Source organism: Malaclemys terrapin, chromosome 18 (assembly GCF_027887155.1).
Source record: "Malaclemys terrapin pileata isolate rMalTer1 chromosome 18, rMalTer1.hap1, whole genome shotgun sequence".
In the NCBI taxonomy this organism is placed as follows: domain Eukaryota; kingdom Metazoa; phylum Chordata; order Testudines; family Emydidae; genus Malaclemys; species Malaclemys terrapin.
The window spans coordinates 665,597-800,184 of record NC_071522.1 but is presented as its reverse complement, the minus strand read 5'-3'; the positions used below and the strand labels follow the sequence as shown (position 1 = coordinate 800,184).

General features: G+C 51.7%; 6 protein-coding genes across 13 annotated transcripts; 5 read left to right on the top strand and 1 right to left on the bottom strand.

Moving 5' to 3' along the window:
- The first annotated feature begins 2,638 nt into the window (after nucleotides 1–2,638).
- LOC128825529 (protein ABHD15-like) lies at nucleotides 2,639–7,836 on the top strand. The gene is made up of 3 exons (XM_054008092.1): nucleotides 2,639–3,300; nucleotides 5,517–5,869; nucleotides 6,336–7,836. Exons 1-3 carry the CDS (start codon nucleotides 2,881–2,883, stop codon nucleotides 6,853–6,855), a joined length of 1,293 nt encoding a protein of 430 aa, XP_053864067.1. The 5' UTR covers nucleotides 2,639–2,880; the 3' UTR covers nucleotides 6,856–7,836.
- Nucleotides 7,837–26,310: 18,474 nt separating this feature from the next.
- Nucleotides 26,311–48,062, bottom strand: LOC128825786 (apoptosis-inducing factor 3-like). 5 transcript variants are annotated; one of them, XM_054008572.1, is made up of 19 exons: nucleotides 46,915–48,062; nucleotides 37,324–37,417; nucleotides 36,669–36,778; nucleotides 33,798–33,907; nucleotides 32,916–32,960; nucleotides 32,740–32,821; nucleotides 32,445–32,557; nucleotides 31,905–31,991; nucleotides 31,362–31,453; nucleotides 31,076–31,206; nucleotides 30,313–30,428; nucleotides 29,672–29,743; nucleotides 29,269–29,332; nucleotides 28,630–28,706; nucleotides 28,426–28,543; nucleotides 27,905–28,003; nucleotides 27,376–27,451; nucleotides 26,610–26,714; nucleotides 26,311–26,479 (listed from the first exon to the last, which is right to left on the bottom strand). In XM_054008572.1, exons 1-19 carry the CDS (start codon nucleotides 47,099–47,101, stop codon nucleotides 26,446–26,448), a joined length of 1,812 nt encoding a protein of 603 aa, XP_053864547.1. In that variant the 5' UTR covers nucleotides 47,102–48,062; the 3' UTR covers nucleotides 26,311–26,445. The 5 variants fall into 5 exon arrangements, with proteins under 5 accessions (XP_053864547.1, XP_053864550.1, XP_053864549.1 ...); XM_054008575.1 differs by having other exon boundaries at nucleotides 46,886–46,964; XM_054008574.1 differs by lacking the exon at nucleotides 46,915–48,062 and adding an exon at nucleotides 41,760–41,892.
- On the top strand, nucleotides 45,994–57,634 carry TLCD2 (TLC domain containing 2). 2 transcript variants are annotated; one of them, XM_054008579.1, is made up of 4 exons: nucleotides 45,994–46,258; nucleotides 46,475–46,557; nucleotides 49,146–49,228; nucleotides 52,997–57,634. In XM_054008579.1, the coding sequence occupies exons 1-4, from the start codon at nucleotides 46,077–46,079 to the stop codon at nucleotides 53,267–53,269; spliced, it is 621 nt and encodes a 206-aa protein (XP_053864554.1). In that variant the 5' UTR covers nucleotides 45,994–46,076; the 3' UTR covers nucleotides 53,270–57,634. The 2 variants fall into 2 exon arrangements, with proteins under 2 accessions (XP_053864554.1, XP_053864553.1); XM_054008578.1 differs by having other exon boundaries at nucleotides 52,892–57,634.
- Nucleotides 57,635–60,534: 2,900 nt separating this feature from the next.
- PRPF8 (pre-mRNA processing factor 8) lies at nucleotides 60,535–92,129 on the top strand. The gene is made up of 43 exons (XM_054008032.1): nucleotides 60,535–60,623; nucleotides 61,192–61,302; nucleotides 62,092–62,260; nucleotides 64,446–64,610; nucleotides 64,691–64,909; nucleotides 65,612–65,824; nucleotides 66,104–66,229; nucleotides 66,310–66,415; nucleotides 67,728–67,918; nucleotides 68,295–68,414; nucleotides 68,501–68,690; nucleotides 69,016–69,135; nucleotides 69,491–69,625; nucleotides 69,730–69,859; nucleotides 70,315–70,511; nucleotides 70,603–70,809; nucleotides 70,905–71,068; nucleotides 71,459–71,585; nucleotides 71,759–71,951; nucleotides 72,360–72,547; nucleotides 72,832–73,070; nucleotides 73,870–74,016; nucleotides 74,326–74,536; nucleotides 75,341–75,457; nucleotides 75,541–75,788; nucleotides 76,033–76,212; nucleotides 77,478–77,613; nucleotides 78,226–78,395; nucleotides 79,164–79,293; nucleotides 79,544–79,690; nucleotides 80,062–80,222; nucleotides 80,965–81,156; nucleotides 81,883–82,120; nucleotides 82,407–82,535; nucleotides 83,227–83,340; nucleotides 83,594–83,767; nucleotides 87,546–87,739; nucleotides 88,201–88,440; nucleotides 88,540–88,681; nucleotides 89,050–89,190; nucleotides 89,534–89,673; nucleotides 90,520–90,722; nucleotides 91,730–92,129. The coding sequence occupies exons 2-43, from the start codon at nucleotides 61,203–61,205 to the stop codon at nucleotides 91,882–91,884; spliced, it is 7,008 nt and encodes a 2,335-aa protein (XP_053864007.1). The 5' UTR covers nucleotides 60,535–60,623; nucleotides 61,192–61,202; the 3' UTR covers nucleotides 91,885–92,129.
- Nucleotides 92,130–94,609: 2,480 nt separating this feature from the next.
- RILP (Rab interacting lysosomal protein) lies at nucleotides 94,610–110,905 on the top strand. Its single transcript, XM_054008097.1, has 8 exons — nucleotides 94,610–94,939; nucleotides 95,396–95,519; nucleotides 98,304–98,425; nucleotides 98,717–98,905; nucleotides 100,348–100,511; nucleotides 101,339–101,461; nucleotides 108,434–108,496; nucleotides 109,651–110,905. The coding sequence occupies exons 1-8, from the start codon at nucleotides 94,649–94,651 to the stop codon at nucleotides 109,805–109,807; spliced, it is 1,233 nt and encodes a 410-aa protein (XP_053864072.1). The 5' UTR covers nucleotides 94,610–94,648; the 3' UTR covers nucleotides 109,808–110,905.
- A 364-nt stretch (nucleotides 110,906–111,269) lies between these two features.
- On the top strand, nucleotides 111,270–127,553 carry SCARF1 (scavenger receptor class F member 1). 3 transcript variants are annotated; one of them, XM_054008095.1, is made up of 13 exons: nucleotides 111,294–111,341; nucleotides 111,443–111,722; nucleotides 112,059–112,325; nucleotides 114,223–114,284; nucleotides 115,387–115,488; nucleotides 116,002–116,527; nucleotides 117,458–117,676; nucleotides 118,546–118,674; nucleotides 118,759–118,841; nucleotides 120,388–120,505; nucleotides 120,947–121,071; nucleotides 121,345–121,485; nucleotides 122,168–127,553. In XM_054008095.1, the coding sequence occupies exons 3-13, from the start codon at nucleotides 112,219–112,221 to the stop codon at nucleotides 123,238–123,240; spliced, it is 2,685 nt and encodes an 894-aa protein (XP_053864070.1). In that variant the 5' UTR covers nucleotides 111,294–111,341; nucleotides 111,443–111,722; nucleotides 112,059–112,218; the 3' UTR covers nucleotides 123,241–127,553. The 3 variants fall into 3 exon arrangements, with proteins under 3 accessions (XP_053864071.1, XP_053864070.1, XP_053864068.1); XM_054008096.1 differs by lacking the exon at nucleotides 111,443–111,722 and having other exon boundaries at nucleotides 111,270–111,341; XM_054008093.1 differs by lacking the exon at nucleotides 111,294–111,341 and having other exon boundaries at nucleotides 111,457–111,533.
- The last annotated feature ends 7,035 nt before the right edge of the window (nucleotides 127,554–134,588 follow it).

The following is a 134,588-nucleotide window of genomic DNA, read 5'->3' as shown; positions in this document are numbered from 1 at the left end:
AGAAGCAATGGCTTATTTTCTCTCACCTGAATTAGGGACTTTGGGGATCCTGTGAGCTGACTGCGGGACCTGGGACAAAGGCACACAAAGTGGAGTGGCAGCTGCGCTGGGGTCTGCCTGATGGCCCAGAGAAAGAAACAGAGGAAGAGAGAAAGCAGAAGCTGGGAGCGACAGTGTCACAAATCCACTCCCTGTGCCACCAGCACATCCTGTGAGCTCCTTGTTCAGGGCCCTGCAACCATAACAGCTTCCCATTCACTTGCTTATGTCAGCTTTCATGGGTAAGTGGATTTTTGTTTTAGTGCAAGAAAAGATTCCAGGGCAAACAGGCAGCATCTCTTTGCCCAGATGGCTCCCAGAGGAGGCCGGGCCCTCTGTGGGGGAGTGTCAGACACAGCATGATGTGAATTACTTTTAATGAGACTTTTCATTTGTGATGGACTAAGTTCCTGGTGCTGCGCCTGTAGCCCTGTCTGTGTCCTTCAGTTCCGGTCATGCCTCCTTTCCTAGGCCTTGGGGTGTGGGATGCAATTTCCCTTTCTTTGCCCCACAACCTCCCAGTGGCACCTGCTCTGCTGCATCTGCTGTGGCCACGTGCTCCCAAGCTCCTGCTCTGGCCGCACCTGTTCTCATTGATATCGATTAAGGGACTTGTGCAACTTCTGCTGAGCAAATTATTTGTGGGGATGAAACAACCTTCAAGGCGGCAGGAAGGTCAATGAAGAAACAAGGGACAAAACAGGCTGTAAATTACCATGGTGTGTCGTTCAGGGGAAGCCCATGTACTGCTCTAGACTCCCCTCCGCCCTCCCCGGCAATTGGTATCTGTAGGAAGAGGTGTGGGATGGCGTGCCCTTTGGGCATTGGACCGCCTTATATGGTGGCCAGTGCAGGGTGCACTGGAGAAGACCTAATGCACCTGCAGTGCTGTCCCTGGTGGACACGTTTCTGCCTGACCCCTCCCTGTGGTCAGTTTATGGCCTGGAGCAAGAGATCAATAGCGCTTGGTTGTTGTATCCCTACTAGCCAGAGCCTCTGAGAGCTGGTTCGGGCCCTGGTGAAAAAAAATTTCGGGCCCCCCAGCAAGGGCGGATCGGCTAAACAGGGCCGACGAGCGGGGGAAGCTGGGCCCTGGGTCCCCTTCCAGACCGCGGGGCCCTGGTAATTTGTACCAGCTTTCCCCCCCGCCCCCTCGTTGGCCCTGCTGCTAGCATCACTGCAGATGCTGTTCTCATTCATGTTCCATATAATGTTAAGGGAGCATTAAGCTTGCCTAGTAAAGCACTCCTGGATCAGAAAAGGCCAATGACCCACATGCACCCTTAACCCAGTCTCGGGTGTGCCTGCTTTACCGCACTCGCGCTCACATACTGTTTCTCCCACCAAACAACAGAGACTAATCTGTGAGCACTACCAAAGCCATGTCTGTGCTGTGGGCTGGCCTGGATCCTGACTGGGAAGTCTCCAAGACATGGGTGATTGGTAAGGTCTTTGGAGTAAGGTTTTTGCCTTGTGGGTGAAGGGGTTTGGAGCCAGGGCTTTAGTCCCTGGGAGCCGGTCTAGGTTTGCTTTTTGTCTGGACTGTCGCATGCATTGGAGGTGTGGCTGGATGGGTTCCCCTGTGGAATGTCAGCAGTGGTTATGTGTGTCTGAGAGGCACCCAAATGCCCTGGAGGATGGTGGGATAGACACTGGTTCTTGCTGCTCTGGTGCCCTGTGTCCCTTCTAGACTGTCTTGGTCTAGTCGTCAGCTGTCATGCTTCCTGTGTCGTGGTTTCTGAGTGCCAAGAGCTGAGCCGTGTGCTGGGTGTTTAGGGCCAAGATGTGGCTGGCGGTGCTCCTAGAGGGAGGTGGTGCTCCACCTCTGCACAGTGCTGCGTGCAGCTGGGAATTTCTTCTGCTCCGCTGCGCGGGCTGGAAAGCACTGCCCAATTAACTCTCCTGCTTCTTGCCCGTGCATCTGCCCTGGATGTCCAGCCCTGGGTTGGAGCATTCGAAATGCTGCTGCTGAAGGCCAGAGCCTGAGAATAATGGGCGGGAAATGTTGACTCCACTTCTCTTCTGTATTTGCTCATGAGCTAAACATGAAATTGCAGGGGCTGGAGCCTCTGGCCTGCATCAGTTCAGCATCATGAGCCTCTGTCACGGCTCCCATCAGAAATCAAGTTATTTTCTCAAAGGCACAAGTTGCTCTGAGCTGCAGACCCCTTGAGCAGCATCACTCTCTGCCCCTCCCCAGGGCTGCCACTGCCAGACCCTGCCCACTGGGATGTCTCTTTCCCTCCCTGTGCCCAGGGCTGTCCTGCTGCAAGGTGCTGAACCCGCTGCAGAGAGTAGCCATTGTCCTTTGCTTTGGGTGTCCTGGGCTTTGTCTTCCCCAGGTTTCCTTTTTGCTTTGCGCGCTCTCCTAGGACTGGGGTTGTTCTCACTCCTGTGCCCGGAGGGGTACGTGGAGAGCAGTGAGGTGCCGCCTGCCCCAGCAGCCAAGTGAAGCCTTTCTCCCCACAGCATCCCTCACACACACCCCATCTCCAAGTCCCCCGTCCCCTCACCCAAAGGGTTAGTCTTTAATGCGCAATCTTTGGTCTCTGTGGTTCTCTCTCTCTGCTTCTGGGACTGACACGGAAACCGCCGCAGCTCCTCCTCCAGGCTGTTGCTTCACACGCCTTAGCCACCCCCGCCCTCTCTTGCTACCAAAGCAGAAGGTTGAAGCTTGCCATGCTAGAAACCTGTCCTCTCTGGAGGGAAGTCTGCTGAGGAAGTCTGGACAACGCGGCCCCCTGCTCAGCTCCTTCCTCTCCTTAGGGCTGTGTGTGATTCAGCCCCCCACAGCCCGTAGAGGAGCAGGGACCTGTGATCCAGGAAGGGGCTGTCCTGGCCATGCTGCCATGGGCAGGGGTGCTGGGCTTCCTTCTGCTGCTCATCCTCCTGCGTGTGCGGGTTTGGGTTCAGAAAGCAAAAGTTCCCAGCAGCTCTGGGGCCCAGCTGGTCTGCAAGCCCTCTGCGCTGGCTGCCTACCTGGAGAGCCAGTGCCAGGCCCTGAAAGGCCGATGCGAAGCCAGCTGGCCATGGAGGGCTCTCCCCTCCCTGCAGACACTGGCCAGCCTGATGGGGCCCCTGGACAGCAGGGTGCATTTCGTAAGGACCTATCTGCAGCTGAGTGATGAGGGGCTGGTGGCTCTGGACTGGGCAGTGGGGCCAGCACAGCAGGAGAGGAGGCAGACATCCAGCCCCTGCAGCGCACCTGTCCTGCTGCTTGTCCCCAGCTCCTTTGGGAAGGTCACCCGCAACATCAGCAAGGTAATGAGGGGGAGGGACTGGCAGTGACAGGCAACAGGGCTGGGCGCTAGGAACTGCCCCCGAGCTCCAATCCCGGTTCTGCCACTGACTTGCTGGGTAACCTTGGGCCAGTCACTTCCCCTCCCTGCACCTCAGTTTTCCCCTTTGTAGAAACAGGGACCATGACCCCGACCCCTTCAGCTACTGCTCAGAGAATTTCCTTAGACAGACAGCGACAGGATGCAGTGATGGAGCCAGTCCCTGCCCCTGAGCGGCAGAGCAATGTGGGGGGGATGACTCAGGGCAGAAGTGATCTGTTTGGAAGCATTGTGGCCTGTTTGGGGTGGGGTGCATGGGGGTGAGTGCTGTGCCTGGCTGGAGAACATGGGGGTCAGACAGGATTTGGAAGGGCGTACGGTATCTAGGGAATTGCTGCACAACCCCCATTCCCCCCCAGCACCACACACACACACCAGGGAGGACAGGCTGTTCCCACCAGGCAGCTGCATGGAGCTCCAGTCTGTCTCCCAGCTGCCCGATGCCTGGGGCAGAGGCTCTAGCGGAGGCTGTGTATAAACCCCAGCAGTGTGTTCTTTGCCCAGTACCGAAGGGGTCCCCTAGCGATTGCTACTAACAGCTGATTTAGTGCTGAGATTTATCCCCCATCCTCCCACAAGCCCACTGACCCCATTTGCCCTTCGGCTTTGCTGCTGCAGCTGACAAGCTGCATCTACAGAGAAGACAGTGGATTCTCTTGGGCTCTGGGCCAGGAGACATGAGTCTTTCTGGGCTTCCTTAAACCTCTCTTCACCTTACCAGAAATGAGCCTTAGCGCCACCTCGCTAGGGCCAGCAACAGCCTGTGAGTGCAGTTAGAACAACACGGTCAATACCAGCCAGAGAGCTCCCCAGCTAACTCCAGTCTCGGGGTCAGACAATGGGGAGCCTTGTACTCCCTTTGCTGTTCGATGCAACTGAGTCCAGGTTGCCCCCGTCAGTGGCACCCACACCTAGTGCTGCACGGCCCGACTGCAGCACGGGACATGTGCTGGGTCCATATGCCACTTCTGGATGCCCTTGCCCACTCCACACTACCTAGTGCTGATATTCTTTAACCGCTTCATTCATGATTCCTGTCCTCTGAACCCTGCCCTAGGCGGTGCCCATCTGAAAAGGGGTAAAGAAGATGCCAGTGACATTTTCCAATGATGCTGAATTGGGAGGAGTTGCAAACAAAGGGAGCTAGGGAGATGGGAAGCATGGGCAGAAAATAACAACATGCCATTGCGCGTGGGAAATGCAGCCAACCCACCTGACCATCTGGGGCAGAAACCTCCCTCTTGCAGGGAGGGGCAGGGCTCATGAACTTGGAGGGGAGAGGACAGTGTGATTGAAAGCTGAATGGTCAGTGCTGTTTGGGGCCATGCTGCAGCAGGGAGGGGGCTGTGGACGACTTCCCCGGCACTGTTAGCTTCACCCCATTAACCGATGGATTTATCCCAGTGGGAGAGGGCCAGAGATGGGTGAGTTGGGGATGGAGGGGCTGACGCAGAGATGAAAGGCACTAACTGCTCAACGTGCTCCCTCATTTGGGTGTCTCAGCTTCTGACCAGCCCCCACGAGAGCCTGCAGCTCCCACTGACTTCAGCGGGTCCTCAGCACACTGGGAATCAGCCCAGTGGTCTCTGGTTGGGTGCCCACATTAGTGAGCACATCTGCAAATCTCAGCCTGAATGTGGTGCCTGAGGTGGTGACGGGGACCAGGACACTGAGGAAAGGAAGAATGAGGCAAACGTTCCAGGCAGTGATACCACGGCACTGAGCAGAGGAACAGGCTTCTAAGACCCATTGCCTGGGTCCTTTCAAAGGACCATTTATAAAGCCATAGGTACTGGCCACGGGGCAGAATCCTGACCTGGATTCCAGGTGTGATCGCAGGTTTCTCCTGTGTCTGAGTCCCTAACCCAGGGCTGTCCCGAGGGGGGTGTGGGGCCTGGGGCGGAAATGACGGATTCGTCTCTTCCGGGACTGACCGCACCAGCCAATCACACTGGCCCATGGGGCCCCCCAAAGCATGGGTCCCGGAGCAGTCACCCCAATTTGCACTACCCAAGGGACGGCTCTGCCCTAACCCACCAGCTCGTAGAGCAGCCTGGGAGTGGGGCCCTTGAGACAGACAGGCTGCCCTTCCCTGTCGTTCCCAGGGTGCTCACAGTGACTCCTGTTGTCTGGTTCTAGCTATGTCACGTGGCACTCCTTCATGGCTACCATCCTGTTGTCTTTAACCGCCGTGGTCAGAATGGTTGCCCCCTAAGCACCACCACACTGCAGCCATATGGGGATCCTGCTGACCTGCGAGAAGCCATCCAGTACATCCGCTCCCGGTGCCCAGGGGCCCTGCTCTTCGCAGTGGGGGAGAGCACTGGGGCAGGGCTCCTGTTCTCCTACCTGGGAGAATGTGGTTCCTCTAGCCTCCTGACAGCTGCTGGCTGCATCTCCCCCATCTTTGACCCTCGGGGATGGTTTGAAGCTGGGTGTCCCTGGCTATGGCAACAACTCTTGCTCATGTCCCAGAAGGTGTGGCTCAGCCGGTGAGTGACTCGTCTGTGGGTCTGTCTGGGGTGGAGATGGACAGCGCGTAGTGATGGCCTGGCCCTGCAGTGTCTGAAACAATGAGCCACAGCCTCCCAACTCCACCAGGCCTTGAGTGCAGCTTTGCAGTGAACTGAAGGATCCCAGTGGCTTTGCCCATGTCTCCTGGACCCACGTGAGATCCTGTGGGATCAGCAGGCAGGGGGCAGAGCTGGTGACCCTAGGCTGTAGCTGGAGCAGTCCTGGTTAGTGAGAGTGCTTCTCAGCACAACATGGGGAGCTGCAGAGCCCTGGGGGAGGTGGATGAAGGGAGACGGCCTTTTCTGTCCCAGATAGAGCCATGGTGAGATGGCCCATTCAGCCTTGAGCTGCCCCATGCTCCATCAATGAACCTCCCCAGCACAGGGAGCTGTCCCCCCTCCTCGTTCTCCTGCTTGGGCTCTTACCAGTGTCTGTCTCCCCCAGGTTTGCCACGGTGCTAGGGGAGGTTTTGCCCCTGGATCGGTTCTTTGGGGGCCAGTCACTGAGGGAGCTGGAGGAGGTCTTGTTCTGCCAGGCCCAGACCTGGGACTTGTACTGGGAGAGGAACGACCCGCTACGGGATGTGGACGAGGTGTCAGTACCAGTGCTGTGCGTCTGCAGCCAGGACGACCCCATGTGTGGGGCCCCCAAGGACACTCTGCCCTTTGAGCTGTTTGAGACAAACCCCTACTTCTTCCTAGTGCTCACCCAGGGAGGTGGACACTGTGGCTTCTTCAAGGATAGCCTGTGTGGTGCCTTCTGGAGCCATGAAGTGCTGCTGGAATTCTTCCACACCACTGTGGATTTCCTCCTCGCAGAGGACAAACTGAAGGGCCAGGCCAAGAAGAGAGGGGCCAGGCCGGTGCCGAAGGTCACCCAGGGCAGAAGTGGCTGCAGGCAGGAGTCCTGCTGCCCCCACAATAGACCTGACCTTTACCGCTGGCAGCGCTCCTACACCCGCTGATAGCTGGTCTTCACTCAGCATCTGGAGGATGATCTGCTGACCTTTCCCAAGAGCCCCCGTGCACGCTTGGGACTGTGACTCTTTGTAACAAGAACGGGGCCATACCTAGGGTGGTGCAGGACCCGGGCTGGAAGTGACAGGGTTTGTCTCTTCCAGGACCAACCATGCCGGCCAATCGCACTGGCCTGCGGGGCCTCCCAAAGCACAGGACCCGGAGTGGTCACCCCAATTCACCCTACTCAAGGGACGGTTCAGAACAAGAACATAGCATTTCCGTGAACAAACAGATTGTGTTAGATGATAACTGCAGCGTGACAGAGGTGCTGCGTCCTGGCTGGGTGTTGGCATCTCAGGTGCTGCCCTGTCAGAAGTGGTGTTTGTGTCCCACTGCCGCTGGCTCCTGGTTGTGGTAATGTGATGTGGTTTTGTGCCTTTGCTGACGGTTGCCAGGTACTGTGATGTCCCAGTGCTAGAAGATTGGGGCCCAGCCAGGTGCTGTGCTGCAATGGAGCAGAAGGGGATGAATGATTCTTATTTATTTTGTAGCACCCAAATTTGTGCTGGGTGCTTCATGGAAGATGAACAAAGACACAGGCCCTGCTGCAGTGAGCTTATCTCTAGGTTTTACATGTGTCCAAGCAAATGGGGGTAGCTGAGAGTCGGGAGGGAGGCCAGGGGCTGCAGCAGAATGATCAGGGGTGACTCAGGGTCACTGCCTGGGCAGCATTTTGGGCGTGTTACTTTTCTCCATATAGCTATAAAAATAAGGACGATAAAGCTCTAAACCAGTAACTGGTGTAGATTCCCTTTCTGAGGCTGGGACTGCTGTACATAGCTTGGTGATGCAGTGCTAGACACTCCTGGGTCCTCATCTGTAATGCACCCCTGGGGTGTGGTTGTGCCTCCTTGCCTGTGTGTGCAGGCTAACTAGCATTCTTCATTAATGTTACATGACAAGACTAAAGGATGCTTGAAATGTTATTTTAAGCTCAAAGACTGGTGTCTTCCTTTCTGTTCTGCATCTTGCTGGGATCAGTAGATGCTCATTCACAGACACAGGTGTGCACACACTCACAGACACATGCACCCACAGGTGCGTGCGCACCCCCCCACTGCACACTAATGCTCAGCTTAGGTGACGCTTACCACACACCGCAGCCAAACAGCTTAGCTCTGTCCCCATAGGGAAGCCACAAGGGTACTTTATTCCTCCATAACAAACACCAGCACATTAAAAGTCCACCACAACCACTGGCTGATGTCCTGTTCCTCAAGTATCATTGCACTCAGAGCTCCCATGTTCCCATGTACCATTGCAAAGGGGGCAGAGGTAAGGTTGTCTGGGTGTGTCGTGTGGAGAGCGAGAGTGGCAAGGGATGTCATGGGACTTGTGTTCCAGTACAGGAAGGCCTGAGCCAGTAACACAGATCCAGTGGCAGGAGGAAAACGTATCCATTCTTTGATGGGTTGGAGTGCCTGACTCCTCTATATGCAGCCTGGTGCACTCCTGGGCAGCGAGCTGATGAGAACAGCAGCATCATGAAATGGGTGGATTAGGAGCCTGGGAGATGCCGCTGAGAGCAGGGTCTCTTAGGGGGGCCCCCTAGCACCTAGGCATGGCATGAGCAATGCCCTGGAGCAGGCGCTGAGCAGGGATGATCATGCCCACTGGGAGCTTGGCTATACTCGCCCCTTTCCTGAGGGAATTCAGCTCCCCCAGTGCTGCCGTAGACAAGGTCCAGGGACGGCTGTGCCAAAGAGCCCTGCTCTCAACAGGCTTAGTCAACGCTGCAGTTAAGCTGTCAGGAGCCCTGCCTCTGCCGAGGAGGTGCCCCCATCACCATGGCATCTCCCAGTCACTAGTGCATTTATCTTCACCAGATCCCGTGGAGCAGGGCAGGGTGAGGCACCCAGCAGCTCAGTGACTTGCCCAAGGTCGGGCAGGAATCGAACCTGGGTCTCCCAACCCCGAGGCAAGCCCCTAGTCCCAGGGACACCCTTCCTCTCTCAAGGGCGGCGGGTAGGGGCGGGGCGTGGGGCGGCGGGTAGGGGCGGTGCGTGGGGCGGCGGGTAGGGGCGGGGCGTGCGGGGGCGGCGGGTAGGGGCGGTGCGTGGGGCGGCGGGTAGGGGCGGTGCGTGCGGCGGCGGGTAGGGGCGGTGCGTGGGGCGGCGGGGCGGCGGGTAGGGGTGGTGCGTGGGGCGGCGGGTAGGGGCGGTGTGTGCGGCTGCGGGGCGGCGGGTAGGGGCGGTGCGTGGGGCGGCGGGTAGGGGCGGTGCGTGCGGCGGCGGGTAGGGGCGGTGCGTGGGGCTGCGGGGCGGCGGGTAGGGGCGGTGCGTGGGGCGGCGGGTAGGGGCGGTGCGTGGGGCTGCGGGGCGGCGGGTAGGGGCGGTGCGTGGGGCGGCGGGTAGGGGCGGTGCGTGGGGCGGCGGGTAGGGGCGGGGCGTGGGGCGGCGGGTAGGGGCGGGGCGTGGGGCGGCGGGTAGGGGCGGGGCGTGCGGCGGCGGGGTGGCGGGTAGGGGCGGTGCGTGCGGCGGCGGGTAGGGGCGGTGCGTGCGGCTGCGGGGCGGCGGGTAGGGGCGGTGCGTGCGGCGGCGGGTAGGGGCGGTGCGTGGGGCTGCGGGGCGGCGGGTAGGGGCGGTGCGTGGGGCGGCGGGTAGGGGCGGTGCGTGCGGCTGCGGGGCGGCGGGTAGGGGCGGTGCGTGCGGCGGCGGGTAGGGGCGGTGCGTGGGGCTGCGGGGCGGCGGGTAGGGGCGGTGCGTGGGGCGGCGGGTAGGGGCGGTGCGTGCGGCGGCGGGGCGGCGGGTAGGGGTGGTACGTGGGGCTGCGGGGCGGCGGGTAGGGGTGGTGCGTGGGGCGGCGGGTAGGGGCGGTGTGCGGGGTGGCGGGTAGGGGTGGTGCGTGCGGCCGCCGGGCGGCGGGTAGGGGTGCTGCGTGCGGCTGTGGGGGCAGGCCTGGCCAGCGAGCACAACGGGACCCAGTGCTGGGGGAACGCGCAGCAGTCAATGTGAGTTACGTAAAGCCGGGGCTGCGGCTCAGGGCAGGGTGTCTATACATGGCAAGGCTGCTGTTATTTCGGGCCCTGCTGCTGGAGTGACAGGGAACTGCAATCAGCTGGCAGGCTCTGCTGAGGTCAGAATGACGTCAAAGCAGCCCCAGGCTGTCAGCTGGAATCCGGCAATCCAAGCTGATGAGGCATCCAGCCTTAAAGGGGTCCCAGCAGCAGGCAGAGGGGAAATGTGGACCCCACAGAGCTGACCTGGGACAGGTGAGTTCACTTCCAGAGAAGGCTCTGTGCAGGCGTGACTCAGGGGAACTGCTCCTCTGCAGGCCTGGGCAGAGAGGCCAGGGAAGGGCTCCAGGCCCTGAGAGTAGGTAGTTTGAGGAGTGATTATTTTAACAAACGAGTGTCCCACTCTGTCCACCAGACCTAATCCCAGCTCAGATTGCTGCCAGTTAAGCCCTGTAATGAGATTGGGAGGCAAGTCCTAAGAGTCACCTCCTGCCCTGTCCCTCCACTTGCCTGCATTCCCCGCGCCACCACCCTTCAGGTACCAGAGCAGACTTTGCTTCTTCCCCTCTTGGCTGAGCAGAGTGTGACTCTAACCCCGAAAGTCAGAGTAGGAGGTCAGAGGAGCCCTCACTTCCCACGGACACAGCACTGGTCACTCTGGAGCCTGCATCCTGTCCAGGGCATCGCCCTGAAGTGCCGACCCCGAGCAGCTGCACTGAGAACACTGAGCTGGTCTGGAAGCCCTCCTGCTGTGTTACCCATGGAGTGTGCCCCAGCGTGCACCATGCTGCCCGTGTGTACGACTCCCGGGGCTGGCCACACACTGCCCAGCATGGTCCCTTCTGGCCAGAGAATCTGTGAGCATGGAGAGGGCTACAGGTGGAGTCACAAACATGGGACTTTCAAAGGAAAGTTGAATGGGCAGCTGCCAAGCGATGGAAATTCCCCAGCCAGAAAACGCAGATAGAACTAGGCCGGCAGTTCAGCTCGGAGCAAAGAGACTCTGGGTCTGGGGGTAATGGCTGCACGGGGAGTTGGGGGGGTGATCCACAGTTCGGGGAGACCTATCCATGCTAGCTGGCATCAAGCTAGTGCACTAACTGTAGATGCGGTGGGGGGGAGGGGCCAGCTGTCCTGTCTGAGACACTAAGCACAGCTCAAGACAGCTAGGCCCTCCTGCTGTTGGCCCTGCCACAGTTACTGTCTATTTCTATTTGCAGCTCCGTGACCAATAGCATGAGTGTGATGGGGTGTCACCCCACCCGAGCCCTGATTAAGGTGGCCAGGTGGGCCAATTAACGCCCTAGGCAGCACCTGGAGGAGAAGCCAGGGAGCAATGAGGACTAATGAAAGGATGAAGCTCACCTGGGCAGGAACAAGGTGTACCTGGAGGTGGGGAAGGAGCCTGACGGAGGCAGTGTAGGAAGCAGTCCAGGAAAACAGCAGCAAGGTGTGGGTTCCCCTGCCAGACACTGGGGAAATGGCACCACTGAGGGGCAGTGAATTGGAAGGCTGTCCGGGACAGTTAGTACAGAGACACTTGGTACATAGCTCCCTCTCCCCAAAGGGAAAAGTACAGTAACCTGGCCAGAGGGCCAAGCCACAACGAGGGAGCTGTCAAGTCCTGAGATAGAGTGAGTTCCCGCAGGAAGGGCGTCAGACTGGCTGAGTGAATCCCCAGGTGCGGCTACAAGGAGGCACCCAGTGGCGAGTACAGCACCCTGGGACAATGTGTGTCTCTCCTTGCGCTGGAAATCACACCACCAGCTCCAAGTGCAGATGTACCCCCTTGAACACACCGCATCCCAGTTAGAACCTGCAAGGAACAAATCTGAGATAAATGCTGGACTAGGCCTCTGTGAGGGGACTGGGGAAATCAAAGCACATGAGCAGAGTCCCTCTGTCATAGCGGGGGTCACTCTGTCCCCCCTGAGCAGAGAGCTGTCCTGCTAAAGAGTCTCTCTCTCAGCTCTCTACTTGCTCACCTGCCGGAGAGATCCAGGCACCCTCCAGGAGGGTGTTCTAAGAGCTACAGACTGAGCAAAGTGGAAACTGGCTCAGTCTCCAGTTGGCAACTTCATCAGTGTTACTGCCCAAGTCACAAACCTTAGACCTGGGCTGGTCTGACACAAAATGTCCTCAGAGTTGGACCCATTGTTCCAGTTCAGACTAGTCTCTAGTCGAGGGATAGAATCAATTAAACGCCTTACAAACGTCAGGAGCTGGGCCTGGGAGCCAGGAATGGCTGGCGCTGGCCAGATGGCTGCACGGTGGATTTTGGTGTTTTTTTTGTACGCTGTGGACTGCTCTTGGCTCCTGCTGCAGAAGTAATGCTGATTGACAGGGTTGATATCGGGGGTAGGGTTTGCAGATGCTCCCATCTCACTGGGTCTCTTTGAGTCACAATGACTCTGAGACTGAACAAGCATCTACATATGTGCAAAGGAGACCTGGTTTAGTGACTCCTCCCCCCAGGGCCTTGGTAGCCAGAGGCCCTTGTGCTGTCCAGGCGAGGTCATTGCATCATGCCTGAGCCAACAGAATTAGCATAAAACTAGAGAAAGTATATGCTGTTTCCTTCTTGGAAAAGGGCTCCCTGGACACTCTCCCCCTGCCAGAGAGAGCTGCTCCCTGCTGAGGTCCCAGTGTCCTGGTTGGCTGCTGCCTGCACCCCAGCCTCCTGGTGCAATGTGGCCCTTTCTGATTGCTCACTCGCTTTCTGGAGAGCAACACCACAGACCAGGTGTACTTGCTGTCTGGCACCCCCCTGGAGACATTAGCCATCACAGCCCACGCATTGCAGGAAGGGCGTAGCCAAATAGCTGACATTCTTGTAGGATAGGCTCATGGCTCAGTTTGCTGGATGGCTCCCATCCCAGTCTTGCCGGAGCTGTAAGGGCCTCTGTGGCCTCTGTCAGAAATACTGTGTAATGGAGTAAGTGCTAATGGAAAGGAACAAGCAAATAAAGCTGTGTTTCTCCTAGGGATGCTGGGAGAGAATGGGGTGAAGGGTTTCACTCTGCTCCTGGGAAGAGGGGAATTCACTGCCCATGTTAAAATTCCCCTGCATGGGACCCAGCGTTCCTTTGGAGCTGATGTAGAACCCCAGTTACTCAGAGCTTCCCACACAGCTATAAAATTAAGCCCCGTTCCCTGGAAAGAAGAGCAATGATGAGTCATTTAAAATCTGCTGCTTTACCCCTTGCTAGACACACTGGGTTCTGCCTCGTCATCCTGCTCTTTCTGAGCTCAGATAGCAGCAGGGTGCTGCTGCCAGTGAATTCTGAGCTCCCAGCAGACAGCTGCCAGCAGGTCGTTGGCTCTGCAGCCCAGTCACAGGTGAGATTAGTTGCTTCAGAAGGAAATCAGTGTTGGGTGCTCAACTGCATCTGCCAATACATTTGAAGCTAGAACTAGAAGACAATGAGTCCAGCTCCCATTAAAACTCTCTTGGTGTACAAAGGTTTGATTGATTCGCAGCAATGACACCTAGTCAGATGACATGGCTCGGTTACAGAGTCACCATGCTGTCACATGGCAGGAGCCAGTATTGCTAAGCCAAGGGGCAGCTGTTCCAGTGTCCCTTTTTGTATTGGGAAATCAAATGCTGATAAAACATCATCGCAACTACAGTGGAGTTGCATCATCGGCGCATTCAACTTACGTGATTTTAACTATATGTTCTCAGCAGAACAACAAGAGAAAAATAACAATGTAAATACTGTCCCTGTAGTGCAGGCGATTCGGCCCACCATTCCACTCAATGAGCATTTGACTAGACGCGATTTTCGTCTTACGCGCTGACTTCAGAACCTAACCCCGCTAAGATGCAACTCCCCTGTAAAACCAATTGCCACAGATAGATGCAGCCATGATGGATCGGAGTTGGTGTGCTGCTGACAGTCACTCCTGTTTCTGAACCTTCCTAGCTTTCTGATCCCAGGGGCGCGTCTGGTTCTCAAGAGTTCCCCCCCGCAGGGTATTTAGCCACTGAGCTGGATCCCCTCCCCCATTTGCTGCCTGTTTGCTGCTCCTGGTGTTTGTTTTTGTAGTGATAGTGGCTGTGTTCTTGCCCGTTGACAAGCTCCCTTAGCTGGCTGGCGCCCACGGGAGCTGACTATAAACAGCGAACGGTTTGAAAGAGGACTTACCCCATCTAGTCTAAGTAGGGTGACCAGATCCCCCGATTTTATAGGGACAGTCCCGATATCCAGGGTTTTGTCTTGAAATATAGACACCAATTACCCCTACCCCATCCTGATTTTTCACACTTGCTATCTGGTCACCCTAATTCTAAGTGCCAAGTTGCATTTTGACTTGGGTTAGTTAAAATGTGCTAATACACTTTAGAGCAAGACCTGTTATCCTAGACTATTCATGGTGCTGGTGTGAACAGTGCAGTGGCTACCTACCACTGTGTGTGACCTCTAACATTCTCTTTCACTTATAATAGCGGTAACTGTTTGACGCTCTTGTCCTAGTATTACTTCTGTTCTAGTTGCTTGACATATAGCTCTGTTGTAACTACTTCAGGGTTGTCTTTGGCTCAAGAATTATGTTAGACATTCTCACTAAAGTTTCTGTCCATGAAGTCTTTGAAGTAAGGTCTTTGAAGTAACTGTGCACCCGCCCTGGGAGGGGAGCAGGGCCTTAGGCACCTTGGGCTGTGACCTCCTCACACCAACAAGCAGAGGAGGGTGTGCAGCCCAACGTACCCCAGGGGCCAGCTCCAGCAATTCCCCTGACCCTTGTGAATGCATTCCCCCAGTGCCCTGCTCTTGGCCCCTGCCCAGGCAGCGGGCGGGGGGGATCCCAGCTATCACCAGGAACAGGACGTGGGCCCCGCTCGCACAGCCAGCGGTGGCCCTTTTAAGAGAACGTCTGGGTGCCAGCAGAGACGCGCACATGGCTCGGCCGCAGCTCCTACGTCTCCTGAGCTTGTGGGAGTCACGTGGGCGGGATGTGGCAACAGCTGATTCGTCCCCCGAGGCTCCCACTTTACATCAATCAGCTGTTACTGGGCTAAGGGCAGGAAACTTTCTTAAAGGGGCAGCGCCCCCTGCGGCACCCCTGCTGCCCCACCCCAGCCACAGCTGCTGGGGTGGTACCATGGACGGACAGCCAGCACTGGCCCAAAGCCGGGGGGCACAACATAACCACCAGTCCCTCTCTCCCCACCCTCTGGGAGGTCTAGGAGCCTCTCCTCCCCCGACTGCAGTGAGGAGCATCTCAGCACCAACTGCCCGCACCATCAGCATGCTGTAGGGGAGAGTAAGTGTGCCTCAGTCCCTGCTTCTTGTCTTCCTCCACAAACTGGAACGTGCCACAGAATGAACAGAAAAAGGAAGGGAAACTTCCCCTGTGGGATCTGTGGGCTAAAGGAGAACAGTAGCCCTCCTGCAGGGCGCGGAGCCAGCCTTGTGGAGTGGGGAAGAGCACTCCGGACATTTCAAGGGCTTTGTTTGGCTAGGAGGGCCCCGTAGGGCAAGAGGCCTGATTGGTCTTATTCTGTGCAGGGCCAGTGTTCCTGAGTAGTTACCGTATGAGGGAGCCCGATGGCCTCTGCTGGTCAGTATCTGCTGCATCTAATGCCATGGACAAAGGGGAGTGTGCCTGTATAGCGCCCAGCACACCAGAGACCTCAGTCTGGGGGGTTCTCTGGACACAGGTGCAAAGCAGATGTGGATAATGGGGACAAATGCCAGCTTGTTCCAGGCTCTGGTCTGAAATAGGACCTTGGCAGTAAGTTTCACAGTGCCCTTTGCAGCAGCCAGTTTTGTCCCAAGCCTCTGCTGTGCTTTTTCTCTCCTGTCTGCAGCATGGAGAGGGGAAGCAGCCAGGCTCACAGCTCTTCACTCCCTCAGGTTCTCATTTGTGCCTGATTGAGTGAAGTGCTGAGATCTGTGGATGAGTGTGAGACAGCCTGATGTGGGTTCCTAATGCACCAGCCAGCAGCGTGGGAGGGAAACAGGCCTGGAGTCCCTCCCCAGAGAGACTCTGATTAGCAAGCTCACCTCTTGTTTGAGACAGAAAACTAGGTACAGAAATAATCCAATTCTATGAAAAGTGGGAACCCCTTGGGAGGAGGGAGCATGGCAGCCCCACAGGCTCTAGGCCCTGGGGGTGCAGGGCAAAAAACAGCAGACTTCTCTTCTGGACTGGGGTGCCCCACCAGAGGCAGGGGTGCATCACACCCTTGCAGAGGGACTCTTTGCACAGCCAGCTGCAACCCTCCCAGGTTGGAGAGCGTGTTGGCCTGATGATGATATTGACCTTGGTAAAAGTTCTTTCAGCTTTAAGGATGATGAGACCCAGGGAAGAGCTAGGCATTATTGTTAGGAGCAAGCCTGAGGAGAGGAAAAGTGGAATCTGTCTTGAAGTGATTTAGTTGGGGATTGGTCCTGCTTTGAGCAGGGGGTGGGACTAGATGACCTCCTGAGGTCCCTTCCAACCCTGATATTCTATGTGTCCGACGAAGTGGGTCTTCACCCATGAAACCTTATACTCCAATACATCTGTTAGTCTATAAGGTGCCACAGGACACTCTGTTTCTATTTATGATTCTATGATAAGTGGAGTTGGATCCTCCTTCCCCCACTCCCCAGCCAAACAGAAAAGAGCCAAACTAAGCTAACTGCCACAAAGCTTCAGCATTAAAGAGGTGGCTCTCATCCATGTGATGGTGGATCAGAGGGTGAGTCCTCTGCTCCACTTGGGTCTTCATCCTCTATTCAGCAGAAATTGAATTTGTTCCTCACAAATTAATCTCTGTATCCTTCCTGCCCCCCTAGAAGTGTGGCAGGAGCTGCTTCTGGTCTCTTGCCCTTGTTTTCCCAGCCAGAGCCGCTCCCTGAAGCTTCTGGAGCTAAGTCCCTGGCTCTTTAAACAACTTGTTCAGTCATCATGCACCCGGCTCTGGTATTGCCAAGTCATTGGGTTCAGATGAGTTTCTTTAGACAAGCCCATTTGCAGGCTGTGATTGGTGCGTTTCAGAGAAAATCTACTTCTGATTGGTGGCCCAGTTGTAACAACTTCTCGGAATCATTCTGTCATTAGCACGAGCTCTTAAAGCCACAGGTTGCGCTTTGTTGACTGCTGTGGGGGCAGTGCAGTCAGCAGATGCCTAATCCTGCAAATTTTACACCCAGCTCCTCTCAGAGGGGCAGGCCCAGGTCACGGGTCACAGACCAATATTTCCTCTGGTACCAACAGTGCACGGCTGTGGGGAAGCTCAGACTGTTCCAGGTGGCTCAGTGCTACTGGGTTCCATGCACCTCACCCCTACATGCTGTTTATTTTGTGGTTGTGCCCTGGGCCTGTTCTTACAGGGAAGGGGCCCCTTCCACATATGCCCTTGTCTGCACTTGCCCCAGGAAAGTGACAAGATACTGGCCCTGTTTTTCTATTATCCTTGACTTCTTTCCAAATTTCCTTCGGCTCCTTGCTCTTTTCGCCTCTCCCACTGCTCCCTTCACCAGCCAATCCTAGACAGTGAAGTATTAATCAGAAGGCCTTCAGTTCCAGATAGACCCCGATGCGATTCTGATATACTGGGGAGGGGATTGCTGGAGTTTGGAGTACACTTGGGATGTGGGGCCCGGTTGGGAGGTGTGGGCCCAGGGTGGGGCAGGGCAGTGCTAGGGCCTGGTTGGCAAGGTGCCTGGGATGCAGCAGTGCTGGGGCCTGATTAGCAGGGGGCCTGGGGTGGGGGGGCTGGGGGGGCAGTGCTGGGATCTGGTGAGTGTTGTGGGGGGGCAGTGCTGGGGGTTGGAATGGGTGCTTGGGGTGTGCTGGGATCTGGTGGGTGTTGGGGGGGGGGCTGCCCGGGGGCAGTGCTGGGGGTTGGAGTGGGTGCCTGGGGTGTGTTGGGGGCCTGGGCAAGGGGGGCCGGGTGGCAGTGCTGGGGCCGGGTGGCAGTGCTGGGGCCGGGTGCTGGGGGTTGGAGTGGGGGCCTGGGCAAGGGGGGCCGGCTGGCAGTGCTTGGGCTGGGTGGGGGTGGGTGCTGGGGCCAGGCCCATAGGTGCTATGGGAGCTGGGGTGCAAGGTCCGAGGCTGTAGGATGGTCCCTGGGGCGGTGGGGACTGGGTACGATGGGGTCTCTGGCCCTTTAAGAGGCCGCACCCCTCCCCTCCCCACGCCACCCCACCCCACCCCAATTTCCCTCAGCTGAAAATGCCAACTCACAGCGCGCGATGCATGATGGGAGAGCGTCTGCCGCGCCAAACTACACTTCCCGGCATGCTCCGCTTCAGGGCGGTGTCCAGATAGTTTCTAAGTTAGCTCTGCACTGCTGATTGGATGAATCTGATGCCAATGTCTGTTCGGCTACGAGGGCGGGGCAGGAGGTGGATGCTCTTAGTCCATTGGTCAAGCTGCTGGAAGACGAGCGGGCCGGGCAGGTCTTCTGGCCTCTGACTGGCTTTCTAAAGTGCCAATCAGGGCCGGGGCGGGGAAGGGGCGGCCATGGCGCAATGGGTGGTCCCAGGAGGGCGGGGCTACCCCTGTCAACGGCGGGCAGTGATTGGCCACGGGAGGAGCCGGTGGGTGGTTGCGTCACGACGCCGCCAGCTGATCAGAGCCAGGAGCCGGTGAGTGCGGACGGCTGCGGGGCAGGTGGGTGTCGGCGGGCTCGCCCGGGGCTGGGGCGGGGGGTCTGAGCGGGGGACTGGCGGGCGGAGGCCGGCCCGGGGGCCCGGCCCGGGGCTCGGGCACGGCTGGGAGGGGCTCGGGCATGAGGCGCACGGCTGGGCCCCGTGGGGCCGCGGTGGGGTCTGGCCCCTTGCCGTGGCGGGGGCGCCGCGGGCTGGGGCGGGGCCGCGGGCTGGGGCGCTCGGCCGCTGCCCCGGGCGCCCCCCGGGCGGTGTTATGTAAGGGGGGGGGCAGCCGCCCCTGCTTATGCAAACTGCAGTTTAGGGTTTCAGCACGGGGGTGGGGGCGGGGGAGAACGACTTGGAAACTTCCAGCAGCGCCACCCTCCCCCCGGCCAGCCCCTCTGCCTGGGGGCGCCCGCCGGGGAAGGTCACCTTCCTGCCACGGCCCCGAGCTTCGGCCTTGGCCCCAGAGTGCCCGGCTCTGGAGTCGGTGCGGCGGGGGCGGGGACACCAGCCCACTTGGGGGCTCCAAACCCCTCACGCCCTTCCCCGGGATCTAGGCGGCCCGCGGCTTCCCAGGCAGGCCGGGGAGCTGCTCGCAGCTCTGTTCCCTGGCAGCCGCTGGGCGGGGCAGATGTTGCTTTAGTCCGCAGCACACGCAGTGGGTCGGCTCTTGGCGTTGCCTGTCTCGGGAGCTCGGTCCTGGGTCGGGTCCGGCTGTCCTGAGCTGCGGGGTCTGGGCTCGCGTCCCGTCCCGAGCCCCACGGCACTGAGGGTCCGTGGAGACCGATCCTCTCCCTCCGCGTGCTCTGTGGGGGGTGAGGACTCGAGCCTTGGCCCGAGCCAGAGATTTGGGTTGGGTCAGGGCTCGGGTGATGTCCAACCTCTCTCCTTCTGGTGCAGCCTGGGAAAGCGCCCTTGGCTACAGAGCAGCCTAGAGGAGCTGCCCACTGTGCGCAGTCTTGGTGGCTTGTTTGGGTGTACTGGGGGCGGCTGGATTCAATCTCTCGTTCTTGGCTTTCCCGTTGCCGCCTGTCTGGCTCTCCTAATCGATAATCTCAGTGGCTGTTGCCATCCATGTTCTGCTAGTGGCTGGTGGTGCACGGGTCGCCCTAGGGAGAAGAGCGAGACCCCTCAAGGCTGCCCGAGCTGATTCCTAAATTAGAGAGTGGATCTCTTGAAGAGATCAGGAGTAATCGGGAGGGCGGTGAAGACCCAGTTCATGGGGTGAAGTAGTTCCCTATCGCTTAGCATTACGCTACCAGCCATCAGCTTCCCACACCCCCTGCCAGAAAAGCTGTAATGGTATCCTCTAGGGACCAGCTGGAGGGAGTGCACTGGGGGACCTTCAGGGTCCACCCTACTGCAGATGCAAACAGAAGGGACATCTTACAACCAGTCTCGTGCACAGTACTGGAGATTTCTTTCTGTCACTAGGTCACAACAGAGCACTAGGGGCAAGCCTTGAAATAAGGTTTATCCTCTGTTTGGTGGTTCCAGGGGCATGTCTGTAACTGTCAGACTAACACTGACTTTTCATGCCCCATGCAGGGGTTCAGGGGAGAGCGAATGCCTGAGATGGACAGATGCTCTGTATAGAGACATTATTCTTTTGTGCACTATTTACGTCCCTTCTCTGTCTCCCACTCAGCAGTCTGGCAGCTCCTCCATCTCAAGGACTCTGCTTTCGGCTGGAGCCAGGGGCATGGAGAGGGCCTTTTCCTTTCATGCTGATTCATGCATTCAAGCCCCATGCTGGAAGAAAGGAGGGGGTGGAGCTCAGCACTTGGAACAAAGTTCAGACATGAAGGGGCCGGCAGACAGGCTGGAATTTATACCATATGTACCAGGCATGAGTGGAATGTTTGGCATCTCAGCCTGTGCAGAAGAGTTGGGCCTTGCTTTGTGATCACTGCAGCTTGCAGGATCGCCGCCTTGTGCTCTGGTAAGTGCTGGCAGAAGCCTTCCTGCAGGATAGATGTTCCCACCCCCTCAGGATGAGTCTTAGTCTGTGACGCCATCTGTGTAGTCCCGAGCAGCCTATGCCCTAGACAGGTTCTGTCACTGCCGGTGCACAGACTTCCCTGGGGCTTTCTCTGCAGCCCCTTGAAATCCCACTGCCATTGGACTTGTTGGGAGTGAGTGGCTTGCCCTGGGTCATGGTGTTCTGTTGTTCACACTGCTGCCCTTGCCACGCGAACGCACTGTGAAAAGGAAAGAGTCTCCAGATGTCCCATAGACTTGAAGCCTGGGACCTCTTGACAAAAGAAAACACTTCTCTCTCCCCGCCCCTGCTCTCTCAAGCTGGGCCAGCACCTCAGGAGGTCTAGTCACTTGATTGCCAGTGTTTGATTCCTAGAAAGTTCCATCTTTGGACTGGAAGTGCTTGTAGTTCAGGGTCAGCCCAGGAAGCTTGGTGATGGTGTTCCTAAGGTGGCTAATGTGCTGCATTGCTCAGGTTCTCAAAAGTTTAAGAGTCTTTCAATTCCCCTGGTGGTAACTTGGAAGCAGGAACGCTGGGTGCTGAAGTATCTTCCTTGGCAGGCTGAGTTTCTGGCATCAGTCTAAGGGGGCAGTTGGGAAATGCTCTATTGCCTGCAGTGGGGTAGCCCTAAACCTGCCATGCCTCTGGCTGGGGGCACAGGCTGCCCCCTTAGTAAATACACCAAACTCTCCTCTGAGTCTGTCTTTTATAAGGCTCTCATAATGAGCCATAATCTCCTCCGTCACATAGATGCCTTCGTTCTTTATGCACCAGCTGGTTTGGCAGCGAGAGGAACAGCTGGTGCCAAGTCTTGGGGAGGAGTTTAGGTCACACCTGGCTCCAGGTCAAACCTGGCCAGGAGCTCCCAGCGACTCCAGCCTTGGTGCTGCTGGGATTGGCTAAAGCACAGCTGGCATACCCATAAGCCTGTGTGGCAGATCTCTCCTGTAAGAGTGAAACCCCTGTCAGTTGCAATCTTAGGAATCCCTCAATCATACCCACTCCAGTTTTTAGTCTCACATGAGAGTCTCTGCTCAGCAAGGACCCTCTGCCAGGAGCAGGAGCAACAGTGGTAGGAAAAGCTGCACCCAGCGGGTGCCATGATGGGAGGAAGGGTTTCTGTATGGGCTGTGTGGTTAGAGGGTGTGTCAGGAAGGGAAGTACCCAGCACTGCCATCCATTGGTGTAAGAGCTTGAGTTCTAGTTCCTGGATGACTTGATTTCACTTCCAAGTGTTGAGTTTTGGTTCTGACTTGTTTGCTTCCTCCTTAGCTGCTACTCAGCTGCCTACACTGCTGGCTAACTAGCACCAGTTCTTCAGTGGCAAGCTTTACGTCCCTGTCTAGCAGCTAAAGCTGCCAGTTGAAGAACTGTTGAATGTAGCCACTCTCGTCTTGTCACTTGGGCCCTCTGATGTCAGCTGGATGCACGCATTGGGAGAGCCGGATGGGTGAGTTTTCAACTAATTTGGATTAACCACTTCGTGGGCTGAGGGGTGACCACCTTGCCAGACTATGAAGAGCCCTCCTTGATCCTGATCTGGAAGCTGTACTGAAAGCAGAGCCCTGGGGTTGTGTGACACTCAGGGAAAGTCTCCAGTGGAAACTCTGAGGCTGGGGGGCATAGGTTGAACATAAAGGGGAGTAAGTATGTCTCCACGCTACAGGTGCAGTGCTTGCACCCTGGTAATGTGAAGACCTGCAAAAGAGTCCTAAACAGTTGCCCTTGATGTACAGAGGTTATGTTTGAACCATTAAATGTCTAGAGTAGAGGGACATGGTGAAGGTCTCAGCTGGATTGGGAGATCTCGTCTTGGAGAAATGGGATATGGTGTCTAACAGCTCTCCAACCTCTATAGGCTTCCATGGGAGATGCGAGCCTGATGCCTAATGTTAAAACATGCAGGAAAAGTTGCCAACCCTTCCATGCCACCACCTGCTGTCCGAGAAGCAGAAGGGCCCAAGCCCAGGTCTTTCTCTATGATTATCTTTGCAGCCTTCACCTCACCAGCAATTTGGTCTTGTAACCAGCTTCTAGTCACAGGAGGGAGTGCACTTTGGCTCACCCAGTAGACCTGGGCTAGCCCTGGGTGATGTGGTAGAACTTCATATTCTAATTTGCTAATAGATGCCTGACTCCAAGACCACTTTCTGTGCTGGTTACAGCTGTGGAGCCTAATTGCTAGGGGCAGCATGGGAGGCTTCCTTGACCTGGACTGATGAGGACAGTTTGGCTTCTGTGGTCTATTCAGTCCTTGACCTCTACTATAGCTGCCAAGCAGGGATCCATTTCACGCCAACTGTGATGGGTTTAGTCAGCAAAGGGCTGCTGAAACCACACTCCAGGCTTCTCCTGAGCAGCTCTTCCTTACCCTCTGACTTGCAAGTTCACACAGCCGTGCTGTCCTGATAGGTAACGGGGGTTCGTCGGATAGGAGTTAGCTGGGCTCACGGGGATGTGGTGCCGGGCTCACAGGGATGTGGTGCCAGCCCCCCTGTAGGGCAGTGGCCCTTGGACCCTTGGGGAGCTGCACACTGTTTTAAGATTTCCAAAGGGGTCTGCAGCTCCATTTTACATTTTTTTGGGGTCTGCAAATACAGCTGAAAACCACTGATGTGGAGATGGGTGGAGAAGTGCCTGGAGAGATGATGGGACATAGGGGTGGAGTGGTCATGCTTTTCCCCCAGGAACCAGCATCTTGTGAGGGACAGCCAGGGCCTGCCCCACATGTACGGTAGTGTGGTGGGGGGTTGCACTCCTACAGGACCCCCTCAGTATAATGGAATGGGAGGAATGTGGTGGCTGCTTGTGTGTTGGGTTCTTCTGACAATCGCTAAATAGTCTGGGGAATGTGGGATCAATGAATGTTCCCCACTCAGGCACCCTGCCTGCTCGAGCTGTGTAAGGGCTACAGAGCAGGTAGGTGCCCCTGTGGCTGTTAGTGGAATGTCGTTGGTTGGATGACAGAGCTCCGCTTTAGTCACAGCAAACAGAAGGGCACATGAGGGGCGTGGGAACTGGAAGCTCTCTGAGGCATGCTAGTGGAGAATCCCTGTGCCCGGAGATAAGGCTGTGTAGTTTGGAAAGAAGAACGGGAGAGTCTATAGCTTCACCATCACAGCTGCTGAGATGGTAGTGGCTCTCTACTCCCTGCTCTGCTCCCCTTGGGAGGGAACTGACATGCATGTGGTCATGATACAAGGGCAGTATCACGTCTGCCCCAAGTAACCCATGGAACTTGCTGCTGCAGGGTGAGGCATTCATATACATGTACAGCAAAAGCAACTCTGGCCACGCTGAGAGAACTTCCTGCTCCACACCGTAATCAGGCTGGGGCAAGAAGAAAACTCCCCACTCCCTGCCATGTGCCCCCATACCCTGTGCCATAGTGATGCATGTTCTTTAGTGACCATTACCTTCCTCTGCCATATATAGCTCTGCTCAGGTCTGGGGCCAGGCCTGTTGTCCTTAGCGATTACCGTCCTCCCTATTTGCAGCACAGAGCAGCCCCAGAAAGCAGCTTGGCAGGTGGTGCTCTTGGTCAGGGACCAGCCAAGCCCTTGCCAAGTGCAAGCTGCTTTCCTCCTGAGGCGGGACCCCCTCCCTGCAGCAGAAGCAGCCTGGAGGTGCTGCTTTCCAGCAGACAGGGGCTGTGCAGTGATCACACAGGCTTTCCCAGGGAGTGGCCCTCACATGGAGGCTAGAAAGCACAGGTGAGCCTGCCAGACTGGTTTCTCCTCACCTTGCAAGTGTGGGTGGGGAGGAGAAACGGGTCTGATTTAGGAATCAACTCCCCCCTGCTCCCTGGCTGGATTTATGTTCATCCAGGCTGTGTGTTGGAACCCATGGGTTATGAAGCATGTTCCCCAAAGGATGCTGCTACATGGCTGATGGTCACGGGGTTGAAAAAAGCTTCAGTGGCACAATAAGCTCTTGAAGGAGCCAGACTGAGCGTCCAGGCAGACCAGCTGAAGGCTGAGACAGGTGGGGCTCTTGCTGCTTGGAGGCTGAGCTGTGTAAAGTGGTCTGCCAGGCCATGGCAATAGGGTTATTCCTGCAATGTGTCTTTGGCAGTAATACCATGTGATGGGAGGCTGCCTTTCACCGGCTTGGGCTACTTGGTTCGGTCTGGGACCAGCACAGGCAGGGGCTTTGTCAAAGGCTCTAGTCCAGGCATTTCAAGATCAATTGACATTTATACAGAGCTTCCTGACTGCTGGAGTATGTCCAGGGATGGTCTTCAAGCTAAGCTCCTCCTAGTCCCTAACTCAGCTGGTTTGGGGTTGGAGCTTGTCAGGCCAGAGCTGAATTTATTTCATCTTCAGTCATTGGTAGGTGACCATGGGGGGACCCTCTGTGCCTTTGATCCATAGTCAGTCCCTTCTATTGCAGCTGGCTGGGTTTTCTGTATTGTAAGGTCAGATGTGGCGTCTGGCTTCTGCTCAGTGTTGAGCATGTGCTGGAGTGTGTGTGTGTGTGTGGGGGGGGGGGGGGGCAAGAAGTTGTTTTGAGTGAGGTAGAAGCAATTGCTCTATATGGGGCCACCTGAGCAGCTTTCTCTCTTTGGGCCCCCCTTCCTGCTCTGCTTCCACTTCCTCCATTTCAGCCGTTGCTGCCTTGGAAGGGGTCTCCTCAGACAGCTCTCGAAATGTCAGGTGCTGACAAATATAAGGTGCCACAAATCACGTAGCTCTAAAGAATGGGACAACTCTTCTCGCTTTCCCTTGCCCCTGCTGTCATCACCACATGGTTTAGCTCAGTTAAATTTTACCATTTTTAGTGCCCCTCTCATCATGCAGGAGTCCATTGTGCTCTGCAAACCACGCAACTACTTTTCCCCACTGCTAAAATTCAGCTGTATCTGGGGAGGAACACAACAGCTACTGCCACATTGAGGCAGCTTAGGCCAGAAAGTGATTGAATGCTCTATCCAATTAAAGCCAGGGTGATTTTTAGGCTAGCAGAATGCTGTTGCCCAAAGTGGAGCCTGACCAGCTCGCACAGCTTGACTCTAGCCTGCAAACTGCCATGTGACCGCCCATGACCCAGTCCATTGCGTTGCCGGTGGAAAGCAGCACCTACCAGCCAGTTTGGGCACAGGAGATTCTGTAACTCTTCCCTCAGGCACAGAGCCCTTCCTGCACCATCTGGCTGTTCCCGTTAAGTCTCCTCTCCAAGCAGAGATGCAGCCTGAGAGAGCTGATAACATTCCATGCCGGGGGAGAGTGGCACATAACCTAGGCTGGGGGTTGGGATTCCCAGGCCTGGGAGGGGTTGACATGTTTCACTAGAGGTAGGAAACACTGAGGAAACTAATGCAATATTTAAGGTTCCCAAGTGATGCTCAGCCTAGGAAACATTTAATGTCATCTAACTTCCTCTGGCACCGTGTGCCCATGTTAACTAGTGGGGGTGCAGTATTAGTGATGATGCATTACGCTTTAGTTCTTTGACAGAGCACGTAGGGCTAGATTCTAGCTGTGTGAAAGACTTATCTAGGCTACAGCTCCCCTTGCTGGAGAAAAGTTGCCTCTTCCTGCTTTGCTGTTTGTTAGAGGCGCTTTCATGGAGACTAGTAGCGCACCTATCTTACTGGCCAATGTTCATAGGTATTTTTTAAAATAGAGCTGTCAGACTGACTGCATGGTTGGGATACGAGCTTCCCCTGTTTGCTCAGACCCTGGCCACGACCACCATTCAGCTGAGTTCCAGGACTGTGGTAGCCTGCTGTTCTTCAGCCCAACGGTTTCCCCTCAACTTGTCCTCTTCTGTAATGTCTGGTTGATCCAGCACTTCTCTTCTCCTTCCTTCCACCCCCCCCCCCCCCCCCCCAATAAACTTTCCCAAGTAAAGAGAAGGGATGCCGTGGTTGTGATTGCAGACATGAAAAGCAGGGCTCCTGCTCTGTTTCATGCTGGTTTTTATTTCTCCTAAGCGGGAGGACGGGGGTATGGGAAATGATTGCGCCTGTAGGGGTGTTACGGAGCCCCCAGGCAGTCTCGCATTAGGCTTGCTTCATCCAGGTTATATCAGAGGACCTGCAACAGAAGACAGGATGCTGAGGAAAGGCCTGCCTGTGACAGTGCTCTGGCCCAGTCGGGGCTGATGCTAACGAGGCAGCAGTAACCTCATGGGGCATGAACTTAGTGGGTCAGTTGAGTTACTCACTGGGCCTCTGCTTTTGAGATTTGTCTGCCGGAGTACATGACCTCGGCTACCAGGGAGACCATGGGGTCAAAGTTCAGGCTGGCAACGGCAATCACATAATCATCCCTGAAAGAGAAAAGCCTCAGGAAATGAGAGATTCTCCCCTCCAGCCCCGTGAGTGACAGAGCACTGCAGCCTCCTAGAGCTTAAGGGACTGCTGGTCTAGCAGCTTTATTCTGATCAGCTCTGAGCTGGGCAGGAGCTGGGATCCCCATGGGCAGAGACAGTGCAGGCTCTCCATGGCGAAGTGCGGGTCTGCTAAAGTGCACAGTGCCCACGGGGATCGAGTGCTGAATGGGTTAAGAGTCGGGTAGAGTGAAAACAGATGCTATCCCACTTCTCCCTTCCTCTCTCCAGAGCTGATATGTCTCAGTCTCTGGATCCTGGGACCCTACAGTTTTAATATTGAACCTCCAAAAGGAAGCTTTTCTATAAAGCAGGGAGGCTGTTGAAAGATCTGTCAATCTTCTTCTCTGGTGGCCTGTTCCTCCCTCCTTTCCATGCCCCACCGTGCAGAAGCTGGATGGACGGCAACACTCTCATGCACACTCTTGGCAGGGTGGTGTGGCGCATGCCCCCTGCGGTACTGCCAAGGACCACCCCCGAGCACCATGGGCAGGGGTGCTGCATCCTGCACAGGAAGAGTAAGTTCTTGGCAGATGCACTAGCTGGGTCTGGCTCTGACTTGCCAAGAGGTCCAAGCTAATTGGGCTACAGATTCACTCACTTGATGTAAAAGACCAAGAACTTCAGCTGCTCCAGATTTCCCTTCACGACAGTCTCTGTGTATCCTTTCCCATAGCCTGCAAACACAGAAGATGCAGTGGGGCCTGGGTCTGGGCCGATGCCACCATGCCCCTTAAGCTCAATGACCAAATAACTGCAGGTGGGGGGGGGAGACAGCTCAGTAGACCAGTGGAAGGACCTTGAGGTGAGAGCTGGGCTGCATGTTCCCTGCAGTTAGGGCTCTGGCTGTGGCCAAGGGGAGAGAGGGTGACCCTTGTCCCCTGGGGACATGACCTCTGACCCTAATGTCCTGGGCTATGACTTGACACTGGGTTTTCTGCTGTAGCTTCCCCAAAGTAAAGAAGGGGTTTGGGGGTGGGGGACTTCTCACCCTCACTCTCTCTGATTGACTGGGAGAATGGTTCAAACCTCTGTCTGGGTGCTTATAAGGTCCCCATCCCTGCAGTATCTGAGCACCTAGCTTTGCACAGGTATGGGGCGGGGGATGGCGGTTTCTGCTCCCCTCCCACCTGCATAGCGGATGCTTTTTCCAAGCAGCGAGGTCCAAAAGAAAGGAATGGTGTGCAATGCCTTCTGCTTCTTCAGCATGTTTAAAGCAGCAATGTGACCTGAAACGACCCAGAGAACCCCAGGAGGGGAGAATGTATTTTTCCAGAAGATACTTTCACGGGAGACTTAAAACTTCAGGTTCATCAGCTCTCTCATCTTGAAGTCTGTCTCCTGCCTTGGCTCAAGGTGGGAAGCGGGATATTGACTGACTCGGCTGGCAGCAGCAGCTACCCACCTCTAAGTGCATGATCCCTTCCCCTCCCTCCCTTTGACATTTGGTCATAGCTGGCCCCATTGCATGGCATGTGGGCTGGTCAGTGGAGCTGGTTTGGTGCATAGGTAGGGGCTGTGCATGTCCTGGAGCCCACTTGCCCCAGGCACAGGCCTTGCAGCCTTGTGACCATTTCTCAAGCCTGTTTTTCCAGCTGTGTTGGGAAGGGAGGCAGACACAGATAGTGCTAATGCTGCTGCAGTCCCTCACCATGAGCCTGTGCTATCTGCCAGTGACGGATGGTGGCGGTCATCCCACCGAACAGTGTGACTGGAAATGAAGTCACATCTCCAGCAGCAAAGACTCTTGGGACGTTGGTTTGCATGAACTAAGAAGGGAGAAGGGGTGATTAGTGACCTAGAATGCACGGAACCTTAAATGTGATGTGTGCATGCCTCGCAGGAACTTACGCACCAAATCCACCAGGATGGCGCCTCTACGGTCCATAGCAATTGAAGCGTCCTTCAGGAAACCTGAGTTGGAGGTGACACCTTGGGGAAAGACGAAGACACGCAAGAGGTGTGGCAGGAGCGTGAAGAAAGCTCATGTAGGACAGTGCAGGGGGGAGCACAGCTGTTTAAGGATTATTCAATCCCGCATGGGCTGGAGTTGGTAAAGCACAGTAAGAACAAACTGCAGCATATGGAGGGGAAGGTGACAAGGAGAGCTGCATGAGGGGTAATCAAACCCCAGCTCTAAGCAGGACAAGGTATTTGAGTAACGGGTGCAATGAGTGTAAAAATGGATCCCTGGGGGGGGGGGGGGGGAGGGGGAGAATACTCCTGGAGCAGCACTACAGGAAGGGAGAATGTGAGGCAATCAAGTCACAAGCATGTCCTGCTCAGGGTATCTCGGGTTGCTTGGGGCTAGGGTAGAGAGAGTAATTATTCTCTCGGGAGTTAGTCTTGGAAGGTGAGCTAGCCAGGCTCTGTTTTACGGTGGGCAGCATTGCTTTGGGTTTTAGCTAGTGTTCCAGAGGTCCTGGAAGGTGAGGGGCAGCATAGATACGGATGGGGTCTACGTGAAGCAAAGGTGTACTGGTTAGTCTCTTACCTATTCCCACCACCACCACATCTGCAGGTAGCTTCTCTCCACTGGCCAGAACAGCCTCTGTAACCTAGGAAAGAGGCAACACTATTCACTGAGAGGCTGCCTTAGAGCCTCCCCCGCCCCCCCCCCCCCCACACCCCTGCCCTCACTATGGTGCTTTGCTTTCTCAGACCCTGGACCACCCAATCCATGTTTCTGGGCCCAGGAGACTCTGATTCTAGGGGCGGTGGAGAGCAAGCTAGTGCCTGTGTAGGTGAAACAAGTGTAGAGTTTAGTGCCCTGGGAGACTGGAGATTACGCAGGCTGTGGAAGGAACACGGGATGGGAGTGGAACGGTATAGGCCCACATTGGAAGCAGATTTTGGGAGCAGTCCAGGTGCGGAGCTGGTGTTAAGGACTTGCTAACCTTTCTGTTCTTTCCTTGCAGCTCAGAGATTTCAGCCTTCATGTAGAATTTCACTCTTTTATTCTGCAGCATCTGAAACAAGGAAGAGGAATTACCCCAGCCCCAAATAGCTCTTCTCATCAATGTTCTATCCCTGATTAATTCAACAATTACACATTCCTCCCCTTCCAGAAACCCAGGCAGATAGCTGCCCACTAGGGTTCTCTAAGTACCACCCCACCTTCCCAAGCAGGTCCTGTGGATGAGAGAGCTGGCATCTCCTACAGCTGATGGAGGAACAGCCACGCCTCCTTCTGGGTCCCCAGTCTGTGCTCCGACAGGAGCCCTAGCACATAAGGCGGGAATATTAGCTTGGGGCAGACGTGGGCATGAGGCATGCAAATCGGCCAGAATCGAGAGGGGCTGAGAGGAGACCAGTGTGGCTAGGGAGGGATGGCTGGGAATAGCCCATGTGTGTGCACATAAGGCACAGCTGTCCAAGCTGGTGAGCTGTGTGCAAGGTGGGTAGGGAGGGGTAAGTGTGGCGTCTCGGGCACAGAGCGGGCGGGAGGTTTGCGCTCGCTGTGTGACTGTGCGTGTGCAGTGTAGGGCTTCCACACCACTTGGATCTGTGTGCATTCTCTGTCTGCTATTAACTATACCTTCATGGCAACACCTCCGACCTGAGGCCCCAGCACTGCCTGGAAGGGGAACTCCTCTCTTTCCACCACGCAGATGGTGCTGGCCTTGTCTGAAAGGAAGGCAGCAACCTCCATCCCTGCACATAATGGACATGTCTGCAGTGAAATTGGCACAAGTACCCCACCCCCACCACCAGCCTTCTCCCTGGAAATAGGGATGAAGCTGGAAATCTTTCACCCCTGGGGGTGGGAAGTGTGTCAGAGATACTGTCCCTGCCGCCTGCTTTTATACAAGTATCACTCTCTAGTATCCTGAATCCTCCTGGGATTCACCAGGGATCCAAGTACCAGGAGGGGCAAAGACTTCTCCTTCCCCCTATGCACCCCACTAGCTGCACTTCAGGCCTGTTTGCCTCCCCAGGGCACAGCAAACCCCCACTCTCCCAGATGGTGCTGAACAAGGCAGCCTGCACTCCTGAAGGATGAGGTGACACCTCCATAAAATAGATCCCCTTCCCCCCAGGTCCAAGTGCTGTTTGCAGTTTTTGGTGCTTCCAGAGGAATGGCTTGGGGTGGGGCACCCCCCACAGAGTAATGCACAGCCCAGAACAGCACGGAGCGGCCACCCACCACTGAGCATCGCAGCCGCTTTTGGCAAATGGCCTTTGGTTAATCAGCACACAGTGAAAATAGATTTCAAGGCTCGGCTTACAATTAGTGATCTGACCCCACCCAATTCTGACTCGCTGTGTGAAGTCAGGCAGTTGCTACGCCAGTCTCGTACCAATGAATGAAGCGCCTAGAATCACCACCCTCTTGCCAGTTGCTAGGTGGAGAATCCTGTTAGCATCCTCTGGGGTTTGCAGGGAACACACATTCTCCAGGTCTGAGCCAGGGCACTGGAGCTGCCTGGGGCTGTGGGAGAGGAGACTTCAGTTACAGTTGCCCTGCTTATTAAAAGGCAGCTGTGCCTGCCCTCTCCCCCTGTGAGCACGAGGTCAAAGGCCTGCTGCACTCTTCCCCCCTCAGGCCCCCTGTGCTGAGCAAACATGGCTGCCCCGCTTTCTCACCTGCTTCCTGTCGCAATGAGGAGCTGGTCGTACCTCTGGAAGGCCCCATCCTGGAAGTGGGCTTTCTGCCCCTGCGTGTCCACGGACACCACCTGCAGCACGGAAAGGCACGGGGCAGTGCTCTGCTCATTCCTCCGTTCCACAGCCTGGCTAAGTACATGTAGCGCATAGCCACCCAGGGACCTGTGTGCCCCCAGCCCAGTCTGCTCTTTGCACCCAAGTACAAGGTGGGAGAATGCTACGGTTCAGTTTGGAGCCAGCCATCCCAAACCTCCAGTGTGCCATATGCCCCCTTCTAAAGTCACCTCCCTCCCATGCGACTGCTGCCTGTCTGCCACTACCCACATGTACCAATGCACCAAAACATGTACAGCAGGGCCCAGCAGGTAAACCTGACTTTGGTGTGTGACCAGGCAGAGTGACTAATAGACCCACCATTCTAGAGAACTACAGTATTCTGCAGCAGTGGTCCCCTGCTCCCAGACCAGTGTTAGGGACAAGGACTAATCTTTTGATAAAGATGAGCTGCTGCTGCTCCTTCACCTCTTTGTCAGTCCAAACTTCTATGCCATGAGCCTCAAAGAAGTCCTGCTGCCTCAGGTAAATGCTCTCTAGTGTCTTATCCATCGCCTGGAAGTAAAGCAAAGCAACAAGCATGAGGAGCAGCTCCACAAAGCCAATCACACTGTTCAAGAGGTTAACAGCACCTGAGCTGCAATCTGGATTCCTGGAGTTTCCTTATGGGAAATGTTCACAATGGGCAATGTGTTTTCTTATTAGTAAATCGAATTGCCCTCCCCCCAAGCCAACCACGTCTATAGCAGGAGGGGGCTGCAGAGAATGGGGTAAGATCACTGGCTCAGAACTGCTTCTGTTCAAGCCTGTTCCACGAGGAGGCACTCTAGGGAGTGGGTCAGGGACATTTGCTGAACAATGTAACCGGGCTCTCTCACAGCCCTAGCTAAGAGAGCTCTGACTGTGGTTCTCTGACTGAAGCTTTTACTAATTCCTGTCCTCCCCCCGTCCTCCCCAGGCCATCCCCTCAATCGCAGTTCTTAAGAGAAACTCTGGCCATGCACAAACCTTGCTTAGTTGGGTCCTGTCATATGGGACATGCTTTTCTTTGGTTACCATGATGATCCTGCCTGTAAAGCCTTCCTGACGAAGTGTTTCTGCACAGACCAGTGCAGCTGTACCTATGAGAGAAACATGAGTCTCACCCATTCTGGCACAACTCACCAGCCATGCAGGAGGAAAGCACCACTCGCCCCCGGAGAAGAGCCCAGCAGACCCAGCATGTGCCCAAAGGGCTGACATACAAACTACATGACCAAAGCACAGGTGCTGGTGTTCAGAGCTTGTCTGCTGAGTCACTGACCTCCACCCAGGAGCAGCATTGTGTTCTCGTTGCTCCTGCATTGCTCACTCATGGCCTTCAGCTTTCGGTCACTTTCAAGGTCCTGGCAGAAAGAAAAGAAATTATTCAAACAATGGTAACTGGTCCCTGGACCACCTTTGCTGTGGTTACTCAGTGAGAGCAGGTGAGGTCAGTACCTTTTTTTTTGCAGTAATAAATACCTTCCCGTCTTCCACTCGCACCTGCAAAGACCAAAGAAGAGTGGGATTTCAGTGCATAGCTGAGGCTGCTGGGAATTTCCTGAGGAGTCTCTGTTTCGGAGTGTGTGTGTCCTGCAGGAGCTGGCTGCTACCAAAGCCTGTGTTACTCTGGGGTCAAGTGGCACTAAGGAGGAGGGTGGGCACTGGAGGTGGGCTGGTCTTTAGTGAAGGCGCGATGAGGATGTGGAACGAATAAGGCAACCCGATGCCAAAGAAGCAACCCAGGGCCTTCGGCCTAAGGCAAAAAGCTAGAGCAGCCCTAAGGGAAAAAGAAAGCGTGCTGGACGGTCTTGTGTTTCACTCTTCTGAAGAGTGAAGAAAGCTAGTGCCCCTCTGCGGAAGGTGGGCTTGGGCAGGTCACATTTGGACTCTTCTATCCAGCTGATCACCCAAGCCCACAGAACACCACGCTCCACCTGACAAGCTCAGAGTGACCTTTAGGCACCTTTCAATGCCAAAGCAGCTCAAACAGACACTGCTAGCACTTACAGAAGTGTTACAGGCTTTGTCTTCAGAGTTGTGAGAATCCTTCTTCCTTTCAAAAGCGCTACTAGCCAATGTGGGGCAAGGGGCCTAACAAGGCTTCTGAAAAGGCATTTAGGTCCTAGAGCCCGAAAACCAGTTCTTCAGTAACCACTATGGAGAGCGGTGGGCAGGGAAGAGAATTCTAACACCTGCAGAATCGCTGGGGGGGCCCTCAGGGCCCAGGCTGGCTGTAAAGTGGTAGGGACTGTAATGGATGAGGCAAAAAGGGGAGCAAATACAGAGTAAACAGAACAAGCTGGAGTGCAGAATGGAAAGTAACAAGGATAATGTCACCTTAAAGCAGGGAAGACATTCCAGAGTTGGGTACTCCTCAATGTCTCCAGTTCTGATATTGAAGCAGGCGCCATGCCAGGGACAGCGCAGTCTGTTACCCGCCAAGACTCCTGCAAGTCACACACCAAGGAAAGTGTTGTCTAGTGTGTAGAACAGAACTTGTTGTCAGGACTCCTGGAGTCTATTCCCAGCTCGGACTAAGATGTGATGTACCATGGGTAAATTGTTCACTTCCGCAAACTGGGTTCAGGATTTCTTGTTCTCCTCATTGGGTGTTGTGAAGCAGCACTGGGTACCTTTTCACTATCCTTGAGAAGTACTGTATGGGGGGGGGGGGGAGATCATTTGGGGAATCCTGTGTACAACTTAGGAATTCTGGTTGAGATTACGGACTCTACATGTATCTAGACTAAACTGCAAACTCCATTTGGATTGCAAGGCTGGTCTGGTGTCTCTGCTGTCTTTTTACCTCCATCTTAGGCTGAAATTGCCAGAGGTGTTGACACAGGACTAACAATGGTGGGTTGTTAAACCGTTAGATCTTCTATTCAAGTGCAGGCCCCCATGGTCGGTGAGCTGAGTACTCCTCAAAAGCACCAGTTTACCTGGTGGGCTGGTAACAAGGCAACTGATCACCTGGTGGTGGGGAATTCAAGCTGATTGGAGGTCAGCTGATAAAGGGGATTGAAAGTTATAAAAAGGGCCTCTCACAGGGCATTTCAGGGTGTAGAAAGCCACTGCTTTTAGGGCATAGAGAGAGCGACTCTATGTTCTGGAGGAGAAGCCATGTGCAGGAGGGAATGGGGAGAGGAAAGACCCTGGACTCCTTAGGAGACTGCCTAGTTCCCACAGAATGCTTGAGAGTGGTGAGGAAACTGAGGCAGGAAATGGCATGCTGGTGTAACTGTTTAGCCCAGTAAAGAGTGATTGTTTTCCAAAATCCCTGTGCAAAGGTGTCTGTTTGCGTCCATTGGCACGTCTCTAAAAGGGTAAGCTGTGAACCAGAGTGCCCACAAGGTGGGAGCTCTTGAAAAGAGTGGGAGAGGGTTCAGCAATGGTCCTGGGAGGCTAGAGTAGCCAGACATGAGGTCCCACTTCTGTGAAGGGGTACCACACAGACACCGTGTGCCCAGGAAGCGAGTCCGACAGGCCAAACAGAGTCAGTGCTGCAGCCTACTCAGAAGAAGGGAGGCTTTAAAGCAGCGTTTCTCAACTGTGGCCACCAGGGGCTTTTCGTGTGGCCATGGCCTCCTGGGTGGTGATGAGGGGGGCAAATCAGTGGCCCCTCCCCCAGGGCTGCCAGCAGGGGGTGGGCCCTGTCCCCCTCTGGAGCCACAAACGCTGGAGGAGCAGGCAGGTGGTGGGGTTTGAGCTTCAGTTCCGGGGTGGCGGGCAACAGGTTGCAGCCATGTGGCGGCAGGCTCCATCCCCTGGCCACGGGCTTTGAGCCCTGATCCTGGCCCCAGACTCACCCCCCCCCCCCAACCTGCTGCCTCCTCTGACCCTGGGGTTTGGCCGTGCAGCAGTGGGCTCTGACCCCCAGCTGCAGGGTTTCAGACTCTAGCCGTGGGGCCACGCAGTCCAGCCCCCAGCCATGTGGCAGTGACTGCCGGCCCCAAGCTCGCCGGCCCCAAGCTCACCCCCCACACACACACTCCCAACATCACCCCTGGCCCCACTGCATCTTCTGGCCCCAGTCCCCGGCTGCGCAGCTGAAGGGCTCTGGTCCCCGGACTCACCCCCCCCCTTCATTGCCCCTGACCCCCAGCTGCCTCCCTACCCACCTCCCCATCCAGGGTTTAATTTGTCCCCCAGCTTGCCAGGGCTGCGTAAATCTGTTGTGAAAAGTGATATTTGTATGTTTATTAACATCACTTTTCACTGCCTCCCTGCTAGCTAGCAAGTCTGCTGCTGTGAAAAGTGATATTAACAAAATACTAATATCACTTTTCACAGAAACAGACTTACTACCTATCAAGTCTTAAAAAAATAAGCAACCACAAAAAGCAAATGAAACAACAAAAAGGGACAAGAACATGCAAAACACATTATTTGTTTCTGTTCTGTTTAGGTCCAGTAAAGAACAGAGACAATGGTACGTTATTTTTATCATCAAGTCTGCAAAAAACCCTGCATAAATAAATTACAGTGATTTGGACATGTAAATGTGCATATTTATTTATTTTTCCTAAAATTAATTGAGTATTTTAGGAAAAATTATCAGAGCGGCCACCAGCCATAGCTGGTGGCTGCACTCTGAGGCCACCAAAAAAATTCTTCAAAAAAGAACAGGAGTACTTGTGGCACCTTAGAGACTAACAAATTTATTAGAGCATAAGCTTTTGTGGGCTACAGCCCACTTCTTCGGATGTTAGTCTCTAAGGTGCCACAAGTACTCCTGTTCTTTTTGAGGATACAGACTAACACGGCTGCTACCCTGAAACCTGTCAAAAAATGTCTTGAAAACCCCTGCTTCAAAGCACCCTGGTATGTGTGGGGAGGGAGCCAAACACAACCGTCTGGTGAGTGTCCAGCAGGGGGCGCTTGGCCAGAGACAAGGCCAATGACACCCTGCTGAGGCACTGCAAGGCAGCCCCCTGAAAAGCAGTTGAATCCTGGTCCACTTCCCACGGGGGGGCTGGGCTGTCCCTGACTTGGGGGCGACAGCGTGGGCTTCCCTTGCCCTTTCGCTCAGAGGTGCAGGGAGACAGAAGCTCAGCCTGCTACGCAGAAGCATTAGAAAAGCAGCAGCTCCTGGAGAGACGCTGCCCATCCACTGCACAGCGTCTCCTTTGACACCGTCGCCTCTTCCCTGTGTTTGCCCCTGGCCTGAGCTTTGCCTGGCAGCTGGGGATACCCGCCGGGTTTTACCTTTGCTGAGAGAGGCTCCGGCGTGTGTGCACTTGCTCCCCACAGCACTGAACTCCATCTTATTCCTCACCAGCAACACCATGTGGCCTGCAACCTCCACTTCCCGCAGCCTGCAGGAGACGAGCACAAGCCGACATGGCGAGCCTGGACCCCTGGACGGCGGAGGCAATGCCTAGACCGTGGGGCCACCCGGGGGCAGCTGCCATACCGGACTCCTCGCTTGTCCCACGAGAGCCTCCAATAACCACGGCAATGGGGCTGGTGTTTCTTTGGCTCCGGGCCCGATACAGCCTCTCTCAGTGGGCTTTTGCGGGGCTGGCTTCTTCCTAACCTGCCTCCCCCTCCTGGGTGACAGGAGTCCCAGACAAGCCACCTCTTAGGAATAAATGAAGCCTTGTTGCTGAGGAGCAGAGCAGAAACAGAAGCCCCCAGCACACCCATCTCTTGGGGCCACTTTGCTGAGGCAGGACCCACCCCCCCTGTGCTAATGCAGGGTGCCAGCAGGGGGTGTGGGTGGGGCTGGGGGGCTATTGGGGGTCACACAGAGGTTGGGCTGAGTTCAGCTGGAGGGGGCCTGGGTCAGGTCTGTCAGCAAGTGCTGGTGATGGGAACTGGCCTTTCACATTACCCCCAGCCTGCCGCGATCGACACTCACTCGCCATCCTGGACGTCTGACTCCTGGCAGACCTGCTCTGTGATGCTGTCTTCAGTGTCCATGCCTGGGGGCGCTGGTCTCAGCAGCTGGCTGGCTGAAGACAGAGCAGAGAGGAGTCAGGGATGGGAATGGGGTGCTGCAGCAGAGCATTCTGGGAAGGCTGCTGCTCGGTCATTTTGCTCTCAGAGTTGTTGACGTGACATCTGTGTTATGACCTCATCACCATGTAACGATGCACCTCAGCATGAAGACACAGACCCCAGAGTGACTTTGGGAATAGTTCTCTAGGCCGCTTGGCAGATTGCAGACCTGTCTCAGCCTGATGGTGCACCCTGGGAGTGTGACACCACAACTGCAGCCCCAGGCCCTGTTCCCCTCCCACCCTCTATTACACCTCCCCCCACCAATGCACCAGAACCCCACAGGTCTCCTAAAGGCAGTGCTCAGCAAATCTCCCTGCTCCCTGTCCCTGCCCCCAGGGCAGGATTAACCTCTTGTGAGCCCGGTGCCAAATATATTTGTGGGCCCCCACGGGGGCAATGGAGCCTGGCGCAGGGCGACCCCGCTCTGACCAGCCCCGTGCAGGGCACTATTTACAAACCAGCAGTTGCCCGACGCAGCGTGTCTTGCCCAGCCCTGTGCTGCCAGCATGTCCCTTCCTGTCGGGGGTGGGCCCATGCCACGCCACACAGCCGCCCCACCCAACACTCCCCCAACTCCCTATGGCCAGAGCTCCCCATAACTCGCTATGCCCAGCGCCCCCACCCAACCCTCCCACAAATGCACAGCGCCCTGCACCACACCACCCCTGCCCAGTGCCCCCCTGCCCACAGCCCCACCACAACTACCCAGCACCCCACACAGAACCCCCACTCCCTAGTGCCCCAACGCACGCAGATCTTCCCTGCCCCTCACAGCCCAGCACCCACCTCAGAGACCCACTTCCCAAGCCCTGCCTCCCGGCTGCACTCACCGGCCCTGCTGGGAGGTGACTCTGTCCGCCGGACTGAGCCAGCAGTGCAGCCAGGGCTGGTCCCAAGGCGGGGAATCGCTCCGGTCCCTCTGGAGTAGCGCGATCAGCCAGGCCAGGGCCTGCCCCGGCCGGGCTCCATCAGGACCCACTTGCCTGGAGGGGCCCAGCCAAGCCCCCCACACTGTCTCCCCCAAACTGACTGAGACTGGCCAGGCTTCTGCACCCGTCCCAGGTGGCTCAGCTCCGGGGAGACAGGTGGGGCCCCACAGGTGGTGGGAAGCAGAGACTGCCCAGAGCCGGAGGTGCGCTGGGGTCCGGCCAGGAGACAGAAAGGAGTGCTTGGTTGGCTGGCGAGCAGGCCGAGAGGAGCAAGTGATGGTCAGGGAGGAGCCAGCGGGCTGCTGGGGTCTCGGCGCAGTGCAAGCAGAGCAGGCCGGGGCCCCTTCTGAGCATGGGCCCAGCTCCATGGCGCCACTGGTGCCATTGTAAACCCGGCACTGCCTGCCCCAAGGCGTGGCCTCCTCTGGAAACAGAGGGGCCAGAACTGCAGGCACAGCCATTCTGAGCAGGAATGCCTTGGCTCGACCCCCCAGTCCCGGGCCCAGAGCAGGCAGGCCCCCAAGCCGGGGCACAGAAAGCTTCATTGCAGTTGGCAGAGATAGTTGGGATGAGAGCGTAGGTGAGAAGGACCAATGCCTCAGCCCTGGCGGGCGGGACGAGGCTGAGGCCTCACTCACAGCCTGAGGTGATGGTACAGACAGAGGGGTGGGTACCTGGGAACTGTGAGAAAGCCAGGCCTCCGTGGGCAGGGTAGGATGGAGCCTAGCCGCTGGGTGATGGGAATGAGGGCCTGGGAGCAACAGGGCAGGGGGACGCACCCTCTCCCCCAGCCCACCAGACACAGCGTCATCCTCATTCAGACAGCAGGATGCATCTGGTGCTGCCCTTTGCTGCAAACAAGCACTCCAGGTAAGAAGCTCTCTGCAGCAGCTGCTGCTCTGTCTGTGCCTTGCTTGCAGGACACACAGCCTGACTCGCTCAGTTTTGGTCACTCACACGTGACAAGGCCTAGGACCCTCAGAAATGCTTCTCTGGCTGGGGCCCAGATACACCCTTCTTAAGCCTAGAGCCCCCAGCATCCCTGGTGTCCACGATAGCCCTTTCACCTGCCTATGCCCGCACCTTTGACTGGCCGGGCCATTCTCTTGGGTAATTTCCTACAATTCGCACCAGCCACGGGGAGGGCGCAGAGCAAACCAAGCTACTGCAGCCTGTTTGGGCTTTGCTGATTCACTGAATGGGGTGGGGCCAGCTAATTGCATTTGGAGCCAGGATGTAACTGGTTCTGCAAGCCATTGCAGTGGGAATGCTCCCTGTGTTACCACAGCAGGCTGAAAGCCCTCCTGTTAGCTGTTGGATGGCAGTGGGCCAGCAAATCCAGAATTAGCCAGTCTGCTCCTGCACATCCTTCTGTCTTAAGCAAGTGGTACAGACTGATGCGGAGCATTGGAATTTCTCTATTTACGCCGTTGCTTGCAGGGGGTATGATGAGGGCTCCATGTAGGTTGCGTCACAGCCCACTAAATTCTGTGGCACATGGAAACTAACATTTGTCACAAGACCCCCTCAGGCCTTTAGCAAACTGGAAATTCTGTGGTGGTGGGACATCTGTAGAAAAATATCCAGAAAATTAATTTTCATTGCATGATCTACTGTATAACAGCATTCATTGTCTTATGAAATGCTTCTTTGTGGAAGTTTTTCCACATATTTTAGACTTCTGATGCATTTCCAGTTTGCTGCAAAAATCAGGATGCCTTCCTGCAGAACTTAGGGTGGTATGCCATATCCTCGCCTTCTGGCTGCTGGAAGGAGGAAAGGGGGCAACCAGATCTGGAGTGCATGGATGGTAGGGAGCAGGTGGACTACAGAACATTCAAGGAAGATTCCAAAAGTCTGGGAGAAGCAGGGGAATATGGACTTAGAATATTTAGCTTCCCGGCTGTCCACAGTGATCAAACAAGGAGGTAGTGGTGACTGCTTGAAAAGCTGGGGCGGGGGGGAGAGATTAGGAACTCTGGTTTAGCCAAGTTGAGCTTGAGATGATGGCTAGACATCCGCAAGGAGCAGTCAGCGAGACAGGTGGAGATTTCAGTTTAAACAGAAGGAGACAGCTTGGGAGTAGAGAGGTAGCTGTCAGCACAGATGTGGTAGTTGAATCTGTGTTTGCAGATGGACTTAAGGTGTAGAGGGAGATAAAGTAGAGAAGGGGTCCAAGGATGCAGCCTTGTGAAGGTCCCACAGAAAGTCAGCGGGTAGATGAGGAGGATCCCCTGAAGGACGCACTGAAAGAGGGACCAAGAGAGGGCAGAGTCAGGGAAGCCAAAGGAGGACAAGGTTTCAAGAAGAGCTGATTGTGGCAGAGGTAGCTGGTAGGTGAAGGAGGATGAGGATGAAGATGAAGTACTGGTTCTGAGTTTTGGCTTGGAAGAGGACATTAGACTTGCCCACCTCCTTCATAAACGAGATAGAATTCTATCTGTGACTGTGGAGGAGAGGGAGCACAATAGGGCAGGTGATTACAGCACAATCACCACAACACCAAGATTGCTGCAGTAGTTGGTCTAAATGGAAGTGTCGCACCTGTGACACATATTAGTTGTTTAGTGGAAACAGTGACCTTGGCTGTGCACAATATAACCAAACAGGGCTTATAGCCTGAAAGGAACCTAGGAGTAGAGCTGGGAGAATAACTGGTTTTTCAGTTTTGTAGCTGACCTGAAACATCGATATGAAATGACATTTGGGTTGGTCCAAAACAAGCATTTGTCATTGAAACAAAAAAAAGCTGAAAATTTAATTCTGGTTCGACGATTCATTTTGTTTAGTTTCATATTGATTTATTTTTTTTACTTTTTGGAATACAATTGAAGCAAAATTCAAAACAAAAAGTCATTCTGAAAATGTAGAATCAAGATGTTTGGACTTTTTGGGGGCCAAAACAATTTGGCACAACTTGCAGAAAATTGTAAAATGTTTCAGTCAACCCAAATATGCATTTTTCAGTTAAAAAAAAAGTTTTGGTAACAATTTTTTGCCCAGCCGTACTTCGGAGCCTTGGGCTGTTTAGTTTTGCTGATGTCTTGGTAATCCGTAAACTAGAGACAGAGAGCAGGTAGCAGAGGCCTGTGGGATTCAATCAAATTTTTTCCTCCAGGGAGTAGTCCCTGGAGCAGGCAGCGAAGCTGCTTCGAAGTGAGGTCTGTGGTTGGTGCATCAAGGGAGATGAAACATAAACAGAAGCAGATTGATTCACTGCAAAAAGAGGTGCAACTAACTCCTACAGGAACAACAATTTAACTCCTGCGACAGCTACCTCAAAAGCCTGGCAATGGAACACCCACCCAAGACAGATGTCATTATCATTTCCATTTACCGACAGAAAGGCATTAGAAATACTCACATGAGCCCAGAAGTGTTTTTTCTCACCAGAGCCGAGAAATTGCAACCTCCTGTATTGCACCTGATGTGTAGAACTGAGGCATTCACTTCTCAAGAGAGACAAGTCTGTCCCTGTCTCCTGCAGCCAACGCACATCTGGGTTGTGGCTCTCAACAAGTTACACAATATCCCTGTCAGTCACAAGTCCCAGGAGGTCTGTATCCTGGCAACCAGGCATTATGCTCCTCCCCCTTTGGGAAGGCTGGAGTGTGTCATTGCTTTAATAGGTAATGAGGGGGAAGGTTGTGGGGGAATGGCTGAGCGAGAGTTCACGTCCAATTTCTATAATTATTCTGCTGCTGTGGCTAATTACATTAATTGACTTGAGCTGAAAAGTGCTAACTGAAGTACAAAGGCTTATCAGCTAGCTGAGGAGGGGATGGTATCAAATCTTGCTATTTCATCATATGCAAAATAGTTCCAAAACCAAGACTATACAAGTGCAATTTCTCTCCGTCTCTTGGGGTCACGTTAGCCTCTTTCTGAGCCTTTGCAAAGGCCCAGCACAGTATATTGTATTACTCAGGACTTTGCTTGGCAAGCTGTTGGTATCTGAGGTATTTGTATGGCACCTGTAACCATGCAGTCTGATTTTCCAGACGTGCTGAGCCTCTGCGAGCTCCCCTTGAATGTAGTGAGAGTCTCAGGTGTTCAGCACCTCTGACAATCTGACAAGCAAGCAATAGCTACAAAGTGCTGCCTCTGACTGGATGAGACCCCTGGCTCCGGGTGATTGGTGTTCAATGAAGAGCTGAGGGAGAGTTTGGCCACCAACGTGCCACATACCCCACCCACCATGCCAGCTGCAGGCCAGGCTGTGCACTACTTTGACTTTGGTGTAGCAGTTACCTGCTGGGGAGGGAGAATAGAAAACTGTTTGCCTCTCTTTCTGAGCCAACGTGTCCCCAAGCCTTTAACTTTCAAAAGCCAAAGTTTCCAGCAGAATGTTTCTGATAACCACAACCCAGATACTGTGCCCTACAGGGACTACTTTCCACCTATGCCCCATCACATCTCCCACTCACCAGTGTAGGGCCATGAGCAGGAAAAAGGGAGGTATGTCAGCTACACTGCGGACTCCATCTGATCCTCTGCTGGCATCTGGAGGCTCTGGGCAGATGAGCATAGAATCATAGGACTGGAAGGGACCTCAAGAGGTCATCTAGTCCAGTCCCTGACAGGTGTTTGTCTAACCTGCTCTTAAAAATTCCCAATGATGGAGATTCCACCACCTCCCTAGGCAATTTATTCCAGTGCTTAACTACTCTGACAGTTAGGAAGTATTTCGTAATGTCCAGCCTAAACCTCCCTTGCTGAAATTGAAGCCCATTGCTTCTTGTCGTATCCTCAGAGGATAAAAACAATTTTTCTCCCTTCTCCTTGTAACAACCTTTTATGTACTTGAAAACTGTTATCATGTCCCCTCTCAGTCGTCTCTTCTCCAGATGAAACAAACCCCATTTTTTCAATCTTCCCTCATAGGACATGTTTTCTAGACCTTTCATAATTTTTGTTGCTCTTCTGTGGACTTTCTCCAATTTGTCCACATCTTTCCTGAAATGTGGTGCCCAGAACAGGACACAATACTCCCGTTGAGGCCTAATCACAGCGTAGTAGAGCGGAAGAATTGCTTCTCATGTCTTGCTTACAATACTCCTGCTAATACATCCCAGAATTATGTTTGCTTTTTTTGCAACAGCGTTACACTGTTAACTCATATTTAGCTTGTGATCCACTAGGACCCCCAGATCCCTTTCCTCAGTATTCCTTCCCAGGCAGTCATTTCCCATTTTGTATGTGTGCAACTGATTATTCCTTCCTTCCTAAGTGGAGTACTTTGCATTTGTCCTTATTGAATTTCATCCTATTTACTTCAGACCATTTCTCCAGTTTGTCCAGATCATTTTGAATTTTAATCCTATCTTCCAAAGCACTTGCAATCCCTCCCAGCTTGGTACCATCCACAAACTTTATAAGTGTCCTCTCTATGCCATTATCTAAATCATTGATGAAGATATTGAACAGAACCGGACCCAGAACCGATCCCTGCGGGACCCCACTTGATCTGCTCTTCCGGCAGACCTTCAGTCTGCTCTACTTTACAGCAGGGACCAAACTAGCACCCACTTTAAAGTCATCTTTGGGTCTTCCCTATTTCTGTCCTAAACTTAGCTCAGCTTGGCAGGACCAGAGGATCTGGACCCGTATTTTCCATTTGTGAACAATCACTAATTTTACCATGGAGAGACCAAGTGTACTGTCATGTGCAAAACCCTAAGTACACGTTGCTTTTGGTCTCAAGAGTTCCAAGACCAATTCCACATCTGCTCTAACTAATGATCCTGGCCCACAGACTATATAAGCCCAGGAGATGGATATAGGTGCTAGGTTATTTCTCACAGTGCCAACAAAACCAGCTTGGGCTCTTCGCTTGGGCTATGATCCCAGGTGTGAAGCAATTTTACTGCAGGATGTGTCCGTTTAAATATCAGTGATTATTCTGCAGCAGTGACTTCCCACAAGGAAAAAGGCATGGGCCTTCCAGACCCAAAGCTATTATCAACTTCAGTAAAATTAGTCCCTCGATATGGTTTGTGTGTAGATAGACACTGTGGCATTCCAGTGAGGAAGACATGTCAGATCTGCTTGCTACCTCTCTTGGATACTGGAGATGGAAGAGGAGTACTGGTTATGGTTAGGGTCCTTAACTAGGACAAGGAAGGATGGGAATTCTCCATATGGAAGCAAGCAACTTACTATTATTCCAACTCCAAGCACATGGCTAGGGCATGCATCAATCAGGAGGTGTGGGGAAAAGTGCAGCCAGAACCAGAGGAGAAGGTTCTGAAGGAGATGGAAAAGGGGCTGCAACCTGGCGCACTCCAGGCAGACGTGTGCCAGGGTCTTCAGTCCACAGCTGGAATTCCACAAGGTTTCCCTATCTAGTCACATCTTCCCAGATGTCTCTTTCTGGAAAAGGTGACTTACCCCCAATTCTCACTTCAGCATGTAACAGAGTTTAGCCAAACCTGGACGAATGCTACAAGTGCCTTGTATTTCTATTAATATATTCAAAGAAGGCAGTAATATATGGAGGAAGCTGCCAGCCATGGAATGTTTCCCCTGTTCACAAGCACATGAGTACAGAGCTGTGGTAAGGGCCAATGGAGCAGGCTGACAGATGAAATGAAAATACTTTATTGTAACCGTACATAGCTAAAGAGTCCTTCAACATCAGATAGTATCGCTAGTTTCTCTTTCTTCCTAGCTCATAAAGCTCTTCAGGAATCGTGTCTAGGCATTTGTAGACCACCTGCTACATGGAGTCCTGACCCTGACTGTGCCCCTGGCTGGTCCTCCCAATCCCTATGGTATTGCCAACCCTAAATGTGAGGGGGGGAATTAGCCAGGGCCCCAAACATCATAAGCTTGTCTTAAAACTTGTGAGGTTTTCTAAAATAATAAATGTTGGTTTTGTAGGTCATGTTTTCAATTTATTTCCCCATGACCATGAGGGCTAGAAACACACTGTTTGTATGGGAAAGTTTAAGTTCTCATTGACTCATTTGGCTGCAGGCACTGGAGCTATAAGAAAAAGACCAAAGATTAGGAGTCTCATAATAAAGTGCTGAGTTGGCCACACTGCAAACGTGAATAGAATGTGCATGTATATGTGTCAGAGCCCTTTCCCCACACCGGTGTCTATGGGAGACTCTCAATCTCCCTGAGCCAGGCGCTTCACCAAAGGGGCTCAGTGTCTGGGCAGGGACTGGCGCCTAGCACCACAGGCCCCATTTTTGGTGGGTCCTTAGGCACTGCCCGAAGAGACACGAGTAATAATTCCAGCGTGGGCTCTGGCCCGGCTCCCAGGGAATCGCGGAGATGCCATGTAGCTTCCCTAGGTGCCACCTGCACAAAGCAACCAGCCCCCGCGCCGGGATCCCCTCCGCAGCCGGACAGTGGAAGGGGACGCGCCAGCTGGGCGGTTTCAGGGCGGGCGTGAGAGCCCCTCTCGTGCCCCGCGGCGCCCAGCGGCGCCCAGCACCAGCGGTGCCCAAGCGGGGATGCCCGGCCCGTCCCGGGCACACCCTAGGGCGGGTCCTGCGTGCCGCGTGGAGGGGCGGAGCCGCTCCGGGCCAATGGGAGGCCGCGGGACCGGGAGTTTGTTGGGTGGTTACAAGAAAGTTACACAAGGCTCGAAGCTGCCGCTACCCGCAGCCAGGCGCGCCCCGGCGGCGACCCCGGTCTAGGGCCCGCACTAGCCTCCCGCCGCGGACCCATGGGGCTGAGCCCGGGGCTCCTGCTCGTCGGCGGCTCCTTCGCGGCGTTCCGGCTGCTGAACCGCGGGCTGGAGCGGCTGGTGCCTCCGCCGCGCGCCGCGCTCCGCAACCGCTGGAAGTGGCGAAACATCTGGACCTCGTTCGTGCACAGCCTGCTGAGCGGCGCCGGGGCGCTGCTGGGGTGAGGGGCCGCGGGGGGCCGCGGGGACCGGGGCGATGCGGCGGTGAGGGGCGCAGGCACGTGCCGAGCGGGGGTCGCTGGGGGGCCGTGGCGGGCAGGGGCGCGGCTGGGGTGAGGGGCCGGGCGCGGCTGGGGGGCCGCGGGGGCCGGGGCGATGCGGGGGTCGCTGGGGCGGGGGCTGGGCTCGGCTCTCACCCTGAGCTCTCGTCCCGGCAGGTTCTATCTCCACCCGCAGATGGCGGAGGACCTGATCGGAACTCACTCGCCGGCTGCGCGCAGCGTGGTCTCGGTATCTATAGGTGAGCGAGTCCCCACAGCATCCCGCACCTGCCCTGGGCCGGCTCTGGGCTAGGCTAGGGCAGCCCCGCTAACCCTCTGCGGCGGGTTTGGGCGGCTCTTCTTTCGTCTGCCAGCTGCGGGTGCCAGCCCGGAGCAGGGGGCACCGGCTGGGGCAATGCCCTGGCACAGGGAGACTTTCCAGGCTTGCCTGGTGCGGCATGGGGAGTGCTGGAACCACTGTGGAGGGCGCCTGGGCTGGAGCAAGGCAAGCCCCGCCGGCTGGATGGGAATCTGAGGACCATTTCTGTCCGAGTGGCCCCACAGCAAAACAGGTGTTCGTGTGCCAACCTGAAAGCTCATTCCAAGGGCGTCCCCACCTTGCGCTGGTCGTGTCCAGGCTGCTGCAGGAGCTGGGGGTCTTGGGGAAGGCCAGCCCTGGCTGCAAGTTTGTGTACAGGCTTTAATTGTCTGGATAGATCTTTGTTCCTTGGAGGGCAAAGTCCCTTGGACTGGCCCAGAGCAATTCTCGCTGGGGTGTGCAGGCGGGAGCTGCGAACAGAGCATGTCTCTCTACATTCCTTTGTCTTCCACCGTAAGAAGTTGTGATTGTTTGGCCTGAAAGTTCCTCTTTTGTCCTCCGGTCCAGTGTTCTCTGACTTGTAACTGATCTGGTTTTCTTTTCACTGGTGAGATCCCAACAGCCCCTGAATCTCTGGGGACAAACAAGTAAATGCAGCCTTGCCTGGTACTGGGCCACCCTGGTCTGGTGATGTCTTTTTCTTGCTCCAGGCATATGATCACCCTAAGCCAACAATTGCCCCATTCTCAGCAGGGACAGTGAGTTCCTTCTGCCGATCCATCCCCATTGTTCCTTCCCCCATGAGGTGAGGTGGTGGCAGCACTGCTCGGTATTCCCTGCTTTGCCTGCAGAATCTATGGAAGGCATGCGAACAGGCTGGGCAGCTCCCATCTGCGAACAGGCTGGGCAGCTCCCATCTGCTAACCACAAGACCCAGAACGCTGTCTGAATAGCTACTACCAACGCATTGCACCTTGAAGAACTAGAGTTGAAAGTTACTGACTCCAGACTGGGTAGAGACCCTAGGCACAAAGCCTCAACCCTGATTGCTGCCCTTCTTCATAGGAGGGTAGTGGCCAGGTGTGGGGAGTTGTCCAGCGGTTCCAACAGCTAGGGGCTTTCATTGAGCAGAGGGGTGCCTGTAGTAAATGTGGGGAGAGAGTGGGAGGGCAGCTTTGATGCCCTGCTCGGTTGTAAGGTCACACCAGGACTGCTGCTGTCTGTACTTTTAGACTGTGGGGCGCTGGGGCAGCTTTGAACTGATAATGCATGCTCTGTGTGTGTGTGTTGAAAGGGGCACTGAGCACAGAGCTTGGTTCTGCTCCTGGACTTTTGGACTCTCTCTTTGGCCTTGGAGTCACTTCACCTCACGCACAAAGGAAGCTAACACAGACCTTGTGTGGGGGTGGAGAGGACTGAGGTTGCAACTTGCTCAGTATTCCTGTGTCTGATGTTTTTGGAGTGGGTGAGGTGTCAGTGCCATTGACTCCCAGACGCAGGTTCCTGGGCTCCAAGCTTGGTGGCAAGGCCTGCAGGGTCTCAGTGTGCTGGGGCTCCACACTCAGATTCTGCTCACACTTTCTAATGGGGGATGGTCCTTGGAGTTGAACAGGAACTTTCAAGTGGCTACGGGTCCCCCTGCCTTCTCCTGCTACGCTGTCACGTTAACCCCACAGTTCATACTAACAAACTCTTTTGCTAGGTGGGGAGGGATTGTGTATTGGGGTGTCTAGTTCTCGTCTGCCTACCCCCAAAGGTTGGTAATTCCAGATGCGCAGAATTACTTGTATGAAAATTACTTGGGACACTCCTCCCCCAAAACACCCAGTCTGGGATGGGACCCTGGTGTCTCCTTTCCCTGCCCCTTCCAGGAGGTACTGCTGAAACTGACCATACTCCTTCAAGAGACTGTGTCATATGCTTCTGTTTGTTCATAAACCCTTGGGGATAGGGAGGGGCTGTGACAGCCAGGCAATGGAAGCTATGGCCCAGGCAATAGAGAAGGATGCTAGGTGCAGCTGCTGGGTCTGGCTTTGGGTGGGGAGGAGGGTGAGGCCAATGGTTTTCCCAGGAACAGTCCTGGCAGAGTGCAGACTAAGGCCAGGAAAGCCATTAGACACGCGAGCACGTCTAGTCCAGTTTTAAGAAACTGGCAGAGGTGTGTTAGGGAGTGATCATGCATTTCTAAGGTGATGAACGGGATGATCTAGTAAGTATCTTCCTTTCCAACATCTTCGAATCATGGGAGGTACCTGAAATGCTAAATATGTTTTTCTTTACCCTGGGATCTGTGGTCCCAGCACTCCTGAAGGGAGCACAGATCTCACGCAGAGCCCGAGAGCTCCTCAAGTGCAGAGCTCTTTGGGTCTGGTGTGGGTTTTTATACCGTGCTCGTCACCATGATATCTCAGCACTCAGCCCTTCTGGGGCTCGTGCACTGAGCTCACACCCAGTTCTCTCCTCTGGAGTGGTAAGTGGCACTGGGTTGCTATGGGGATTCCTGGTGATGGGAACTCTCTTCTTTCACAGGATATTTTCTCCAAGATTTTGTGGATATGTTGTGTAATCAGAAGCTTCACCAGTCCTGGGAGCTGCTTTTCCATCACTCGGTGGTGAGTCTCCACTTGTCACTATGGGAAGGCGTTCAGGGTGCATGGCCTTACTATTCTGAAGACAAATCAGTCAGTTGGCTGGCAGGGACTGGACATCTGACCAGCTCACTGAGGCAGAGTCTGATCTCCATTGGCCTCGTGGACAATTCTTGAGGCCTGGAGGGAGCTGTGTTCAGCTCCTGCTTCTGCTGGAATACTTTAGTTTAGTTCTATCTGGTGCAAAATGTCTGCATTTGGCTTCACTACTCTTGAAACTAGGCATGACACTTCTGGAGCCTTGTGGCGGGAGATGATCAGGGTAATTACAATTGCTGTCCCCTGGGCTAGGGCTTCTCCTCACTCTGGGTTAACAGGCTAACGGCAGCCATGAGGAACAGGATGGGGAGGAGGGGTGCCCCCATTAGGTTCTAAAATATGTGCCCCTGAATTCCGTCTCCACCTCTGCATGGGGGAAGTGAGAGAATATGCAGTGCCCTCTCACACATTCTGCTGAGTTGGGCAGGGTAGAAAGGGGGGGGCGTATAAACTTGAGGGGGCTGGGAGAGGGAGACAGTAGTGGGACAGATGAAATAGTGAGATGAAGTGAGGAGAAAGGAAGGACTTCAGAATGAAGAGTAAAGAGATGTGCCAGTCTCACTCCTCCAGCTATTAACTATCAAAGGGCAAATAACCAGGGTGGCGAGTGTGCCCCTCAAGTCCTTAATCAGTGGAGAGAAGAATGTCCCAGGGAAAAGGGAACAGCAAAAATCAACTGACCGTATGAAGTGTTCTCTAGAAAGGGAAGGGAAGAGGCCCCAGGCCAGCCAGAGAAAGGGCAGAGAGGAGTGGAGGGAAGGGGGAAGGCAAAAGAAAGAAGAACAAACGTGAGGGAGACACTAGGCAGTAATTTTTTCTTACAGTGAGTCCCTCCTGGTACTAAAGCTGATGACGCTAATTTTGATGTGCGCATGAGCCTGTGTCATCTGTGTGCATTCTGCATCACTCTCGCCCAGTCCCCCTCCCTCTAGTCAAACTGGGGGTGCACTAGTGCCAGGGGAGCAGCCCCTTCTGCCCACAGAAAGAGCCTAGGGTGATGTCTGGTGGGGTCTTGGCAGCACTGGGCTGGGGACTATCCCATGGGGCGGAGAAAGTAGAAGACTGGAAGGCTGTTCTCATTGCAGACTCCCAGGCTGAGGCTGTTTCATAACTAAGAATCCAGCGTTATACAAACAGTGACCTGTGCTTTCTGCTAGGATGGGAGGCAGCCCATCCCATCCCATATCTGCTTCACACAACTTGAATCTCTGCCAAGAGAGGTCATTGCACCAGTTCCCGCCACGTACTGTTCCTGGAATCTCACTTCTTCACCTCGGAATGAGTTCTGGTTCCCAGTGAGGGGGACTCGGCTCCTTCCATTAAGCGCACTGATCTCCCTAGGCACAGGCATTTAGTAAAGGGGCTTGGGGTCTGTGTGAACTGACACGCTCCAGCACATGAACTGCAGAACAAAACCCAAACAACTTGCTTGCCCCTCATCAGCTGTCCCCCACCATCTCTCCCCCACCAGTCCCTCCCTGCACTGGCTAGGGCCAGTACAACCTGCACTCAGGGCTTAAATTCAGCTGGAGCTGTCCAGAGCGGAGCTCCGGTAAATACTTAGCTTGATGCTATTGCAGTTCTCAACTGGGGGACCGTGGCCCTTGGGGTGTGTGTGCAGTTTCGGGGGCTTGCGGGGCCTCAGGGTGCCCCCTGCTGAGCTGAAGCCCTGAGCCCCATGATACCCCCTGTAGCGAATGGGGGGAGAGGGGGCATGGTGCACTCTGGGAAATACTCTGAGAATTTAAGCCCTGTCTGCACTCCTTACCCAGCAGTAGGGGGAGAGAATACAGAGGTAAATGCGGAGGCCAGTGGGGAGCTCCAGTGACGGTGAACCAGGGCCTGGGCAGTAACTCTGTACCATGGTGCCTGCCTGGCTATTTGGGGCCTCAGTCCCTAATGACTGTAGTGGGAGGGTGCTGAGGAATGGACTGAATAAAGCATTTTGCATTTCCCTCTGGGTGCAGGGGAGGAGCAGGAGTATCTGGTGGGGGCAGGTGTGGCAGGCAGATCTGAGAGGTGCTGTGCTGGAACCTATGGGAGGAGCTTGGTGGACTCCAGAGGGTGAGGGTGATTTGGTGCAGTGGCTAGGCCTGCTCCTCTCACAGGGTCCTGCAAGGCCCTGCCTGCTGTGTCATCTGGGCTTGCTGCTGGATGGGTCAAAAGGTCATTGCAATAATGCATCTAATTCAGGCCAAGCCAGGGAGCTTAACCGGCAGGAAGCAAATAATCTCATTAAAGAGCCAGTGCGGAGGGCAGCATTAATGGAATAAATGACAGGTAGGGGCCCTAACTCTCTCTCAGGCACACAGATCTCTCTTCCCCATGACCTCTGGAGGGAACAAGGAGCATGAAATCCTTCCTACTTCTCCACCCTTGCAGCTGCTCATCCCAGTCCCCCGGGGAAGAGCGCAGTGCCCTGTCTTCCTCTTTCTATTGGGCGTCTCTCGCCTTGTGTGACTTGCGCCTGGCATTTCCTTCCTTGAGTGGCTGTAACTTTTCAGTGAGGGGGCCGCAGGGCTGTCTATAGTGCACCAAAGTTCCTTAATCCCTTGAGAAAGTGAGTCTGTCATGGGGGCCTCGGGGATGGGGGTGGGGTGGAGGGAACTCCCTGAGCTCCTCTGTGTGCTGCTTAGGTCTACCACTAACTGCAGCCCTGGACTATGAGTTTTCCCTTCTCATCTTGCTGCTCAGCTGTTTTTCCTGTTTGCTGAGTGCTAGGAAATTCCTGTTGGAGTGGGGCCAATTTTCCCTGCTTGGGGCCCAAACAACATTCCTCAGGCCATAAATGCAGGGCTAGGTCTCTGGCTGCAGTAGCTGCTCCTGGTGTTCCTTTCTCCTCTTCCGTATTGAGGGCCTAGCACCTTGGTTTGCCCTTCCTCGTCCGTTTGTTCAGCTTACATCAGAAGAGGTTGTCCAGCACTGTACAAAGGGATGGGATGATACCAGCAGGCTATTGACTTAATGGAAATGGGATGGAAAAGTAATGGGAATCAGGGTCCTGCAGGGTTTACGGCATCCGAACAGAGCTTCTAAGCCCTGCAGGAGGGCTGTCGTAAGGTCCCTTATTGGGCAGAGGGGGCAGGTGGTATTTTGGGGTCCCTGTATGTCTCTATTTAAAAAACAAGCAACCTTCCAGGAGTCCAGGGGCTAGTTAGACCCTTGACAAATCTTGGATTTTAAGAGTTTACAACAGTAAAATTTTGCTGCCATTTCAGTCTTTTGCACTGATTTACACAAAGGGTGAAGACTCACCAAATTGCTGCTGTTCCACTGCTTAGCAGTGGATAACTTTGTACGTGTTTTGGCCTTTCTGACAATGATTTTGGGCCCCTGGAAGATAGTTGGGAAAGGCAAATGTCCCCTTTGCCCCTGGTAGCGCCAGGCCTACCAGCAGGCAAGAAAGACTTTGGGGGGGGGGGGTAGTCCTGCATGGCAGCCACTGCCTCTTTCGCCTGCATCAGTCCCACTTTGTTGAGTGTGGTGGCCGAGAACTAGTTCCTGACAGGTAACTTCACCATTTCCCTGCCCTGGGGCAGAAGATCAGACTGCTGGGTAACCCCCTTCTTCTCTCTCTCTCACATTCAGGTGATTATCTGCTTTAGCGTGGCAGTGCTGGTTCATCAATATATTGGATTCGCTCTTGTGGCTTTGCTTGTAGAGATTAACTCCATCTTCCTGCATCTACGACAGATCCTGCTAATGGCCAACCTGGTGCACACCACCTGTTACCGGCTCAACAGCATCATAAATCTGGGCACCTACGTAGTGTTTCGCATCACCACACTGGCCTGGATGACACGCTGGCTGGTCCTAAACCGTGAGAACATTCCGCTGGCAACATATACTGTGGGCACAGTGGGCATGGCCATCATGACACCCATGAACATCATCCTCTTCTACCGCTTACTGCGCAGTGACTTCCTCAAGTCCAGCCGGGAGGTGTGGCGGGAGAAGGAGAAATAGTCCTGCCCCCAGTGCCCTGCAGGCTGTCCAGGAAATCAGCAGCCATGGGGTCGGAGAGGAGGGACTGCAGCCGGCAGAGAGTAAGCACTGATGTGGACAGGAGTGCGTCAGTATCTTGTTTGAAGGAATGGAGGACAATTACAGTCCTCTCAAGATGAGATTCTTGGGCCTTCCTGGTGGTCGCAGTTGCTTTATAACACCACCTGACAGCTGTGGGGAGACCGAGTGGACACGGCAAGGAAGGGAAGGCCTTTCCAGGCCAGAATTCAGGGCTTTGTTTTCCCCCTGCACCCTCTGCTGGGATGATCGGTTGACAGGTGGCTGCTTGAGGGAGCTCTGAAGAGGATTCTGCAGCAGCATGGGGCCGTGGCCTAGATGAGAACAGGGAGGAGAGGGTTGTCCTTCCCACACTACTGATGTGTGAACTTAGAAAATCATCTTAGCTTTTTGAAACTCCTTGTCTTTGCGCAGCTGGGCTGGAAATCCTCAGGGCCCTCTAGGTACCTGCATGGTCTATGTCACCATAATTCATAAGAGTTAAAAGTATCAAAACAATTTCTCCCAAGCCCCACACTGTGTGTGAAATCTCATGGAGGGAGTGCTAAGTTGAATGTCTACAGTTTGCATTTGGCTCTTAACCTGTGAGGCCTGTGGTCTCATCTCGTGCAGGCCTGAGCGGCACAGTCCAATTCCAGCCCTCGTGATAGTTCTTTTCTGCACTTATGAGCCTCCCCTTAGGGGCTGACAGGTTAATTGTCCCAGGGGAACATAGTTGTGATGGGAGTTCATGGTAATGGAGTAAGAGATGAACTGTTGGGTAGGTTGAGCCAATCCATGGGGGTGTTGGCTATCAGGACAGAAAGCTTTAATTGGACGCTTTTCGGAAGGGAACTAGTGCAGACCAAAGGGGTGAAGTTGCGGGAGCTCTATCCAGATTTGCAGTTTCATTCCTAGATGTAATAAGTTTCAGTAATTGAGTCTGAATCACTGACCTGGTCTGTGTCTAAGAGTATGGTGTGGAATCTTCTGACCAGCTGCAGAGGGGAAGTGGATGTCTTGCAGCTGTGGCTGTTTTGGGCATCTAAAAGGAGTAAAGAGTCCAGCAGGCTCTGGAGGCTGTGAACCCACTTAACAATCTGTGGGCAGACATCTGTGCCCTTCTGGGCTCCTGTCTTGGAGCAGCCTTTGCCATGAGGACAAGGACAGGAGGAAAGTGAGCAAAAGAAGTGATTTGGACTTCTTTAACCTCAGAGAAAAGTTGGTGTGGTGGGGGTGGGGGGGTATGGAGTTGTCATGGACTCCTCCCAGCCCTAGCATCCTGCCCCACATGCTCCTGCCACGCTTGCTTTGACTGACTTTGAGTTGTGGGGGAGGAGAGGGAAGGGAGGTGGAGTCTGGCAGGACTTTAAAGTTTTTAAACCCTTTTTACATCCATCCTTGTTCATCAGATTCTCAGGTGACATGGCAGCCCTCTGGTCAGCCTCCCAGACCCCGTAAAATCTTTACAGGGCTAGATGTCCCCTGGGGCAGAATTCCACTCCCCCTGGGTCCCAAGTATGGCAGTGGTTTTCTGTCTCTGTAGTTTTCTGACCAAACTCCTTCTCTGACCAAGCCCTTTATATAAAAGGGTGAGTTCTCCAGCCCAGGCTCACGTGTACCAGCTCTGAGAAATCTGTTAGGTCCAGCAGCAGTCTTGGTTTGAATGGGCTCACAACCATTCTCCTTTCACTTGAAATCCCTTGTTTGGTTTTGATGCTGCAGGGGGACAGTCTGAAACAACTGGCTAAGAAATGCTGAGACTGAGACGCCCATCTTCTAGGAAGGTGTGTGGAATTTCAGCAGGTTAAAAGGCAGCAAATTCTGAGGAATCCAGGTATGTTTCTCTCCATGGTGGGGAGAAGACAAACTTTATGGGAGCAGCCATCAGTTGGGAGCTAAGTGTGGCCAGACCTGCATATGTTTCCATTTGTTCTGCAGGCTGGGAAGTGCAGCAAAGCCTGCAGGTGCAGGCAAGAATCTGGAGTTTAGGGTTTTGGTTTGTCACCAGTAGGAAAACTGCTCAGCAAATAATCTTACCCCACTGGGCATGTGAGCCTGTGGCACTTGGTATCACCATAAAAGTCATATGTTGTGTCCAGTTCCCATTTACAGCACCCATGGCAGAGATGGCAGCCAGCCCTTTCTCCTTGGGTTAGCCCTGTCTGTGTCCAGTTCTGTACAGCAAGTGAACTCTGCTCTAGCTGCTGAGTGATTTATTTGAATTACAATAGCACCTAGGAGCCCTAGTCGTGGAGCAGGACCCCACCGTGCTAGGTGCTGTGCAAACACAGAACAAAAAGAGGTGCTTGCCCCAAAGAGGTTCCAATCTAAGTACCAATAAAGACTGAGTTAGCATTTGCATTCTGTCCCAGTGTGCTGCTCAGATGCAGAGCCACAGGTTTAGACGGGCCCACATCCTGGATTGAGTTCTGTTCTAAACTGTATTTTGTTGCCCTTCAGGGCAGCATGCTGCCTCTTCTCTTCAAATTTGACTTCCCCACTTCACTGCACTGAAATTCCTCTCCCAAGTCCTTCCTGACACCTCCTCAGACCAGTGGCCTGACACAGATGATCGTACCTTCCTGGGCACCTGCAAGTCAGTGCTCTTCTGAGTGATCCTTCATCATGTCCTCCCCTTCCCCTCTGGCAGAGCTGCTCAGAGGTTTTTGCTTGGCCCCATAACCTGGCTTCCTGTATTTCCCAATTGTAATCATTCCAAAGACTGCCATCAGTAGCAACTGAGAATCATTTGCTATCCTGCTGCTCCAGCCACATCTTCCTTCAATATGGCTTCCTTTCTTCTACATGTAGCTCAAACGTCATCACCACTCATCTCCTGCTTACATATCTGCTCTCTTTCTTCACCCCCACCCCCCCCCCCCCCGGCTGTTGTGCTCCAAGCTTCTTTCCTAATCACTCCCTTTCTCTCCATCCCTTTCCCCAACCATGGGTCGAATTGGGCCAGTTCATCAAGCTGGTGTGTGGTTTGTGAATGTGAACTGAATGTAGTGATGTCTGAGTCTGCAGACAGCCTGGAACAGCATGTCAGAGAGGTGTGAACTGCCCTCTTTTTCATAGTATGAAGATCTGTACAATCTGTTGTGAGTGATAGCTTATCTTGGTTTCACATATGAGGGAGCTTGGGATGTGCCTAGAGCTGAGGAGACTGCAGCCCCTTGTTTTTTGTATCTGATCCCTGGAGCCACCAAGCTGTAAAGCAGTACTGAGCCCAGCAGAGCATGTATAATCACTGTAAATGTCTGTGCAGCCTGGGAGTGATCTCAGTTTGGTCCCCAAGTGCGTGATACTTGGAAGAGTTTCACTGTTTCCTTCCCCAATTCAGCCCTTGCTCCTGACTGTGCCTTTCATACTATCTCACATGCCTGCCTTCAGTCCTTACAATCCTGTTATGTGATGCATTCTACCCACCTATTAGTCTTTCTATAGTAATTTGTTCTGTATTCTCCTAATCTCTGCAGAATGTAATTTTGTTGAGTCGGATACTTGTTTGTTACCTCCCTTTAATCATGTGGCATTGTTTACTCACAACATTCTGTGCTCTGGCTAGATCCCTGTATAGACTAAAGGGTTCCCAACATCTCCCCTGGCAGAGCACCCAGGATTTCTCTAGGGTACCTCAAATGTAGGGACACATGGAATCAGGAAGTCTCTGTAGAGGGCTTGGGACCCTCTGATGGACACTGGGGAAACCAAAGATACTGTGATATTTTGAGAGATTCATCTAATAAGTGCATGCAGATCACCTACAATGGGAATGCTAAGGAGTGGGCGATGTGATGGATTTTCAGTTTGGTATGTGGCCAGTTGCTATCTACAAGCAGACTCTGATGCTATTCGGTCCTTCTCCGAGTTGACAGTCCTGGGATGAAGAGCTACAGCGATGGGGACTCGTGGTCCCAGTGAGAAGGATAACAGTGCATTGGGACCTGTAAGAACCAGGATCGGGATTGTGACGATTACCATCTCTAGAGGGAGAGCAGGGGCCAACCTTGCTTTCATTGCCTCATACCTTCTGATTCATTCAGAAACACTGGCTTCACACCTGCTTCCAAGGTTCCTCTGTTGTACTGTATGTTAAGGACTAAGGTCCTGATCTGGTGAGATGCAGAATGACCTGAATTCCCATTGCCTTGAGCACCCTAATGTGCTCAGCACCTTGTGTGCTGAGGACCTGCTGCTAAGAAGGTTGTCACAGTGTTTTGTGGGTTTAAGAAATGTATTCATCTTATTTGTCTTTTGTAACAGGCCATGGGCTTGGCAAGATAATATATTTAAAATAACTGTCAAACAGGTGTGCGGTGCTTGTGTTCGCAATGAGCCTGGGGGATAATGGCAGTGTTTGTTTGCTATAAAAGGATTAATGCTAATGCCAGGCATATGAACTATTCTGCTGCATTTGGAGCTGTGGGGGAAGTGTGACCCTTGTACTATAGCCACAATTTCTAGAAGTACCTGGCTCCGAGAGGTGTGGTTTTATGGGCAAGTCCCATTGCACCTGGGCACTCTGCACGGGCCTGGCTGCTCTCTGGGGTGCAATACTGTAGGTGCCACAGGGGCTGGGCTACCAAGAGCAGTTTTATGGAGATGGGTGTGGTTCTGGCAAGTGTTTTTTTTTTTTCTGCATATGTTTTGTGGCGTTCTGGCAGGTACCGTTGCCCATGGGTGTTCTGTATGGGACATTTCTGGGAGGAACTGTTGCATGCATCTATCTTGTGGGATCTGCCTCTGGGTTGTGCCAAGACTCTTATGCCCTAGTGGTGAATGCTGGGAGACAGATCCAGCCCCCTTTCGTTTATGGGGAATAATTGAGCCAAAAAGGTTTTGGTTCCCTGCAGCCCCTGTCTTGTTCACAATGCAGCATCTTCCTCCCCTAGCATCATCCCGCAGTTTCCACACGCAAAATCATTCTTACACACTGGCCTATGGGATTATAGCACCAGAGGCAGCAGCACCATACAGGAGTGTCCAGGAAACTTTCTAAGCAGCCAGGGCCCTGGGAGTTTTTTTAGCAGACAGATTAAAGTGACAACCCCTACCTCTCACAGGTGTACCTTGTGTGTTACCTCTAGGCTTTATTATTGCAACAGACAGGCTGCATTTAGGTCTACCTCTAAAGGTCTTATAAGTGCCCCCAAAGGCTCCAGCATGCAGCTACCTGCCTGTTCATGGGGTTGGCCAGTACTCCTTTGTTGTTCATGCAGCTGCTTGACTGTAGGGTGAAAATAATTCAGAAAGCCCAACTTCTATTTGGGCTACTCAGTCAAGTAGGAAACTGTCTGATTCATCCTGGCTTACTGTCCCAAGGCTGAAGCTCACAAGGGGCTGGGAGATGGGGTTCAGCCTCAGGGTTGGGTTTCCTGTCTCTGATGTTTGCATCCATAATGAACATATCAGTGCACACCAGTGATGATGACAGGGCAGCTGCTCTTAGGGGGACTGACTGCCTTTACATACCAAATGATGGGGTCTAAATTAGCTGTTACCGCTCAAGAAAGAGATCTTGGAGTCACTGTGGATAGTTCTCTGAAAGCATCTGCTCAGGGGGCAGCAGCAGTTAAAAAAAGCTAAGAGAATGTTAAGAACCATTAAGAAAGGCACAGATAAGAAGACACAAAATACCATAATGCCTCTGTATAAATCCATCGTATGCTCACATTTTGGATACGGTGTGCAGTTCTGGTCACCCCATCTCAAAAGAGATCCGTTTTTGTTTGTTTCAAATAATGTAAGTACTTCACACACTGCACAGTCAATTTGTGGAGCTTTTGCCAGGGGTGTTGTGAAGGGCAAAAGTACAACTGGGTTCAAAATTAGCTAAGTTCATGGAGAATAGATCCATTAAGGGCTATTAGCCACAATGGTCATAGATGCAACCGCATTCTCTGGGTTTCCCTAAACTGCTGATTGCCAGAAACTAGGACTGGACAATAAGGGATGGATTACTCTATAATTGCCCTGTTCTGCTCATTCTCTCTGAAGCATCTAGCACCAGCCACAGTGGGAAGACAGGAGCTGGGGCGAGATGGACCACGGTCTGACCCAGTAGGGTTGCTCTTGTTAAGAGCAGGGCAGTCTGAGTCCTAGCGCTAGGGATGGTGATAGGGCAGGGTGGGCAAACACATTGCGGAATAGAAATTGTAGGGTGGGCCCTGAATGCTCACAAAAGGGGGGTTGGGATACTGGAGGGGGTGCAGGTGCTGGAATGGGGCTGGGGATGAGTTTGGGGTGTAGGAGGGTACTCTGGGCTGGGACTGAGAGGTTTGGAGGGCGGGAGGGGGATCATGGCTGGGGAAGGCGTGCAGGAAGGGGTGTAGGTTCTGGCTGGGGGGATGGGCTCTGGGGTGGGGATGAGAGGTTTGGGGTGCAGGATCCCAGGGTGGGATCAAGGGGTTTGGGGATTAGGGCTAAGGCAGGGGGTTGAGGTGTGGGGAGAGGCTCAGGGGTACAGGCTCTGAGCAGCGCTTATCTCAAGCGGCTCCTGGAAGCAGTGGCATGTCCCTTCTCCAGCTCCTATGCGATGGCTCGGCCAGGCAGCTCTGCACGCTGCCCCATCCGCAGGCACCGCCCCTGCAGCTCCCATTGGAGCGCTGGAGGGGGCCATTGGAGCGTGTAGGAGCCAGAGCGGGGCCATGCCGCAGCTTCCCGGAGCCGTGTACTGCGACCCCGACCCTGCACCCCAGCTGGAGATCCAGAGCAGGGCCGCATTGTGTGGTGCGGCTCGCACGGGCCGTAGTTTGCCCACCCCTGGGATGGGGGCTTGGCTATCAGTAGGATGGGGGATGGCACTGCAGGCTTCTGCCAGCCCCGTCCCACCGATGAGGCAATGGGGGGGTCGTAGATAGGGTGGCCCCACCCCCGCAGGAGCAGCAGCCAAACAGCAAAGAGGCGCCATCTGCGGCACCATCGTTAGGATCCCGAGTTAACGCCTCCGGGCGCAGGGGCGGGCAGCCAGCCACTCATGGAGGGGCGTGGCCTACAGGGGGCGTGGCTCTACGCGAGCTGGGTCGGGGAGGTCTCCGACCGGAAGAATATCCGCGTGCCTGACCCAGCTAGTCCTGCCCTTTCCGGTGATTGGACCCACCTCCTAGCCGGTTAGCAAATTCTGATAGGCTGTGGAGCCTATCAGTCCCCAGCCCGAGAGCTGATTGGTCACTCTGCTCTGCTCTGCCCCGCCCTCCTGAGTCCATCCGGGTCCCTGGAGCGCGGCGGCGACGATCCGGAGCCGCCATTGCGGGCGGAAGCGAGAGAGGCCGCGGGGAGCTGGGGCGAGACACGAGAGCCTGAAAGGAGAGAGGTCCGCTGGGGGAGGGGCGCGGGGGGGAGAAGAGGGAGGGCGGGGTGTGCCGGGGGGCGCGGGGGGAGAAGAGGGGGGCGCCGGGGGGAGAAGAGGGGGGGCGGGGTGTGCCGGGGGGCGCGGGGGGGTGGAGTGTGCGGGGGGGCGCGGGGGGGAGAAGAGGGGGGCGGGGTGTGCGGGGGGGAGAAGGGGGGCGGGATTTTTCTGGGGGACGCGGGGGGAGAAGAGGGGGGGCGGGGTGTGCCGGGGGGCGCGGGGGGGAGAAGAGGGGGGGCGGGGGGCGCGGGGGGGAGAAGAGGGGCGGGATTTTTCTGGGGGACGCGGGGGGAGAAGAGGGGGGGCGGGGTGTGCCGGGGGGCGTGGGGGGGAGAAGAGGGGGGGCGGGGTGTGCGGGGGGGAGAAGAGGGGCGGGATTTTTCCGGGAGACGCGGGGGGAGAAGAGGGGGGGCGGGGTGTGCCGGGGCGCGCGGGGGGGGGGAGAGAAGAGGGAGGGCGGGGTGTAGGATTGTTTCTTTTCTGTGGCAGACCCTGATCTGAGCCTGCCTTCTTTCCTCTCTCTGGTCCCTAGCCTGCCTCTCCATGGCTGGAGTGTTTCCCTACCGTGGGGGCTGTGCCCCGGTGCCCAGTCCCTTGGCTCCGCTGCCTGACTACATGTCTGAAGAGAAGCTGCAGGAGAAAGGTGCAAGAGCTATTGAAATTTTTCACAGCAGGGCCTTTGTGGGGTTGGGGTGTCTGCGTGCACACAGTCCTGGCAGCCATGACTGAGAAGTCCTAGGTCCTTGTACCAACCATCCAAAGGCCAGGTAGCCTCCGTGCCCAAAAAAGAATTCAGCCATTGTATTCTGCTCACTAAACTCTCCAGTTCACTTCATTTGTGGTGAATGAGTATCTGTCCTTGTCTTTGTTTTGCTGGGTTTTCCCCACTATTATATTACAGCTTGTGAGAGCTGCCCTAAAAAGGCTGCTGTCAATTGCATGTATTTTAGTAGTTAGTTTAACACTGTTCAGAGTAAACAACATAACAACTTAAAATCACAGCAGCTAGTCTGCGATGACCTGCACCCCTTTGCTATCAACAGTGCAGATACACCAGGGCCAATATAACACAAGGCGAATGTTAATGTGAAGGCTGTGGTTGCACTGGAACAAAGAACTGCCAGACTGGATCATGTTAGGGTCCATCTGGGCCAGTGTCCTGTCTCCAGCACTACATAACTCAGAGGAAGGTGAAAGATCGCAACTGTAGGCAGGTCTGAGATAACCTTTTCCTGATCCCTGGTAGTTAAACATGGTATAAACCCTGAAAGATGAAGCTTTTTATCCCCCTACAAAACACTGTGTGCATTAACTTGCTAGTAGAGCTCTGGATATTTAGCCATATAATTTTGGGCTTGTGTTGGTTTGAAGTACCCTCTTGTATCTTAGTGCGATGGCTTGAGATGGACTGTGTGTGTTCTTGTCTGTGCAGCCCGTAAATGGCAGCAGCTACAGGCAAAGCGGTATGCCGAGAAGAGAAAGTTTGGTTTTGTGGATGCCCAGAAGGAGGACATGCCCCCAGAACACGTGAGGAAAATTATCCGGGACCATGGTGACATGACGAACAGGAAGTTTCGGCATGACAAACGGGTTTATTTGGGGTGAGGAGAGCAATGAGCATCCTAATCCATGTCCAGGGAAAGGTGGGTGGTGGGTAGGGCACACATGGTACAGGTATTCCATTCCTGAGGGGTGGAATTATAAGCAGTACACTGCACCAATGCCCCAGGTATCCACTAGTCTGTAGAGGCCACTGAGAGATACGAGACCTTCCCTGGAGAGCTTTCAGTTTTAACTGTGTGCATAGAAGAGAATGGTACAGTATGAGCTCCTGTAAAGTGCTTGGAAGATGGACTCTGTGAGCTAACTAAGTATTCAGTGGAACAGAAATACATAGTGGAGATGGGGAGGCGATTGCATTTGAGTTATTGGGTAAATGCAACTGTGCAGAAGTAGCTCTTTTCTTTAGTTTAAAAAAAAAAAAGTCTTGAAGGAGGAGAGAAGGATGCCAGTTATATCCAGTGGTTGGATAATCCAAATGCAAGAGATGGGTTTCTCTGCCTTTCAGACTCAGGGCCAGTCCTAGCAGGCTGTAATCCATTGCTAACTCCTGGCCATATGCAGAGGCCCTAGTAATTCATAAGATGAATTTCTGTGGATGTGTGGTGTCCCCAAGCTGTTGGTTCCCTGTCTCAAAGAAGGACCATGTTTTTGTTCTGTGTATGCACAATGGGGCCCTGGTTCCTGAATGTGCTCCTAGGTGCTACAGTAATCTAAATCAGTACTTACAGCCCAATGGCTTTTGGTTTCAAAAAACCTTCCACATGTAACTAATGTCTGAGTTCTTGAGCCTGTAGACAGTTTGCAGAGTGTTGAGATGAATCGGGTAGTTCACTCATTGTGGTGAGTGTTTTGGCCTAACTATTTTAGAATCGACATAAACACTTTCCTTGCTGATCCATAGCAGAACAGTGTTTGGATGAAACAACAAGGAGTCCTTGTGGCACCTTAGAGACTAACAAATTTATTTGGGCGTAAGCTTTCGTGGGTTAGAACCCAGATGCATGGAGTGGAAAATACAGGAGCAGGTATAAATATATGAAAAGATGTGATTTGCCTTACCAAGTGTGAGGTCAGTCTAACCCTAATTAATGGTCCATTAATTTTGGAAGGATGTTCACAGGAATAAAGCAGCAAGTTCTAAAGATGCAAATAGTTGTATGTTCCCTATCACAAGTTTACCTATCACCATAGGAATGCATAGTAATTCTTAGATACTGGATTTTCTCTTTCTCCATTACTAGGTTGATTAATATCCCAATTTACCATGGGCTTTCTGGAAGCATGCCAGTGTCTTGACCATCACAATGAATGTTTTGATCAGCTAGCTAGCGCCTCCCTCTGTCCTCGCCACAGCACTTCATCAGCATTATAGAATTCTGGTCCCAGTTGCCTCTGTGCTAAGCTTCTTTCCCTTGCCCAACTAACTGCCAGTCTCCCTAGCGAATTTTGTGCATACTTGGTGTGTCTAAGCAAGGATAGTGAGCCAGAGCATTCTGGGATTTAGAAAGTCCCAAACTACATTTTGCATTCTGTGTAGAAGAGGCAGGCAGGTGGCTCCCCATGGGAACGTCTCTGTTGTGAATACACTGAAAGGAAAGAAAAGGAGCTGCGATTGCCTTGAAGGTGGGGTTGATCAGTTCCTCCGGTGACTTGGAAAACCATAAGCTCTTGCCATTTGGGTTCTCCTAACACAGTTTGTAAATGGGGCAAACTGTCCCCACTGGAGGAAGAGCCAGCACACATTTAAAGTCTGACTTCAGTTGATTGTCAGTGAAAGCTACATAAGAAATGAGTTGTTTAGTCCTCTGGAGATCTAGATATTCATTGAGGGGAGACTGCTATGTTTGCCTATTAAGTTTAAGAAAGAGAAACCCAGGCAGCCACCCTAGAATGAAACAGTTTCTCTAAAGCCCCAGCTCAGGGTTACAGTACTCAAGGAGGACACATGACTGTGGGGGGTTGTCGCTTTAGCACTAACCCCTTCACTGTATCTGAAACTGCTTCTGCAGGAAAGCTCTGTTTGCACCTGTGTGACGTAAAACAGTGATGTCAAGTGACCAGGGACCCTCAGACATTGCTGTAATGTCATATTAGTTGGGGAGGCCTGTGAAACATCTAGTTTCAGTGCCCTCTTAGCTTGAATTTGGGTTTCAATAAGAAGTGGGGAGGCTGGTCATTGTCTGTTTATAAGAATACTGACTAACTCAAGTGATTTTTCTGCAGTGCCCTGAAGTACATGCCCCATGCTGTCCTAAAGCTCTTGGAGAACATGCCAATGCCCTGGGAACAAATCCGAGATGTTCCGGTCTTGTACCACATCACTGGTGCTATCTCCTTCGTGAATGAGATTCCATGGGTCATAGAACCAGTCTACATCTCACAGTGGGGGTAAGCACTTGCAGTAATCGCACATTGGCTCTCTTGAATCTGCAGTATAGGCTATATCTAATGCTCTTGGTCCATCCCAGGTCAATGTGGATCATGATGAGACGAGAGAAGAGAGACAGGCGTCACTTCAAAAGGATGAGGTTCCCCCCATTTGATGATGAAGAGCCCCCTCTTGACTATGCTGACAACATCCTGGATGTGGAGCCTCTGGAGGCAATACAGCTTGAGCTGGACCCAGAGGAAGATGCCCCTGTCCTGGATTGGTTCTATGACCACCAGCCATTGAAAGACAACAGGAAGTGGGTACCGTTTTCTGGCAGCACTTTTTCATTGTAAAGAGTTCCAAAGCATTGTATAAACTCTGTACACAGCAGCCTTGGGGAAAAGGACATTAGATGGCTTGCGAAATACTGGGAGATGTTTTGCCACGGACACCTGGGCAAATTCTACTCTTATGAAAACTGGTCTGGGACCTTTAGTGTTGATGCAGAGCGGGCAAGCCCAAGCCTTTAAGGTCTCTTCTGAAAGACCTCTGCACAGTCAACTGAATGAAACATTGTTTATCTCCCTGGAAGCATGAAGGACTGAGTCAGCCATACCAGTACACTGGGTATTTTGTACATGATGCTTGACTAGAGCATACCAGAAGCTCTTTAACCTGTTGACTAAGTTTTCTGGGGGAAATTTCGGTAACATTATGTGCTGCCTGGGACTGCTGTCTACGATCCCAAATATTCATGCCTAAATCTTGGATATTAGGGGGAAAGCTGTCTTGGGGAGAAAGAGCTGAGTTTAGCACCTGGTCAGTAGCAGGTGGAGTTACATTCTTGTCTACAGTGGGTTTGAATGGCCATGCAGCCTTTGCTTCTGTTTGGGAGGGACCTGTGAGATAGCTGTTTCCTTCCTGGTTCCTGTAAAGGGGATGGGGAGAGGGATGGGTTTCAGCAGGTTTTTAGCCTTGAAGCCCTGCAGTGCTGATCTGTGCATTGTCCCCTTTGCAGGTATGTGAACGGTTCTACGTACCAGCGGTGGCAATTCACTCTTCCCATGATGTCCACATTATACCGGCTAGCTAATCAACTGCTGACAGATCTTGTGGATGACAACTACTTCTACCTGTTTGATCTGAAGGCCTTCTTCACTTCCAAGGCTCTGAACATGGCTATTCCTGGGGGGCCCAAGTTCGAGCCTCTGGTCCGAGATATTAACCTGCAGTAAGTGATGATTTTTGGTGGGAAGGGGAAGAAGTACTTGCCTGGTGTGGGGGTGGGAGCCTCAATGTGATGTCTTCCCCAAGTGAAACGCTGGTGGGTTAGATCCCGATGAAGTGGCATTAGCGGGTCTTCGTCACATGCTGCTTTGGAGTCTGAATCTGTATTGAAGGAGTTTAGCAAGGTGTCCAGGGACACTGCCCTGCATCTCTGAGCCAAGACCTTTGCCTTCCTGCCACTTTCTGCACTTTCATTTACCAGTCTCTTTTCTTCTGATTAAAGGGATGAAGATTGGAATGAATTCAATGACATCAATAAAATAATAATCAGACAGCCAATCAGGACCGAGTACAAGATTGCCTTCCCATACCTGTACAACAACCTACCGCACCATGTGCACCTGACCTGGTGAGTACAGTCTCTACTGCGGGCAGGGGTGTGGAGAAGTTGCTGGACTCATAAGATGCTCTAATACTTGTATCTTGCAGGTATCACACTCCTAATGTGGTCTTCATTAAAACAGAGGATCCTGACCTGCCAGCATTTTACTTTGATCCATTGATCAATCCCATCTCTCACAGGCACTCTGTCAAGGTGAGTTACTGCTCGAGTGCCCATGAGCCAGGGATGCACTGCATTTGGAGTGATGGAAGAGGGTCTTTTTGATCTAGCATAGACCATATGTTGAGAGTAGGGACTCCAGCTTAGTGTGGTAACCTTATCTGACCGTGACAGGCATGGATACTTCAGGGAAAAGCATAAACTCCTCTGTAAAAGGACTGACCCCAGCTGGTGATCAGACCTATCATTCCAAGTAGGAGGATCACTTGCTCTGTGGCACTGCAGATGAGTCTGGAGACTAGATCCTTCATATAAATCCCTAATCCTTTCTGAATCTTACTGTTCCTCAGTAATATCTTGCAGCTGCAAGTTCCACAACTTAACTTATCGTATATAAAGCGTTTCCTTTCTTCCATTTAAACTTGTTGCCTTTCTTTCAAGGATCCTCTTACTGCCTCCTAGCCCTTGAGAGCAGGGACACCAAATTAGCCTTAGTGAAGAAGTGTATATCTACACTACTGCAATAAGTCGACCTACGCTATGCAACTCCAGCTACGTGAATAAAATAGCTGGAGTCGACATACCTTAGGTCAAGTTACAGTGGGGTCTACACCGCAGGGGGTGGGGGTGGGGAATCTCCAGTTGACTTACCTTACTCTTCTTTTCAGGGGTAGAGTACAGGGTTGACCAGAGAGTGATCTGCTGTCGATTTGGCGGGTCTTCGCTAGACCCACTAAATCGACCACCGGTGGATTGATCTCAGAGCCTCTATCCTGGCTATAGTGTAGACATAGCCTAATACATAAATAGATTATACCACAATCCTGTCTCCTCTTACTCTTGTCCACGGGAGAAATCTCCACTCACTGACTTCTTCCTTCACCGTTTCCATCGACTCATTATTTTCATTGCTCTTCCCAAGTCCTTTTCTACTGCTAGAGTTAACCAAAACCTGATTCTGATATTCAGGTGTAGATGCACCACTGATGTGTATAGTGTTACACTTGTGTTCTTAGCTCCTGTATGATACAGCCAGCATCTGTTCACCCCATTGTTTTTAAAAACTTTTTAAATTATTAGCCCTTTTGAGTGCAGCTTTGCATTGAATGGACCTCTCCCTTGAGTTACCACTAGATCTGTGTCCTGAGGTCTGAGTTGATTCAGAGACCATCAGTGTGTATTTAGAGTTTGCATTGTCCCCTGTGTTAGTCACACTGTTGGTTTATCTCATGCCCTTCCTCTGCCATTGTGTAGCCATACCAGTTCCAGTGTTTGGTTAGGACTTTTGGGAGATTGAGCTGAAGCAAGTGTGGGGCTGATTATGTCTGGGATTTCCATTCTCTAGAGTCAGGAACCCTTGCCTGATGATGATGAAGAGTTTGAGTTACCAGAATTCGTGGAGCCTTTCCTGAAGGACACTCCGCTGTACACGGACAACACGGCCAATGGCATTGCACTGCTGTGGGCCCCTCGACCCTTTAACTTAAGATCTGGCAGGACACGCAGAGCTCTAGACATCCCATTGGTCAAGAACTGGTAACATTCTTTATTGGGGGCATTGGTGGTTTAGTGCCTGTGGCATTAAGGGAGATATCTGTGCTGCCACAATAGTGGAACTAGTGCAGTTTCCAGCTCCTTGATGAATCTGACTTGGTTTGATTCCAAGGTACTGGAGCCGTACTGCTCTTCTAAGCATGGAAGTTGTGCAGAGAGGCTCTGAATAGCACAGTTTCCTATCCAGCCTATTTTTGTATGGTGAAGGTGAAACAGAAAAAGCCACAGGTGGTAACAGTGCTGCTGGAGACCTTGCACAGCTTTGTTGGCTAGCTGTCTCTGCAGGACATCACTTGCAATCTGGGGAATGAGAATGAGTGTTTCTTGGAGCGCTGAAGTTTGTGGTCTTTGTCCTCAGGTATCGAGAGCACTGCCCAGCAGGGCAGCCAGTGAAAGTGAGGGTCTCCTACCAGAAGCTGCTGAAGTACTATGTTCTGAATGCACTCAAGCACAGGCCTCCCAAGGCTCAGAAGAAGAGGTAAGTGATGCCCTGTTTCCTTGAGAGCTTCTCTCTGGTTTGTCTTGGGGGTGCAGCTGATTCCATTGTTCTCTCCCTATCTCCAGGTACCTATTCCGCTCCTTCAAGGCAACAAAGTTCTTCCAGTCAACAAAGCTGGACTGGGTGGAGGTTGGCCTGCAGGTGTGCCGCCAGGGTTACAATATGCTGAACTTGCTGATTCATAGGAAGAACCTCAACTATCTCCATCTGGACTACAATTTCAACCTCAAACCAGTCAAGACCCTCACCACCAAGGTACTAGTCCATGTCCTCCCCTCTGGAGTGATGTTCTCCAGTCCCAAGTCAATCTGTCTGGTGCTGCAGGAATCTCTCTAGTAAAGGTCTTGGATGGCTAGTGTAGCAGCAACTTTAGTGGTCTTTGTGCAGCAGGAGATAGCAAACCTGTTAAGTTTACTTCAAGCTGCTTATTTGTTTAGTGCCTTGAGGTAAAATGCTATATAAGGGCTATTGTTGACTCTGAGCTGTTCACTTTGCAAACTGTCTGAGTGACTGGAAGCTGCCTGGCCACTACATAGCAATATGTCTTCTAATCCCTGTACCCTGGTCTCTCTCTTCCCAGGAAAGAAAGAAGTCTCGTTTTGGTAATGCTTTCCATCTGTGCCGAGAGGTTCTGCGTTTGACCAAACTGGTGGTGGATAGCCATGTCCAGTACAGATTGGGAAATGTGGATGCATTTCAGGTGAGCCTAATTTGGTAATAAAAGTGGTCAGGGGCTGGGCGAGGGGAACAGGTGGCTAACTTCTGTGGATGATTGCCATTGACTGGTGTACTGCCCTGGAGGAGCAATTGGAGCAGTAGGAGAGAGGCTTGGGAGTGGACTGACGCTCAGTTAAGGAATAGCTCAGACTGAGGCAGTTTAATCACACTTCTTCAATTCCTGATATATTTACGTGTGGTGAGGGCTGAGCGACCCCCGGGAGTTCTGCTCAGCACAGTGCACTCTTTACTTCTGGCAGTGTAAAGAGCGTGGCTTCCAGAGAGTGCCTCTGGGTAATGTGCATTGCCATCTCCTAATCATGCACGCTGTGTTTCAGTTGGCAGATGGCTTGCAGTATATCTTTGCCCATGTGGGACAGCTGACAGGAATGTACAGGTACAAGTACAAACTGATGAGGCAGATTCGTATGTGCAAGGACCTGAAGCATCTCATCTACTACAGATTTAACACGGTGAGTACTGCTTCCTCATGCATTAGTGACTGCCCCAATGCAGCTGTGTGGGAAGGGAGGCCTCCTGGAATGTCTAACGCAGTTATTGTGCCTCTCTTCTTCAGGGGCCTGTGGGGAAGGGGCCCGGCTGTGGCTTCTGGGCTCCAGGCTGGAGAGTATGGCTGTTCTTCATGAGAGGCATTACCCCACTGTTGGAGCGGTGGCTGGGCAACCTGCTGGCCAGGCAGTTTGAAGGTATGTGCAATAAGTGAAACTGAGATGGCGGGGGCGCTTTGGTGAAGGTAAATGCTGTTTCCTTGTCCGCTCTAATTCCAGCCTCCTTGTCCAAGAAAAGCACTTAAGATTTCATGCCCAGGTTCCATGTTAATAGTGAGAACAATTCACTAATTTTTAGGGAACATCAGTTTCCCGGGCGTCCATATAGACTCCCAGTGGAACTGATGTTTAAGAGTTCTCTGTGAAGCCCATAGCCTATTAACTGTCCTCCCCTCAGTACAGTGGTCTGGGGTCTTGTGGGTGTTTCACTTTTGCTGTTTGTGCAGTTCATTTCTATGCCACTTGCTTGGACTCCAGCTGTCTTGTGCTACAGAGTTTCTGTAGAAGCTTTTTGCGTGTGGATCTCACAATGGGAGGCAAAATGACACTGCCTCATTGGTCTCCAGGTTCCTGAAGTGTTTTTTCTCTTCCAGGCCGACACTCAAAGGGCGTTGCAAAGACTGTAACAAAGCAGCGTGTGGAATCTCACTTTGACCTGGAGCTGAGAGCTGCAGTTATGCATGACATTCTAGACATGATGCCAGAGGGGATCAAGCAGAACAAAGCTAGGACCATCCTGCAGCACTTGAGTGAGGCCTGGAGGTGCTGGAAGGCCAACATCCCCTGGAAGGCAAGTACCTCACATGGCTTTTCTCTTCAGTTTAATTTCAGTCAGTCACGGGGAGAACTCCTGTTTCTCTAACTCTACCACTCCTCCCCAGGTTCCTGGGCTGCCAACTCCTATTGAAAACATGATCCTGAGATACGTGAAGGCGAAAGCTGACTGGTGGACTAACACAGCTCACTACAACAGAGAGCGGATCCGCCGGGGTGCCACTGTGGACAAGACTGTGTGCAAGAAGAACCTGGGTCGGCTGACCAGGCTCTATCTGAAAGCTGAGCAGGAGAGGCAGCATAATTACTTGAAGGTGGGGCTAGGATGCTGGCTGGGGTGGCCAGAGCTTGGGACTTTCTGTAGTGGGGTTTGATGGCTGCTGACAGTGCTGCTGCGGTTTGTTTACAGGATGGCCCCTACATCACTGCAGAGGAGGCTGTCGCAGTATATACCACCACTGTGCACTGGCTGGAAAGCAGGAGGTTCTCACCCATCCCCTTCCCTCCGCTCTCCTACAAGCATGACACCAAGCTACTCATATTGGCCTTGGAAAGGCTGAAGGAAGCCTACAGGTAAGGACTGGAAAAGGTGCTGCTGGCTGCCGAATGCCTGATACCTGCATTGGGTAATGCCCTTGAAGCTGTTGGTTATCAGTTTATAGCTGAGCTTGAACATGATAGTCGCTTCTCTTGATAGACTTATGAAAGCTCCAGCATATACTGTAGTACTGAGGCTTTTTAGTGTGGCTTATTGAGTTTTCATACAGGCTCTCCTCATGGGTGGGAACAGGTGCTGGCCATCTCATAGGAGTCGTGTGCAGTGTGGGCATATGGGAGGAGTTGTAATCCGAGGGTGCCTTACAGTCCAGTCTGGTTGTGGAGAATCTTCCCTTGAGGGTCATGGAGTAGTTGTCATTCTGTCTATCAATGTGTGGACATAGGAGCAATTCTCTTTGTTTTCAGTGTGAAATCCCGTCTGAATCAGTCGCAGAGAGAGGAGTTGGGTCTTATTGAGCAGGCGTATGATAATCCCCACGAAGCTCTGTCCAGAATCAAGCGACACCTTCTGACTCAGAGAGCCTTTAAAGAGGTAAATGTCTTGGTCTATACTCTGGCTCTAGCCACTAGCAGTATCTTCAGCGTGCCTAGGATTGAGTTACCTCTCTGCATGCAGAGATTAATTCGCACCTAGAATCTTGTTGGATCAACCCCTTACTTTCCCTGTCCTCAGTGTGAGCCAGCTTGGTGTCTCCTCTTGATTAGGTTGGTATTGAGTTCATGGACCTCTACAGTCACTTGGTTCCTGTTTACGATGTTGAACCCCTGGAGAAGATTACAGATGCCTATCTGGATCAGTACTTATGGTATGAGGCTGACAAGCGAAGACTCTTCCCTCCTTGGATCAAACCTGCGGACACTGAACCGCCTCCACTGCTGGTGTACAAATGGTGCCAAGGTCAGTGTAGGCATCTGTCTTGCATGTAGGTAGGATTCTTTGGGGTGGAGGTGGGGGTCAGCTGCCTATTCCTAGAGTGTCCTCTTGGAAGTGGTTTAAATGTCTTTCTTTTAGTAGCGTGTAGCTTGCTTTCAGCACAGTAGCTATATGTTCTGCCAGAAACTGGATTCAGTAAATTTAAAAACACCTTTATACACTGTGAGGGCACCCTCTCTGAAGATTCCTGATTGCTACATTCCTCCCTAGTCCCCATTTTTCTGTACGGTTCTTCAATAAAAGACTAGGCCGACTAAAAGGCATGACAGTGGAGAGCTTGAAAATGTTCTGTCCCGCCCTAGGATGATGCTAATGGAGTGAGGGAGCAGCATCATTGCTGATGGTGCAACTGGCTTTTTTGTGTTGCCTCAGGCATTAACAATCTGCAGGATGTCTGGGAAACATGTGAGGGTGAATGTAATGTGATGCTGGAGTCCCGATTTGAGAAGATGTATGAGAAGATTGATTTGACGCTGCTCAACAGGCTCTTGCGTCTTATCGTTGATCATAACATTGCTGACTACATGACCGCTAAGAACAATGTGGTGATCAATTACAAGGTACCAATTAGTCTGTGGGAAATGGGGGAGGACTGGGAGGGCTACAGAGTTCTCACCTGTCTACACATCTCCTTGGGGAAGTTGAGACTTTGCCAGGGTGAGAGGGGAGCAGGCTGAAGGATTGAGGAGCTAAGAGCATAACCAGAGTTCTGCTCAATAGTGACTGTTGGAGTAACCCTTGAACTGCCATTAACTTAATTGCATCAGATGTGTGAGAGCCCTGCTGAAAGGTCTGTGGGGGCGTAGTTGAGTCAGATTCTCACAGCTCTCTTCTGTTTCCTCAGGACATGAACCACACCAACTCCTATGGGATTATTCGGGGGTTGCAGTTTGCTTCCTTCATCGTTCAGTATTATGGGCTGGTGATGGACCTGTTGGTACTGGGCCTTCACCGAGCCAGCGAGATGGCTGGCCCACCACAGATGCCAAATGACTTCCTTAGCTTCCAAGATATTGCCACTGAGGTGGCTCATCCCATCCGCCTCTTCTGCAGATACATTGATCGCATTCACATCTTCTTCAGGTAGGAGACACCGCCTGGGCGCCTTCCCTTCTCTGCCTGCTGCTCTCCTGTGCCTGCAGAGATGGTACTGATCCACAGGGCAACGGCTCTGGTTCTTCTCCAGTCCAAACATAGGACTATCAGTGCTCCCTTCCAGCAGATGGAATGAAGTGGCTGGTGCTGTAGCACGTTCTGCCTCCTGGAATACTGCCCTGTGTGCAAGCCAACTGTATTGAGACCAGGAAAGCTTTTACCCGGCTCCATGGGTGCAGTGCAGTAGCGGTGATGTCACATGTCAGGCCTGCTTCCATTTTAAGCTCTTAAAAGCAGCTTATACCCTTGAGGAGAAATGACCCTTTTGGCTGAGATTGCTCTTGCTCTTTCTCAGCCTGTTTGGTAAAGCCGATTTTGGCCCCATTTGAGTTCATGTTCTTGAGCTGCAGTAACTGAACTGGCTTCTCTCAAAGCTCGGGCATGGCAGGTCCATAGCTCTACGTGAGGAATCACTTTTTTTAAAATTGGCTTAGCGTGTACTGGGTGTAGCCTTTCTGATTTTGCAGTGAGCAGGCACTGACCTCTAGATTTCTAGTCACAGAAACATGCATGAAAGAACATGACATGTACTGTCTGTGTTAATGCAATTTCTGAACGCACCTCATGCGGGAGGATGCAGAAATTGTGCATCTGTTAGTGTGGTCCACAAACATACCCTTGCTATTCACCATTTTTTCAGGGGTTCTCCATTCCTGTCCAGGCTGAATGGGGATTGCCCTGTGAATTCAATCCTGTAACCCACTCCTCCCTTAATGTGAATTTCCAGGTTTACAGCAGATGAGGCAAGGGACTTGATCCAGCGCTACCTGACAGAGCATCCCGATCCCAACAATGAGAACATTGTGGGCTACAACAATAAGAAGTGCTGGCCCCGAGATGCCCGGATGCGGCTCATGAAACACGATGTGAATCTGTAAGTCATCTGACGTGAGCATCAGGGAGGATTTGGGTGCATGGGCAGCTCTGCCGTAGAAGTCGGGCAGCTGCAGGATAACCCTAGCTAGTGTTGCATCACCCCCCTCATCAGGGAAAGATGGTGTTGGATCTGTCAGAGCTTCATGCTGTAATCCCTATTAATGGGGTGCTGGATGTGGGATGGGCTGTGTTCATACTTTGCTGCTGAGGGTGTGGGGGGATTGAGGAACTAACCCATGTCTCTGTTTCACCCCACTAATTGGGTATCTTGTCAGCCAGGGCTCATACTGTGTTCTTTGCCTTTCAGTGGCCGTGCTGTATTCTGGGACATTAAGAATCGCCTGCCTCGCTCAGTCACCACAGTGCAGTGGGAGAACAGCTTTGTATCTGTTTATAGCAAGGACAATCCCAACCTGCTGTTCAACATGTGTGGCTTTGAGTGCCGCATCCTACCCAAGTGCCGCACCAGTTATGAGGAGTTTACCCACAAGGATGGTGTGTGGAACCTGCAGAATGAGGTAGGGAAAGTGGCTGGCAGGCTTGGGAACAGCAGCCTGTCCCAGAACAGGGCTCAGAGTGGATGGTGGTCATGCCCTGCGTTAATGTGGGTTGAGTAGAACTGATTTGCTGGCTCATGCTGCCCTTGGAGATGGTAATAGAGGTAGCCAGCAGTCGTGCCCAACCTTATTATGCAGGAGACCGAAATAAACTTCGTGTGGATCAAACAGATTCTGCATGTTTTAATAAAATTTACAGTCACCTGTATTGGTTGCTATTTTAAGTTCAGCTTGTTTCGTATGTATTTAGATAATGCTGTACATAAAAACAACCGGTCTGTTTACACAAGTGTGTAAGCTAAAATGATGTAAACATGATGACAGACAGTAATGATTCGGCCATTAATGTACTGTGTTGAAGCAGACCTTATGAAATACTCTGGTGGGCTGTCGGTTCTGCACCGCTGGCCTAGAGCATCGGCTGCTAAGGTTACTAGAGCCAAGTGGCTGGCTGGGTTAGCTCTTGTCCAGAAGAGATCGAGGTCTGTGAATGGATCTTGGCGTGAACTAGAAAGTGGGTGGGCATGAAGACTGAAGAGCAGAGAAGCTGTGCTGGTGCCATGAAAGGTAACTTCTTAACTGCAGTATGAGGGCAGAGAAGTCTCCTAAAGTTCTCACCGGCACCCCCCTACACCCTTTGGAGAGAGGGGTGTGTGTGATACCTTTCAATGATGGTGTAGAAGGGGTGGAAATCACCTCATTATGTTTGTTGGATAGGGGACTCCCAGTTAAGTTGAATTGATTGTCCATGTGCTTCTGTTGCAGGTGACCAAGGAGCGCACAGCTCAGTGCTTTCTGCGTGTCGATGATGAGTCTATGCAGAGGTTTCACAACCGAGTGAGGCAGATACTCATGGCCTCCGGCTCCACAACCTTCACAAAGGTAACAAGGAGGGTGTCTGACGTGGCTATCCCTAGGCACTGTCTGGAGTTGCTGAGATGACGACCCTATGCTTTTGTCTCTAGATTGTGAACAAATGGAACACAGCCCTGATTGGCCTGATGACGTATTTCCGGGAGGCTGTCGTGAACACGCAGGAGCTGCTTGATCTGCTGGTGAAGTGTGAGAACAAGATTCAGACCCGAATCAAAATTGGCTTGAACTCCAAGATGCCAAGCCGCTTCCCCCCAGTGGTATTCTACACCCCCAAAGAGCTGGGGGGGTTGGGCATGCTGTCCATGGGCCATGTTCTTATCCCCCAGTCTGACCTGAGGTGAGTCTCACTGCTCGGTGCAAGATTCTGAGAATGAGAAGGGAAATAATTATTCCAAGAATGCCACTAGTGGTTGGGGGCTCTGGCAGGATTTGTAGGGTATTACTGGGACCTTCCGCCCTGTATGTTAACCTTTGTGCCCTGTTATAGGGGTCTGTCAGCTCCATCATGACCTTGATGGTGTACTTAGCCATGACAGATCCACCACCCTCCCTCACTTGTTGCCTCTGCCTCTTTGCTACAGATGGTCCAAGCAGACAGATGTCGGCATCACTCACTTCCGCTCAGGGATGAGCCATGAGGAAGACCAGCTGATCCCAAATCTGTACCGCTACATCCAGCCATGGGAGAGCGAGTTCATTGACTCGCAGAGAGTGTGGGCAGAATACGCCCTTAAGAGGCAGGAGGCTATTGCCCAGAACAGGTGCGTTTCCACTCTGAACTCAGATGGGTTAGTTGTGGGGCAGAGTATGGAATGGCGTGGAAGCAGAATCCTGGAGACCCCGCTTGTCTTCAGAACTCTGCTTAACTACAAGCGTAAAGGCCCTGCTGGGTTTCTGTAATGGCACATTCCATCTCCCAAAGGTGGTGGGGCCAGCCTCTGCAAGGTAACTGGGACATGGATGACGCTTCCCAGCAGAAAGACAGTCTAGAGCTGGGGTTCTCAAAACAAATTTTTTGGTGGCCTCAGAATGTGGCCACCAACTCTTGCTGATGGCCGCGCTGACAATTTTTCCTAAATACTTAATTAGCTTTAGGAAAAACAAATAAATATGCACATCTGCATATCCAAATCATTGTAATTTATTTATGTAGGGTTTTTTCAGACTCAGTAATAAAAATGTACAGTTGTCTCTATTCTTTACTGGACCTAAACAGAATAGAAACACAAAAGGCGCTTTGCATGTTCTTGTCTTTTTGTTGTTTTGCTTTTTTGGTTGAGGTTTTTTTTTTTTTTTTTCTTTCTTCTAAGACTTGGTAGCTGGTAAGTCTTCTACTGTGGAAAAGTGATATTTGTTTGTATGTTAATATCACTTTTCACAGCAGATTTAATCAGCCCCGATGGGCCGTGGGACAAATTTTAAGCCCTAAATGGGGAGGTGGGCAGGGATGCAGCAGGGCCCAGGGACGATGGTGGGGGTGGTGAGCCTGGAACCAGAGCCTGCCACTGCGTGGACAAAGCCCTGTGGCCGAAGCCAGCCTCCCTTACCCCTGGGAAAGTAGGGAATTCACCAGCTGCCTGCACGTCCAGAGTTCCCCCTTCTGGAGAGGGGCAGGGCCCCACTGCTGCTGGTGTCCCTGGGAGAGGGGCCACTGCTTTGTGCGCCCCTGCTCCCCCAATCACAGCTCAGATAGCTGTGGCTGCAAGAAAAGGCCCTGGTGGCCACATTTGAGAAACACTGGGACACGAGGCTCTGGTGAAAGGACTGATGCTAGCGAGTGTAATCTCCTTTCATCATGGAGCAACAGCACAAGGATGGATCACTGGTACAAATGTTGGGGCAGCTTTTTGAAGTCCAGCTTCCACTGATCATAGTAGCCTACAGCAGATACTTTATGAACCTGCAGATGCTTTACATAGCAGAAACCTCTCCCTTGCTAAGAACTCCTGAAGCCAGGATCTTATTTGGCTGGAGTCTTTGGGCTTAAATCCATTGTTTTGAAATCAATCTCTCTCTCTCTCTCAAGGCGTCTGACTCTGGAGGATCTAGAGGACTCATGGGACAGAGGGATTCCTCGCATTAATACCCTCTTCCAGAAAGACCGGCACACCCTTGCTTATGATAAAGGCTGGAGGGTCAGGACAGACTTCAAACAGTACCAGGTACCAACAGGGAATTGCCCTTGGAAGCTCTGAAACTTACTGGATGCCAGGCACCTGCCAGCCCAGGTGGAGGAGCCTATTTCTCCTCTCCCCTTTGCACTACAGCAGGTGCAGTTTCCTGGTCTCTCTGCTGTAGGAAGGAACTAGACCCATGAGCTGGGACTGCTAAAGACCTTTATGAAAAAAGTCAGGAAATGTAACCTGCCCCATCCTTAAACAGCACTCTCCTTGCTGGGAGTATGCAGGGGCATACAGAACACAGCTCTGTTGGTGCTGAGTGACCAGATCTTGAGAATCGGCATGTGGACTCAGTGGCACTCTTTGCAAAATATTGGCTTCCTAATATAAATTCTCCCTATTTATCACTTTTAAAATACTGACCAGTAGAAAGCCATTAAACATCTTTTTGAATCCAGGCTGACTTGTCCATTGTGAATTCACGTTCTGGGTCTGCCCTTCTTTTTCCACCAGTGGGTCAGCTAATTTACTCATTGACACCGGCCTCTTGGTTCCTAGCTCTAGTGCGAGATCCAGTGTGGGTGCTGCAGGGTTAAATAGCTGGGCTGAGTGCAGAGCCTCTTTACACTGACATCCTCCTTCTGTTGTATACAGGTCCTGAAACAGAACCCGTTTTGGTGGACACATCAGCGCCATGATGGGAAGCTCTGGAACTTGAACAACTACCGCACAGATATGATCCAAGCACTGGGTGGAGTGGAGGGGATCCTGGAGCACACCCTCTTCAAGGGAACCTACTTCCCAACCTGGGAGGGTCTCTTCTGGTGAGGGCCTGTTATTCACTGAAGACTTTCTGCAGAAAACTTCTCTCTCCTGTGTAGTGCTAATGCTAACCCTCTCCCGCAACAGTCTCACTATAGCATAGCAAAAACAAATGCAAAGTACTGCGCTTAGGGAGGAAAAATCAAATGTACAACTACAAATTGGGAAATAACTATCTAGGCAGTAGTACTGCTAAACAGGATCTGGGGTTATAGTGAATCACAAATTGAGACAACATAGTGCAGTTTAAGACCATTGCTTCTTGTCCTATCCTCAGAGGTTAAGGAGAATAATTTTTCTCTCTTCTCCTTGTAATAACATTTTATGTACTTGAAAACTATTCTCATGTCTCCCCAAAGTCTTCTCTTCTCCAGATTAAACAAACCCGATTTTTTTCAATCTTCCCTCATAGGTTGTGTTTTCTAGACCTTTAATCATTTTTGTTGCTCTTCTGCAGTGCCCACACGTGGACACAATACTCCAGTTGAGGCCTAATCAGTATTGAGGCCTAATCAGCGTGGAGTAGAGTGGAAGAATTACTTCTTGTGTCTTTCAACATTCCTGCTAAAATCTTAGAAATGCAGGGCTGGGAGGAGCCTTGAAAGGGCCACCTAGTCCAGCCTCCTGTGCCGATGCACCTCTCAAGGCCCTTTCCAGCCATACGTTTCCCGACTCTGTGCTATGTATGGTCTTCGCTGCGAGTAAGCCGCTCTCCCTTCCCTGGGGAGGGATAGCTTTCTTACAGAGCTGATTGCATCTGTTCCTTTCAGGGAGAAGGCCAGTGGCTTTGAGGAGTCAATGAAGTGGAAGAAGTTGACAAATGCCCAAAGATCGGGTTTGAACCAGATCCCCAACAGACGATTCACACTCTGGTGGTCTCCTACCATTAACAGAGCCAATGTAAGTAAAGTCCTTCTCCATGGACTTGTATCTCTGTAGAAGACAATTAGAGGAGTTGTGTTTGAGGCACGTTCTTTAATTCTCACCGTCCTTCAAAGCACACTCTAAAGGGTAACTTCAGATTCTAATACCTGTAAAAATACATGTCTCCTTAAAGCAGCAGTTGACTTAATCCTCTGATCTTGGGCTTACCCAGGCCTGGGGCTGGTTGTGATGTGACATGTTTTCATGGTTGCTGTTCTCTTGTCAGGTGTATGTCGGGTTTCAGGTGCAACTGGATTTGACAGGTATCTTCATGCATGGCAAGATCCCCACATTGAAGATTTCCCTCATTCAGATCTTCCGAGCCCACTTGTGGCAAAAGATTCACGAGAGCATTGTAATGGATTTGTGTCAGGTGAGTGGGGCATTGAGGAAGGGGGTGCAGATGTGTATAATTCTGTTTCTGCAGTGCTGGAAGGAGGCTTTTTGTTACCAGCTGTGCCCCCAGAAAGCCCCTTTCCAATTTTTGGGGAACAAGGAGTTAGCCTACAACAGCCTGCCGTCTGCAGTGGAGATTGCCCGGGAAATCCCATCATTTAGCATCTATTCTGCTGTGGGAGTTTCAGCAGGGCTGCACCTCCCCCAGTAACCTCAGGCAGAAGGAGATGGCAGGGGGGACACAGCTGGCTTTCTCTGGTGCTGTGCTTGCTGCTATTGCTGGGGTAGGAGTTTTTCCTGCCCTCCCATGCACTGCTCTCTGCCTCATTCAGATTGCCGTCTCCCCAGGTGTTCGATCAGGAGCTGGATGCTCTAGAGATTGAGACCGTGCAGAAGGAGACCATCCACCCCAGGAAGTCCTATAAGATGAACTCCTCCTGTGCAGATATCCTCCTCTTTGCCTCCTATAAATGGAATGTGTCACGGCCGTCGCTGCTTGCAGACTCTAAGTAAGTGCTGTCCAGTCTCTCTCCTCCCTGTTTCTGTGGGGTGCAGAGCCCCTGAGCATGGAGCCCATGTCCCTCAGCATTCAGGGGTCTCTTTGGGTTCCTAGTAGGACAGAGGCCTGCCCACCAGCAATGACTTGGTGACAGTTGTGGCTCTGGTTCAGGACATTCAATGTTCTTCCTCCTCTGCATCTGCATTGGCTTTTCTAGAGAGGGCACTGCCAGAAGCATCTTGTGTGCCACTTCTGCTGCTGTCCCTCTCCCTGAAGCACTTCACTTCCACCACTCAACATTAAAGGAGCTACAGCACTAAACGTAGAGCTGCTGGTGACCCTGCTGTCCTGGGGCCCTAAGATAGGGACTGGAGTCGGTCCCTTTACAGGTGCACCTCACCCCAGATTTCATGTGGCTGAGCCCTCACCTGAGACTTTCCTCAGGGGGTGGTGACCCCTTCCAGTTAAATGTAAGACCAATAGCAATTCTTCCTGATCTGAGCCAATATGAAACTGAGGCTGATTTCCTTCAGATCACTGTCCCATCAAGCATCTCTGCACTGATGTGACAGTGAAGTCTCCCTAAACTGGGTCTTGCTGCCTCTGCATAATTAACAACTGGCTTTAGTGCTGAGACTTGGCAGTAAGTGCTATTTGCCAAAGGTGGTGATGCCACAACTGCAGCAGAGTCTGGCTGCAGCTGCCCTTTGGGAGGTAGGAGTTGATGGCTGTTTTTCTTTTCTACTCCCCAGGGATGTGATGGACAGTACCACCACTCAGAAATACTGGATTGATATCCAGCTGCGCTGGGGCGACTATGACTCCCATGACATTGAGCGCTATGCAAGAGCCAAGTTCCTGGATTACACCACGGACAACATGAGTATCTACCCCTCCCCCACTGGCGTGCTCATTGCCATTGACCTGGCCTATAACCTGCACAGGTATGACCCCTAGCCTTGGGACTTCAACGTCTTTATTACCAAAACTTTCACAGTGCCAAGGGCGCCTTGGGTTTGCGTCAGAACAAATAGAGCAGGCTCTGTGCCAGTAAGGGTAGCAGAGAGGAAGGGGGTGAGGCGGGAAGGATACATGCAATGAATGGGGTGAGGCCTAGCTAACTGCTAAGTTTTTAATAATGGTGGGTTGGGTCACAGCAAATCCAGTTTTACTGGCGCAGTCCTGGGGTCGCTTGCATTCTTAACTGGGGGATTTCTCTGCAGGCTCGCTCTGGGCCTGAAAGATGGAGCCATGTCTGTCTACAGTGCTGCCTAAGGGAATGGGGAGCAGTTTCTGAAGGCCAGGCCACTTCCTTGGGGATCCCCAGCACCAGTGGAGCAGCTGCAGCTGCTTTGGGGACTGCTGTGTGTATACTTACTGCTGTGCTCTTTGTGGCTTCCCCCGTCATTGTGTGGGGAAGCAAAAGGAGGGGTAGCCAGATGAACAACTCCCAAAGACATGGTGAGGAGAGCAGTGTGCTGGGGCCAGAGATGGACCACGTCTCTGCTATGGGACATGCTGACTGCTGCAGCATCTGCTCTTGCCCGTGTGGGGAGGGGCAATGCTCCAAGCCTCTTCTCTGGGAAAAGGCTGCAGCAGCCTTTCAGATCTTGAGCTGGAGTTGTGGTGAAATCTGCTACTGACCCAGTGGTGTGCTGCTTCCTCCCCAGTGCTTATGGGAACTGGTTCCCTGGAAGCAAGCCTCTGATTCAGCAGGCCATGGCCAAGATTATGAAGGCAAACCCGGCACTGTACGTACTGAGGGAGCGTATCCGCAAGGGGCTGCAGCTTTACTCATCAGAGCCCACAGAACCCTATCTCTCCTCCCAGAACTATGGGGAGCTCTTCTCCAATCAGATCATCTGGTTTGTAGATGACACCAACGTGTACAGAGTTACCATTCACAAGGTGAGCGGGGAAGGTGGGAGGAACCTTTGACGAGGGAATAGGAAGGAGGGCTGTCTGCTAATGTACTGTGCCTACGGGAGTCCGGGGCAGGGATGACATAGTCTGGATTCTGGTGAGCCTGGGAACTAATGGACATGGAAGTTTGTGCAATGCATACACAGAAGCTGTTACATTTATGTGGGGCTGGGAACCAGAACTCATTACACAGGTGTTTGCTGTCCTGTCACTGTTTGGTTCCAGCACACACAGCTCACATTAGCGTTTTCACCTTGGTGTTTTTTTCCAGACCTTTGAAGGGAACTTGACCACAAAGCCCATCAATGGGGCCATTTTCATCTTCAATCCCAGGACTGGGCAACTCTTCCTAAAGATCATCCATACATCTGTGTGGGCAGGACAGAAGCGTCTGGGCCAGGTAAGAGCCAGGGACTGTGTGGGGGACAGAGGACCAGGGAATCACTCTGGACCAGGGAATCACTCTAGCTGCTTCCAGAGACTTGTTTAGTAACAGTGAGCAGGAGACTTCTCCATGTGGGAGCTTGATAGGTCTCTGGAGCACTGGGAAGTCCCAATAAAGTGAGATCTAAGCCTAATCTCTATTATAGGACAGGACTCCTTGATTTCACTGTTAGTGGTGCATTTTTGTCGGGGCTCTGGGCTTTTTGGGGGTGTAAAGAGCCTGCACTCTTAAGCAGGCCCCATGGGCTGGAATCCTAATTTGTCTGCCTTCCCCCACCAGCACTAGGGCTTGGCAAATAGTTCACTCACAGCAGCTGTTCTAGTGGATTGTGCCTCCAGCCCTCCCAGAGGGCGGGAGTGCCAGTGACATGAGGCTGAGAGGGCTCGTCACAAAGTGACTGGTTGAATCGACTCCCTTTAGGCTCTATAATCCGTTCACTTCCCCAGCCAGACTGGGGATGTGCTGGTGGAGCACAGCGAGATGGTGTAATTGCCCAGTACACTCATTAACAGGAGCATTTCACTGTGCTGACCCACGCTGTGGTGCTTACTCAAGGGTTCCTCTCATCCCCAAAGGTCAGGCTGTTTTCTCCTGTGAAGGGTGGGTGGTGTGTGCAGTCGGATTCTAACCTTGTCTTCCTCTGTAGCTGGCCAAGTGGAAGACTGCTGAGGAAGTGGCTGCCCTGATTCGCTCCCTCCCTGTGGAGGAGCAGCCCAAGCAGATCATAGTCACCAGGAAGGGCATGCTGGACCCACTTGAGGTAAAGGATCAGAGACATTATAAAATCCTTTCTACATTGTAGAGCAGGGGGTTCTCTGTTTTACTTCAGAGTGGGCAAGTGTGGGGTGAGTTTTCTGTATCAATGCACTAAATATGGTGTTGCACAGGCATTAATCCCTTAAGCAGCTCCATGGTGGAGCTCTAGATCAGGGTTCTACAATCTATAGGGGCAGGTGAAAATACTGAAGAATGTGTGGTTTTATTCCTGTTCTTTCTCTCTCTCTGAACTCCAGGTGCACTTGCTGGATTTCCCAAACATTGTGATCAAAGGATCAGAGCTGCAGCTGCCCTTCCAGGCCTGCCTGAAAGTTGAGAAGTTTGGAGATCTCATCCTGAAGGCTACTGAGCCCCAAATGGTTCTCTTCAATCTTTATGATGATTGGCTGAAAACCATCTCCTCCTACACGGTAAGGTCTGGGGTGCACCCCGAATGGCTGCTTTGCAAATTATTTGTATTATAGTTGATAGTCTTTAAAAAGGTTGTAGAGCAGTTTTTAAACTAGGAGATGGGGGAAAGCCGACTGCTGCAGAGGAGCACGTGGATCGCACAGAGACTTCTCTTAGAGGAGAGTCTAATGATAGAGAATCTCCAGGTTATAGTCAGGAGCAGAGGATGGAAGAGGATAAAGTAGGGGCCAGATCAGATTATAAACATTCACATAAAAAAGAATCTGATACATCAGAAAAGGGCAGACAAATAAACAGTGACACGTTTTTAAAGTGCTTGTACACAAATGCTAGAAGTGTAAATAATAAGATGGGTGAACTAGAGTGCCTTGTGATAAAGGAGGATATTGATATAATAGTCATCACAGAAACCTGGTGGACTGAGAGCAATCAATGGGACACAATCATTCCGGGGTACAAAATATATCGGAAGGACAGAACAGGTCGTGCAGAGGGGGAGTGGCACTATATGTGAAAGAAAATGTAGAATCAAATGAAGTAAAAATCTTAAGTGAATCCACATGTTCCATAGAATCTCTATGGATAGAAATTTCATGCTCTAATAAGAATATAACATTAGGGATCTATTATCGACCACCTGACCAGGACAGTGATAGTGATGATGAAATGCTAAGGGAAATTAGAGAGGCTATCAAAATTAAGAACCCAATAATAGTGGGGGATCTCAGTTATCCCCATATTGACTGGGAACATTTCACTTCAGGACGAAATGCAGAGATAAAATTTCTCGATACTTTAAATAACTGCTTCATGGAGCAGCTGGTACGGGAACTCACAAGGGGAGAGGCAACTCTAGATTTAATCCTGAGTGGAGCGCAAGAGCTGGTCCAAGAGGTAACTATAACAGGACCGCTTGGAAATAGTGACCATAATACAATAGCATTCAACATCCCTGTGGTGGGAAGAACAGCTCAACACTGTGGCATTTAATTTCAAAAAGGGGAACTATGCAAAAATGAGGGGGTTAGTTAAACAGAAGTTAAAAAGTACAAGTGACTAAAGTGAAATCCCTGCAAGCTGCATGGGCGCTTTTTAAAAACACCATAATAGAGGCCCAACTTCAATGTATACCCCAAATTAAGAAACACAGTAAAAGAACTAAAAAAGAGCCACCGTGGCTTAACCATGTAAAAGAAGCAGTGAGAGATAAAGACTTCCTTTAAAAAGTGGAAGTCAGATCCTAGTGAGGCAAATAGAAAGGAGCATAAACGCTGCCAAATTAAGTGCAAGAATGTAATAAGAAAAGCCAAAGAGGAGTTTGAAGAACGGCTAACCAAAAACTCCAAAGGTAATAACAAAATGTTTAAGTATATCAGAAGCACGAAACCTGCTAAACAACCAATGGGGCCCCTTGATGATCGAGATACAAAAGGAGCGCTTAAAGACAATAGTCATTGCAGAGAAACTAAATGGATTCTTTGCTTCAGTCTTCACGGCTGAGGATGTTAGGGAGATTCCCAAACCTGAGCTGGCTTTTGTAGGTGACAGATCTGAGGAACTGTCACAGATTGAAGTGTCACTAGAGGAGGTTTTGGAATTAATTGATAAACGGAACATTAACAAGTCACCGGGACCAGATGGCATTCACCCAAGAGTTCTTTAAGAACTCAAATGTGAAGTTGCGGAACTATTAACTAAGGTTTGTAACCTGTCCTTTAAATCGGCTTCTGTACCCAATGACTGAAAGTTAGCTAATGTAACGCCAATATTTAAAAAGAGCTCTAGAGGTGATCCCGGCAATTACAGACTGGTAAGTCTAACGTTCGTACCGGGCAAATTAGTTGAAACAATAGTTAAGAATAAAATTGTCAGACACATAGAAAAACATAAACTGTTGAGCAATAGTCAATATGGTTTCTGTAAAGGGAAATCTTGTCTTACTAATCTATTAGTTTTTTGAAGGGGTCAACAAACATGTGGACAGGGGGGATCCAGTGGACATAATGTACTTAGATTTCCAGAAAGACTTTGACAAGGTCCCTCACCAAAAACTCTTGAGTAAATTAAGCTGTCATGGGATAAAAGGGAAGGTCCTTTCATGGATTGAGAACTGGTTAAAAGACCGGGAACAAAGGGTAGGAATTAATGGTAAATTCTCAGAATGGAGAGGGGTAACTAGTGGTGTTCCACAAGGGTCAGTCCTCGGACCAATCCTATTCAACTTATTTATAATGATCTGGAGAAAGGGGTAAACAGTGAGGTGGCAAAGTTTGCAGATGATACTAAACTTCTCAAGATAGTTAAGACCAAAGCAGACTGTGACGAACTTCAAAAGATCTCACAAAACTAAGTGATTGGGCAACAAAATGGCAAATGAAATTTAATGTGGATAAATGTAAAGTAATGCACATTGGAAAAAATAACCCCAACTATACATACAATATGATGGGGACTAATTTAGCTACAAGTCAGGAAAAAGATCTTGGTCATCGTGGATAGTTCTCTGAAGATGTCCACGCAGTGTGCAGAGGCGGTCAAAAAAGCAAACAGGATGTTAGGAATCATTAAAAAGGGGATAGAGAATAAGACTGAGAATATATTATTGCCCTTATATAAATCGATGGTACGTCCACATCTCGAATACTGCGTACAGATGTGGTCTCCTCATATCAAAAAAGATATACTGCCACTAAAAAAGGTTCAGAAAAGGGCAACTAAAATGATTAGGGGTTTGGAACGGGTCCCATATGAGGAGAGATTAAAGAGGCTAGGACACTTCAGCTTGGAAAAGAGGAGACTAAGGCTAGGTCCACACTACCCGCCTGATTCGGCGGGTAGAGATCGATCTTCTGGGATCAATTTATCGCGTCTCATCTGGACGTGATAAATCGATCCCAGAAGCGCTCCCCCGTCGACTGCGGAACTCCTGCTCGCCGAGAGGAGGAAGCGCTGTCGATGGGGGAGCTTGCCTGTGCCGCGTGGACCCGCAGTAAGTAAACTTAGTTCGATCTAGGAAACGTCGACTTCAGCTACGCTATTGTCGTAGCTGAAGTTGCGTTTCCTAGATCGATCCCCTGCCCCAGTGTGGACCAAGCCTAAGGGGAGATATGATAGAGGTATATAAAATCATGAGTGATGTGGAGAAAGTGGATAAGGAAAAGTTATTTACTTGTTCCCATAATACAAGAACTAGGGGCCACCAAATGAAATTAATAGGCAAGAGGTTTAAAACAAATACAAGGAAGTTCTTCTTCACGCAGTGCACAGTCAACTTGTGGAACTCCTTACCTGAGGAGGTTGTGAAGGCTAGGACTATAACAGTGTTTAAAAGAGAATTGGATAAATTCATGCTGGTTAAGTCCATTAATGAGTATTAGCCAGGATGGGTAAGGAATGGGGTCTCTAGCCTCTGTTTGTCAGAGGGTGGAGATGGATGGAAGGAGAGAGATCACTTGATCATTGCCTGTTAGGTTCACTGCCTCTGGGGCACCTGGCATTGGCCTCTGTCGGTAGACAGGATACTGGGCTAGATGGACCTTTGGTCTGACCCGGTCTGGCCGTTCTTATGTTAGGGACTTGCTGTACCAGGAAGCCTCAGTCCCAGCAGTGGCACCAGACTGTACTTGGGTTTTTCTCCAAGTCAATGACAGTTCACTTCAGAACGGTCTGTGTTGTATCTGCAACATAACTGTCCCCTGAGGCAGGAGTAAATCACCAATATCTTCCTGTATGTCAGGCTTTTCTCCTTACTGAACGGCTGCATCTCTCTTCCCATAGGCATTCTCACGTCTGATCCTGATTCTCCGGGCACTGCATGTAAACAATGACCGTGCCAAAGTGATCCTGAAACCAGACAAGACCACCATAACGGAGCCTCACCACATCTGGCCCACCCTGACAGATGAGGAGTGGATCAAGGTGGAGGTGCAGCTCAAGGACCTGATCCTCGCTGACTATGGGAAAAAGAACAAGTAAGCAGCAGAAATCTGTCAGCATAGGACCAGCCCTTACCACCCCTTTTCCTGCCACAGTAACAACTGTACTACCAGACTCCTCCACCTGGCAGAGAGGGAGGCTGAAAGAGGGCCCGTTGGCCTCCCCTGCTTTCTCTCCCCACAAATCGTTGGAAGTGCTGGACCAATAGGGAAGCTAGTTATTTCTGTTAATCACTTTCAGCTAAGAAGATGAAGTGTCTGCATCCAAACTTCCATGGCAAGTGTACAGTGCAAGCATTTGTGCCTGCATCTGCTGAAGGGCTGTTGAGGTGTAGGCTGCAATCAATATGTCCCTGTGAGCCACTTTCCTCTCCCCGATTGGGTCTTGCTCCACTCTCCCCCAGCTAGTGTTCTGTGAGCTCGTGTCTCAGTGGGGGAGGGTGTTTCAGGAATACATCTTAAAACATCTAGCCACACAGGTGAATTTTCTTTTTCAGCGTGAATGTGGCATCCCTGACGCAGTCGGAGATCCGAGATATTATCCTGGGGATGGAGATCTCTGCCCCCTCTCAACAGAGACAACAGATTGCAGAGATTGAGAAGCAAACCAAGGAGCAGTCGCAGCTGACGGCCACGCAAACCCGCACTGTTAATAAGCATGGTGATGAAATCATCACCTCCACGACCAGCAACTATGAAACTCAGACCTTCTCCTCCAAGACGGAGTGGCGAGTCCGGTAACGGAAGGGGTCTGGGGCTTGCTGTGCTGGGTGGGAAGGAGGAGTGCAGTCAGGTGAGGTCTGTTACTGAGCTGCTGGATAATCTCTTATTCACAGAGCAATCTCTGCTGCCAATCTCCACTTGAGAACAAACCACATCTATGTCTCGTCTGATGACATCAAGGAAACGGGCTACACCTACATCCTTCCCAAGAATGTGCTGAAGAAATTCATCTGCATCTCAGACCTCAGGGCCCAAGTGAGTCTGTGCAGCAACCCTACGTTTAAAAGCCAGCTCATCACACTGGGACATGCCAGTCCTGGAGGCTCAACCCTGCCTCTGATTCTCTAAGGCCCAGAGGCGGAGGAGAATTCCACTGAGCCTCAGTGATGGCGCTACACACACTAGTTGAATTCCAGTTCAGCTCCAAAAACTCCATGTCCCCAATCTTGTGTAGTAATTGTTTCTACCACTGAAAAAAATTGGGATGTTCCCTCTGCTTGTGAGGATCCCCAAACAAAGGGCTGTTGACCTTGGAAACGCAAGGTAGAGTGGGTGCACCCTGTTGTCATGGCCTTACAGGGAAAATACCCAGGGATTTTACTGATGTTTGTGCGTATTTCTAGATTGCAGGGTACCTGTATGGTGTGAGCCCTCCAGATAATCCCCAAGTGAAGGAGATCCGGTGCATTGTGATGGTGCCCCAATGGGGAACTCATCAGACGGTGCATCTCCCTGGCCAGCTGCCGCAACATGAGTACCTCAAGGTGAGTCTCATTCCTGTGTCCCTCTCTTGGGGCCCATTCCGCTTTGGGGAAAGGGAGGCTTTTAATCAAATGATTTATAGACAGTGAGGCTATAGTGTGTGCGTCGGTCGGTCAGGGCCAGCTCCAGGGGTTTGGCTGCCCCAAGAAGCCAGACAAAACAAAAAGAGCCGCGATTTGCGGCAGCAATTTGGCGGGAGGTCCTTTGCTCCCAGCCGGAGTGAAGGAATGTCCGCCGAATAGCTGGACGTGCCGCCCCTCTCCGGAGTGGCCGCCTCAAGCACCTGCTTGACAAGCCGGTGCCTGGAGCCAGCCCTGCTGCCTCTAACGAGCCTTCTCTCATTAGGAAATGGAGCCCCTGGGGTGGATTCACACGCAACCGAATGAGTCCCCTCAGCTCTCGCCGCAGGATGTCACCACACATGCCAAGGTCATGGCTGACAATCCCTCATGGGATGGGGAGAAAACCATCATCATCACCTGCAGGTGCATAAGGCAGCCAGGTCTTCACTAGAAATATCCCCTGGGTCCTGGCTTCTGTGGGCTGCCTGAGCCAGATACAGGAAAAATAATCTAAATCCAGGCCTCTGAAGATAAGCTCTGGCCAGGTTTGGAATGTGCATGCTGTGAGCTGCTTGTCTTTGGGAGCACGGGTGGATATCATAGTCTGTTTTGTGTTTGCAGGATTAGCACCTAGATTAAAGTAAGATAAGACTGGGAGGTATGGTGTAGGAGACTGGCTCAACATGTTGCACTCATTTTGTGGAAGTGGATCACTTTGACTATGAGCTAAAGCAGGGGTCGGAAAACTACGGCGTTTTAATCTGGCCCTCGAGCTCCACCTGGGGAGTGGGTCTGGGGCTTGCCCTGCTCTGTGCATGCTGCGGCCAGTGGGAGCTGCAGGGGTGGCGCCTGTGGATGGGGCAGCGCGCAGTGCCACCTGGGTGCACCTCCGCGTAAGAGCCAGAAGGGGAACATGCCACTGCTTCTGTGAGCTGCTTGAAGTAAGCACCGCCTGGATCCCTGTGCCCTGACCTCGTGCCCTCTGAATCCCTCGGTCCCAGCCCCCTCCCGCACCCTGAACTTCCAATTTCTGGCCCCACCCCAGAGCCCTCACCCCCTCCTGCAACCCCAAATTTCAAGAGCATTCATGGCCTGCCATACAATTTCCATCCCCAGATGTGGCCCTTGGGCCAAAAAGTTTGCCCATCCCTGAGCTAGAGGTAGTATTCTTTCAGCTGGGGGGGAAATGTTTGCACTTAGCTTCCTCCCTTCAATCTCAGGGTTCACCTGATCTGCAGTTTTGGTCACTACCACTTTCCTTCTCTTCAGTTTTACCCCAGGTTCCTGTACTCTGACCGCCTACAAGCTGACTCCCAGTGGCTATGAGTGGGGCAGGCAGAACACAGACAAAGGAAACAACCCTAAGGGCTACCTGCCATCCCACTATGAGAGGGTGCAGATGTTGCTGTCAGACCGCTTCCTTGGCTTCTTCATGGTACCAGCACAGGGATCCTGGAACTACAACTTCATGGGTGAGTCCCTACTTAGCTGACTGTCCTTGGAGAAGTGGAGGTTGTGCACCTCCTCAGGCTGTTAGGGGAAGGGGAATGTGGTTGGTGCTCTGAGCCCTGTATCACATCTGAGCAGCTTGTTGACTGAGTTTTCAAAGCCGTACACTCAATTCCATGGTATCTGTCTGTGACATGGTAACTTTTGAATGCCTCATCTGATGAAGACCAGAATTTCAGAGAAAGTTCTAGGCATCAATGGGCAGAATCCTATTGAGGGTTTTTTTTTTTTTTTTTTTTTTTTTTTTTTTTTTGCAAATTAGAAAACCGGAAGGGGAGAAATGGGTCACAGAGCTCCTGCCATCTGTTCAGTAGAGCCAGTTTCAAGCACATCTATCTGTAGATCAAACAGGCTGATGGTACCATTTAATGCCTTCCAGCATAACAGTATCCCTGTCTCCTCTCTGCCCATCCTCCTAATAGCTTCTAACACATTGACACCCTGAATGACTTCCCACACCAAGAACAATAATAGGGGGACTAGGGGTGGCATGGCACAAGAATGGGGAACACAGCTCTTGGCATGAGGAAGGGGCCTGGGATTTCCAAGGAGTGCCTGAAATAGAGGGGGACAGAAGGATGGCAGATGGTGAGCTTTTGGGGAGACAGGAGAGATGCAAGTCACTTCTGATATATGCAAAGAGCTCAGCCTAAAGAAACGGGGTGTGTGTACGTGAGAACATGCCTCACTCCCCCCTTCTTCCCCCGCCCCCCTCCCCGTTTCAAGTCTCTTGATACTTCCGCCCAACTACAGGTGAGATTTCTTTTCTAGTAGGGGCTTGCAATGATTCTATGAAAGCTAAAGAGGAAGGAAACCTGTCCAGCTCATCATGTGTTAATCACAGCAGTCTTGTACCTTAAACATGATTAGTAGCTTCCTGCAGGGGGTTGTGAAGAACAGGGTAAGCTGTGTGGGTGGAAATGGCTGAAGTCTCAGGCATGGGGACTGAAATGGGACTGCTTAATTCCAGGTGTTCGTCATGATCCCAACATGAAGTATGAGCTGCAGCTAGCGAATCCCAAGGAGTTTTACCATGAGGTTCATCGCCCATCTCACTTCCTCAACTTCGCCTTGTTGCAGGAAGGGGAGGTCTACTCTGCAGACCGAGAGGATCTCTATGCATAGACCTGGGCTCCGAGAACTCACCCAGACACAGAAAAGACTTAGTACTGTTGATATTCAACAGTGGGTACCTTGCCCCAGAAGAGTTAGTGATCTGCAGGCATTCCCCTGTATGGCTTTCAGTGTTCATTGCTTTAGATGCTTGTGTGTCTAGTCACTGACGGCAGGATTTGTGTAAAGTGTCAGTCCAAATGTACTTTGTGATTTTGGAGAATGGCTTAATAAATTTTATATAACTGGGAACTCTACATTGTCCTTGCGCCTCATCAGTATGAAAGCTGGGTTCAGTGTCTGGCTCTGCCACCAATTTCCGGTGACCTTGGAAGTCATTCATGCGAAGATTCTTAATTGTGCCTGTTAAGTGTTGTAGCATCTGGGAGCCCTAGTTGTGGACCAGGAATCCATTGTACTAGGCATTGTACAAATGGGGGTGGGGGGAAATGTCCCTGTCCCAAAGAGTTTACCATTAAGTAAAAGATGAAACAACAGATGGGGACAGACAGGAGTACAAGGAAACGATGAGACCACATTGATCAGCATAGTATGTGGTCCCAGCACAGTAGGAGCTTAGCTGTTGTCAATTTCTTTTTTTGTAAGCATCCCAGCAAAGGGGAATTTTAAAGGGGGATAATGGTGAGGTAGTGTTATGCATATTTATGGGGAGCTCCTCTGTTGGCATTATTTATGATGCAAGGTATTACCACAACACTAACTTAACCAGAAATTTCTGGTTATTAAATCCAAAGGCTGAATGGTATTTATACAATTACTTTAAACTTCCTAAAAATAAGTCACTACATCCAATACAGAGAGTATTTGTGAGCATGTGATTGGTCTACTTACACATTGGCCAGACTTAGGGAAAACCATCTCATCCTGGTGTGCTCCAGCATGAGTAGGGAGGGGTCTGACAAAGAACCCTCAAATTCATAACTCTTCATACCCTTCAACAAACAAATGTCATAGCCAATTCCCCTCAACTAATTTGAGACAGTTTACTCTAATAAGATTTACAACCTCCTTTCTTCCAAAGTCTTTTCTCCGCCTCCTTCCTGCTGACCAATAGCTTTTGCCTTGTAGCGGGGTTTGCATAAGTTTTACTTTTAAGATAACACTCTGGGTTGGGAAGGTCCATGTAGGAGACCAGATTCTTTGTCTTATTTTAAACCATCTGCAGTCATCCATATTGTTTTAGAAACTTTCCCTTATCTCATTATTTTTTAAACCAGACATTCTCGCTACTCCATTCTTCTGGTCTTATAACTCATTAGTTTCAGGCCCTGACTAACAGGTGGAAGGAAGGCCTTTTCTTTACAACACATTCTCTTTATACCAAATTCAAGCGAACCCATTCTTTAATTTCACATTTATTCTCAATCCTCCCAAAGGTGGGGCAGTATGGGAGCATGAAGGGGCTTGTTTGAAAAGATAAGGCGGTGATGGAGACTGCACTGATCAGAGGCTGGCAGTGCTTTAGTGAATGAGAAATGATGGGGTGAGATTTGCTATGGAGGCCTCTGAGCATGGACACAAGCCCTGTGTTGTGGAGCCAGGGGAGGATGGAAAGAGGGAGGTGGTGAAAGCTCAGGGCGAGGAGAACAAGCGTTGGGAGCAGCCTGCTGCTCGGACCGGAGCAGGACACGACGCCCAGGGAGGAGGATGGTCCGGGAGAACGTGGCCGAACGCGCGGAGAGCCCTGCGCACGTTCCTGCGGAAAGGGGCCAGCTCTGCCCCGGCTCGGGGGGTCAGACACCGCAGCAGGGGCTGGGCCGGGCCACGCTCCGGCCTCACCTGCCCAGCGCTGACCGCCTGGGCCCAGCGCGGCTACGGGCGCCGCCCGGGACCGAGCCGGGGGGGAGGTCGCAGCGCTCCCCGCGCGGGGCGGGGCGGGGGAGGTCGCAGCGGTCCCCGCGTAGGGCGGGGCGGGGGGGAGGTCGCAGCGCTCGCGGGGCGGGGTGGGGGGGTCACAGCGCTCCCCGCGCGGGGCGGGGCGGGGGAGGTCACAGCGCTCGCGGGGCGGGGCGGGGGGGTCACAGCGCTCCCCGCGCGGGGCGGGGCGGGGGGGGGAGGTCGCAGCGCTCGCGGGGCGGGGGGGTCGCAGCGCTCCCCGCGTAGGGCGGGGCGGGGGGGGAGGTCGCAGCGCTCGCGGGGCGGGGTGGGGGGGTCACAGCGCTCCCCGCGCGGGGCGGGGCGGGGGAGGTCGCAGCGCTCCCCGCGTAGGGCGGGGCGGGGGGGGAGGTCGCAGCGCTCGCGGGGCGGGGCGGGGGAGGTCGCAGCGCTCCCCGCGTAGGGCGGGGCGGGGGGGGAGGTCGCAGCGCTCGCGGGGCGGGGTGGGGGGGTCACAGCGCTCCCCGCGCGGGGCGGGGCGGGGGGGGGGAGGTCGCAGCGCTCGCGGGGCGGGGTGGGGGGGTCACAGCGCTCCCCGCGCGGGGCGGGGCGGGGCGGGGGGGGAGGTCGCAGCGCTCGCGGGGCGGGGCGGGGGAGGTCGCAGCGCTCGCGGGGCGGGGCGGGGCGGGGCGCGCGAGAGGCCGCTGGGGGCGGGGCTGCCGCGCGCCGCGCTAACGGCCCGAACGCCTCAGGGCCGCGCGGAGGGAAGCGCCGCGCTGTGCCTGTCTCCGGGGCGGTGTCCCGGCTCCGCCCCGCGGGCCCTGGGCGGGGGGAGCAAACGCTCCTGCGCGCGGCCCCGCGGGGGCGGGGCGGGGGCGGGGCCGGGCGCGTGCGCGGCGCCGCGGCGTTAAGGCGGCCGGAGGCCGGGGGTCGCGGGGCGATGGAGGAGCCGCTGTGGCGGACGCCAGCCGGCCGCCTGGCCCCGGAGCACGTGTACCGCATGGCCGGGGCGCTGGGGGCCGAGCTGCAGCGGCTCTCGGGGCGCTTCGGGCCGGAGGCGGTGGCCGGGCTGGTGCCGCAGGTGGTGCGGCTGCTGGAGCTGCTGGAGGCGCTGGCGGGCCCGCCTGGGGCTGAGCCCGGCGGCCGCGACCCGGCCGAGACGCTGCTGCGGACGGGGCCGAGCCTGCGCGGGGAGCGGCGGCGAGAGGAGGCGGCGGCCCCCGGGGCTGGGGTGAGCGCGAGCGCCGCGGCTGGGGGCGGGCTCCGGGCCCTTCGCCGGCGGGTCTGGTACCCGCCCGGGGCGGGCTTGGCGGTGCCCGTCACCAGACCCAGCGTCCGCTCTTCCCGGGGCGGCCGGGCCCGGGGCCCCGGAGGGAATCCTGCTCGGCTCGGCTCGGGACACCCTCCCCGCCCGGTGCCCGGTAATGGCCGCTCTCCCGGCGAGCGGAGTCTGGCTTCTCCCCCAGCCCCTGGCCTCCCAGGAGGCTGCTCGCGGCATCCTGTGCGGGTCGCTTGGCTGGCAGCTGTGCCCGGCTGGCAGGCCCGCCGCAGCAGTCTGGCTGCAGAGCCGACCGGCCATGGAGCCGTGTGCCCCATGTGCGATCCCCATTGGTGCCCCATCAGTAAAGGCGTAGTAGGTATGGCGTGGCCCAGGGAGGGAGCTGATCTCTCTGGGTTTGTCCTTCAGGACCTGGAGCAGAAGTTGTCTGAAGCTCAGAGGAAAGAGCATGTTCTCCAGAGCCGGTTGGCCCAGCTGGAGGAAGAAAACCAAAAGCTTCTGGCACAACTTGCAGAAAGCCACTCCCAGGAAGGTGGGTGTCCCTAGGAAGGAGGGTGGAGAGCTGCTGCTGAATCCCTTCCACGGCTGTCATTGCTGCTGGGGGTCAGTGCAGTGAAGCTGTAGTTATCTGAATGCATATCTTGCTTACAGAAATCAAGTTAGTGCCCTTGTTCACAGGCCACTGTGATCTCTGGGATTCTCTGGTTATATTTGTGTAAAGGCTTTACTCTGGTTTCTGAGCAAATACAAACTCTGAATGGGTCCGTGTAATGCCTTGGAGGCAGGGTGGTGGTGGTCCACTTCATGGGTGGAGAACTGAGGCACAGAGTAATGCTATCTATACTAGAGACCTTAGGAAAAATACCCCTTGTTCAGTTGCACAGGTGTTCGCACTGGGGAGTTCTGAACGAGGCTGGGCGTGGCAGTTTCTAGTAAGTTTAACTAGAAGCCTTGTCTATGTTAGGGCTCCCAGAGGTGCTAGCAGTGGTGCATGGGTTGTAGGATCTCTTACTAAACACACCCTTTACCCACCCTAAAGTTGTCACTGCATAGAAAGCATCTAGCAGAGCTTGGGAGCAGCACCTAAGTCTGCAGGGTCCCAGCTGCTCTCTCAACCACAAGACATTCTTCCCCTTAAGTTATTCAGGGAGGTGGTTGTATGAATCTGCATGTCATTATAAATGTAACATTTGTATTTTAAAACACACCCCAGCCTGTCCCTTTCATGTCTTGTTTCAAGAGCTGTTCTGCCTGCGCTTTGGGGAAGTGGTTTCTAGTCAGAGGTTGGAGCTACTTCTACCTTTCCCCTAACTGAGGTATTCGTGTCAAATCCTCCTTAGGGCTTGTCTACACCATACAGATTTTAGTGACAAGACTGTGTCGACCGCCTTGTCGCTAAAAGTCGGCGTGTGTAAATGCTCTTTGTCAGCAGGAGCCGCGTTCACACTTCCACTTGCGTTGGCAAAACTTTTGTCTTTCGCGGGGGTGGGGGCTTTAAGTATCTGTGAAAGGCAAAAGTTTTGTCGACTACTTCGCAGTGTAGACATACCCTTAGGATCGGACATGTTAAGCTCAAAATGAGTGTCCCTCTATCATGGGTAGCTCCAGAGCACCCATCACTGTAGTAGCTATGCACTGAATGTACTCCTGGACTATTGTCCCTTGCCCAAGAAAGCTTCAGCTACTGTTTGGGAATTTTACCCTTGTCCATACTAGCTTGTTTGTTTCAGTTGCGTCTTTCAGTGTGGGTGGTTGACTGTATTTCCTTTGGTAAAGCCACCCTTCGTGTGACCAGGGAGTCTAGTAATTGATGAGTAAGTCAGAATCTAAACTAACCAACTCTTAAAATTGTAAGTAAAAAGAAGAAATAGAGTAATAGTACAAGAGGAAGCAGCCACTAGTGTGACTTAGCAGAGGGCCTGCTTCTCTACTGCAATGCACTTGAAATTGGAGTCACAGAGGTGGTGGCTGTTACTACCAAATTGGAGCTGGTGGGAGCTAATTGAATTAAGACCCCACTATGCCTGAATCCATAGTAAGAAATGGTTCCTGCTCCAAAGAGCTTACAGCTTAAAGAAAGAAGTAATAAGTGTGTTTAAAGAAACAGGACAACTGTAACTGTGAGGGGGAGGTGGTGTTATATGGGCTGGCTGCATGCACGGTTGGCAGGCTTTAACATATAAATTAACAGGAGGCCTCAGTGATGTCACTCTCTGCTGTCTACCTGCCTGGTTAGGGTCAGGAAGGAGTTGGCAATGTGACAATGCAGAAGAATGGTGAGTGTAGTGTTGACTGGCCTGTCATGGAGGAGATGGTCTTGCTCTGCACCTCCAGGTGGAGTGTGGAAAGGCATGTTCTCTACTGAGTACCCCAATGTAAGAAAGATACAGTGGGTGAGAGAGAAGAAGCTAGGAGAGAACCACCTAAGTGGCTGGGGACTAGAAGGGCCCATTGGGAGTTAGAGCCATGTAACATGGGGGCGCACCAGGGAGGAGGCATTCAGGGTGCTGTGTGAGGGTAATACAAGGAGCAATGGGAGGAAATAAAGGGGGAAATATTTGGAAAATACCAAGAAGGTGTATACCCTGAGGGTGAGTGATCTGAGAGTCTTTGTGATATCTAGATTCTGTAAGTTGGTTATTTAACTGGGCAGTGCCAGTAATGTCAGCTCCTGAAGGGGGAGAGGAAGGAGTTGCTGAGGCTGTGGTCACAGTTCAGTTGCCATCTTTCACTGGTGCTTGAGAAAATTACACAGTGACTTCTGCCTCCACTGGGTGATGATGCATGGTGTGCGGGCAGTCTGGCTCCTTCATAGGGAAGAGATGAGGGGAGGGTGTTTACAAGGCTTTGGCCTGTGTTATGCAGGTGATGGAGGGGAGGGCGGTTAAAACCAAATTACCATAATGGTCCCTTCTGGCCTTAATCTGTGAATTACTCCAGCTGTAGATACTATGGCCTCACTTTCAGTAGAGGACCTTGCAGACTCCCTGGTAGCTAGCCCTGACTCAGGCTCACGAGGGTTAGCCACATTGGGAGCCCCAGTGTGGATGGCTCTGGCTCCAGCAGCCATTCTCAGAAATTTGTCATCTAACCCTATTGGCAGCCTGTCTAGCATGTGCTACATAAAATGGCTGTGGGAGGCAGGAGCCCATTTACTCTGAAGCTGCCAGCATTGCAAACATCAATGCAGCTGAGACAGTGTTGGCAATGGTGCAAGAGGGGGGTTCTGTGAAACTCTCTAGAGTAGCCATGTCTGTAAGCATGGAGCTCAGCAGGAGGGCAGAGCTGCAACTGATCTCTTGGTGTTGGGTTTTAGACAGCACTTTACGGAAGGAGAGAGAAGTGATGCTGCGGTTGAAGGAGGTGGTGGACAAGCAGAGGGATGAGATTCGGGCCCAAGCCCACGAGATAGTCTGCAAGAACCATGACACAGAGGCGGTAAGAGGCAGAGTGCCCGTGGCTTATTCCAGTGCTGTGAGAGTGGGAGCGCCATGCTATGTGATCTGTTCTTACATGCACCATTGTCTCCCTGTAATATGTGTCGAAGTGTTTGCTATAAGAGCAGATTATAGTAGTACTGTAGTTTCTGAGCACCTATATGTGCCCAAACCCTCTGCCTTTCCTGGGAGTGGCCCATGGCCGTGCACACACTTGTGTGTCCCTGTGCGGGAGCAGAGCCTGCAGCTGTATGCACAGCTGTCTCACACTTGCCTGTATCTGGTTTCTCAGCTGCAGGAGCAGTTAAATCGTTTCATGTCCATGAATGAGGACCTGCGTCATAAACTGGCTGTGGTCCAGGTTCAGCTCAAGAGTTCTCTGGAGAAGAAGGAGGATTTGGAGACCAGGGTGCTGGAAAATCAGAGGGAAATTGACAGACTGACCAGGGCTGCATCTGGAGCATCCCCCAGGCTCAATATGGTGAGTGAGCCAGAGCCCTGCAATATCCATTCTCTGGGGAATCTTTAGTGCAGAATAAACTCTTAGCCACTTCATGAAGCTGCAGTAAATCACTAATGGGTCAGGATGTGTCAGAATGATCATTGTATGGGCTCTAAGTCTCTAAACTTCAGGGCTTAACCAAAGACTGATGTTGGTGTTAGGAAGCCTGTGCAAGAATCAGTGGGTCTGCTGCTTTAGCAGGGAGTAAAAGGAGGAGTTAAGGAAGGTAAGGATATTGCAGTGATAAAGTGACTTGTTTGCTTTAGTCCTCACCACAGAGGATGCTGGCAAGATATCTGCCCCAGACCTATTCTTTTCAGGTAATAAAGTAGAGGTGCTATCAGAGACCTATGTATCAGAAGAACTACTGGAACAAATTGATACAGTTAAGGACAGGTCACCAGTCCCAGATGGCTCATACCCAAGAATTCCGGAGAAACTGAAATAGCATTAAAATCTGATGATATCCTAGGGTTCTGGAGGGAAACAAACACATCTATCTTTAAGAAGCATCAGTGGTCATCTTGGGAATCGCAGACCATGTCTAAACTCTGTTGTGGAAACGGTTTCCTATAGTTAATATTTATCCCTCTATGAGCTAACCAATTTCCCTCTTAATAGCTTCTCATTAGAATTTTGCCTTGGACTTTATTGTCACCTTTCCTGCCCCTCAGGAGAGGGAGTGGGGCCTTATTGGGACAGGCTTGTGATGCAGCAGCGTGAGGTGAACTCCCCTCTGCTCTCCCCATACCCCACTGGATTTCATGGTCTTCAAATGGACGTAAACAGTAAAGAATGGAGTCCAGTGTCCTTATGAGATGGCTCTCACATGAGATGGCATTGTTGTGTGGTTGTGCACATCACTGCCTCTTTGTAAACTTTATCCTTGAGACCCTCCGATACAGTGACATGGACAAGAATCCTCCTGACCTCTGAAGAGCTGTGCTGGCCAGAGCAGTGTCTGCTCTATCTCAAGTTGTTAGTGTGTATTTGTGAAGGAGAGGAGGCAGAGAGGGAGTTTCAAGAAAATCCTGATGGCTAGGTGTGATGCACATGAGACCACTTCGCAACCAGAGATTCTCTACATTTTAGATAGGTGCTGGAAAACCAAACATTGTTCGCTTTAAAATATCCCAGCTTTAGACTGGAGCCCAGACTTGTTATATACCTAGCTAATGAAGTCTAGCTATATGTTAGTTCTATAGCTAATCAGTGATCGCAAGGGGAAGGAGACTGTCTTGCATCTCCCCCATCTGCACCTGACTCTCGTCAGCAGTGGCATCTCCCCTGGACCCTGTGGCATCTTAAGCAAGCTTCCTCACCTGGCTTGCACCCTGTTTGTAGCAAGAGGGTCTGCCAGGGCCTTTGCTTACCTGTCTTCCCAGGTTCTGCTCAGCTTTTCCCTCTCTTTGAATCCCTAGGATGGAGCAGCAGCACCCGTGGAGGAGCTGCAGCACCAAGACTGCGGGAGGAACTCTGCTCCGAGCTGCTTCTGTAAAGAAGAGTTGAAGCAAATCCTGCAGGAGCGGAATGAGCTCAAGACCAGTCTGTTCTTGGTGCAGGAGGAGCTGGCCTATTACCAACGGTGAGCATTGCAGCAGGCAGAGAGCTGGCATGCCCATAGCCCTGCATCAGACTGGAGGTTGTGGGGCATGGCGCTGACTGTAGGGAAGTCTCCACAGACAGCGAGCACCTCTAGGGATGTTGCAGGACCACAGAGCGTGGGAGAGGGCACCATCCAGCATACCTAGAGCAGCCTGATTATAGGGAAAGGGGAAGCATGTTCCTGGGTGACCAGAACCACATTCACTTCAAGAAAGAACAAAACACTTTCCTTCTGCTGCGGGGGTCCCTTGGCCCTGGTGGGCTGCATCTGTGCCAGATGGACTAAGGTTCTGGTTTGCATCACTGGCATTTGAGTGCTGGGCTGCCTTGAGATGGTTGTAATCCTGGCCAACTAGACACAGGCCCCTGGGGGAGTGGAGGGATTGACACTTCCCTTTTGCTTCACCCATCAGGTTGGGCACCCTCGAGGTGGATTCACAGGCCCCACCCCAAACCCATGGCAGGGGTGAATTGTGTGGCTGTAGATGGTCTAGGTTAAGGTCTCTGACTGGAGTCCTTAGACCTTGCCCTGCTGCCCCTCGCTCCCCAGGGATGGGGGATGTGCTAGTCTCTCATCTCACCCTTCCTGGGCTGAGAGGCCTACAGGATGACCTGTCTGGGATTGAATTCCTCTGTGCCCGGATTGAGGTACTCTCAGGGGAGGGGGTGACTGTTCCTGTCTCTGCTGAAGGCTGAGAGCCCTGGAGAGGTCACTCTAGTTGTGGGATGTTCCTTGCCTACTCCCCGGAAGCTGTAGAGCTGGGTGTCTCCCTGCCCTTTTGTGCACTGGCTGGTTTGTTTCCCCAGGGAGCTGCTGAATGATGAGCGAATCCCAAGCTTCCTGCTGGATGCCATGAAATCCACCATCAAAAAACAGCGGAAAAAAATCCGAGCCAAGATGTTGGGGACTGTGGAGGAGCCAGTGAGCAGGTGAGTCTGCAGCTGGCTGCAGGGGCCTGGGTGCTCGGGCTGGGGTAGCTCCTGCTCATTCCACAACTGGATTGACACTGGCGGCCATGGTACGACACCTCTCCTGCTGCTCAGAAGGAAGGAGAGAACTGCCTCTGCCTGGGAAGGGCCTCCAGTACCTGCCTCGCGTGCCAGCTGGGACTCAAGGAGGAGCATTGCTGCACAGCACAGGAGTCCCTGGTATCACCATGCCTGGGCACCAGAAACTCCTAATCACAGGGCACTCAGTATGTTTCATTGTCACTGGGTCATATGTGGCCTGCTGGGCTGTTGGACACCACTCATTGCTGCAGTGGAGTCTGGTGAAGGGAGTGTGAGGCTGGGGCAGCCAGAAGTGCTGGGAAGGACTGGCCAATGAGCAGGGTCCTGCATGATGCTGTCAGAAGCTGTCCTGAGGGGTGGTATTGAAGATGGCAGCTGGGATGTTCCATGGAGGGTCTGCAGGATTCACGGGAGTAGCACCCACTCCTGCAAGTACAGAGCGACTCATGAGTACCTGTTGTAAACTGTCCATAACTCCAGCTCCATGCTCTGCAGGCTGCGTCCTCATCACCCCGGAACGGACTGGCTGGGGAGTGTGTGGAATGCAGCTCAATGGTTTTTAAACTGTCTTGAATAAAGATCTGAAATGGGCCTAGCTTTTCTACAGGGCTTTGATAACTGCTGTTCCCTTACCCTCTTCTGCAGTGGGGTGACTCTTGGCTTGGGGGAGAGATCCACAGAGGGGAAGGGAGAAGCCAACATCCTAACATAACTGCACATGATGGAAGGAAGCATCATAGTGCCCATGGGGACTAGACTCCCAGTAGGGAGTGACCAGATGTAAGGAAGCAGAGACTTGCCTACAGCCTTATCTGTGCCCTGGAACAAACATTTGTCATTGGGGACTAGAACCTACATGTTAACCCTCTGAGGTTGTGTAGGCGAAGGCCTTCTCTTCACCGGGGAGAAAGTGTGTTCTAGCTCCAGTTAACCGGTGAAATCCTAGCAAAGACAAAGCAGCTCATAGTGCTCATTGAATTAATAGGTCAAGGTCAATCCGTGGCTCCCCCATAGGCTTTAAATCAACATCTGCACTCATGTGAAAATACAAGCTGCCTTCTCTTTGGTAGGATTTACCTCATGTGTTCTTAATGCAAGTTAACATCCTTTCCTGCTGAAGACTCAGCATGGGGTACTGTAAGGTGTGTGTGGCTTTTCCTAATGCAGGACTAAAGGGGGAGTCCCCTAGTGACTGGGTACAGAGAGGGGGTTAGCCCTGGCCAGGTCTCTGGCAAAGCAAGAAAGTAAGTTTTTTTTGGCTGCATGCATACCCTTCCCCGCAGCCTGCTTAGCTGCCCCTGTATTGTTGGAATCTTATCCTTTAATAAATAGGGAAGCAGCAGCCACCCCCAGAGCCCTATGAGGGCTAACAATGGCCTAGGGTTAGCACGGCTGTGTCCCTAACAGCCTCTCGAGCAGCGGTTGGGCTATTGACCTGCCCTAACAAACCTAGTATAGACTCCAAAAACCTGTGTCTTGGCTGAATATGGCAGGCTGCTGGTTCCTAATCTCTGCAGCCTCTGGGATTTGGCTAGCCCCGGCTCTTCCTGTGACTAGAGCTGTTACTTTTTGAATGGGATTGTTACCCATCAAGTTAGCATCCACAGCTGCCCCTACCGCTATGATCATTGTCATGAGCAAGCCCTGGTCGGACCCTCCCATGAGCAGGGCTGCGTGATGCAGTCTGTCCCTGCCTATGCTGACCATGAAGCTGTTCTCTGCAGTACGTGAGCTAATCTTCCTCCTGCCAAGGCCTGGTCTTGGTGTCAGCAGCACCCCTCCCCCACTTATCTCCACTAGCAAAGAGCCCTTCCCTCTCTGTTCTGTGGCTCTGCATTGTCATGGCCAGTGGGGGAAAGGGAGCCTTCTACCCCCTGCAGACTGAACTGAACTGAGACATTCTTTTTAGGTGACAGATCTGAGGAACTGTCCCAGATTGAGGTATCATTAGAGGTGGTTTTGGAACAAATTGATAAATTAAACAGCAATAAGTCACCAGGACCAGATGGTATCACCCAAGAGTTCTGAATGAACTCAAATGTGAAATTGCAGAACTACTAACTATAGTCTGTAACCTATCATTTAAATCATCTTCTGTATCAGATGACTGGAGGATAGCTAATGTGATGCCAATTTTTAAAAAGGACTCCAGAGGTGATCCTGGCAATTACAGGCCTGTAAGACTGACTTCAGTACTGGGCAAACTGGTTGAAACCATAATAAAGAACAATATTGTCAGACATATAGATGAACAGAATTTGTTGAGGAAGAGTCAACATGGTTTTAGGGAGGTGGTGGAGTCTCCTTCCTTGGAGGTTTTTAAGGCCCGGCTTGACAAAGCCCTGGCTGGGATGATTTAGCTGGGAATTGGTCCTGCTTTGAGCAGGGGGTTGGACTAGATGACCTCTTGAGGTCCCTTCCAACTCTGATATTCTATGATTCTATGATTCTATGATTTTAGTAAAGGGAAATCATGCCTCACCCATCTACTAGAATTCTTTGAGGGGGTCAACAAGCATGTGGACCAAGGGGATCCAGTGGATCTAGTATACTTAGATTTTCAGAAAGCCTTTGACAAGGTCCCTCACCAAAGGCTCTTAAGCAAAGTAAGCGGTCATGGAATAAGAGGGAAGGTTCTCTCATGGATTGGTAACTGGTTAAAAGATAGGAAACAAAGGGTAGGAATAAATGGTCAGTTTTCAGAATGGAGAGAGGTAAATAATGGTGTCCCCCAGGGGTCTGTATGGGGACCAGTCCTATTCAATATATTCATAAATGATCAGAAAAACAGGTAAACAGTGAGGTGGCAAAAATTGCAGCTGTTACAAAATTACTAAAGATAGTTAAGACCCAGGCAGACTGTGAAGAGCTACAGAAGGATCTCTCAAAACTGGGTGACTGGGCAACAAACTAGTAGATGAAACTTAATGTTGATAAATGCAAAGGTAATGCACATTGGAAAGTATAATCCCAACTATACATATAAAATGATGGGGTCTAAATTAGCTGTTACCTCTCAAGAAAGAGATCTTGGAGTCATGGTGGATAGTTCTCTGGAAACATCCACTCACTGTGCAGTGGCAGTCAAAAAAGCAAACAATGCTGGGAATAATTAAGAAAGGGATAGATAATAGGACAGAAAATATCATGTTGCCTCTATATAAATCCATGGTATGCTCACATCTTGAATACCGGGTGCAGATGTGGTTGCCCCATCTCAAAAAAGATATATTGGAAAAGGTTCAGAAAAGGGCAACAAAAATGATTAGGGGTATGGAACGGCTTCCGTATGAGGAAAGATTAATAAAACTGGGACTTTTTAGCTTGGAAAAGAGATGGCTAAGGGGAGATATGATTGAAGTCTATAAAATCATGACTGGTGTAGAGAGAGTAGATAAGGAAGTGTTGTTTACTACTTCTTATAACACAAGAACTAGGGGTCACCAAATGAAATTAATAGGTAGCAGGTTTAAAACAAATAAAAGGAAGTATTTCTTCACACAATGCATAGTCAACCTGTGGAACTCCTTGCCGGGGGATGTTGAGAAGGCCAAGACCATAACAGGGTTCAAAAAAGAACTAGATACGTTCATGGAGGATAGGTCCATCAATGGCTATTAGCCAGAATGGGCAGGAATGGTGTCCCTAGTCTCTGTTAGCCAGAAGCTGGGAATGGGCGACAGGGGATGGATCACTTGTCCCACTGAAAAGCAAGGAGACTTAGCTGTTAAAGGTACCCCCATGCTGCAAGTGAAGATGTGATTGTAACACAGATAGGCATCTACCCCTGCCCCAGCTTTGATCTAGCTAACAGGTGTTAGAATAGTAGTGAAGATGTGATATCATAAGCTAGCAACCAGAGTACGTGCCCAGGCTCCTCACTGCATTTGTACTCTGGTGGTTAGTAAGTGCTGAAGCCTGTGCTGCCCCCTTTTCACTGCCAGGGTTAGCTGTGCCAGCTAGAGGAAAGCTAACACAGGTATGTCATGCTGCACTCACACCTTTGCTGTCAATGTAGACCTTTGAAACAGTCACTGAGAGCAGGATTTTCAAGTGTGGATGCTGCTGAGAATCTCAACGTTGGTGCCCACCACTAGCCATCTGACATAGCTCTCCTTTCCTTCTCCTATGGACCCCCGTGATTCTGTATTGGGCCCTGCTAGTAGCAGTGTGAGCCCCGGTGCAGTTGAGCTGCTGACGTTTTCACTATTGTGTGATTGAACCCTGCACAGAGCAGCTCTCATCATTGCAGACAGAGGCCCATCTATACTAAGGAACCCTGCAGAGTTGACTCCAGGGAAGCAGAATCTGAGCCAAATATTATGGTGTCTGGAATAGTTCATGACAGAGTGCAGACACCCCAAACTGGTGGTGTGTTCTATAGTGCAATTTTACCAAGCCAGTAACAAATGTGAACTGGATCACCATAGAAGTCTTACTATGGAGTCACAGAAAGTCCCCTTACCCTCTCCAGTCGATCTTGCCATCCAGACAAACTGGACTTATGGTCACTTACACCAAAAACCACACCATGTTTAGGTTGCTTCCAGTCCTGAGAGACCAGTTGTTTACCTAGATTAACTGGTACTCTTGATCCTACCCCAAAGACAAAGGCCTATAGCCAATCCTGTAATAAACTATCTAAAGGTTTATTAACAAGAAAAAAGGAAGAGCGTTATTTACAGGTTAAAACAAGCAAATGTATCCATGCAAATGAGTTACCATCTAAATCCTAAACATGACAGAGTTGTAGTGATCTCTTTTCAAAATGTCTTTCAAGGCAGACCCAGGTGGCAGCCTCTGGGGATCTTTGGCTTTAACTGGCTCTTCAGAGTTCAAACAGCCAAAAGATGCAGTTTCTTCTTGTCAGGGATTTTTATTCCTGTCCCCCAGAGTTCAACATGATGAGAAGAGTTTGTCTCCCCTTCATGGGTGTGGGGGAACAATCAACAAAGTCTTTTATCCTCTGATGGTCCACCATGGTTTGTCTGGTATCTATGCTATGGGCCTTCTTTTATTAGGCTGGAGATAACACCTCCTGTGGCAAACTAGTATTTCACAGTTGCTAATGTTTCTCTCCTGACTGGACGGAGGTGGGGGGCTACAGTTTCAGAGCAAACATTTTTACAGTTACAGAATCTCTCTCCCATATTAAATATTACCTTATAACAGGGGCTATAGATATTATAAGTGAGATTAATACATGCAGCAACATACAAGCATTTAATAGAGTCTAAACTAAATACATTCTTATAAAATTAATCCCTATTTAGAGCACAACTAACATATAGGTGACCTGGTCTGGTCTCCAGTTATGAGGTTGTCATCAGTCCTTAGCTAATGCCTGCAGCCTGGGCAAGAGCTGGCATCTCGCCTGCTAGTGTCACACTAATAATGGTGACAATTTCTTCAGAATTTCTCCAGCTCACCAAGGAAGGAGGTGCGCTGGTGCCTTACCTGCCATCACAGGGCAGTCCAGGTAGTGAGGGACTGGGCCTTGGAGTCACTTCTGTTCAGCTGGCTCAGCTAGTAGAAAGCTGGGTGTGTGTGTGTGTGTGGAGTGGTTAGAAGAAAGGATTGGTGACTAGGAGGACACTGGCTTCTGCTCTGGGGTGAGCCACTTACAGGGATCATGGGAAGGCCATTTTAGCTCCTTGAACCTCAGTTACCCTGGAGCCAAACTGCCCAAGTGCTGAAAATGCAAAGCTGTGCCTGGTCTAAACTTCTGGGGAGGAATGTGTGTGTCTGGCTCATTTGCTTACATGTGTTTAAATATTTAACAATAAAAACATTGTGACCATCTACACAGCAATGTGAACACTGAAAAGTCTGAAAGTGCTTTGCTCTCAGAGGCGCACTGGAGATGAAGTAGTTAATGTTTGCAAAGTGCTTTGCAGGTGAAGAGCACTGAGCGGAATTGTGCCGAGTGTGATTCTGTATGAAACTTGGAAAAGAATCTCTGCACCCACCACTGACATGCAGCCATTGCTGAGAGTGGAACAATGGTGCTGCTGACTCTTCATTTTGAGAAATAACCTGGAGACGAGAAAACGCAGCACAGTCCTTCCAAAACGGAAAGAGCAGTTCCTGACTCTTTCCATCCCTGATGAACTTCTGGGGAATATTTAAGGTGGTAGAAGGTGGAGTAGCTAGGAATCAGGGCAGAAAAATAACTAAGGGCAAAAAACATAGGCTTAATGGCAAGAAGAACCTCCGGGTCAATAAGAAGTACTGGGTTATGGCATGGTCCCTCAGGGGAGGCAGTGGAAGCTCTGTTGCTAGAGACCCTAGACTGTAGGGAACAATCCTGCCCTGGCTTCAAGAAATGGACTGGGTGGGACCCAGGAGATCTCTAGTTCTTTCAAATACTGAAACTGCAGTAGCTATTTAACAGCCACATAGCAGCCCTGCTCACCTGTTTAGGGCAGAAAATGAAGGAGAATCCTTGTCCAGCTGAACATGTGGGAGGGAGGAGGCAGAAGGTGATTGCCCTTTGGAACTTGGCCAGGATCCTGCATCGCATCCAATACCTTTACTCTTGCAGAGTGCCCTGGGATCTGCACTGGGCACACATGGTCAGGGCCTCAGTTCTGCACTGCATCCACAAGGCAATGTCCGATGCTGGACACGCTGTGGGGTTTTCTAGGGAACAACGTACAGAAATCAAACCCTTCTGGAGCTGAATCTGGCTATGGGTATCCTTTGCGCTGGGCAGGATTCCCATGATGATTTGTGTGATAGGGCTGTTGCCCTCCTCTCCCCCATATGCGTATTATTTGTGGTTTGGGAAGCGGGATCTGGCAATCTCCTTTCTATTGATTTGGTATCAAGCATAAGTGAGCAGGTCAGAGGGTTTGTGACTCACCATTTCTCTGCTCTTTTGCACCCTAGTGATGAAGATGAGAGTGCAGATTGTGTGGACTCTCAGCCACGTGAATCCAAAATCAAGAGCTTGTAAGTTTGCATCCGATGTACTGATTTGAAGAAGTATTCGTATGGTTAGAGGAATAATTAGCCCTTAGGGCAGAGGTCCCCAAACTGTGGGGTGTGCCCCCCCAGGGACCTTCCAAGGCTATGGCCCCGCCCCCAGCCATGCCCTGCACTTGGCCCCATCCCCAGCTTTGGCATGGCTCCTCACCCAGCTGGGGGCCTGGCTGCGGCTCTGCTCCTGCCCCTAGCCTTGGCCCCTGCAGTGCCTCTGTTCCCACCCAGGGCCAAGGCTGGGGGCTGGGGTGGGACCGGGAGCAGAGCTGCATCTGGCTGCTGGCCCCCACAGCAGCCGAGCTGCGGCTCCGATTCCCCCCCCCCCAGCTTCACCCCCTGGCTGCAGCTCAGTTCCTGGCCTCGCTCCTGGCCCCAAACCCATCCCCAGCTGCGGCCCCAGTCTCAGGCCCCTTACCCCTGTTTCCCCCCCCTGCTCTCCCCCCCCCCGAGCCATGGCCACGGGGGGGGAGGGGTGGAGAGGGTTAAGGGTGGGCACAGTCCTCAAAAATGTGGGGACCACTGCCGTAGGGCATTATAAATGACTACAGTACCTGTGAGGCTTTATCTGTTGAGAACAGTGTGCTGAGCACTGTATGAGGAGGTGCAGTCCCTGCCCTGAAGAGTTGGCACCTTCGTACGGAGGAGCCAGTGGCTTGTGCATACACACTGCATCAGGGGCTGGTGTGTGTGCCAAGTGCTCTGAGAGGCCTGCTCCAGGCTTGCCATTCTGATTCTCAAGCCCTAGTGTGATTTGCTGCCTCCTCCAGGGTCAGTGATGCCACAAGACAGTCCCAGCCTGTATCACACAGGTTCTGGAGTGCCAGGCAGTGCTTAAAGTATGTGTGTAGGTGAGTGGGGGGGTCACAGACCTGGCAAAATATAAAAAAAATGAAATCTAGCTGAGGGACACACTTAAGCACCGTCTTAGCAAAGCTGCTGCTCCCGGATTATGACAGGACCCCTCACGTTACGTACTGGCCCCAGGTGTTCATGGATGAACCTGTCCCTGGTGCTGCCAGGTGTCTCCAATGGACAGTTGTTCTGACAGCAGCTTTGGGGATGGCGCTCTCTCGTGGGAAGTTCACTGCCCCTGCTCATCCACTCTCTTTCTACTTTCCCTGCAGTTTTGGTCTGTGGTATCACAGCAGCAGCAAAGACCCCCCCAACCCAAGCTGCTCAGGAGTGTGGGAAATCATTGACTCACAGGATGTGCATTTTGAGCAGGAGGAAGAGAACAAACCCACACCTGGCTCCCCTGACAGAGTGGTGCCTCCTCCCTGATCTCAGCTGAACAGGATGCCAGCCTATGGCCCATCAGCAGCACCTGCCCCTCCCGGCCCCTCTCTCAGAGACAATTTCATGGGAGGCTCAGTACCCTCAGCTCCTTTAGAAACATTGGTCCCCCATCGCAGCAGTCAGCCCTGGAGATGCAGCTGCACAAGACACAGTGAAAGCCTGATGTGTGTAGGGTTAGATGGCTCTGGCCACAGCCAATTCCCACACCTCATCTGTGTTCGCAGTTCAGATGCCCCAGTCAATGCCCAGGCTCCATTCACACTTGCAGCTTGGCCCCATCCATGCCTGTGCCCCGTCTGCACTTGGAGCTCAGCCCCTATTGAATGTCCACTTCCCATCTGCTTGTGGCTTGGCTGCCCCAGCCAATGCCTGCACTGCACCTGTGCTCACGCCTCAGCTTCCTCTGCCAATGCCCATACCGTCTGTGCGCTCGCAGCTCGGCCACCCCAGCCAGTGCTTGGCCATGCTGTCTCTTGGCCACCCTCCTAAGTCTGCGCCTTACCTGTGCTTGCACCCCAGCTGCCCCAGCCATCACCCATGCTCCACCAGCGTTCATGCCTTGGCCACTGTGGCCAGCCCGTATTCTCACACCTCAGCTGGGCTGCCCCAGCCATCACCCATGCTCCACCAGCGCTCATGCCTTGGCCACTGTGGCCAGCCCGTATTCTCACACCCCAGCTGGGCTGCCCCAGCCAGCAGCTGCAGCCAGGCTTTCACTTGCAGCTCAGCTCCCTCATTGCGGCTGCTGCTCTCAGGCAAGCACCAGTTCTTCTAGCACCAATGTACCCAAACTATGGCTCGGTGGATGTATTTGCTTCATGACCTCACGGCAGAACACTGCAATACACTGACCCCAGAGAAAAGGTGCAATAGAGCCTCTGGCCAGGGCTCTTCTGTGTTTCACTAGGAACATGTAACAGTGACTAGTGCATGGCACTGGCGAGTGCTCAGGAAATGGAGGTGTTTTAGTCTTTGGGAGTTTCTCTATTATTGGGGCGATGGGGATCTCTCTTGGGTATATTACTGTCTGGCTTTAGAATTGAGATCAGCACCAGAAATAAATCCTTTGAGTGTTGCTCAAAGCGCCTGGCATGGCCTGTGCTTTCTTCTTGCTCTTGTAGGGACTCCCCAGTTGACTGGACTGGTAGTGTCCAGAGAGAGGGATGGGAGTCCCATCCCTCGGGAGACTGAAAACCATACTGCACACAGCACTAAGAAATCTCTCGTAAAGAACAGCTCTCCCCTGGTTGAAGACATGGCCCAGGCAGGAGCTAATGGTTTTGCTATCTCTGCTCTCCATGGTCTTGAGCCTACCACACTGCTCCGTGCTCCTTTTTCCTTGGGAACCCTGCCAGGGATCAACTTTGGAGGCTGCAGGAGTCCAGCCAGCACTGCTTTGCCTGGTCACCTCTCTGGGGCAGAGCAGAGCCCTCAGACCATGTTCCAGCTACCATGCCGGGACAGAGCTGGTTTTGGTTGTTTGGATTTGTTGTTCCCTTGGCTCCTGCTCTGTGAGGAGGTAAAAGTCCAGGCCAGCGCCTGGAAGTGCCCTGCCCTCCCTCCTCCCCTTGTAGCTAGGAGTCTCCCCATGGACTGAATGAACCTCCTGACCTCCTCCAGGTCACCATGCAGGAAAAAGGTGTTTCCTGTGAAAATGCTGACAGAAAGAGCCTGGGAGACAGCCGGATGGCCGTTTGCCGGAAACGTTCCGGTTCGAGCTCTGTGCTTTCCGCAAACTGGCTCCTGCCTAGTTAAAAGGGCAGAACTGGGGCGTGCTCTGTCTTGCCAAGGAGAGCAGTCCCCACCAGAGCCCATAGGGCCCTGGACCCTGGCCACACCACTGATTTCATGTGCTGCTCCAGCCCCAGTGCCAGGTGGAGGGAGGCATGAAGTGGGAGAGGTGGGGTCTGCCGTGGTGTGGGGCCTGGATGGGATGTGAGGAGATGGGGGTAGGGAACATGATACTCGGTGCAGTGGATGGGGGGCAGGCTGAGATGGTGTTTGGGGGTGGGGGGTGGGGAGCTTGGCTTTGTCCCTCTTATTGCTGCTGTGGCAGCTATTGGGCTTTGCCAGCAGCAAGTAACTTTCCTCACCATGACGCTGGCTCTAAGGGCTCCCCTGTTTCTGCCCTGCAGTGATCGGTGGGATATAGCGTTTGCCCTGCCCCCACTTCCCTTCCCACCCCTTCTGGCTCCTTGGATGTGAGGGATTTTTTTCGCCTCCTGCATTTCCTCAGGAAAAAGCAAGGAGGAAACTTGAGGCCAAAGAGAGGGTGAGGCAGAAACTGAGAGGAAGACAGACAGACAGAACCAACCAACGGACAAGAAAGCTGCATACAGCCCACGCCTTGGCTTGGAAGCCCCTTGTGGCCAGCAGCACCCAGTATCCAGACCGAGATGGCACAGCTGCTGTTGTTACTCTTTTGTCTCTATTTCTGGCCATGGATTGGGAGCTCTGCTCAAGAGTTGGACCCTAATGGGAAGAATGTGTGCAAGGCCACCAGGTAGGTGCCCGATACCTTTCTTTGCCCACCTTCCCCTTTTGCGCCATACCCATCTCAGCGCTCCCTTCCCACAACAGGGCGAGAAGAAATAAATCTGCAGCAGAGATTAATTCACTCTCATCTTTTGACTAACATACTCAATAGAATAAGCTCCCTGAGCTGGAACCGTATGGCCCAGGGATAAAAGGGAATGGGTGTGTGGCAGCATAGAGATCTCTGCAAGAGAGTGTAACTGCACAAGGAAAATATTCTTCTTTAATAGCTCAGAGATAGCTGTGTGTGTGCGGCGAGGGGATCACATAGAAATGTGTGTTTGGTGAATGACACAGTAATAGCTCTGTGTGTGAGAGAGACAGGGATCACACAGGCAGAGGACTGTTTGTTTAATAACAGGGATAGCTCTGTCTGTGTGTGTGTGAGAGAGAGATCACATGTGCAGAGTAGTGTGTGTTTAATAGCAGTTATAAATCCATTGGTGTGTGAGAGGGATGATGCAGGCAGAGGTGTGGGTTTGTTTAATAGCACAGAGATAGCTGAATGTGTGGGTAGGTTTAGTTTTTAGTCTGTTATATCTCAGGTGGCGTCAATATGCTTAGTGCTGCACAGAGAGAGTAAGACAGTCCCTATCCCAAGGAGTTCACTATCTAACACAGACAGCAATTAAAGCCCAGAAAGCACCAGGCGACCATGTGGTGAGAAGGCGGAGTACTGCCATGGTTTTTAGAGTTTTAAACTGTAACTACATAAAACTGACCTTATGGTATCACAGTATTCATGAGTCTGTGGAACTGAGGCAAATCCAGCTCCCTAACACCACTCTCTGTTACATACTATGAGTTAGATATTATCCAAAAAACAAAAAGGGCCTAGAGCTGCCTGATTTCTTTGCCTGGGATTGCTCTGTTCTGTGAACTCAATAGGAGCCTACCTGCAGAAGCCTCCTGTAGTCCCTGCCTTCTGGCCCTGGTTCCCTCTTTCTCGACCATCGTGGTATTGTCTAGGAGAGTCTTTTATTACTTGTTTCAGAGTAGCAGTCGTGTTAGTCTGTATCCGCAAAAAGAACAGGAGTACTTGTGGCACCTTAGAGACTAACAAATTTATTTGAGCATAAGCTTTCGTGGGCTACAGTCCATTCTTCGGAAGTGTGAGAATACTTACATGGGGAGATAGATAGAGACTGGGAATGAGCCATTACAAACATTGAATCTATCTCCCCTTGTAAGTATTCTCACACTTCTTATCAAACTGTCTGTACTGGGCTATCTTGATTATCACTTCAAAAGTTTTTTTCTCTTACTTAATTGGCCTCTCAGAGTTGGTAAGACAACTCCCACCTTTTCATGCTCTCTGTATGTGTGTGTATATATATCTCCTCAATATATGTTCCATTCTATGCATCCGAAGAAGTGGGCTGTAGCCCATGAAAGCTTATGCTCAAATAAATTTGTTAGTCTCTAAGGTGCCACAAGTACTCCTGTTCTTTTTATTACTTGGTGGCCCCTATGCAACTGGCTGCTACCAGCAGGTGAAAGAATCTAAAGACTTGCATGACTCCTTTACAAATAAGCTGCAAACACTGGGTGTCTCCTTAAGCACAGGGAGACAGCACTGACAGAACCAGTCAGGACAGCCTTAGTCCTGCAGCCTGCCCATTACTTCCTCCCGTTCCTCTGGTGTCCTTCCCAGGGCAATGCCTCCAAAAGCATGCCCATCCTTCAGCATGTTCCAGGCTGAACCTTGGGAGAGGGGCTTCCGGCTGATCCTTAGTTCCTCCTAGATAATATGGGCTTTAATGCAAACATCGGAGCGTTCTCTCCACCCCAGTATAGTGCCCCTTTCATGAGCCCTTGCTGCCCAGCACCCTGCTCCTATGCTAATGGGTCTCTCCCCTCCCCAGCCTCTCTGCAGGTCTGGTCTGCTGCCCAGGTTGGAAACAGGAAGGCAGGGACTGCACAGCTGGTGAGTCATCGGTGGCTTTACATCTCAGGCCTTTGTCATTTTGACCAGCCCGTTTCAGGCTGTTTGGTGTGCATTTCCTGTATCTCAGTTCTTTGTTGCTCAGAGTCCAACGATATTGTGGGAAAGTGAGGGTGAGGGGGGCTTAAACCTTATGCATAGTACTAAAGCTATGCCCTGGCTGCACTGAGCTATCTACAGGAGCTTTTGGGGGATGGGGGAGCCATTTGTGACCCCCTGGCTATACCTCATTTCCACTTCCTGCTTCTTCCCTAGAGGCTGAAGGGTGTTCATTTCAGGTGCAGGATATTCTGCTGGGGCATGATGCAAGGCAAGGGTTGCAGAGCTGTAAGGCCTCTCGTGAAGTGCAGCTTTGTGCCTTATCGCATCTGTCCAGCTGCGCCCATGTGCAGGATTAACGTAGGCTGAAGTAGGAGGGGAGCACTCCGAGCACCAGCCATGCCGGTGGGAGAGCTGCTCTCCCAAGCTGGGGAGAGGTGGGGGGAACCTCCCATTTGCTCTTCACAGAAAAGGGGAACCATGCTGCTTTCCGCCCCCATCCCTTTAACCCTTGCTCAAATGACCCTTCCCTCAGGATTTGCTACAGAGCCCATCATCCCAGCATCTAAGTGCTGCATGAGCTGTTCACTCCATAGGATGTGAGGCAGCCATTTCTCCTCAAAAAGCCTCCCAGAAGCCATCACCTGTAGGTCACTTCTAGCCTCAGTCTCAAGGTATTCTAGGTATTGGCCGTTTCTAGCCTCAGTCTCAACTTCCTGGCTGAAGGCCAGGGCTGGGGCCAGTTGGAGCAGATTGTGTCCCAGGCACCACAGGGCTGGGAGCAGAATCCCCCACCTCTCTCTGGAGCCCACACATGAGAGCACATGGGGGTGCTGATGTGTAGATGGAGTCAGTGACAGGTTAGGTGACTGATCCAAATCCACGGGGACAAGGAGCTGGAGGCCAAAGGGCCTTGGCCCCTGGCGGCTCTGGAGAAGCTGCTGGTGCTCAGCCTATCTGCACTTCCTCTCCCTGGCTATGTGCCTGCCAGCGGCCTGGTGCTGGGGGAGCCTGGCTCCTGATTAGCTTGTCCTGCTGTTGACAGCGCTGTGTGAAGGGGAGGATGCTTGCAAGGTGGATGAAGTGTGTGTGAGACCTGGGATCTGCCTCTGCAAACCTGGTTTCTTTGGAGCCAACTGCAACTCCCGTGAGTATGGGCATGGAGGGGGCAGGGCAGACTCTCACCCTTAGACATACAGAGAATCCCCTGTGATCCCAGAGACTCCATCTGTGACACAGTGCTCATTGCACCCACCAGGACGTTGGCTGGGTCCCAGGAGGTGAGCTCAGGCCAGAGGTCCCAGCATGACGGCACACGGTCACAGTTAAGTGCTCCGAGTGCCCAGCAGCCTCTGGCCCATCCATGAGCACAAGCAGTTACATCCACAGGTTACAGCACAGCAGAGCCAGTGTTTGGGGCATGCTGCTCTGATGTCTCCTCCCAGTTGGGTGTGGGGTGTCTCTTTGGTAGTCCCCACTCCTTAGTCTCCCTGCAGCATAGGACCTACAAGGGTCTACCAGCCTGTGCCCTTCAATGGCTTACAACGCCCCCTAGGGAAAGAACACCAAACCCATTGCCAGATTGCTCTCCTCCCTGTGGCACAGAGACTCCTGTACTCCTGCCTGTTGCGATCTGTTATCTGTCTTGTTCCCTTTGTAGGCTGCCCTGACCAGTACTGGGGCTCGGACTGCAAGAAGAGCTGTTCATGCCATCCCAATGGGAAGTGTGACCCTGTGAGCGGCCAGTGCACTTGCAATGCCAACCGCTGGGGAGTGCTCTGCGAGTTCCCATGCCAGTGTGGGCCTCATGGCCACTGCAACACCCGCACTGGAGCCTGTCACTGTGAGCCAGGCTGGTGGGGACCGAACTGCAAGAAGCAGTGTCTGTGCAGGGTGGCCGGCTCCCACTGTGACCCTGTCTCAGGGCAGTGCGTCTGCACCCAGGGCTGGTGGGGCAGGAGATGCAGCTTGAGATGCAACTGCCACCTCTCACCCTGTGCCCAAGACTCAGGCAGGTGTGAGTGCAGGGCTGGGTTTTGGGGGCCATTGTGCCAACATCATTGTGACTGCCTGCATGGGAACTGCAACCCTCTTGATGGGCATTGCAGCTGCAATCCTGGCTATCAGGGCAGGAGCTGTGGGGATCCCTGTCTTGCCGGTTATTACGGATCTCAGTGCAGATACAGGTAAGAGGAATATCACTCTGCGTGCTTGTGATAGGGTATAGTGCCCAAAGGTGACTGCACAAATCTGGGCTGCCTAGGGAGTGCCAATGCCCAGAAGCCTGTGTTCCCTGCTGGGTATGCAAGAGTCTAGGACCAGACTGGGAGGAGTTCAGGGAGTGGGCAGCTGATGCTTGTTAGACTGTAGGCTGCAGCTGTTGCATATAAAGGGACTGAGAGGAAAGGGGCAGCTAGGGTTTGGATTGGCTGCCCTATTCATACTCTGGGAGGGGTGTGGGGAGATATTATTTTGTGAGCTGGTCTCCTGGCTGGTGAGGGAGAGCCTTTCCTGAGCCAGTGGCCAGGGAGGCCTGGCCGTGATCAGCTGAGGAATGGGGCACAGGACTGCCCCCTATGGGAAAGTCTTGTAGACTTTAGTAGAAAACTATAGATAGTTCTTCTGTAGGCTGATTCAGGGCCTACAGAGAGGATTTCTTTCTCCATTACATTCTATAGGGTTTTCGAGTAATATCTTCAAAACCCTGTTAAATTCCAGTAAGACCTCATGGGATGTTATCATTCCTATTAAACTCTGTAGGATGTTTCCATAGGGTGCAACTGCCTCCATTGTCACTTAGGCTCAGCGGGGACTATATCACAGCTGTACAGAGGGAAACCTCTGAGGAATGCCAGCAGTGGACACCTGTCTCAGAGAAGGGGACTGATGGCTCTGCCCTACTGCTGGGTGTGTGGAAGCACTGTGGCCGGTGTATGTGAGGGCTGTGCAGGCTGTCAGTGACCTGAGCTCTTTTGGGAGCAGATTGCTTTGTTCCCAGGGCTGTTGCTGGTGGAGCATGTTCTGTTTCTCTGCCCGATTTATTTTGGTTTGGGATGTGGGGGCCGCTGTTCCCCCAGCTCTGATGCTGATTGTTCCTTACACCTCTGACTGTACAGCTGCGGGCACTGCAAGCAGAGCCAGCCCTGCTCTCCTGTGGATGGGTTCTGCCTGGCATGTGACTCTGGCTGGAACGGTACCCTCTGTAAGAAGCTGTGCACGCCTGGATACCATGGGGAGAACTGTGCACAGATGTGTCCCAGCTGCCGAAAAGGGGAGACCTGTCATCCAGAGACAGGGGCTTGCTTGAACTGTGACCCTGGCAAGACAGGACCCAGGTACGGACCCCTCTTTTCCTGTGTGATGTTTACCTTGTGGAGCTCAATTCTCTGTTGTAGCAGACATCCTCTGTCCTCAGGTTTCCTTGAGCGTAAAGTAGAAAATATTTGTCTGAAAGCTTCATTCACAGTACGGTAGCTTAGACCCTGTGTGATGATTATCCATGGATAGACGGACAGCTGTCAGACACCTGAGCTAGGGATTCTGGTTGGAGATTACCCAGCAAGCTGTTCAGTGGCACGGCCTCCCTTCTGGCCTAATGTGTGCAGAGCAAGGCAGTGTTCAGACTCGCTGGGATGTCTCTCTCCGTGCTGTCTGCAGAAATCCTGGCGTCAGATGTGATACCAGAGAACAGTGAAAATCAACAGCAACCAACCTCTATTCAATACTTGTCTTGTTGAAGTCAGAGACACTCCGTGCATCCCCAGTAGGACTCTACAACACAATCAGCCGTATATATTTACAGGCTTGTCTATGGCTCCCTTTCCTGTAGTATCTTCAGTATCTGAGCCTCCCCCTCCGTGAGTTAGGGAAGATTATCCCTATTTTACAGAAGGGCTGAAGAACAGAAGGGCTAAATGTCTTTCCCACAGTCACTCATGGAGTCTGTCAGAACCAGGAACAGAACCCAGAACTCCTGGGTCCTACTCTAGTGCCCTAACCACCAGATCACTGTTCCCATCCTCAAGTAGGATTAGGATCAAGCCAGGGCCCTGTGGAACAACGTTAATATCAGTGCAAATGTAAAGCAGGCTCTGCACTGTGACACTGTGACAGAGCTGCTGACCCTCAGACTAAGCTACAGCCCCTCTGCATTGCCAGTCTCTCTCCCATGAGCCAGCAGCCAGATTCTCCCCTCTCTTTGCAGCTGTGACGCACCCTGCCCTGCTGGAACATTTGGAGATGGATGCCGGTTCACCTGTCCAGACTGTGTTAATGGGAGCTGTGATCCAGTGGCTGGGGAGTGTATCTGCCAGGCTGGCTATTGGGGCACCAGGTAAAAGCGAAGGGAGCTGCAGTGGGCAGAGGCTGGGATGTTTCCAAATGAGCATTTTCCATTTCTTTCTGTCTCTCCCCTCAGCTGCAATGAGACCTGCCCAGAGGGTTTTTTTGGAGCGAACTGTTCTTCCCCCTGCCACACACACTCTGGGGACTGTGTGCTCAGTAAGTGATATCCTGCACTGCACCTTTTCATTCATTCCCTATTAACCAGCTCTTCTCCTGCCCAGAGGAGAGAATTGGTTCCTTCTCCCCCAGTATAAACCATGCAAGACACCAAAGGTTGCTGTGGAAGCCAAGGTGCCCTCTGGGCTCCAGAACGCAGGCTGGTTCCCAGCAAAGATGCTCTGCACAGTGTCATGCAGTACCTCTACTGCCATGCAGCATGAGCCTCCAGGAAACTCCCTTCCCTCTTCTCCTCTGTCTCTGTAGATCAAGGAAATGAGCTCTTTCCTATCTCATTTCTGTGGCTTTGGTTTCCTTGTTGTAACCCCTCTGCACTGTCCAAGCCTGTGTAGCTGAGTGGAGCTATCATGCCAGATTCAAGTACCACAACAGGTTGGACTGGGATTCAAAGTTAGTCAGAAAACCAGAGCCCACATGTTTGAAGCTCATTGTGCCTCACAAGCCTTTTATCTTGTTCTGGGCCTTTGATATTTCTGTCCCTGTGTCCTTGTTTCCATCCTGTAGCACAGGGTGATATTTTCATCCATAGCATTCATCAGGAGTATGTCAGAGTGGAACTAAAATGGTTAACTATGTTTAGAGTGAAGGTGTTTCTTTGAGTCTGTCACATGAAATTACAGCAGAGAGATGGATCCAGCCTTGATTGTAAAGTCATTTCTTTGTAGATAGATGAAGAATTGCTTGGTTTGTAGCAGTTGATTGAAGGACATAATTGCACTATGGAGAAGCGCTCACACTCACTTTATCATCCCGGTGTGGACCCAGGTTCTAAAAAATGTGGACATGCATCTGAATAAAATACTGCAGGGGAAAGTTTGAAATTGAATAGGAGACTTAGGAAGGGTGATTCTGGCCACATTGGTTAGTGCCAATCTGAAGCATCTGGCACTGGCCTCTTCTGAAGGCAAACAATTGGAATAGATGGCCCAAGGTCTGATCTTTGAGAGCAACTCCTTATGTTCCTGAATGTGCCATAGTAAGTCAAAGACTCTTTAGCATAGAAAATGTGTCTGGACAAGAGTCCACTTGACTTTAATGTACAGATACGTTCCTGGTTGGGAGTGGTGAGATCAGCACCCCATCTCGCTTATGGCTTTGCTAACTGGGCTGTGCCTGGTGGAAATACACTCTCCTATAATGTAGTATCATCAGTGTTATGCTGAAAGAGCATACAGGAGCAAACAGCACTGAGCACATCTTAGCCTGTCCTGAGCTCCCGCCTCTCCCTGGATGAGGAGTGAGAGCTCTGGGGCTCACTCAGAGACACTCTCTCTGCAGATACCAAAAGATCTGCTGGTTCAGCGAGCTGGGTGCTAGGTCTGGGCTGAGTTCCCTAACTGTCCTTATGATGTGGAGCGGTATGAATAGGACGATTTGGACAGGACTGGATCTGTTTAGTACATTCTGAGACCACTGTGGCAGACCCCCAGATCAGAGATCCTTCCTCCAGGATGGCTTTCCCAGTGCTCTGAACTTGCCAGCCAAGTAAGAATTTCACTGTGTTCCACACTGTTTCTCCATGCAGGATCAAAGCACCAGGGAGCCCTGATAGCTGGCATTCTCATCCCATTACTCCTCCTATTACTCTGTGTCACCTGCTGTTGCTGTTGCTGTGGAACCAGCCAGTTGGATGCCAGAGACAGGTATTACTGAAAAGTGTCAGGTGCTGTAGAAATGTAGCGGCAAGGAGAAGAGCCACCCGCCTTGGGCCCATTGCTTCTGAAAGGCCCTAGAAGCAAGAGGAACCTTTTCTGGACAGTTAAAATTAGCCTCAAGACATATAAAGAGTCATTAGCATCTTCCTTGGGTTCTGTTGCCTGACAGGGAACTACTTCAAAATTTCATGTTTCTTCATTTTACTTTTACCTTTTTAACTCATGTAGCTCTGTATACAGGATAAATCAGCCCATGACTCAAACTGCATTAGCTGATAGGTTGCAGGACTTGGTCAGAAATGGGGCTGCCACATGTGCAGGCTTCTCCCAAACTGATTCCAACTCCATTTCCCAGCAAGACAGGAGTGAGCTTTGTTTAATTGGAAAGCCAGTCATCTCTGCCACACATCTCTGTTCTTTCTTTCCAAGGATGGCTGTTGCTGATGGTGATGCGGTCTCCAGAATGAAACATCATGTGCAGGGGGTGCTGGCAAATCTCAGCTCCATGTTACCTTGCCTCTCACTGAGTGGCTACAAACTCCCCCGAGTCACAGGTGAGAACAGGATTATTAGCACTGATCCCTGATTGATGCACTCTTTATTATGCCCTGCTTTGTCTGTGCCTTCAGAGTTCTTTAGGGTAGGAACTGTATCTCTTTCCATTTGTATTGTAAGTGCCATTGCAAATGAGCAAGCTGTGCCAGCCAGATACCAGGTGACTGCCCCATGGAACATCCCTGGTACAGTACAGACTAGAACACATGTAGACCAGCATGTGATCCTGAGAGCTGGATTGCTTCTTCCTCATAGTCTTGCTTCCCTTCCAGTCTCCCACCATGACACAGAGATTCCCTTCAATCCCAGCTTCATTGAACCGCCTTCTGCTGCCTGGGCCTCAGACAGCTCCTTCTCCTCTTCCTTTGACACGGACGATGAGGGCCCAGCCTACTGTGTCCCTGCCAGAGAAGGTAACGCTGCCCAGTTGCTTCACCATTTCCTTAAGGCTTATTTTCAACTCTCCCTCCCAGTGGGACAGAGGCCCTTTGCTCAGGGTGAATTTCATTCCGTGTGTACTTGGGGGAGGGATTTGCAAGGGACTTGGGTTACACACAGGCACCAATTATTTTTAGTTCCTTATTTTCCTTTCCGTACAGGGAGGCTGAGCTCTGTTTCTGGCCTTCCCATCAGTTTAGTGTGAAATGGAAATATGCTATTGTATGTCCCAGAACTACATGTCCTCAGAAAAGTGCTGATTTTACAACTCACTCCCTCAAATAAGTTCAGAGCTCATTGCAGCTGTTTGTGCTTCCATGGCTGCCCCAGTTAAGACACCCCCACCCCCCCTGCCCTGGGCTCCCTGTGGCATCAGTGTGTAAAAACCTAACTCAGCACCTTTACCCACCATCCACTCTCATAAATCTAGAATCAAGTCTGGGAGTAAAGAAGGCAGTGCAACCCAAATGGTGCCAGTTCTGGATACTCTAGTCCCTAGAAGCCCTCAGTCATGGTGAAGAGGATAAAGGCCACATGCTCTAACCTTGAGCCCTGAACTAAGGAGAAGCCTGTTGGTGTGCTGGTGACTTAGTTCTTGGAAGCCTGTGTAGCCAAGGGAGAAGCAGCCTAACCCCCCTTCCCTTCCTTCTTCTCCAGATGTTCCTGCAGTGGCAGGCTTTGAGCTTCAGGAAGGCAGCTCCAAGTGTCATGAATTTCCTGATGCATCAGCATTTAACTCCGAGGACGTCTCCCAGCCTTTCACCATCCCCCGCACATCCAGCATTGCCAGAGCCAAGAGGCCCTCGGTGTCTTTTGCAGAAGGAACTAAATTTGGCCCTCAGTGTCAAAGAGGTCCCATGGAGACACCAAATACCACTCGGAAGCCCAAAGCTCCCTGGGGTCTTACCAAACTTCCCTCTCACCAGCACCATGCTGACCCAGAGGAGGGGCCCCAGCAGGGTGGGTCGCCAGGTGACTGTTACGAAAACCCAGAGCCCATCTCCAAGGCTGAGGATAGCCACCGGCCCTCCCCCAGGGGTACCCCAGGAGGCCATAGGATGGCAGTGTCCAGTGGCAGTCATGTGGCCCAGAGAGTCGAGGCCCTTGAGGCAGCTTTGAATCCAAACACTTTGGATGTTAGGGGGAAGGAGCAGAATGTCACAACCATTTACGTGACTGTGGGGACAGCAGGGAAATCCTCCAAGCCCAATGAGAGTGCCAATGGAAGCAGAGAGGGGACAGTTCAGGCTGTACTGAAACGTTTGGGTAGCTTCCAGAGAGTAAAAAGGGCTTTCAGGGAGGAGCCCATGGTGAGGAAAAGTACTGAAAGCATCCAGAAACCTCCCCGCAGGGCCCTGGGCCCAGAGAGGGACTCCAGAGACCTGTTCCCCCAGCCAGCCCCTCCACACAAGGACAGCTCCAAGACAACAGGTCTGGAGCCCTGTGAGTCACCTGCGCTCCTTACAGATAGACACCAGATAGATGTTCCTGTGAAGAGAGAACCTCTCATCCCCACATCTCCTATATTTGAAAGACAAGTGGCTCAGGAGGGAGAAGATGGGGTTACAGGGGACCCCAAGAAGAGTGAAAGTCTTGAAGAGACCAGAAGCCTAGAAACAAATGAACAGACTGTTGTTGAGGAGGAACCCAAATATGAAAATGTGTCTCCAAATCGCTGTCCTTCAGACGAGCCTCCTGCCACCTCCCCTGACTGTGCGGCCAACACCTGAAAACCCACCCAGGACCCAAATCCTGCCTCTGTTTCAGAACTGTGACAGTCATCACGATGGAGCTGTGGCCACAGGGGGCAGTGTTCCTTGCAGGGCAGGCCACGAGTTATTGAAGAGTGCTAGGTTTGCAAGATGTCTGGTATTAGAGGGAACCCAGAATTTCACCTCCCAGACATGCCACATGAACTAGATTATTGTCTAGTGTTACCATTAAATCTCTGTGTGTCCCGCAGGGTCAGGTTCTGCATTGCATGTTAATGTTCAAATGAGGCAACTTGCTGTGAGTAGCAATGTTACCTCATGGGGCCACAGAGATGCCCTCCTGAGTTCCATGTTAGTCTTGCCATGAATCATTACCAAGGAGGTACTGTGCTGCAGGCAAGTCAGTTCAGGCACCTCCAATACAAGTAGATTAGTCAGAAGAAGTGATTGTACCTGACAGCATGTTTATTTGGTGACTGTGCTCTTAGCTTGCTGGGCTGACCAATAAGACAAGGTTATGTTTTAGGAAAATACCATCCATGTGAGGTTCAGGAGTCCGAATTACAGCGGAGTAACACAGACAGCCGATGCACGTGAGGTGTCACGCCCCTTGACAGGTTACCTCTCCTTCGAGTCAGGTACTTATATGGGCGCGTCACCAGGGGGGCACTGACCACTAGTGATGCTTCCTTTTGGCCGTCCTGGGGATTAGCTCTGGCCAGGCATTATGCCCTCCTCCAGCAGTGTCTCTCCCATTGTCCTCTTGCTGTCTGCCACTCAAGGGGCTCCCTTTTCATGACTTGGCCCTCCAGCCAAGTCACCATGTGTTTTCCCCCTTCCAGGGGGTGTGTATCAAAGTTCCTCCATATGAAATGGCAGTCTTCCCATTACTGCTGAAACCTGCCACTCCTCCAGTGGCTGGTAGGGGGACCCGGGCCCTCCCTCTACTCTGGTTCCCAGCTCAGGGGCCCTCTCATTGGCAGCCAGTCTGACCTACCTCATACCTTGTGGCTTTTTCCATGAGCCTTGCCTACCTCTCTGCGTTTGCCAGCCCAAACTCCCCCCTCCCACTGAGTAACTGTAGGGTACTTGCCTCTAGCCCCAGACACACCTCCCTTCTCCCAGGGAGTGACTGCAAACTCCTTCCCTGCAGCCGCCTTTCTGCTGCCAATTTCCTGGCTGTATAGCTCCAACCCAGTTCCTTCCTCATTCAGTCAGGGGATTGCCTAGCAACCTGATCCCTCAGTTGTGGCTTGTTGGGTTACACAGGGAGTCTGTGGCAGAGCCAGGGCTTCAACCCAGGTCTTAAAACCAGCCTTCCTACCCTTACCGGTTACAGTGGTCTCTTCAAATCCTTGCCAGGCTCCAAAACCAGATCTGCAAGGACAGTCTTGCCTGCAGCCTCCCATTGCTCTTGGTAGAAAACAGAGGGTTCAGTGATCCTGCCCCACTCCCAACTCTCCTTGTCAGGCAACACACTGAGCAGAGCAGACTTTATGCACAAGCAAAGAAAGTGTCTGCTTGGGGCTTGAGTCCTCTAGCCCCACATGCTAACGGGACTTGGCAGCTCCCATGCCAGCCCTATTTCCCTCCCTTGCAGGAGGAAATAACACACTGCTAGCCCCTGCTATCAATATGCTTATGAGGGCAGGGAGCAGTGACTTGGCTCCCTATTCAGGGAGCTCACAAACAGAGCCTGACTGGTGCTGAGAGTGCCATGGTCATCATTGCCCATTTAGCCCATGGGACCCCTGCAGAGAGCAGCACCCACACCTCCCTCCCTGACTATTGTCAGTTGCTCCCCACAGGGGACTCTTTCTGACTCAGCAGCACTGATGGGACCAGCTGAAAATCCTAAAATTAGAAGCAGTGCCAGTGGGGAAGTGGGACAGAAAGACAGCCCTGCAACCAGTTCCTGCCACTGAGCCCAGACTGCCATGTCACAAAGGAGCTGGGACTGGACTCCTGAAAATCCCCAGATGGAGAACATAGCTGGGGCTGTGAGCATAAAAGCTCCAGGGACTTGGGAGAATGTTTCCAGAGAGCAGCTTTCTGTGGGGCACTTGGGTCACATATGAATGATTCTGGGACCCCAGGAAGTGTTTCCCCCTCACCTCATGGTGTTTTCTATCTTGCCAATGTTGTCTTGCTGAGCGATGCATTTCAGCCTTTAGGTGCAACAACACTACCTTTGGGCTAAGATGTGGTGGGAAGGCAGCTGTCTGTTTCCACCAAGATCTCACAATGTAGCCATTATACCAGCTGTGCAGTAAAAAATGCTCCATTCCCCTGCTCCCCTCTGAGGCATTATTGCCACTGTGGGCATCAGTCAAGCGGGCTGTGTGTGCTTCTCCTGCCAAGGGAGCAGGCCCCTCCCTGCCATCAGCACTGGGGAGCACTCCTGCAGGGCATACTGGCTCACAGAGTAGCTCTCTGTCTCACACGCTGGGGACTGTGTACAAGTTCTTTTGTGTTAATGCAGTGAAGGAACCTTCAGACAACACCTGCAGCTGAGTTACAGGGACAATGCAGAGAGCACGTGCACTAAAATGTCTAATAAACAGAAAACTGGGGTGATGGTGACTCTGCTTCTGCATCCATTTCTTAGCAGTAATCTAAAACAGCTCTTCGTGGCTTATGAGTCCTGAAGTCACCTCTCCCCCAGAACTCACCCCGCACAGGTAGCAGCCTTTTCAGAAGTTGGAGAATGCTACATGGCATCCCTCTACATACAGGGAGATTTCCCCTAAAGTGGGTTTCTCTTATCGGTCAGTCCATGTCATCTACATGCAGCATATCTAAAGCAGCCTCAGTGGAATTAATTTTAGCAGCTTATCTACAGAGAATATCTGGGTTTGTGCAAATTTATCAAACTACTTTGGCTTACATGGAAGGATCTAAACATATTAATTTCTACAGCTACACTTAATGTATTAAAAGGTCCATGCTATAATGTAGAGTTTATGTGCAGGTTTCCAATATACCAAGAAACCTGCACTGATATGCAAGTGTGAAGGAACCTTAGAGCAAATGTATTGTAGTGGTCTGAGTCTAACAGGATTTGTAAATTTAGTGCCGGAGGAAAATATTTTACCTTTCCTGACTAGCATGAAGAGTCCATGTAGAAAGCAGCATTGCCAAAGTTTCTCCAAACCATTAACTTCTATCCAATGGGGAAATTGTAATTTCAATTCCCTTAATTACAGCTTTAAACCATACACTGCCAACAAATGCCTCAAACATGACACCCTTACACCTGGGCAATGAGGTCGTCCCACTTGGGTGGACGGGACCAGCCCTGTGCACTCAACAGGCAACAAGCAAGATGAGATGGGATGAGGCAATCCTCAGTGCTAAGGGAGCCAGGAGTGGCTCAGAAAAATAGTTTATTTGATTCCCTGAGTAACGAGATTTGGTGTTAGGCACCTTGAGAAATACTTGAAACTGGTTCTAATTCAAGAAGCCAAGTCTAAAGAGCATTTATAGCACTGAGCAGGGTTTGGGTTGATTTGTCTAATGTGGTTCTTACATGTTTTCTTGTGTTAATCTGAGTGATGTGGAGGCCGCTGAATGTAAATAGTTCTTAGTTAAGCCTAAAATGAGCTCAGTTCCACAAAACCAAAGACAAAACCAAAAATAGTCTCAGAGATTTAGGGTGACTCAGCTCTGCTGTCCTGTGCATTGTTTCAGCTTCTGGTTTGTTTAATTCTTAAATTTAATTTATAAATCTGAACATGCAGAGACAACAATAGCAGTAAAAACAGCTGTGAGAGAGGGACAGGTTGGGAATGTCTCAGCATGAGTAAATTGCCAGCTGTACCTCATTTATTAATCCTTATGCTGATCTCAGTGATCTGAAAGTCATTGATTTTGTCTTTCAACTTTCAAGGTTAAAATGCTTTCAAATAGTCAAAGTTTGCGAACAGACTTGGTCAGAGATTTTAGTTGTTTTTCTTTCTAGTAGAACATCTCCAAACAGGAGAGTACTTGTGTGCCTTGGATCCGTTATTTCCTCATTGGTGGTTTTGGAAAATTCTACATCAGGGTGTTTCAGTTTTGAAACTAATAGTTGTATTTTTTTAAAGCGCCTTTGCCATATGCCCTGTAGTCTGCTTGACAAGAATTGTAGCCGCATCATCTAGGGTTTGTGCAGACAGAATGTAATGTTATTCCAGTAGAATCCTAGATTTGCGCATGCCCCATGTGGTCAAGTCCCTTTTTGGTAATTATTGGCTTCTGTTTTTAAGGTATTTTATTACAATGGCAGAAATGCATCAGAATAAGCTGTATATACAGACATTTTTCTAATCAGAATGGGATATTTATATCCAGTGAGCGGAGTTATGTTTTTACTCTGATGCCAGAAATTAATCTCATGTGACCTAATTCAATGCAGGTACTGTGTGTACAAAGTAGCTGCCAGCAATTAGACTGTCTTTCCTGTCAAACAGACAACTATCAAGCTTGAAAAGATCTTCACCATGATAGGAATGTGTTCTGTGTTCAAGAATCTAATTTGCTAAGCCTGGTGTTTCCCAGATAAGATGCAAGGACACAGAGTTATTGTGTCTCCTCTTGCTCATGTCTCAACAGCACATGGTGGAGAGGAGAGAGGTAGATTTTCTGTGCACACTTTCCATATTCTTTCTAAAGATAGTTCTAATGTCATTTTGCCAGTGCTTGTCTGCTGCATGTAGGAGACCTATAGCCCAGAACCCATGGGTGGGCAGTACTAGTTCCTTATGTGCCTCCTTTTTGTTATTCTGGCTCTGATCCTACAAATTACATCAACAGTTTTTTTTAGTGATAGTCAGTCAGTGACAGGTAGCTACCCAGATAAACAAAGCTGTGTTGGTGTTCTCTGCTATTGGAGCAATTGAAAGGTTTTTTATTTGGTTGGCATTACAGTGATAACTTTAACAGAGTGAGGGACTCAGAGGCACAAAAGGAGCAAAGATGAGTTGAATCCTGAGCCTAACCTTTCTTAGGATAACCCTCCAGTGGACTCATCTCCTTTCATGCAGGCACTCAGCTACTATGGTGATGAGCATGGTAGGAAAACCTACTAGACAGAATTATTTTGCTGTGTTCACACCGGTTACAAAACATCAGGGATCTTGATTTCAGTGCATTATCCTCCTGCTTTCTTCTTTCCATCAGTGACAGCAGCCTCTGAGCCAGAGGTGGGCAAACTACGGCCCAGGGTCCACATCTGGCCCTCCAGACGTTTTAATCTGGCCCTCGGGCTCCCACTGGGAAGCAGGGTCTGGGGCATGCCCTGCTGCAGTCGGGGAGCGGGGTCGGGGTATTGCCCCACTCCGCATAGCTCCTGGAAGCAGCGGCACGTCCCCACTCTGGCTGCTACGCGTAGGGGCAGCCAGGGGGCTCTGCAGCCCCCACCCCAAGCACCACCCCCGCAGCTCCCATTGGCCGGGAACCGCAGCCAATGGGAGCTGCAGGGGATGGCGCCTGCGTGCAGGGCAGCACACAGAGCTGCCTGGCTGCACCTCCTTATAGGAGCCAGAGGTGGGACATGCCGCAGTTTCTGGAAGCTGCTTGAGGTAAGCGCTGCCGGGAGCCTGCCCCCTGACCCCCTCCTGTGCCCCAACCCCCTGCCCCAGCCCTGATCCCCCTCCCGCCCTCTGAACCCCTCGGTCCCAGCCCAGAGCACCCTCCTGCACCCCGAACTCCCCAGCCCCACCCCAGAGCCCACACCCCCAGCTGGAGCCCTCACCCCAACTCCAATTTCATGAGCATTCGTGGCCCACCATACAATTTCCATACCCAGATGTGGTTTATCCATGATTCAAAGATATCCAAGTACTTGCCTGCAAAAACGCACCTACTAACAGGGACTGGCAGATGATCTTGCCAAGAAAACCAGGTTGGCATCAGAACAATCTACTGTAGTAGAGAGCCACCTGGCCTGTTTGCCTTAATTGAGAATATAATGCCAGCCTGCTTGTCCTAAGTACAGAAACAACCCTGGCATGTCTGGAGCACTGACTTCCTCATAGACATATGCTAATGACAAGCAATGGGAGACACCAGGCTGCTGTCAGATTCTCCAGATCAATACATGATTTGGGTAGAAGGCCCTAAGAAAAGTAATGAAGGTGGATTGATCCTCCCTGCTGATTCTTCCTGGGTCCTGAGCCTGGCTGCACAAAGAAGAAGAATTTACTTAGTAATATTAAAGAGGTCACTGATGAAAATGTGTCTGAAGCAGTATATGGACAAGGGTGGATAGGAGATGGAATAGGGAGAAGACATGGTTGTTTGGATATAAACTCTGCAAAATTTTAGATAATTAAAAAGACAATATAAAAAATAGTGTAGACAGGGCTTTGCCGTCTTTACCACGGCCTTACCAAGCTTTGCTTTGAGCCATGATTAGGCGACACAGTGGACAAAGGCATGTACCTTGTTTGCCATAGTACTTGTCCTGTTACTAGTACTGGTGGAACTGCATGGTGCTGAATGTTGGGTCCCCTTCACAGAGCACTTGTATCTGTAATTTACTACCTGTGTATGTTGGGAAGCAGGTTCTCACCATATGATATAATACATTTTTTATATATCACTTGCATACACATGCTGATACACAGACTTGTTCAATCCAGCCACAGCTACCCTGGAAGGAAATTCCATCTCATCTTGTTAGTCTGGACTTTCTCCAGCAGGTGGAGTAAGCGCAGCAGTAACTCAGAGGTAGGTGCCGAGTAGCTGCTACTGTATTCCATTTAGACTGCGGTAAAAGAAGCTTCCCTGGTTGGTAAGTCTGATCATCTTACAAACACACCCTCAATATTTTTATTTTGTTACAACTAAACCATCATAATGTGACAGATTAAAAGTTTGAAACTTTAAATTAAAATCTGGTTTCTTAATGGGTTCAGGATTGGGCCCAGCATGGGTAAACCGTACAGGGGGAACAGTTCTTTAAAGTCAGTAGGACTTTTGCTATTGATTGAGTTGAGAGCAGGCCTACTGGCTTGCCACTATAGATTTACATAGAGCTGTGATGCAATACTGAAATTTTCTTTATAAAAGCATTATGTCTGAAACCCACCCTCTACCCCTCCATATGTGTAAAGAATTCCAACCTTGCAAACAGAGATATGAAGAAAAGGATAGGCCAAATTTTAGTTCTCCCAACATGAAATGCAACTCAGCATTACAAGGCTGCCTGACTGTGACAGTTTGAATGAATTTTATGTATTCAAGATAAATGAAAATAGTTACATGGGACTCAGAAAGCGCTGTATGTTATATCAGAAAACAGGAGTAAAATTTTGTTAGATAAAGTGCTCAACGTACATAAATGTGTAGTTTTATTTTTACAATTTAATAATATTTAAAAGTAATTACAAATTCTACATAATAAACTTCCCCTTACGTCTGTTATTTTGTATAACTCTACATACTAGATATGAATAACATCTTGGGTAACAGATTTACGTGAACATTAGAAGGGTAGTCAATTGATTGTTTGGTAAAGTCCCAGGATATTTATGTATTTCCCTGTAGTCTATAGAGGCTTTCTGCTTGGTGGTGTTGAACACGTGTGTTTTCAATGGAATGGTAGATGTGGCAATAAACCTTCCTTAATATGGGCTTTGTTGGTACAGTCAGTAGATATAATTTTTTTGCCCTTGATAGGCATCATGTTGTGAACTCGTAACTCAGTGCCAGAAGCAGGTCCCAGGGTACATAATAAAGTGTTAAGCACGTCCCAAGTCTGAGGGGCAGCCTGGGAGAAAGCACAAAGGTGCTTGTTTGAAATTTTAACTGAGCAATGGAAGTTGGCACCATGGACTGATTGGAGGCAAACATTGACAGCTCTACAGCATGTAAAAGATGGATAGCTTATGTTTGATGCAGTAGAGAAGGGGAAGCCAGTGAAGGGTTGCAAAGAAAGGGGAGATATGGTCAAAGTCATGGTCTAGGAAAATTATCTTTGTAGCAGCACCCTGAATGGATAACAGTGGGAAAAGACTGCATTTGTCAAGGCCAGAGAGAAGGATATTGTAGTAAGTGAGACATGAGATGATGAGAGCATGGACAAGAATTTTAGCTGTGCAGATGGCCTGCAGAGACTCTAGCTTAGAAAAGTTATGCAGAAAGAATCTGCAAGATTTAGATGTAATCTGGATGTGAGGACCTAGAAGAGAGGTTACGGGTTGAGTGACAGGTAGATGATGGTATTGTCTGCAGTGATCAAGAAAGGAGGTAGCAGGGAGGATTTGGGGGAGGGGGAGATTAGGAGAAGTGTTTTAGCCATGTTGAGTGGATGGGTGGACATCCATGAAACAATGTCAGAGAGAGAGGCTGAGGTTTTAGTTTGGATAGGAGACAGGTCTGGTGTAGACAGGTCTGTGAGCCGTCAGCACAGAGATGATAGCTGAATTTGTGTGAGATTACCCAGAGGTAAGATGCAAAGGGAGAAGAGAAGGAGACAAAGGATAGAGACCTGTGGAATCCCACAGAACACTGGCGGGGGGTGAGGAGAATCTTCAAAGGACACACTGAAGGAGTGATTAGAGAGGAGAAAAACCAGTAGAGGACAGAGTCACAGAAGCTAAGATTTCAAGAAGAGCATGGTCGATGGTGTTGAAGGCAGCTGACGGGTCAGGGAGGATGAGGATGCAGTACTGGTTTTAACTTTAACTAAAAAGAGGTCATTAGAGACTTTGTCAAGAGCAGTTTTCTTGGAGTGCAAGAGGCAGAAGCCAAATTTGGAGAGGGTCTAGGATGGAATTGGAGGAGAGGAACTCTGGACAGTGATTGTAGACTGCGTATTCAATGAGCTTAGAGATGACAGGGAGAAGGGGTGGTAGTTGGAGAGGCAAGCAGGGTCAAGGTGATTTTTTTAAGATAGGAGAAACTAAAGCACACTTGTATTATGAAGGGAAAGAACCAGAGGAGAGTGAGAGGTTAAAGAGAAGAGTAAGGGGAGATGAGAGTGAGCACAAGGTAGACCAGGAAATGGTTTGGAATGGAGTCACTGGGGCAAGTACAGGGGTTAGAGGAGGAGAGCAGACAAGAAACTTTGTGCCTGTGATGGGAGGCAAAAGTTGTACGAAGGGGAGGGCAGGGTGAAGGACGTCATCTTTTGCCAGTTTCTCCTGGAAGAAATTGGTGAGATCCTGTGTGGAGAGAGAAGTGAAGGCAGGAGAAGGGGAGGGCTTGAGGAGTGAGTCAAAGGTGGTGGAAAGGTGTCTGGGATTGTTAGTGTGGGATCCATTTAAGTTGGAGAAGTAGAGTTTAACAAGTAAGATGCCGGAGAAATAATTTGTAAGGGAGGAAGTCAGCCTGATCACAGGGTTTCCGCTAGTGACATCCCACAGTGTGAGAGCAGCAGAGGAAGCCAGTGTCATGGTGAGTGAGTTATGGGGGCTGGCAGGGTGGACCTTATGATGGAAGAGAGGGGCAAAAGTGATGTGGGTGGAGGAGAATGAAGGCCTGAGAAAATCAACAACCATGTCAATGGAAGAAAAGGAAGAGAGGAGAGGGCCGCGAGCAGAGAAGTCCTTAGTGCTGATGGATTGGAAGTCACAGAAAAGCTGGATCGGGGTGAGCACTGACAGAGCATTGCTCAAAGAGACCAGGTGATCAGAGAGGGAGAACTCAGCAACAGAGAGATCAGAGGGAGAGTGCTTGGTGAAGACCAAGTCAAGAGAATGATTCATTTCTGAGTTGGAGGATTGAACAGGGCTACTGTCAAATGTCAAGGGCAGAGCAGGGCATGGTGGACTAAGGGATTGGATAGATCAATATGGAAGTTGAAATGAGGATGTTAAAAAAAATCCTAAGAGTAATTAGTGTTATTCACTATTCCTGCTAACAGTGTTTGTTATTACTATGTTTATTATTAACGAGAGATTTTATAAACTACCTTAAAACCAATCCCCATTGAGAGAGTTTCTTACACTAAGTGAGGCTTTGGAAGTCTGCAATTACTCTGTATAATGTTTATAAGTGTTTGATGTGCGTGGTCAGTTAACTGTCCTGCATGCAGGAAGATGACCTGGAGATGGTGCAAGAAACTGGACTATTCTGTGGAAATCCTTATGGAACGAGATCAGTATTTAACCTACCTGTCACACACACACAGCTGCAGAAATGCAATCTCTGCCAGTCCCTGGGTAATGTTTCTGTGAGCAGGATGCCAGGCTGACCTGACGAGATCCAGCAGGTGGAGCAGCTGAGCCTTCTACGTCAGCTCACGCAAGACTAGTTCCCCAAACCGGTTCTAACAGGGCTCTGCCCCTCCCCACAAGCATTCCTTGCACTTTAAATCTGCTGCCACTGACACTTTTCTATATCTTGTTTTCAGCATGTTTGGTATCTACAAAGTCTTAGTCAGTGGAGTCAGACTGCAACCCAGTACAATCAGGGCCGGCTCCAGGCACCAGCTTACCAAGCAGGTGCTTGGGGCGGCCACTTCAGAGAGGGGCGGCACGTCCAGCTGTTCAGCGGCAATTCCGCGGACGGTCCCTCACTCCTGCTCGGAGCAAAGGACCTCCCGCCAAATTGCTGCTGCAGATTACGATCGCTGCTTGTTTTGTTTTGTTTTTGTTTGGCTGCTTGGGGCGGCCAAAACCCTGGAGCCGGCCCTGAGTACAATGCTGCTCCTCTCTCCCACCCCTTTCAGGGTCCTTCCTCTCTCTCTGAACTGTGCCATCTCCCTGGTTCTGTACCCAAAACTGTATCACAAATACACCAGAAGACAGGTCTGAAATACTGAATAGATATGGTACAAGCCAGAAATGGACCCAAATCAGTAAACTAAGAACTAATAACGACAACTGTAGCATGCTTTACATAGGAAGGGTATGTAATCTCTCACACACATACAGAATAGAGAAAATGGGACCACTGAGGAGGGCGTAAGGGTTATTGCCAATGATAAATTCAGTAAGAGACAATGAGGTGAAGCTGCCACAAAGGTGACATGAAGGCTGTATGTGACTATAGCCATGGGAGTCTCCTGAGCAAAACAAAGGCTGTCAGACTGGCTCACTTGGCAGCCCTGAAGTTGAATGATGACTTCAGTTTGGACTCCACAATTTAAAAAGACCAAAGATGTTCAGGAGAGTTGAGGGGAGTGTTGCCAAATCTATTGATTATGTTTTAATTATACTGATTAATTTGAATCCCCAATTAACACTGAAATTCTTGCCCCAAGACCAGGCTCACTAGTATCAGAATTACTGCTCAATTGGACGCTCTGATGTGCATGACAATCACAACAACACTCACACTGAAGGAAGATTTTGGAGTTGTAAAATCTTTATTTTCATGACGATTAGTCCTATAAGTAAACCAGTCCAAGTAAGGTGAAGTAATACAGTCCTCTAATT

Excerpts from the sequence above, each read along its gene's own strand:
- LOC128825529 (XM_054008092.1), top strand. The coding sequence starts at position 2,881 with ATGCTGCCATGGGCAGGGGTGCTGGGCTTCCTTCTGCTGCTCATCCTC. Across the intron at positions 3,301-5,516 it reads TCACCCGCAACATCAGCAAG|CTATGTCACGTGGCACTCCT; the intron begins GTAATGAGGGGG and ends GTCTGGTTCTAG. Across the intron at positions 5,870-6,335 it reads CAGAAGGTGTGGCTCAGCCG|GTTTGCCACGGTGCTAGGGG; the intron begins GTGAGTGACTCG and ends TGTCTCCCCCAG.
- TLCD2 (XM_054008578.1), top strand. The coding sequence starts at position 46,077 with ATGGGGCTGAGCCCGGGGCTCCTGCTCGTCGGCGGCTCCTTCGCGGCG. Across the intron at positions 46,558-49,145 it reads CGTGGTCTCGGTATCTATAG|GATATTTTCTCCAAGATTTT; the intron begins GTGAGCGAGTCC and ends CTTCTTTCACAG. Across the intron at positions 49,229-52,891 it reads TGCTTTTCCATCACTCGGTG|GTGATTATCTGCTTTAGCGT; the intron begins GTGAGTCTCCAC and ends TCTCACATTCAG.
- LOC128825786 (XM_054008572.1), bottom strand. The coding sequence starts at position 47,101 with ATGCTCTGTTCGCAGCTCCCGCCTGCACACCCCAGCGAGAATTGCTCT. Across the intron at positions 31,207-31,361 it reads CTCATTGCGACAGGAAGCAG|CCCCAGGCAGCTCCAGTGCC; the intron begins GTGAGAAAGCGG and ends CCTCTCCCACAG. Across the intron at positions 28,707-29,268 it reads TGTGGTGGTGGTGGGAATAG|GTGTCACCTCCAACTCAGGT; the intron begins GTAAGAGACTAA and ends TCTTTCCCCAAG.
- PRPF8 (XM_054008032.1), top strand. The coding sequence starts at position 61,203 with ATGGCTGGAGTGTTTCCCTACCGTGGGGGCTGTGCCCCGGTGCCCAGT. Across the intron at positions 78,396-79,163 it reads ACCTGGGAGGGTCTCTTCTG|GGAGAAGGCCAGTGGCTTTG; the intron begins GTGAGGGCCTGT and ends TGTTCCTTTCAG. Across the intron at positions 79,294-79,543 it reads CTACCATTAACAGAGCCAAT|GTGTATGTCGGGTTTCAGGT; the intron begins GTAAGTAAAGTC and ends TTCTCTTGTCAG.
- RILP (XM_054008097.1), top strand. The coding sequence starts at position 94,649 with ATGGAGGAGCCGCTGTGGCGGACGCCAGCCGGCCGCCTGGCCCCGGAG. Across the intron at positions 95,520-98,303 it reads AGAAAGCCACTCCCAGGAAG|ACAGCACTTTACGGAAGGAG; the intron begins GTGGGTGTCCCT and ends GTTGGGTTTTAG. Across the intron at positions 108,497-109,650 it reads GAATCCAAAATCAAGAGCTT|TTTTGGTCTGTGGTATCACA; the intron begins GTAAGTTTGCAT and ends CTTTCCCTGCAG.
- SCARF1 (XM_054008096.1), top strand. The coding sequence starts at position 112,219 with ATGGCACAGCTGCTGTTGTTACTCTTTTGTCTCTATTTCTGGCCATGG. Across the intron at positions 117,677-118,545 it reads CCTGGCAAGACAGGACCCAG|CTGTGACGCACCCTGCCCTG; the intron begins GTACGGACCCCT and ends CTCTCTTTGCAG. Across the intron at positions 118,842-120,387 it reads CTCTGGGGACTGTGTGCTCA|GATCAAAGCACCAGGGAGCC; the intron begins GTAAGTGATATC and ends TTCTCCATGCAG.